The sequence below is a fragment of the Nycticebus coucang genome, chromosome 9, assembly GCF_027406575.1.
Source record: "Nycticebus coucang isolate mNycCou1 chromosome 9, mNycCou1.pri, whole genome shotgun sequence".
Classification (NCBI taxonomy): domain Eukaryota; kingdom Metazoa; phylum Chordata; class Mammalia; order Primates; family Lorisidae; genus Nycticebus; species Nycticebus coucang.
In genome coordinates, this window is record NC_069788.1 from 134455421 (window position 1) to 134599599 (window position 144179).

At 36.6% G+C, this 144179-nt stretch overlaps 1 pseudogene; it reads left to right on the plus strand.

Moving 5' to 3' along the window:
* Positions 1-31559: 31559 nt before the first annotated feature.
* Positions 31560-110361, plus strand: LOC128594285 (ankyrin repeat domain-containing protein 12-like; annotated as a pseudogene).
* The last annotated feature ends 33818 nt before the right edge of the window (positions 110362-144179 follow it).

Genomic DNA, 144179 nt, shown 5'->3' on the forward strand with positions numbered 1-144179 from the left:
TTTAAGAAAAGAACCACCCTACAAAATAAACTTTTAGGAGGCACAGCAAGATGGCTGAAGAGAAAGCTCCAGAGCTTGTCCCTCTGCAGGAACACCTCGTTTAACAAGTGCCCACACAACCAAGCATCTTTGGAAGAATCCCAAATCAAGTAAGTGATCGTACTACCTGGTTTTAACTGACATCGAGGAAAGAAGCACAGAAGAAGGCAGAACAGACAGTCCTGCACCGCCTGTGCCACCCCTCCCTCATTCCCTGGCCATGTTGCGCTGGTGCACTGGGGAGAGAGAAGCTGTGTGCCGTGGGGAGGGGGAGTGAAGTCATTACACGGCTTTGTGTTGAAACTCAGGGCCATTCTGGCACAGGGAAAGAAAGCACAGGGCAGAATTGTGTTACTGCCCATGGAGGGAGAATTTAGAACAGCCCACCTAGAGGAAAATTCTCCACCCTGAAGCCTGAGTTCTCGCTAGCCCCACCACCAGTAAAGACCAGTCTGGTGCCTAGACTAAATGTGTACGACATTGAGGCCACAAGGGTTGCAGTCCTTGGGCAATTCCTGTGGCTGTGCTGTCTTGGAGCCAATGGATGGAGGTGCATGTGACCCTTGAGACACCAGCAGCGAACCGGCCAGTACCTGTGTCACCCCTCCCCCAACCACAGGCAAAATGTTTCAGGAGAGTCTTCTACTTGAGGGAGGGAAAGTGAAAATATCAAAGAACTTTGTTTTGCAACTCAGGTACCATCTCAGCCACAGGAAATTAAACTACCAAGCAGACTCCTGAGGCCTTGAGTCTAGGCCTTAGTTTCTGGAAGGCATTTCTGAACCTCCCTGGGCCACAAGGAAACATACTCCCTCCCTGGTTGGATTCATCATCTGCTAAGTCAGATGAATAAACTCTGAATAAATATCAGACCCAGCGCCTGTGGCTCAAAGGAGTGGGGCACTGGCTGCATGTATCAGAGGTAGCGGGTTCAAACCCAGCCCTGGCCAAAAACTGCAAAAAATAAACATCATAGGTAGCCAGGAAAAAAGCCATCACTGGCTTTGGGTAAGATTAAGCTGGTTTCGGGTGTGACTAGTTACTGGTAGCCATGCCGGGAGTACCCACATCACTTCTCCCCCAATTCTAGCAGCCCAACATAAAGAGTGAGAGACTGTGCCTGGTAATCCAGGGAATTCTCGTCTCTTACCAAGGTAGTCCACCAGAAATCTGTTAAGAGTCACAGTATTACTGGACTTGGGGCACCCTCAGTGCTAATAAACCAGCAGTGACCAGAGACTTGGACCACAACACTCAATTTCATTTGAGAATGTGGAAAGCCTTCACAAAAAGGATGGATTCAGGGGTGGTGCCTGTGGCTCAAGGAGTAGGGCGCCAGTCCCATATGCCTGAGGTGGCGGGTTCAAACCCAGCCCCGGCCAAAAACCACAAAAAAAAAAAAAAAAAAAAAAAAAAAAAAAAAAAAAAAAACAGTAAAAAAGATGGATTCAAACAAGCTCAGACTGTGAAGACTAAAATAAGGACCTAACTCTTCACTGCCCAGATATCGATGAATACCCATAAGCATCAAGAACAGCCAGGAGACATGACCTCACCAAATGAGCTAAAGAAGGTGCTAGTGACCAACCCAGAGGATGGAAAGGGGTGGCCTTTTTAAATAAAAAACTCAAAATACCTGTCCTGAAGCTCAGTGAACTTCAGGATAGCACAGAGAAAGAATTCAAAAGCCTATCAGAGATATTTCACAAAGTCTGAAAAAAAAAAAAAGAAGAAAAAGAAAAAGAATAGGAAGAAGAAAAATCCTGCAGAAATCCGTGAGCTGAAGAATTTGTCAGAGCTTCTCAAACAGCAGAACTGACCAGAAAGAAGAATCCCTGTGCTTGAAGACAGTCTATTTGAAAATGTATAGTCAGATAAGAAAAAAAGAAAAAAAAAAGATTGAAGTACACCTACAAGATATAGGAAATAGAACAAATCTAAGAATGACTGACCTTAAAGAGGAGGTAGAAGGAAACTGCAGTAGGAAGTTTATTCAAAGACATTATAAGAGAGAACTTTCCAAGCCTAGAGAAAGATAACAATATTCAAGTATAAGAAGGTCACACAACACCAAGCAGATCTAGCCTAAACAAGGCTACCTCAAAGCAATTAAGAAAATGCTACAAAAGCTATGTTAACTAGTATGATGAAAATGTGTCAAACTATCTATGAACCAAGTATATGGTGCCCCATGATCATACTAATGTACACAGCTATGATTTAATAAAAATAAATAAATAAAAAATAATAACAATTAAGCTCCCAAAAGGCATGGAATAAACAAAAGATCCTAAAGCAGCAGTTCTCAACCTGTTGGTCACGACCCATAGGAACTGTATTAAAGGGTCGTGGCATTAGGAAGGTTGAGAACCACTGTCCTAAAGGAAGCAGGAAGAAAGAAAAACAATGTGTCTGGCAGAAGACTTCTCAGTGGAAACCCTACAGGCCAGGAAAGAAAGGCATGACTTATGTGAAATGCTGAAGAAAAAAAGCCTTGACCCAGGAATATAATATCCTGCACAGGCATCTGTATCCTTCAAAAATAAAGGAGAAATAAAGACTTTCCTAAATAAAACCTGAGGGATTTCATTAACACCAGACCTCTCCTATGAGAAATTCTAAAAGGAATTCTTCAATATGAAAAACAACAACAACAAAAAAGAATATAAACATATAATAAGACATATTCTGAAGGTATAGAACTTACTGGTAACAGTATGGGCACAAATACAGAATATTCTACGGCATAATTGCAGTGTACAAACCACTTGTATCTTCAATAGGAAGATGAAAAGACAAACTTATCAAAAATAACTTTTGAGAGATAAATAATATAAAAAGATATGGATGAAACAAAAAAAGTTTTAAAAGTTGGAGAGATGAGGGCAGCGCCTGTGGCTCAGTGAGTAGGGCCCCGGCCCCATATGCCGAGGGTGGTGGGTTCAAACCCAGCCCCGGCCAAACTGCAACAAAAAAATAGCTGGGCGTTGTGGCGGGAGCCTGTAGTCCCAGCTGCTTGGGAGGCTGAGGCAAGAGAATCGTGTAAGCCCAAGAGTTAGAGGTTGCTGTGAGCCGTGTGATGTCATGGCACTCTATCTGAGGGCGGTACAGTGAGACTCTGTCTCTACAAAAAAAAAAAAAAAAAAAGTTGGAGAGATGGAGTTAAAGGGGAAAATTTTTGTTAGATTTCTCTTTTGTTCATTTATTTGTTTGTAAGAAGAGTTGTCATATATAAAATAATTGGTTATAAAATGTTTCTTGCAAGTCATGGTAACTCAAATTAAAAGACCTACAATAAATACACAGAAAATGAAAAACAAGAAGTTAAAACACTACCAGAGAAAATCACTTTTAAAAGGAAGTCAGGAAGGAAGGACCACAAAAAAGTAGAAATCAAATAACAATATGGCAGTAGTATGTCCTTACTTACAAGTAATAACACTGAATATGGATGGACTAAATTCTCCAATCAAAAGACAGAGTTGCTGAATAGATTTAAAAAAGAAAAAAGAGAGAGAGCCAAAGATGTTGTCTGGAAGAAACAATTCACTTCCAAAGACATACCTAGACTTAAAATTAAGGAATGGAAGAAGATATTCCATGCAAATGTAAACCAAAAAAGAGGATAGCTATGCTTTCATCAGATAAAAGATGAGATAAAACCTGTAAAAAGGGAAAAAGAGGTCATTATATTATAAAAAAGGTTTGAATTCAGCCAGAGGATATAAAAATTTTAAATATATATGCACTCCACACTGGAGCACCCAGACAAATTTTATGAGAACTAAAGAAAGAGATAGACCCAATACAATAACTGCCAGAGACCTCAACACCTCACTTCCAGCATTGGACAGATCATTGAAACAGCAAATCAGTAGTGAAACATTGGACTTAATATGCACTACAGACCAAATAGACCTAAGAAATATTTACAGAACATTTCAACTAACACATGCAGAATTCACATTCTCCTCAGCTCACGGATCATTCTCAAGGATAGACCATATGATAGACCACAAAACAAGTCTCAAAAAGTTTCAGAAAAACTAAAATCATACCAAGTACTTCCTTTGACCACAATGGAATAAAACCAGAAATCAGTAACAAGAGGAACACTGGAAAGATACAAACACAGAAAGTAAACAATATGCTCCCGAATAATGAGATTAAGAAGGAAATTTTAAAATGTCTTGACATGAATTATTATCAAACAAAAATATAACATCAAAACCTATGAGATACAGTAAAAGCAGAAATAAGAGAAAAGTTCATAACCATTAGTGCCTGCATCAAAAGAGTAGAAGAGCTTCAATAAACAACTAAATGATGCATCTCAGAGAACTAGAAGGATAAGAGCAAACCAAACCCAAAGTCAGAATTAAAGAAATAAATTCAGAACAGAAACAAATGAAACTGGAACTAAAAAACAAAATAAAATAAGAAAATAAATCAATGAAACAAAAAAGTATTCTGGAAAGATAAACAAAATAGACATGCCTTTAGCAAGACTAAGAAAAAAAGAAGACCCAAGTAAATATCAGAGATGAAAATGGAGACATATGAGGTCTGACAATTAAGTTTGCAAACGCATCCTAGAAAAAGTATTACATACTTCATTGCTGAATATCACTGTGGTCACCTTCAAAAATACTGCCCCTGGGAAGCTATGAACTGATGCCACTACCTAGTTTACTCATCAAAGCAATTTAGGAACTCTTTTTCTAGAATGGCCATCAGAGCTATTGTTGTATTGCACTGAATGTCTTGAATGTCATCAAAATGTCTTCCTTTCAATATTTCTTTCATAGTCAGGTAAAGAAAAAAGTCACAGGGAGCCAGATCAGGTGATTAGGCAGGGTGTTCCACAAAAGTTATTTATTTACTGGCCAAAAACTTCCTCACAAGCAGTGCCATGATGCAAGAACCTTGAGCTACTGGGGAAAAGTTCAGGGCCTTTTCACCTTTTCAATGCAAGATTTTCAGCATTTCTGAATAGTAAACTTGGTTAACTGTCCAGCTGGTACAAATTCACAATGAATAATCACTCTGATATGAAAAAAGGTTAGCGATAAAAATTTAAATCTTGATTTGGAATGATGGGCATTTTGGTCTTGGAAAACTGGCTGACTTACATAGTTTACTTTGATGCTTTGTTTCACGGTTGTATTGGTACACCCATGTTTCATCAGCAGTGATGACATCATCTTGCCTCTCCAAAAGGTCTGGGCAAACTTTGACTCTCTTTTGCTTTTGCTCATAGGTGACTCCTTTGGGACCATTTTTGCAAACATCTTTTTCATGTGAAGATTTTCAGTTAAGATGTTCCTGTTTGTCTATGGATGTTTACTTGGTCTGATATGCTTTTCACAGTCAGTCAATAATGCTGATGCACAGTTTGATGAACTCTTGCAATGTTTTCATCAGTTCTGCTTGTTACTGGTCCCCCGACTTCTCTTCATTAGTGACACTTTATCTCCCGTTAGAAAAATGTTTAATCCATTTGTACAATACCATTTTCTTCATGGCCTTAACCTCATAAATTTTAACTAACATATCCTTGATTTCACTTCCACGCTTGCCAAGTTTAATAAGAAATTTCATGTTTGTTTGTTGCTCTAATTCAAACTTCGACATTCTTGTGATGGCACATGAAATCAGGCAACAACAGTTAATGCCACTCAGCCGGATATCACGTGTCAACATGAAAACACTGATATACCAAGGTTATGAATCCTTACTGAGTGTTCGTATAGTGCTTCCAATATAAGCACACAGTAGTAAGTTTGCAAATTTAATTGTCAGGCCTTATACAACTGATACTTTAGAAATTCAAAGGATAATTAGACCATAAGCAACTATATGCCAATAAATTAGAAAACTCAGAAGAGATGGATAAACTCCTACACACATACAACCTACCAAGATTTAACCAGGAAGAAATCTAAAACCTGAATTAAGCAGGTTTTAGAGATATAAACAGTAATAAAAAGTACCCATCAAAGAAATGTTCAGGACCTGGTGGCTTCATTGTTGAATTCTACCAAGCACCAAAAGAAGAACTAATGTCACTCCTACTCAAACTATTAAAAGAAATAATAATCAAGACACAGAGGATACCCCTTCTGTAAACTCCTTCTACAAGGCCTGTATCACCCTGATACCAAAAGCAAAGACACATCAGCAACAAAATAAACTATAGACCAATATCTCTGATAAAAATAGATGCAAAAATCCTCAACAACATATCAGCAAACTGGATTCAACAACACATAAAAAAGATTCATCATGATCAGATGGGATTCATCCAAGGGATGCAAGGATGGTTCAACATAGGCAACTCAATTACTATGATAGTCAAGTCAACAGAATGAAGGACAAAAACCATATTATCATTTCAATTAAGGCTAAAAAAAGCATTTTATAAAATTCAACATCTCTTCATGATAAAAACTCTCAAATAATGTATATATAAGGAACTGACCTCAATATAATAAAAGTCATATTTGACAGACCCACAGCTAGTGCCATACTGAATGTGAAAAGAAAAAAAAAAAAAAGTCTAAGATCTGAAACATGGCAAGGACACCCACTTTCACCATTGTTATTCAACATAGTACAGAAAGTTCTAACCAGAGCAATCATATAGGAGAAAGAAATGAAGGGTATCTAAACCGAAGAGGAAGAAGTCAGGTTACCTTGTTTGCAGACAATATGATCTTATATCTAGAGAAACCTAAAGACTCCACCCCAAAACTATTAGATATAATAAACAAATTTAGTAAAATTACAGGATACAAAATTAACATACATAAATCAATGGCATTTCTACATAGTAACAGTAAACAATCTGAATATGAAATCAACAAATTAATCCCATTTATAATAGCTATGAATAAAATAAGATACCTAGGAATAAACTTAACCAAAGAAGTGAAAGACCTCATTAACGAAAACTATAAAATACTGATGAAAGAAGTGGAATAGGAAATTGTAAAAAGGAGAGATATTACATGTTTGAAAATTAGAAGAATCACTATTTTTTAAAAGTCCATACTATTCAAAGCAACCTACAGATTCAATGTAATGTCCATCAAAATACCAATGACCTTCTTCACAGAAATAGAAAACATAATCCTAAATTTATATGGAACCATAAGAGACCCTGAATAGCCAAAACCATCCTGAGTAAAAAGAATAAAAGTGAAAGAATCACATTACCCAACTTTAAATTATACTATGGAGCTGTAGTAACCAAAACAGCATGGTACTGGTATAAAAACAGACACATAGACCAATATAACAAGGAACAGAGAACTCAGAAATAAATCCGCACATCTATAGTAAACTTTCCTTCAACAAAGGAGCCAACAACATACAACATAGGGGAAAGGACAGTCACTTCAATAAATGATGCTGGGAAAATTAGATATCCACGTACAGAAGAATGAAACTAGACCCTTATCTCTCTCACAATATATAAAAATCAAATCAAAATAGATTAAATATTTAAATCTAAGGTATGCAACTATGAAACTATTAAAATAAAACTTTGGAGAAATGCTTCGGGTCTCAGCAAAGACTTCTGGAGTAACACCCCCAAAGCCCAGTCAACCAAAGCAAAACTGGGATCACATCAAGCTAAAAAGCTTCTGCACAGCAAAGGGAACAATATACAAAGGGAAGAGACAACCCACAGAATGTGATAAAATATGTGCAAACTACCCAGGGCAAGGAATTAATAACTAGAATGAACAGAGTACAAGGAGCTTTTTAGCAAATTGATAGGAAAAATATCAAATAATCAGATTTTAAAATGGGCAAAGGAACTGAATAGACTTTTTCAGAAGAAGGCATATAAATGACCAACAGGCATATAAAAAATGCTCAAGATCATTAGTCAGAGAAATGTAAATCAAAATTGCAATGAGTTATCATCTCACTCCAGTTAAAATGGCTTTATCAAAAAGACAGGCAATAGTGAATACTGTTGAGGACAAGCAGAAAAGGGATCCTCATATACTATTGGTGGGAATATAAATTAGCACAACCACTATAGAAAACAGTATGGAGATTCCTCAAAAAAACTGAAAATAGAACTACCATATGCTCAACAATCCCTCTGCTGGGTATATATCCAAAAGATGGGGATTTGGTATGTTGAAAAGATATATGCACTTTACTGCAGCAGTATTCAAGGTAGCTAAGATTTGGAAGCAACCAAAGTGTCCATCAACAGATGAGTGGATGAAGAAATTGTGGTACATATACACAATGATTATAGACTCACAAAAAGAATGAAGTCCTGCCCCTTGAAAGAACACGGGTGGAACTGGAGAACATTATGTTAAGTGAAATAAGCCAAGCACAGAAAGACCAGTCTTGAAAGTTTTCACTCATATGTGGGAGATATATATTAACAACAATGGATTTCATAGAGACAGAGAGTAGAATCATGGTTACCAGAGGCTGTGAAGTATGTGCATGGGGAGCTGGATAAAATAGGAATGGTTAATGGATGCAAAAATACAATGCACCCATTGATAGAATGAACAATATGCCATAGTGACCATAATCAACACTAAGGCAGGGTATAACATTAAAATAACTAAAAGAATGGAATTGCAATGTTTCTAAGACAAATGTTAAATGCTTATGGTGATGGATACCGCAATTGCCCCGATTTGATTAAGTCACATTGTATGCCTGTATCAAAACTTCACGTATACATTTTAAAGATACACAATTATTATGTAACCATAATTAAAATATTTTAAGAATTTAAAGAACTCAGTGTCATAAAACATTCCATTAAGAACTTGAAGAGACAATAAAATCATAAACCCTAGATATGCAAATGAGAAAAATATAAAATAAACTTATGACAGTCAATTATTCCAAAGGTAAAAGATATCAAGTGCTTAATTTCAACGTCTTCGAAAAAATGTTACCTCTCAATCTATTACATTTTCTGCATCTAGTAGCTTTGATGTCAACAAGGAAAGGGGAAGATGTGACATGTATTCAATATGTTTCATCTTTGAGTCTCCCAGCTGTTAACATTAGGTGTTTTGAAACCACCCAGTCCATCAAGTTGGTTATTACAATACATTTTTATCACAGTTCACAGAGTAAGAAAAACAGATAATCTCTCCATAATTTACACACATGCACATATATCTAGAAATATTATAGCTGAGAGCTTAATATATAGAGAGATGTTGTACATTGTACATGTTTTTTTACCATTGTTGATATTATGGAATGCTTTTTAGCCAGGTGTTTTTCACATGATTATGTATAACAAAGAATTCATTCATATATGCCCTTGATGTAAGAATTTATAAAAATCTAATATGTTCTTTTAGATTACAATTGAGCCAGGCCTCTAAGTAAAAGTCTAAAAAAGTAATGACAGAATATTTTAGAATCCTTTTCTTAATTATTGTGGCTTCACTATTCCTTTCGAACCTTTTTACCATTCTTCATCTTATTCACTCACTATTGGCTGATCGTGGCTGTTAATTAAATAACTGTCAGCTGAGTCCACCATGCCCCTGTGCAAGTGAGCCCAGTTGGATACAGGGCTCTTATGACAAAAGGAAGCTGGGAAAACTTGCATTTTATAACATCATCCTTAAGAATTGCTGTACTCTTACCGAAGCCAGTCTAGCTGCATTTTGTGTGAAAAGCTCCTATGAAGTATATAAAATTAAATTCTCAGCCAATGTTATAGCTATATTTCTCCACCAGGGGGACCACAACTTTTGTGCTTGATGCAAGACTTCTTTTTATTTTTATTTTATTTATTTTTTTTTATTAAATCATAACTGTATACAATGATATGATTATGGGGCATCATACACTCACTTCATAAACCATTTGACACATTTTTATCACAGTGGTTAACATAGCCTTTCCGGTGTTATCTCAGTTACTGTACCAAAACATTTACATTCTACATTTACCAAGTTTCGCAAATACCCTAATATGCACCACAGGTGTGATCCCACCGATTCCCCTCCCTCTACCCACCCCCCCCTTTCCCACTTCCCCCTATTGTTAAGTTGTAGCTGGGTTATAGCTTTCATGTGAGAGTCCCAAATTAGTTTCATAGTAGGGCTGTGTACATTGGGTATTTTTTCTTCCATTCTTGGGATACTTTACTAAGAAGAATATGTTCCAGCTCCATCCACGTAAACATGAAAGAGGTAAAGTCTCCATCTTTCTTTAAGGCTGCATAGTATTCCATGGTATACATATACCACAATTTATTAATCCATTCGTGGATCGATGGGCACTTGGGCTTTTTCCATGACTTAGCTATTATGAATTGGGCTGCAATAAACATTCTGGTACAAATATCTTTGTTATGTTGTGATTTTTGGTCTTCTGGGTATATGCCCAGCAGAGGAATTACAGGATTGAATGGCAGATCTATTTTTAGATCTCTGAGTGTTCTCCATATATCTTTCCAAAAGGAATGTATTAATTTGCATTCCCACCAGCAGTGCAGAAGTGTTCCCTTTTCTCCGCATCCACGCCAACATCTCTGGTCTTGAGATTTTGTGATATAGGCTAGTCTCATTGGAGTTAGATGATATCTCAAAGTAGTTTTGATTTGCATTTCTCTGATGATTAAAGATGATGAGCGTTTTTTCATATGTCTGAAGGCCGTGCGCCTGTCTTCTTCAGAGAAGTTTCTCTTCAAGTCCCTTGCCCAGCCTGCGATGGGATCCCTTGTTTTTTTCTTGCTGATGCGTTTGAGTTCTCTGTGGATTCTGGTTATTAAACCTTTGTCAGAGATTATACCCTGCAAATATCTTCTCCCATTCTGAGGGCTGTCTGCTTGCTTTGCTTACTGTGTTCTTAGCTGTGCAGAAGCTTTTTAGTTTGATCAAGTCCCAGTAGTGTATTTTTGAAGCTGCTTCAATTGCCCGGGGGGTTCTCCTCAGGAAATACTCACCCAGACCAATTTCTTCAAGGGTTTTCCCTGCATTCTCCTCTAGTATTTTTATAGTTTCATGTCTTAAGTTTAAATCTTTAATCCAATGAGATAGTTAATGGTGAAAGGTGTGGGTCCAATTTCAGTCTTCTGCAGGTTGCCAGCCAGTTCACCCAGCACCATTTGTTAAATAGGGAATCTTTTCCCCACTGAATGTTTTTAATTGGCTTGTCAAAAATCAAATAGCGGTAAGTAGCTGGATTCATCTCTTGGTTCTCTATTCTGTTCCAGATATCTACTTCTCTGTTTTTGTGCCAATACCATGCTGTTTTGATCACTATCGATTTGTAGTAAAGTCTGAGGTCTGGTAGTGTGATTCCTCCTGTTTTGTTTTTATTTCTGAGTAATGTCTTGGCTATTCGAGGTTTTTTCTGATTCCATATAAAACGAAGTAATGTTTTTTCAAGATCTTTAAAATATGACAGTGGAGCTTTAATAGGGAGTGCGTTGAAATTATATATTGCTTTGGGTAGTATGGACATTTTGATAATGTTGATTCTTCCTAGCCATGAGCATGGTACGTTTTTCCATTTGTTAACATTTTCAGCTATTTCTTTTCTTAGAGTTTCATAGTTCTCTTTATAGAGATCTTTCACGTCTTTTGTTAGGTAAATTCCCAAATATTTCATCTTCTTTGGCACTACTGTGAATGGGATAGAGTCCTTAACTGCTTTTTCAATTTGACTGTTGTTGGTGTATATAAAGGCTACCGATTTATGAATGTTGATTTTGTAACCTGAGACGCTGCTGTATTCCTTGATCACTTCTAGGAGTTTTGTAGTAGAGTCCCTAGTGTTTTCCAGATACACAATCATATCATCTGCGAAGAGCGAGAGTTTGATCTCTTCTGACCCTATATGGATACCCTTGATCGCCTTTTCTTCCCTAATTGCGGTGGCTAAAAGTTCCATTACAATGTTGAAAAGCAATGGAGACAATGGGCAGCTTTGTCTGGTTCCTGATCTGAGTGAAAATAAGACTTCTTTTTAAAAAGGAAGTTATTTTATGCTTTGAAGAGTTCTCAAAAATCACCAAATCTTTAATTTTACAGAGAAAAACACTACGTCATAGATAATCTAAGTATGTCATCACATACTAACAAAAAATAGATCTAGATGTAAAACCCAAGTATGAGACTTCTCATTTTCTCCTGGAGCACACTCAAAATATCTTACTTCTTTCCAATACTAAGTCACTGTCAAAAGCATAGTTGGGAGTAAATATCAATACATTTAACAATTTTACATCCAAATGAGCAATTGACATCCACAATTACTATTCCATACAAACGTTTCCTTTTTTGTAGGTTTTTTTAAAGTTAATTTTAGTATAAGAAAAAATATAAAATTTGATTTTAATAACAGAAAAAACAATGTTCCATGGAAATTAACTTACAGATTAATTCACTAACAAGTATTTCATCTATATGGCAATTTAACAATCTTAATCTGATTTTAAAAAAGCTCTGACAGTTTTGGCTGTATGCCCATAGGGCACCAGCCACATCCATCAAAGCTGGCGGTTTCCAGCCCGGCTGGGGCCTATTAAACAACAATGACAACTACAACCAAAAATAGCCAGGCGTTGTGGCAGGCATCTGTAGTCCCAGCTACTTGGGAGGCTGAGGCAAGAGAATCATTTAAATGCAAGAGTTTGAGGTTGCTGTGACCACAGAACTCTATTGAAAGTGACATAGTGAGACTCTGTCTCAAAAAAAGAAAAAAAAAGTTCTGACAGTTTTTAAGGGCTCACACCTGTGAGGCTGATGTGGGAGGATCATTTGAGGCCAGGAGTTCAAGACTATTCTGTCCAACACAGTGAGACCTCACTTCTACCCCTAACTCCCAAATTAAATTAGGCAGCATGGTGGTGTGTGCCTGGAGTCACAGATATTCAGGAGGCTAATCCAAGACCATCACTTGAGCCCAGCTGCCGTGAGCTACGATCATGGCACTGCACTCTGGCCTGGGTGACAAAGCGAGATGCTATCTAAAATAATAATAATAATCATATCCTTAGGACTGTTTGCCCAGGCACAACTTGGCTGACTGCTCCCTAGAGTGGCCAGTTTCCTGCTGGAGCTAGCTGTTGTCAGGCTCACTCTCTGGCTGGATGTAGAATGACACAGCTTCTGAAGAGCATATACTCAGTTCCACTTCAAGAATGATTTTCTTTGCAAGATATAAATGGAAACAGACATACTCTTCTGACTGGATTCCCCTGCAAGCTTAGGGAAACAAAAGCAGTTCATCCCACCCGGCAAATGGGAAGTTAAATCACGGAATCTGTCACAATTTCAAGATAAATAAAAGAGATGGACATTCAACATCTTACCTCCTGGGCAGCATCTGAACCTTTTTTAGGAGATTCCAAAACAGCAGATTGAGATTCTGGATTGGAAAAGAAGTAGATAGTCAATATCTTAAAGAACAAATTTTCCCATTTCCTCAGTCAAAAAATAAAACTTTCACTGAAATATGTCTTCAACCATAAATACCAAAAATATTTAGTCTTTTGCAACTATTTTATTAGACTATTAGGATATGACACCTTTTGGCATACAGAACACATACAGTGATGAACATTCACATCATTAATTATTTTTAAACATCAGAATAGTCCTTTGCCCATTTTTACACATCAACCATAATTGTTTTTTTCAATCTCTACACTCTACATTATGCCACGAAGTCCTTAAGACCTTTACTCATTATTCACTTAGCTTACATCTGTACCATGAATCTTAAAAGGATGGAATCTCAAGAGCTGGACCTCACTATAACAATTATCTTTTGATTTTCCTGAGAGATAATGAACACTGTCACCCAGAGGCACTGAGTAATAAGAGACTCAGAAGGGATTTTGCTCCTTTACTCTTCGTGTCACTTGAGATTCCTGGAGATTGCAAATTCATCACACCTGACAACTAAGGGAACATCAAGTCCTGGATTTTTATTGTTGTTTTTAAGCTGGAGGGCACTTTCTTCTAAGTGAAGCTTACTAACAAAATTTAAAACCATAAAAATAAAAACGAAAGGTCTTCCAAGAATCCCAAATAGATTAGATCTGAAAACCACTAATCTCATCATCTCCTACATTTTGGAGATGAAGAACCCAGCGCCCACAACGCAAACGGTCGGTGGCAAGGTGAAGACGAAAGTTTCTATCTCCTGTCACATTGCTCCTGACACTGGCAGGCAGACCAGATCCCAGACACAGTATATAGTAGCCATTCTTCATGGCTCAACATCCCCAACTCAGCAGGACTGTAGCTGATGTATGTGACAATGTGACAAAAAAATAAGATTTTTTTTTTTTTTGCAGTTTTTGGCCGGGGCTGGGTTTGAACCTGCCACCTCTGGTATATGGGGGTGGCGTCCTATGGCTTTGAGCCACAAGCATTGCCCAATGTATTTATTTTTTTTAATTTCTGATTAGTGTGAGGGTGAAAACAAATAGGTTATACTATTTGCATTCATTAGGTAGCATCCCACTTGAGGTTGTCTTCCACCCAAAATGTGCGCCATATACCTTACATTGTGCCCATTAAGTGGGAGCATGCCAACCCCTCCTCTCCTCTCCTCCCTCATTCCCCCTCCTCCCAACTTGAATTGAATTGAGTTTCTCTCTTATATGGGCAGGACGTGTAGTCTTTCAATGGCAAAGCGCATTGTTAAGCTACAGTGTAAGTTTCACCTCCCTCAGATGAGAGTCTCAGCCTCCACAGAGACCCACGTGGCCTGGTGTACCTGCTGTCATCATGAGCCTAAACACTCCTGCCTGTCCCTACTTATTCAAAATGCTCTGCTGGCCAGCTTGCTGTTCTCTAAAACATCAGTCACCCTTCTTCCACAGGGCCTCGAAGCCACAGAAGCTGTTGCCTCTTCCCAGGATGAGGACCGTTCTTTCCTGACACCTGCCTGTCCACCTTTCTTAGTCCCTTCTCCCAGGGCTTTGCTCCAGCCTCTCTGGAGACCCTAAAGAACAGCCCCAGCCACTACTCAACACTCCCATGCCCTGGCCCTTACCTTCTTACCAACACTGACTATCACACTGTCCCATAATTCATTTGTCTGCCTACTTATTTATATCTCCCTTACTCCACTCCAAAACATAAGCTCCGTGAAAGCAAGGATTTCTGTCGATTATTCCACCCTCTTGTAGCCTCAACATCTAGATAGTCACATAGCAGGTGCTGAATAAATTTGTTGAGTAATTCTAGGAATCAATGAAAGAATAATTGAAAGGTCAGAACAGTGATCGGAACATGAAGGGTGTGTCACCATGAAAAGGAGCTGTCCTGAGGGAGTAATGGTTTTCTAAGAGGCAATATACACCCTGCCTTGCCTTCAGCTACTTCATGACCTCAGCTAAGAGGACATCTTTCAAAGCAAAAATCACTGAGAAGAGCAAGATGCCGTCACTTACCAATAGATGTCACAGTGGGAAGAGAATATAAACAAAGCGGCCTTAAAATACAACCATTTTCCAGACAAATACTAATTTGATTGAGCTAATAAAAAAAGGGATTCTTTTCTCTTTCTCATACTGACAAATCTCTACTCTGAACTGAACACAGAGTAGCCAAATTTAAGTAAAAATCTTTAAGAGTAAAGCTAGTTAAGAGTTAACAGTAAAGCAAAGCCAAACTCTTGTTTTCTCTCACTTTTTTATAATTCCAAAACCTCCCTGAACACAACAGACACAAGACAAGTACCAGCTTTGTACCAAGGGAGAGTTTTTCTTCCGCTTCTGTCTTATTCATAGATAGTGCTGTAACAGTCTGAAGGATTTCCTGGTCATACACTAAGTTCTTTACATTACAAATGTACAAAATGTTTCCTAGCTTTTGTCTATAGTCTTTCCCGGTGACCAGCACAAAGAGCAAACTTCTGGTATTAAATAAGAACAAGTGTAGTTTACTGGTAATAAATAAGAACAAGTGTAGTTTACTAAACAATGTATTCAGAAAAACAGTACTTACTAGGAAGATGTATCAATCAAATATTCTCAATACTTACACCCAAACTTGCAGTTTCCCTCTGTCTAATTGAGGGGTGTCCAACCTTTTTTTTTTTTTTTGGCCTCAGCTATACATTAGAAAAATAAGAGTTGTCTTGGGGCACACAGTAAATATACAAACACTAATGAAAGCTTGTTATCAAAGGAGAAAAACAAACAAAAAAAGATATCTGCATATTTTTCATGACATCAAAGCACAAAACATCCTCACAAAATCAGCATTTGGCCCCTGGGCACAGGTTGGACACCCCTGGTCTATTTCAAAAGCTAACTGAATTAAATTCATTCTTCCTTCCCCATCACCATCCTTTTTATTTCCTTGAATTCACGTTAAAATGTCTGGAGAAGTTTAGATGTCAAAATGCTGTCTTTGGAATCATAAGCTGGAATACAGGGGTTCCAGAGGGCCAAGATTTTAAGGCAGAAATGCACAGAATAATGCTGCTGCAAAATAAAGAGAGATGCACGAGAAACTCCGAGAGGAAAGAAAGATACAGGTTAAGGAGAAAAAATAATAGAGAGCAAATGAAAGCAAGCAAGAAAATAGAAGAAAGATGGTACAGGAAGGAGAAAGGAAGGGAAGCCTGAGGAATGGCAGAGTAGGGCCGGGGAGTGAAGTGAGCGGTGAGGAGCAAATGAGAAGTGAACTGGCTTCTGAGGAAGGGCTCCAGGCAGAGTCACTGGCATGTGGATGTGACAAATCAGCTGAGTTGCAACATTCCCAGAGCTCCCTAAGTGAAAGTGACCAGCTGTCATGCAGACTCCAGTGCACCCGTTACCAACACTGTCCTCCCAGGACCAGGGGCTGTTTTGAGAACAGCCTTAAACCCAGCTCTGGGGCTGGCTAACAGTCTCCTTAACTATTCACCAACTAGAATGGTTAAAGAGCAACCAAGATAGAGCACTCTCAAGGGTACATTTAAAATAGTCACCTCCTTCACTCATCCTTAAAATTAAGGAACTAGAATTTTTCAGAAATCACTGTAAAGTAAAGAGGGAGAAAAAAATTCCTGATGAAACTTTAAAGACTCGATTTTAAAGATAACTTAGAGTATGCCTAAGATAAAAGTTATCTTAGGCATACTCTAAAATTCTGCACTCCCTGCATTCCAAATATGTTTCAGGAGTGATGTCTTTATTATCACAAAATAAGTCTATGACTCATAAAACCAAGCATACGTGGATGAGTTATGGATTTGTAGGAAGAGGACAACAAGAAAATGAAGGGGAGCCTCTCTGCTAATATGAGAAAATAAATTAAATCATCCATTAAAAATACACAAAATACGCCTCCTAAAAATGAATTTAGTGGTCTCTAAATAGTTTTACATTTTAAGTGAAAAGACAATTATATAAAATTATTAAATTACAGTTTCTTGAATGGTATACATCAATTTGATTCACATCTAGCCAATTTTAATTGAAAGAGAATTCATTAAACTTCTCTTAAATAGGAAGACTTATGATTGGCTGGCTAATAAATGGTAGATGTTTTTAATTCTGACATATTATGTTCTTCCACAAACAAAGCTGGGGTTAAACACTTTAATTTTCCTAAATGGAGCCAATCCTGTGTTATACTTACTTGATTATTTACTAGCACGGAGAGGATCTGCCCCTGATTGCCAACAAAATAAATCCATATCCAGGCTTTATCTAGCTAAAGGGAAAATGTGAGCCAATTTTATAATATGTACATATATATAATATATATATTATATATATAGATAGAGAGAGAGAAAGAGGGCAAGAGAGATACACACACATATACAGGGTGCGCATGAAGTTTGTGTGCAATTTACTATGCTAAACTATTTTAAATTGCACACAAACTTTGTATGTAACTTACTATGCAACTTACTAAATTGCAACTTACTATGTTATACTATTTTAAATTGCACACAAACTTTATGTCCACCTCATTTATATGTCTATGTGTGCTGAAAATGGACACTTTATCTGTAGGAGACCCATTCTAATACATTTTATCCCTTGATTAAATGAGAAGCTCAGAGAGCGAGAGAATGCTATCAACTCTTTCTGGGCCCCTTAGATAATTTCTGCACTATCTCAGCCAAACATACGTTAAATAAAACATTTGCACAACACAGAGAAATGAGTAGTTGTAATTACATCACACAGACTGTCTTTTCTTAGAAGCCATGAGAGACATTTCTCCTAGATATCAGAGGCCAGACAAGGTGCGTGCTTCTCTGAACGGTTGTTGGTTTTCAATCTCACGAACACTTGAGAATGATACAGAATTGTTCACATTCCTCATTCTGCTTTGAAATTGAGAGAAAAATTCTAATTGCCTTTAAATACAGTATAAACTCCATGGTGGTCCACTTTCTTGCACTGACCACATCTTTAAGTTGACTATTTTTCATAGACTAGACACACACCACATGTACATATCAGTACAAGAGGCCTAGTTCCTCATGTTGACCTCCTCAGTTTGTTAAAGTTCCTTGGGTGGTCAACTTACAGAGGTTCTACCGTACTTGGAGATCCTTATGTAATACATTTCAGTGTTCTATTACAGCTTATCTCAGTTTCTTTTTATTGTTCTATCCTAAAATCATTTTATTCTGATCTATGTATCTTTGTAATTTTTTGTATGCCTTAGATATGTATAAGCTGCTCAAATATTTTTTGGAACAAAGGTGAGTTATCATTCATTCAGACAGCACATAACCACATTTTTCCTTTTAAGGATTTCTATATAAAAAGTTCCTACCATCTTTCTACCAGATTTTCTCCCATATGTTTTTTTTCCCTAGGATTTTTTGTACTCAAGTTGTCTTTCTAAATTCCATCCTATTCACTCTCTTAGCCATTCACATGTTCAAACATAGATAAGGGACTTGATTTTCAATAAAAGAAACAGCCAGGGATCAAGTCCCTATTCACTTCTGGTTCACCTTGAAGGTGCAAACTCAAACTAATTATGGCTTTGATTTTGTATAACTCTATTGAAGGCCTTTGAAACTTAGTATTGAGCCCCTAACATAACCCACAAACTGTTTTAGTACACAGACAAAAGTCTCCCTCAAATCCTGCATTGATGTGCTAAGTAGATTTTTCTTTTTTATTTCAATATTTTTCCAAGAAAACCAAACGATCTTGAAATGCTGGAAGTCCACAGGAAAGACATGTGCATATAAGCAGATACTGAAAGGACCAAGCTAACTCCATTTTGTTAAAACTAACTCCATTTTGTCTCACAGCCTTCACTTACCCCACTTCACCCCGCAGCCTTCAATTTGCAGCTGCACACCAAAGGTGATAGGCAACCTGCTTCCTCCCCTACCCCCAGCTCCAGTATGTCTGCCCTGAGATAATGACACTCACCCTTGGCCCCATTACTAGTAAATCTTTCCCCTAAGCAATCAGCCCAAGTCAAACATTGTCCAGTTCCCTAAGCCCCTGTCCCCCCTCCCTTTTTCCTTTCTGTATCCTTAAAACTGCTCTTCCCTCTGCGGTCAGGGCTTCTCTGCTCTCCTGCTGCTTCAGGAACGGAAAAGCCCCAGCCCGAGCTTGTGAATAAACTACCTCTTGCTTTTGCATTGGACTTGGTCTTTGGGTGATTTATGAGGGGTACCCCGTGACCTGGGCACAGTAATACAAGTACAATATATTTTATAAATAATTCAAATGGCAGAGATATGCATAAAATGTCATGGAACTCCAGAAACAGGACAACCAGAGTGGGTGGGTGTACTGGATGATAAAGGGAAATGAAGACAAAAGATAAAGACAAAACAAGATAAACAGAAAGGTTTGCTTATCAGTTTCTACCACCAACCCTTGCAGTACATTACTACTTTCTAACTTTTTTTTTGCAACCAGGCTTATCCTTCTGGAAAGCATTCTGTAGACTTCAACAGGTGGGGCCCATCTGCATGACAGTGTGCTCCAAGTGCACAGAGAGATGGGAAGAAAAGATTCCCAGGACTCCTGGTGAGCAGAGGCACCCAGACCTCACCTTGGCCTCCACATGCATATAAGGAAAGGTCCGTTCCTTCATCACCATGCGAAGATGGAGAAAAGCCTCTTTCACAGAAGAGATCATGGAAAAATCAAAGTGAGATAATGCTTGAGAAAGGCAGAAGAGGGAGCACCAGGAAGCTCAATCAGTTGTGTAATTGAATCATTCTGTGTAATTACATCACACAGAATGTCTTTTACATGTGAATTAGTAACAGCTGAAAGCATTTTTCTCCGTTTTCTAAGTTGAATCTGTAAGTCTCTCTTCTTCAAAAAGAAAAAAGTCATCAAACTCTTTAACTTAAAATTGAAAGGAGCCATGTGTTGCATACACCACATTTTAACCATGTTAAACACAATGTGAAGTAGCCATCAGTTAAGTGTACTGCAAATAGTTTATTGCTATTATTAATTATAAAACTTTGCAATTGATACAGAACACGAGGAATCTAGACAAGATGTTCCCTGTCATTTTGACATTCTCACTCTTGACTGACTAGAAGAGAGTGTGGTTTGGCTCTCTAGGAATGAGACTGCCCTATGGAAATGTCTTTACAAAGGAATGTCATGGAGTCATAGCAGGAAATGGTTAGAAAGCACCATTAGATCACTTTGAACCAAGGAATACTCCATGACTGTTGGGGTTGATAATAAGGCAACTGAAGAAAGACAAGTCTCAAGTGAAATTATTTTCTACCTACCCTCATCATCCTCTTCAAGAATGCATATTTTAAAAGGAGACAAGTTATTGCATTAAAAATTACTTGCTCTAGCATTTTGCAAGCTACATCACATCATAAAGAAAAAAAAACACTAGGTGATAACTTGCCTGGTATCAATCCCAACAACCACTGTTTACCAAACTAAGATTCAGATTATCACTTTGAATACACTTTTAATCAGTGCCCCTCCAGAAACTAGTAACATGTTTCATAATATTTTTTAGAGTACCCTAAAATTTTAGAATATAATATAAATGTTTCAGTTAGAAAAGGTGAAGAAGATATAGTAGGGAACAAAACACATGGAATTATCACCCTCATCTACAATGCAAAACACAGGATATGAACTCTTAAAAGGGATCGCCATGTAATTGACTAATTCTATATCTACATCTGGGTATTTCCTGCCAATAAATGATCTTTAACATAAACAAATATAACAACGTATATAATAGGATCAAATAGAACAATGTATATAATAGGATTAATGCATTTAGTTCTGTGCTTTTCCTTTGAAAATCAAAAGTACTTTCACTCACTTGTTTTATTTTCAGGTGCTATGATGTTAGAAGTCCCTCATCTCTAAAAATCTTTGCTTTAAGGCACTCTGCCTTGGTCTTAGATCAATTGTTCTCTGTGTTTTGATCAATTCAGTCTTACATAGAACGTTTATGGTGAGTACAGCCCACCCAGTGAACACTTGTCAGTGATTGAAAAATACTAGGCATTAAAGGGAGATTCAAGGTCGAGTGCAGGTCCCCTTTCAGCACATTGACAGAAAGAAGAAAGGCATAAATATATCTCTCTAGAGCAGTGGTCCTCAAACTTCCTAATGCTGCAACCCTTTAATACAGTTCCTCATATTGTAGTGACCTCCAACCATAAAATTATTTTCATTGCTACTTCATCACTGTAATTTTTGCTACTGTTATGAATTGTGTTATAAATATCTGATATTAGGTGACCCCTGTGAAAGGGTCCTTCGGGTCATGAGCCACAGGTTGAGAACTGCTGCTTTAGAGACTGGAATAAAAATAGGAGGCTAGGCTACTATAGCTGGACTCCAGGCAGGAGCCTGGAATAAAATCCCCTTGGATTGTTAGTTTTGAAGGGAGCTCATGAGGAAGATAATGTGAAATAAAGATAATTATAATAACAGTAAATACAGGGAGCCAGGTATTGTATTCTGAGTTCTGATGCTTTACATAATGTCATAAAATCCTTAAGATAGGCCTGTGCGGTAGAAACCAGGGCTCATCACCATTTCACAAATGAGAAAACTGAGTACAGTAGTTAGGAAATTTGTCTAAGATTACAAAGCTCATAGGTGGCAGAGCCCGAGCTCCAGTCTCCAGGCTCCCATGTTATCCACTTTTACTATAAATCCAAATTAAGATTTTAATGACGCTCTTTCTCTCTATGAACCAATCAGAAAGAAACATCAAAATTCTTAACTTTACTACTTATGCTACCATTTATGAAAATATGGAGATGGGTGGGGAGATCCTATGAATAGTAATGATGTCCTTTTATTTACTTTTTTCCCATCATCAGAAAAGTCAATATTTATTCCTGGTCAATCAATTGAGAAGAAGTTGGGGATTTACAACATCAAAATGAGGGAAAAACAAGGGATAAAGCAACCAAAGTCCCTTAAGTGTTAAACATAAACATGACTCTTTATTCTGTACAACAAAGTGTTTTCCTAGCATTGGGCTTGGAGATCACCTGAACTGCTGCAAATAAAGCTGATGCTTATCGCATGCTATCTTCCCAGTCAGCAATTCAAAATACTTTAAGACAATGAAAGAAATGAATAGAAGATGGGCAGCGCCTGTGGCTTAAGGAGTAGGATGCCAGCCCCACACGCCAGAGGTGGTGGGTTCAAACACGGCCCTGGCCAAAAACTGCAACAACAACAAAAAAGAAAACAAGAAAAGAAGGGCGGTGCCTGTGGCTCAAAGGAGTAGGGTGCCGGCCCCATATGCCAGAGGTGGCAGGTTCAAACCCAGCCCCAGCCAAAAACTGCACACACAAAAAAAGAGAAAAGAATAGAAAAGAAGAACCCCAAATTAAAATTGAAAACAGATTATATGTGAATGCTGTACTAGTAAAAAAAAGTTTATTTAAAAGCGGTGCATCTTACAAGGGTATATGTGAATCCTAGTAAATGTGGAATGTAAAGGTCTTAGCAAAATAACTAAGAAAATGCTACAAAAGCTATGTTAACTAATGTGATGAAAATGTGTCAAACGATCTATGAACCAAGTGTATGGTGCCCCACGATCATACTAATATACACAGCTATGGTTTAATAAAAATAAATAAATATAAAAAAAAGAAAAAAAATAAATAAAACTGAGATTAAAAAAAAAAAAGGAAAGAAAAAAAAGGGCGGCGCCTGCGTCTCAAGGAGTAGGGCGCCGGTCCCATATACTGGAGGTGGCGGGTTCAAACCTAGCCCCGGCCAAAAACCACACACAAAATAAAAAATGAGATTTAATAAAACTCTCTAACTTGCCTCACCAGGTTATCTCTGAAGATAAAGGATTAAGAAAAGGGGCTGTGCCTGTGGCTCAAAGGAGTAGGGCGCCGGCCCCATATACTGGAGGTGGCAGTTCAAACCCTGCCCTGGCCAAAAACTGCAAAAATAGTTAAAAACAAACAAACAAAAAAAGCATCAACCTCCCTCCCCCCGCCAAAAAAAAAAGCAAGAAAAAAATCCTCTACATTAAAGTGAAGAGATTCAAAGGGACATAATATGGTGGCCATAACTCCTTCGAAGGTGACAGATAGAAATGTCCCCACTTTGTGGCTCTCTTAATCCAGGCAGGATGTAGAGCTCCTGCCTCCAGCAGTGGCTCCCAATGGACATCTGGTGGTAGTAGTTCTCCAACTTTAGTAGATATCATAATTGTTGGAGAATTCCAATGTTCTGTCCCTAAAATTCTCACTCAGCAAGCCTAAAAGTGGGGCAAAAGAATCTCTAACTTAACAAGCCTCTTAGCGATGCGATTTTAATTGGTTTATCTGAAGATTATACTCTAAAAAATACTTAGAAGAGAAACAGACTCACTACCCAGCAAGCAGTGTTTTAAAGACCCATCATGTTACGCACTTGCAGAACATTCCCTGTCCTGGTCTCCTACCTGCTCCGGTATCCACTGGCCTCTGTTCTTCTTCAGGAGGCTTAGACAATGGCCACACAGATGGGACTTGCCTGGGAAACTGCCCCTCGGAGTAATCCAGAGAGTGTGGGTTGACTGACGGCAGCCCAGGTGTAAAGTTGATCTTGCTAGATTAAAAAAAAAAAAAAAGGTTTAAATGCTACAAATTCAATGATGGAAAAATAAACCTTGACTAACATATTGCAAAATCATTCCTGTGTAAATCACATACAGGGTGGCCATAAAGTTAGTATGTAAATTAGTTTATCAGTAAACAATTTAAATTGCACATAAGCTTTTATATAAGACATTTTTTTTATTAAAGCACAGCTCTGTACATTAATGCAATCATGGGGTACAATGTGCTGGTTTTATGTACAATTTGAAATGTTTTCTACAAACTGGTTAATTAAAATAGCATTTTATACTATTCAATGTAGATTACTAAGATACACATTACTTTCAGTCTTTTTTTAACCCTACTGTCACCATTTTTTTCTATAGTAAAATCTAAAACTGTCTTTTTTTTTTGCAGTTTTTGGCCAGGGTGGGTTTGAACCTGCCACCTCTGGTATATGGGGCCAGCGTCCTACTCCTTTGAGCCACAGGCACCACCCAAATCTTTGTCTCTTTCTTTGGAGGGAGAGGCGCTACGTAGGACTACAGGAAATTACAAGGTCAGGTGATCCAGACAATCAGAGAACACTCTGAGCTACCATCATAAACTCATTTGAATAGATATTCTTTTAAGAATTGTTTATACACCTGTGGGAATGTCACGTACTTGGGCACCAATTGGCAATAGTAGCGGCCGTGCTTTCAACAACAAAAAGCCCAGGAAACGGACTTATCTGGGGTCCAGGTTGGAAACCGGGAGTGACACCATGAAAAAGTAAGTCAACCTGCCAAGAATAAAAGTACTAGATAAAACTCTTCTGGCCAACAGAGGCTTTGCCAGACGCAAAACTACAATCTGAACAGACTGAAAAGGTAGTTTATAAAGATCTCTAGAGCCAGGAATTAAACTGTACATTTCACAAAGGAGCCCACTTAAAGACCTATAAACACCTCAGAAATCTCATTAGGATTTAGGAATAACAAGTTTGATCATTTTAAGATAGATTTGTCAGTATATTCACGCCCCGTGTTTGCAGCATTTTCCCTGCTTGGGTATCTTTCCCTAATATCTCTGATCAACAGAAAGTAACACAGAGAGAAGAACAGTATGGACAAGACAGAAAACGAAAAAACATGCTATGATCATTAAGACTAGAAAGAAAATGAGTCAAAGCAATAGACAGATGTTGCTATTCCTATAACGTATTTACTATAGGATGCAACATTTAGATCAGTTAGTCTAAGCTTTACTTTTAGCAACAGTCATTGGCCCTAGTTGGGTGTTCAGATTCCCAGAGTCAGCTAGGATCGCGTCACTAGGGCCACATTTCAGACCCAGCCAAGCATTCTAGCTACTCACATATCTTTCAGCCGTTCATTCATATCTTGATCAACACCAGAGGCTTCTCTGTTTAGCATACTGAATATCAGAAATGGCTTTTCATTGGTGACATTAGTGGCTTATTTAATTAATAAGATAAATGTCAGGCATTCGGTCTCACTGGAGAACCCGGAAGGAATTCAATGTAAGTAGACTGTCTATGACATGAGAGAACATTCCTATATTTGAAAAGGTGAAGACTCAATCAAGGGATGAGGTTAAGGCATAACCCTGTCAGTGCTACATCCAACCACAAGTTTAGGAGGATGTCTCTTTGCCTGTTGAAAACAACTAGGCACAGAATCCTGCCTTCTTTGTGTCTGTAACACATGAACCTTTCACACAAACTGTGGTCAAGCATCTACTCAAGTAGCAAGGTGGACACATTATGACCCCTCCAGAAAGCTTGCGTGGACTCTTGCCCCTGCTACTTTTGTGTGTTTAGTGAATGTCTGTGTTTTTGACAGAATTTCATTTGAGATTTGCTTTCATTAAAACCCAGTAAATCGTTACATTATCTATACAAATTGAAAATGGATCAAAAATCCAAACGTAAGAACTAAAACTATAAAACTCATAGAAGAAAACATAAGGAAAAGCTTCATGACACTGATTTTTTTTGGCAATATGTTTGTAATGAGGCACAAGCAACAAAAGTAAAAACCAATAAACTAAACTAAATCAAAATTTAAAACTTCTGTGCACAGAACACAATCAACAAAGTGAAAGGCAACTTATAGAATGTGAGAAAACACTGGCATGCCGTGTCTGGTAAGGATTTAATACCCAGAATACACATAAAGGACTTCTATAAGTCAACCAAAAATAAATAACTTGATTTTACAATGGGCAAAGGATGTAAATAGATGTTGTTCCAAAGAAGACACACGAATGGCCAACAAGCAGATGAAAAGACACTCAGTGTCACAGAAATATGAGTCAAAACTACAAGATAACACCTCACATCCATTAGGACGGCTACTTTAAAATGGAAATACATGCTAGTAAGAATGTAGAGAAATGGTGAGCTTTGTTCATTACTAGTGGTAACAGAAAATACTACAGCTGCTATGGAAAATATATGGCAGTTCTCAAAATATTAAAAATAGAATTACTGGGTGGCACCCGTAGCTCAGAGGGTAGGGCGCTGGCCACATACGCTAAGGCTGAACCCCACCCAGGCCAGCTAAAGCAACAATGACAACTGCAACAAAAAACAGACGGGCGTTGTGGTGGGTGGCTGTAGTCCCAGCTATTAGAGAGGCCGAGGCAAGAGAATTGCTTAAGCCCAAGAGTTTGAAGTTGCTGTGAGCTGTGATGCTATGGTACTCTACCGAGGGCAACATAGCGAGACTCTGTCTCAAAATAAATAAATAAATATATAGAATTGCCATTTGATCCAGCATTGTACTTCTGATTATGTAACCAACATAATTGAAAACAAGATCTTTTTTTAAAGATTTTTTAGCACTTTATTATTCAACAAATTCTTTTTTTATTCATATTAACTCATTCCTGGTAACAACACTTTAAAGTTATTATTATTATTTTATTTACTTTAATGAAGATAGAGGATCTTTCTTTTTTTATTATTATTAAATCATAGCTGTGTACATTAATGCAATCATGAGGCACCATACACTGGTTTTATATACCATTTGACATACTTTCATCACACTGGTTAACACAGCCTTCCTGGCATTTTCTTAGTTATTGTGAAATATTAAAGAAAGATGTAAACTTTACCACTTTCATGTTTACATGGATGGAGCTGGAACATATTCTTCTTAGTAAAGTATCTCAAGAATGGAAGAAAAAGTATGCAATGTACTCAGCCCTACTATGAAACCAATTTATGGCTTTCATATGAAAGCTATAACACAGTTATAACCTAAGAACATGGGAAAGGGGAGAGGGAGGGGAGGGGAGAGGAGAGGATAGGATGGGTGGAGGGAGGGTGATTGGTGGGATTATACCTATGGTGCATCTTACAAGGGTACATGTGAAACTTACTAAATGTAGACTATAAATGTCTTAACACAATAACTAAGAAAACAAAATCTTGATGAGATATTTGTATACTCATTGACAGGAGCAAGCAACCCAAGTGCCCGTCCATGAATGAACGGATATTTTACAAGATACACATATAATGGGAAATTACTTAACCTTTAAAAAACAGAAGGATATTCTGACACATGCTACAAGGATGAAGGTTAATACAGTGTATGAAATGAAACAAGCCACTTACAAAAAGACAAATACCGTACAAGCCCACTTATGTGACCTATCTAGTGTGGTCAATGGCATAGAGTTAGACAGTAGAACGGCAGTTGCCAGGGCTTTAGGGTAGAAGGAATGGGGAGTTGTTGCAATTTAACTGGTATGGAATTTCAGTTACACAAAAATTAAAATGTTTCTGAGGATCAGCTACACAACAATGGGAACATACTTAACAATATTAAAGTGTATACTTAACTGGTTGAGATGGTAAATTTATGTTATAAGCATTTTACCACAGTTTAAAAAATTTAAATACACGTATTTTAAAAACTGGTAAATTGCAAGGCTGTTAGGGAGTAGCTAAACTTCACCTGCTCAGGAGTTGCACATGATTAAATTGATTTAGGTCAGCTTTTAACAGGTGACAAGGATACAGTAGGGGCTCAAGAAAAGCAATGAAATGTAACTCTCTCCACCATAACTCACCCTCTGGTTAGTTAATATAGCTATAGTTAGCTATATTCCACACAGCCTCAGAAAATCTCTCCAAAAACCTATTTTAAATATTTGCATCCATTGGCTTCCTAACACTTTTCAGTAAAGCAGAATCAAACGGACATGGCTGTCAAGGATGCTTTAGTAATGGGCACACAGAGGCTCAGCCTCGGAACCAGACTGCCTGGGACTGCCCCTCAGCACCACCACTGTGTGAGCTGAAAGAAGTCTCCTGAGCAACCCTGCACCTCAGTTCCTCACGTGTGTGATATATGCAGCATGCTTAGTAAATAACAATGCCTGGCCCACCGTCAGCTCCTCTGGGCCCAGAGTGATTAAGAGACTCCACATCTGGCCATGATCAATGACAAAGAGACTATTGCTTACAGAGCCATCATCCTGATAACAAACCCACTCATAGTTTGCTCCATATAATGCAGGCAGCACCAACAGCCAAAGAAATAAAGTTAGGTCTAGCAGAGTGTAGACATGTGGGAAGGAAGTGGCTAAGGAAAGAGAGTGGGGACCAAATTGTTGCTAGGAACCAGATTACAGCTAGGAACTGTTCCCTGGTGAGAACATACCCAGTGAGGAGTTCCTAGTGACCTTTAACTGACCTAGGGATCATTACTATCTAATTAGCATAGCATGGGTGGGGCTTTTGTGAAGGATTCTGAGGAAGAGGTATGGGCAGAAAGGGAAACATTCTACGGTAACAGGTATAACCAAACTGTTATGTAATCTGTTCTATAACCCCAAACTGTCAATCACCCCATAGGCCAGGATTGATAACCAGTCCTCCCAGGAGGGAGGTGGGATAAACTAGTGAGCACATCAAAGGCAGTGGTTTCAGACTAGACTTTGGGGTCTTTCTCAACTCATGGAGACTGACTCGTTCCCCCTTTTCGGGGACATATTTTCACATTGTTTCATCCTGTGTAGTTTTCTTCTTTGCTTTTACTTCATATAGCTTCTTTCTTTTTGCTATAATAAACTAGCATTGCTTTGTACCTGTGATCACTCCATCATCAGCTCAACTTAGTCCCAGTACTCATTCATAATCCTGGGAACCAGCAGACCACAAAACATACAGAGACCTAACAGTAAACTGTCTCCATTGGCGTTTCATCATTCATCAAAACACAAAGTGTCCTAAAATCACTCTATATCACCTCATATAAATGAAAAATGTTTGGTCCCTCCTCCAGTCTTTGAATCATACCTCAGAATTGTCAGACATTACTGGGCCATGATAATCTTCTCAAATTCTCTCATTCATCATGTGGCTGCACCTGCAGAAAATAAGCAAAAGCAATTTCTTTGATGGCTCCTCAATGTCTACAACATCAAATCTCAACTCTTTAACATAACTACTGCTTAAATTTTCCTACATACCTGCCACCCACCTTCCCCAATTTCATTTATTTTTTTAATTTTTACATATATATGTGTTTATTAGGTTTCCATTTTTTTGTCTTCACAAAACTAAAAAGGCTTCAAATTTAATAACAATAACAATGTTTAAAATAAGGACTAGAAACAAAAACTTCGAATATATTCAGGAAACGAATCAGACAATTGCTACATTGAAATATTAAGCAATAATAATAACAATGCAAGGAAACAAGAGTATGTCAAGTAAGAGAATGTCTATTAAAGAATTCTTTGACTCTGAGATTCAGTATGGAGTCATCAGTTAACTTTTTCTTATTTTTTTGAAGTATCAAAAAATAGACCACTAATATTTATAAATAAAAGATAATTTCAATTCCTTCCCCAGTGTCATTTCTTTACGTTTCCTAAATCAAGCTCCATTCTGCTAGAATGCCCTCTTCTTGGTCTCCCCACTCACAGAATCAAATCAGATTGTTAGAAATCTAGTGGAAGTCACACCTTACCTGAGTATCACATTCACTTCACCTGAAAGGGCCACCTCTGAATCAGACAGCCAAGTCAACACACGTGCCACCTCGCATTTGCCACTTAATCATATTGGCAAACCCAAAATGGTTGATGCAAACAACTAGGCCCAGAATCATGCCTTCTCCATGTCTGTCTCACATGAAGCTTTCATACAAGGCTTTCCTTATGCAGGCTTTCAGTGTACCTGAGCAGTTCCCTCTTAAACGCTCAGTATACCACATCTGGAAAATCACACTGAAATTTCTGTTTCAAAAAGGCCATCAGAAGATGTTACTGAGAGGTGTCCTGCGATCCCCCTGGACAGGTGCATGTCACTGTGTGGGTACCGGGCCCCACCTGGAGCCTGGGACAATTTGTTCTAGGAGCAGGTGCAGGCGCAGGGGAGGAGCACGCTGCCACCCCTCCTCAGCCGACGGGCAGCCTGCTGGCAGCAGCTGCTTGGTGGGGTAGAAACCCTCGCCTCAGCCCCAAGCTGTGGTCCTTGCATCGTCTTTCCTGTGGCCAAACTCAAACTCTTTTTTTTTTTTTTTTGTAGAGACAGAGTTTCACTTTATGGCCCTCGGTAGAGTACCATGGTCTCACACAGCTCACAGCAACCTCCAACTCCTGGGCTTAAGTGAGTCTCCTGCCTCAGCCTCCCGAGTAGCTGGGACTGCAGGCGCCCGACACAACGCCCGGCTATTTTTGGTTGCAGTTTTTGGCCGGGGCGGGTTTGAACCCGCCACCCTCGGTAAATGGGGCCGGCGCCCTACCGACTGAGCACAGGCGCCGCCCCAAACTCAAACTCTTTTACTCACCCCCTGTAAAAAGTATGTGTTAGTAACCTACCTGGAGCCTCGTCATCACCGCCATTTCGAGGAGTCTCCCAGTCACAGCCACTGCTATGGTAGCCGCAAAAACTACTGCAGAACTCGTTTGCTCCGCAGTGTCAGCGGCACCTGCGCTGCCTCATCCTTTTCACGGTGGGTGACAACAGAGGAGAAGCAGCGACAGTCTGGCGGAGTGGGTAGACTGAGCAGTGCGAAGGGAGGAGTTCCGGCTTGCCCCCACCCCACCGCCCACTTAGTACATTCCTCCTCTCCCGCCCTGCTGCTCAAAATGCTTCTCCTTAGAGCAGCGGGAGGGGCGGGTGCCAGGGCGGTCACGCCCCCGTCCTGTGCTGGGGGAGTCACGTGTCCGCAGGAGTCACGTGCCCACGCGACAGCCCATAGCCCAGCGGCGCTGTCCTGGGAGCTAGGAGGCTGTGGTGAGTGACGGACTGAGCCTGGAGATGTTTTTAAGCCCAGTCCGTCGGCTTAGTGGCGGTTGCAGCCCAGGAAGAGGACGACAGCGATGGTCACGCTGAGGCACTCCTTCAGGGGGTAAACCCTGCTCAGCTGGCCGTGCCTCGGTCTGTGCGGGCGACGGGTCTGTGGCGACAGGAGAGGAGGAAGGAGGCGTGCACTTTCCAGCCTGTCCCCGGTGCCTGGGAGGAGACCCCCCCGCAGTTCTGCGCTGCTCCCCGGAGCAAGGTAGCGGACTCACCTTAGCCACCCGTTCGGCACTGGACGCGCCATCCCGCCAGCCTCGTGCGGAGGCGCCGCCAGCCTGACAGTGACAGGCTGTTAGTGGCCCCCTACGCGGATCTTCCCGGCGTCCCCAGGAGCCGCGGCTCAGGTGGGAGCCGCCAGCTGGGTGGGGGCAGCGCCTCTCGCCAGGGCTGGGCTGCTGCCGCCTCCCGGAACATGGCGCGGCTGGAGGACGTGTGCGTGCCAGGGGGCGCCGTGTGCGTGCGAGACGGCGCCGTGTGCGTGCGAGAGGGCGCCATCTGCGTGCTGCGGCCCGACCGGCTAGGCGGGGGCGCGCTCCCGCCGCCAGTCTAGGTGCCGGTGAGGACCCTGAGACTCAGCTGCTGCGCTCGGGTCAGGAGTGTTGGAGGTAGCCAGGGTCCAGGGACAGGCCTATGAAAGCAAGAAGAAATTGTTGCTTTAGTAGTCTTCACGTCAAAACGAGAGCAGCCGTGCTGTCTTAAATGGAGTTGTGAGTTAACATTGCTGCGTTGGGCAATCAGCTCTCCCTGTGGTTTTTCCACTGCAAGTGATGATCGGAGCGTGTCAGGTACTGAGATTTCATTTTCAGGAGTGATATGGAATGACCCGTCCTTGAGGATCCCAAAGTGTTGAATGTTGAATAAATGGTTGTACAAAGAGGTTACCGAAGCCCAGAAACTGACAGCTGTTTTAATAATAACAGTAGGAAACTGTTTAGGACGGGAAGTTAACAATATTGCACTAGTTGAAATCGTAGGAAACATTTAAAGCAGTGTATTCACCAGGTTTGGAATTTCCACTGGGCAACCATGGCTGAACTGCGAACTCGAGTGAAACGTTTTGTAGATCCAGTGATATTGTAACTCTTTGGGATTATCTCTAATATTAAAGTTGGAATGAACATGTTTTCTCCGGCATGTATTCCTTTTTTATTTTAAATTATGAAGGAAGGCTAATGAGTGAAATAGGTCTTTTAAAATCTTGGGCACCGATCTGTTTCAGTTTCTGAAATCATACAAAGGTTTTCCTGGAGATTAGCTGAGAACTAGGAAGGCATGTATTCTATTGGTGCCAAATGACATAAAAGCAAAATGAGATAGGGTCGACTGTCTAAAATGAAATCCTTATATTAACTTTTTTGAGAAAAATCTTTAATTTGGCTTAAAAGCAAAACATTTAAAGATTATAAATGTTTCCTGGGAGATTACAGACAGGGGAGGAAAGGTTTTACCTGGTAAGGATCTTGTTTTGTTGACGCAAGCACTGACGACCGGCAGCTTGACTTAGGGCAGGCTTAACCATTTCAAGTTATGTGTTCTATTTTAGAGACGGGCAAGTTGTTAAGATGACGGAAAACCAGAATGTTGAGTGTATTAATGGAATGAAAATTAAACTATAGGATACCTTTAATATTCTCTATCCCATATAGTTTTTATAGTAGTTGTTAAGAATTAGTTTTTGTTGGACTGGTTTCATGAACTAAGCAGAGCTGGGAAAGGAGAAATATCTGGTGTATTCCATACACACGTTATTCCATGAAGAATATTTGAGCAGAAGTAAAGAGAGCAAAAATCTTTAAATGAGGAAAGAACTTGGTAGCTAAAAATATATTATGCAGTCTCTGGTATTGGTTCTTTATTATCTGAGGAAAAAAGCCTCAGTTTATTTGGAGCGGTGTCCAACTTGTGGAACGAATTTGAAAGGAAGATGTTTTTATGGAGTTGTCGATGTTACCCATTTTTCTGTAGAAGTTAGTCAGAAACGTAACATTCTTCTGAGGTAGACTGGATAACTGGTAGTTGAGATATTTGGAAAACCCTTTCTTAGAACACATTGTGAAGAATAATTGTAAAAATATTTGTTTTTTTGGTATTAGTTGACCCATAAATTTTCTTGACCCATAAAACTGTTATGTTTTAAGAGCACTTTTTGAAACTAAAAAGAATGGTTAGTGAGATTAGTCGTTGCCCTATGAGGTTTAGACTATTTTCTGTGTATAAACTTAATGATATTGAGGTAACATCTGTCAGGCGTGAAGAATTTGTTTGATAATTAATTACAGTAGGTTGCTTAGGAGAGCTATTAACACTATTGTCTGACTTGGAATTTTTTGCTAACAATAACGGGCAAAGTAGCCCGTATGCTGTAATGGGTGCAGTCTTGTAGATTTCTCCTTAGGCTGGCAGGGGCCTCTTGTTTGCTAATCCATTTCCCTCATTTTACAGATGAGAAAATAAAGGCCTGATAAGGTGAAATCACTTTCAGCTAGTATGTAGCTAAAGCAGTCTGTAGTTTAGCCTAGCGATTTCTTTTTGGGAAGATGCTTATTTGTCCCTTTCCTTAGAAGTAGCTTTATGGAGTTGTGGAAGGAACCCTGAAATATCAGTATAAGCGAGAAGGACAGGTTTTAAATTCTTGATTTGTCACTTCCGTTTTTGACATAACACGTCAACTTTCATAACCTTGCTGCCTTTATCGACAAAAGTAATTTTCCTACATAATTTATACTGTTGTTGGTTGGAACAAATAAGAAATCACACTGTAAACTGTAAACTTTTATGTAGATTAAAAAGTAGTGATATTTTAAAAATACAATTCTTATAACAAGGTGTGTAGATTCCTAAGTTTTTGCTTAGCCCTAGCTTTATTGTTTTCAGCATCTGCTAAAATAGCAGATGCTGAAAACAATACATTTTCTGTAGAAACATTTTCTATAGATACATTTTCTGATCCCTACTGAGTTCTAATTTGAGTAAAGCTGCTTATGAACATTTTAAATACTGCAGTTAGAGCCTGACTTCCCCTGGAGAATATGAAGTTTCTTCATCTAGCATTTGAAAACATTCTAGTATATACTTATGCATACTCTGCTTCTTTAACCAACAGTGGCTTTTTTGAAAGTAATAGTGAAAGTACCTTGGTAGCAATGTTAATTTGTCTCTTGCTAGTTTCCAGATATGGCAATAGCAGGAGGTAATTTCCTTTATAAAGTCAGTTTTGAATAGTTCATATTAAGGTCATCTGGCAGATCTAAAATATATAGAAATGTAAAATAGGGGTTGTGTTTGCTTTTGCTGTTTTAAAATCTTTTACGGCTTTAAATCGATAATACTAGAAATCAATATATCAATATTGTAGTATTGTATAGATTATCAGAGTTTTATCTTTAAAAACAAAGGTCATGATAATCATAAATACTTGCTGAGTACTTAGAATATGCAGTACTCTGTTTTAAGTGAATTATTTTAGAAATTATTTTTTAACAATCCTGTAAAACAGATCAAATTATTATGACATGGCAAAGGAGACATAGGCTTTGAACATAGGAGACATAGGCTTATGTGATGTGTAGATATCAACATATTCATACAGCTAAATAAGTAATAGATGTCATTTCTCTTCTTAACCACTTCTGTGTTAAGCTAAACAGCTGGTTTTTAAAAAGTTTTAAGGCAGTGTTTCTTAAATTTCAGACTTCATGAAAATATTTGCAGGCCAGCTATTCTACTTCATATGGGTGGTCAAAAAATAAAAGGAAAAGACCTTGAGAGAGTCATAGAAAATAGACCAACAAGCCTTTTTATGAGATGCTTGTATATTTGTTGTGTTATTGTTGTTTTTATATCATCAAAAGTAAATTATTCTCAACAGCTAAAGAACTGTAGTTGTTAATATTATAAGAGGCTATGCTAACATAACTTCACTTTGATATTCATGTCATTGTTCTAAAGAGACATACTTAGGGTGGTGACTGTGGCTCAAAGGAGTAGGGCGCTGGCCCCATATGCTGGATGTGGCGGGTTCAAACTCAGCCCTGCCAAAAACTGCAAATAAATAAATAAATAAATAAAGAGACATACTTTTTTTTTTTTTTTGTGGTTTTTGGCCAGGGCTGGGTTTGAACCTGCCACCTCCGGCATGTGGGACCGGCGCCCTACTCCTTGAGCCACAGGCGCCACCCTAAAGAGACATACTTTAATTATAGGGGCTAAAGAAACAAAGATAACTAACCAAAGTGATTTAGGACTTTATAAAGGAATAGATCCCAGCAATAGAAAGTTTGAGTTTGTTCAGGTTAGAAAATAGCATCCAAGACCAGCTTTTCTGATTAGTGAGACCCCCCCTAAAATTCTAAGAAATTTGAATTCAAACTGAAATTCTTAGAAAATTTAGTTTAAACGTGGAAATGCTTCCAAATTGAGGCATATAAAGGAGGTAAATTATGAAGCTGCAAACTTACAGGGTAGAAGTCACTTTTTTGTTTTTGGCTTGTAAAAATTCTAAAAATTGTGTTTTCTTTGGTCAATTCTTTAACATCTATTTATTGCATTAAAATTGTTTCACAATATGTAGTAGTTTACCTTTCTGGATATTGCTTTGTATTTAGTCCATAATTAAGGAAAATATGACTAATATTAGTACACAATTATATTTCTGTTCTGTTTACCTCTTCTGTAACAAAGTAAGGTAGAAATAAACATTAAAACATCCTTCATACAGCCTTACTAATTAGTAGTAATGGGGAATGATGGTAAATACAGTGACATGAAGAAATTAAATTTCACAGAATATTTTCTATCATAATTTGCACAAGAATATCGGAATTAATAATAGAACTTTGACCTGAATTCCAGTGTTCTATACTTACATCTTGCAACCTTTCATTTAGAATAAATCCTTTCTACCAGAATTTAATTTTCATTACTTGGAAGTGACTTGGTGATCAAGGAAGAGAACTTTAGTTGAGCTGCTGTACACTAGGTACTGTTAGATACTTTAATGCATATCATTTTAATATATGATAAGAGCATGTTACATATCTAGTTAAGAAAATACTTTAAAAATTGTCATCAGAATATTTCCAATGCTAGACCTTATTATTCAAGAACTAATTTTAAATTTATATATTATATAAACATTAAGTTGATTATGTTCAGAAATTTTTTCTCAAGATCAACCCAGTAATTCAGCCTTCAGAAATTATTCTTGTCTTCCAGTATTTATGAAAACATCTCAAGAAGGTAGCTGGGCATTGTGGCACGCACCTGTAACACCAGCTACTTGGGGGGCTGAGGCAAGAGAATTGCTTAAGCCCAAGAGTTTGAGGTTGCTGTGAGCTGTGACACCATGGTACTCTACCGTAGGTGACATAGTGAGACTCTGTCTCAAAAAAAAAAAAAAAAAACCTAGAAAACCTCAAGAATGAAGAAGAGTGTTCTTTAAACTGCAGTTGAACAGGAGCAAAAAAAATACCTCTTTATCATGTTTCTATTATATTTGTCCTCATGTTATTGAAAGTAAACAAGAATTATTGACAGCAAATTGTCTTACTCATCATTCTTCCTTTCTTTTGTCATTTTTTTCTCCCACATGACTCCTTCTACTCCTCCTCTTTCAGGTCTTAATGTTTTAGTGCTTCACAAACCCCCAGTCAAAAGAGATCTGTGCTTACATAGATACTTATAAACTTACATATTTGTGTTAATTAAATTTAAATTTTGCCATTTTTATTTCACATTTTAGGGCTTTTACCTTTAATTGTCATATGAAGGTATTTGTAGCTATAGGAATTTGAGTCATTTGTTAATATATGGGGAAATAATGATTTGCATTTTCTCTTCTATGAATTGACACTTCATATCCTTTGGTCATTTTTTTCTCTTTGTTCCTTCTTACTCAAAATATCTAAAAGTAGAAATCAAAAATGTGAACAAATAACATTTTATGGTTTTTACATTGCAAAATGAATTATGTTATTGTTACAATAAAAACATAAGTAAAAAAACATAAATTTAATGTTCCAGCTTCTTTTGCATAATCCTTAGCGATTATTAATCTTTGCATGTTGCAAATATTTTTTTCTTACCTTTTTCTTTTGAATGACAACTTTTATAGCACCATTACCCCTTCACAAACCCTGGAAGGATTTGACTCTCTCCATGTACTACCTTATTGGGGTGATTGTTCTTTTAAATTCTTTCATAATTCCATTCATACTTACAGTCCAAGAGTTTCCCCTGCCTATTGCTTTTGTTGTATACTTAGATATTAGGGAGGATGCAGCAGAAAACACTGAAAATCCTTTGAGCATAGAAGGAAACATGTAGTCTCACACTTTGAGTTAGTCATTATGAAGTCCTAATAGATGGTAGAGGCATAATTACAAATACTCTGTAGTAGCTAACAGTTTTTCCACATAAATTTTCCTTGGCTCCTTGCAGTTATCTTTGTAAAGTTTATCTTATTCCTGTTTTTCAGATGAGATTCCAGTTAAATCATTTAAATTTACACGTACTTAGTGAGTGGTGTTTACTTGGGTCCTTTCCAAACTGAATCTTCAAAGGTGATTAAGAGAAGAAAGGATTAAATCATGAGCAAATTTAAAACTTTCAGGGAACAATACATAAATCATTGTGATTATGAATTTTTATAGAAAGTGAGATATCTTGAATTATCCAGTCTGAAAATATGATGGTGGCTATGGCGCCAGCCACATACACCGGAGCTGGTGGGTTCAGACCTGGCTTGGGCCTGCAAAACAACAATGACAACTACAACAACAAAATAGCCAGTGTTGTGGTGGGCACCTATAGTCCCACCTACTTGTAAGGCTAAAGCAAGAGAATCGCTTAAGGCCAGGAGTTGGAGGTTGATGGAGCTGTGACACCAGGGCACTCTACCGAAGGTGACATAAGAAGACTCTGTCTCAAAAAAAAAAAGTGATGGGTTTTTTTGAATTCAAAAGTAATTAGAATTTTTTGTCATTTAATTTCTGAATTTTCCAGTTTTTCCACAATGCACAAGTATTATGTATATAATAAAGTTTTAAACACCTCATAATTAGCCATTGTTAAAGGAATGTTCTGTGCCCAGCACTGCATTTAGTTTTGTTGAGGCAGGTGTGCGGAAAGTTATCAACAAAGACAATATTATAGTTTGTCTTATTAAGGTTTCACACTCAGGGTACAAAATATAGACATATAAGAGGGTAATAGTATTTTTTAATCATCCAGATTGCTTTTTAGTTGATATAGAAGGGAACATGGTAAGCCCTGTGAAGACATGGATCATGGCTGTCTTTTTCCTTGGTAGAGTGCTCTGGCATCACAGCTCACAGCAACCTCCAGCTCTTGGGCTTGGACGATTCTCTTGCCTCAGCCTCCTGAGTAGCTGGAACTACAGGTACCCACCACAATGCCCAGCTATTTTGTTGTTGTTGTTGTTGTTGTAGTTTGGCCAGGGCTGGGTTTGAACCCACCACCCTCAGTGTATGGGGCCTGTGCCCTACTCACTAAGCCATGGGTGTAGCCCTAGTTCCCCAGTCTAAGCATATATCTGAAGAAGACTTTCTCTTCTTGAATGCAGCTTAAAATCTGTTAGGAAGAGGTTATTTATTTATTTATTTATTTTTATGTATTTATTTATTTATTTATTCATTTATTTATTTTTGAGTCTCAGGCTGTCACCCTGGGTAGAGTACTGTGGCATCACAGCTCACAGCAACCTCAGACTCTTGGGCTTAAGCAATTCTCTTGCCTCAGCTTCCCAAGTAACTGGGACTACAGGCACCTGCCACAATGCCTGTCTGTTTTTTTGTTGCAGTTGTCATTGTTGTTTAGGAGGCCCGGGCTGGGTTCAAACCCACCAGCCTCGGTGTATGTGGCTGGCACCCTACCAACTGAGCTATGGACGCTGCTGAAGAGGCAATTTCTTAAAACAAAGCTCTATGATTGGGAAAAGTTCTGTGAATATTTTGAAGTAATACTGCAGATTTTAGGGGGTAAATATATATTCAGGGCAAAGGGCTTACACGTTTTGTGCTCTAAAAAATAGATCTTTCCAAAAAAAGGATAAGAATCACTCACTGACTTGGAAATTTATGTTCAATTTTTGATGTAGAATTCTTGCAATCTTAAAATAGTCCAAAATTTCTTATAGCAGAAACAGTCATTTTCCTTTATATATCTTATATAAGGGAAATACATAGATAGATTAAGCTGTTTTATATTTGCCTCTTCAGTGAGATTTGCTTTTCTTTCCCCTAATTAAAAACATTTTTGTGCTTATAAATCAGAAAATATTTTATTTTAAATATAAAACCAAATATACATTTAACTCTTTTAAGTTGGTGTTGGAGATTTCAGAATACTGACATTTTCATGTTGCTCTGTTCTGGTCCCTCACCTCTTAACCACATTTCTTCTTTGGCAAGAAAACAGTCTATAATTCTAAATTGCTCTGGCAGACAAGCTATCAGTGGCACATACTGCTTCAAACCTCTTTAGAATGGAATGCCTTGGAATATACAGTTGTCATTAAATCTTATATGTATAGTAGAACGTAGGTTTACATTGGGGAATGGAGATAGAAAAAGTGAGGTAGCAGATGAAAAAAGTCCTAAAGACCTGGTAGGAAGTCATGGTAGTGACTCTAATTGTAGGCCCTAATTGAAGCAGTGTTATAACTTACACCACAACATTGTTGGGTCAGGGTGGAAATGGTGTGGTATACAAGTTAGAAATAGCTTAATACTTTATTTAGCCTTGCTTTCTTGTAGGGTACTGAATTCAGCTGATTTAAAGAGTTTAGGTAGAGTTTTTAGCTCATAGAGTTATTGCAGAGGCAGTGACTGTCATAAACTATGCTAGTTTTTTTAAAAAAAAAATTATGATCTGTCCCAATATCATTTATTTTATGTATCACTGTTAAAACTACTCCCATTATGTAAGCAATTAAATATCCTTTCATTTAAGGCTAAATAGTATGTTACTTATTTTTAAAGAAACCAGTCCAAGTGAAATAGGGCCCTATTTCTTTTTCTTTTTTTTCCTTTTTAATTTTTTTTTTTATTGTTAAGTCACAGCTTTGTACATTAGTGCAATCAAGGGGTACAATGTGCTGGTTTCATATACAATCTGAGATAGTCTCATCAAACTGTTGAACGTAGCCTTCATGGCATTTTCTTAGTTATTGTATGTAGACATTTGTATTCTGCCTTTAGTAAATTTTGCCAGTACCCATTCTAAGATGCACCATAAGTGTGGCCCCACCCATTACCCTCCCTCCACCTTAACCTCCCCCCTCCCTTCCCCTTCCATGGCCCTTTCCTTGTGCTATAGTTGGGTTATAGCCTTCATGTGAAAGCTAGAATTGATCTTCATAGTAGTGCTGAGTACATTGGATACTTTTTCTTCCATTTCTGAGATGCTTTGCTAAGAAGAATATGTTCCAGCTCCATCCATGTAAACATGAAAGAGCTAAAGTATCCATCTTTCTTTAAGGCTGTATAATATTCCATGGTATACATGTACCACAATTTGCTGGTCCATTTGTGGGTCAATGGGCACTTGGGCTGCTTCCATGCCTTGGCAGTTATGAATTGGGCTGCAATAAACATTCCGGTACAGATGTCTTTACTATTATATTGTGATTTTTGGTCTTCTGGGTATAAACCTAGTAAGGGAATTATAGGATCGAATGTTAGGTCTATTTTTAGGTCTCTAAGTATTCTCCAAACATCATTCCAGAAGGAATGTATTAGTGTGCATTCCCACCAGCAGTGTAGAAGTGTGCCCTTTTCTCCACATCCATGCCAACATCTCTGGTTTTGGGATTTTGTTATGTAGGCTACTCTTACTGGGGTTAGGTGATATCTCAAAGTAGTTTTGATTTGCATGTCTCTGATGATTAAGGATGATGAGCTTTTTTTCATGTGTTTGTAGATCATGCATCTGTCTTTTTTAGAGAAGTTTCTCTTCAAGTTCCTTGCCCACCCTGAGATGCGATCACGTGTTCTTTTCTTCCTAATACGTTTGAGTTCTCTGTGGATTCTGGTTATTAGACCTTTATTGGAGGTATAACCTGCAAGTATTTTCTCCCATTCTGAGGGCTGTCTGCTTGCTCTACTTACTATGTTCTTGGCCATGCACAAGCTTTTTAGTTTGAAAAGGTCCCAGTAGTGTATTTTTGATACTGCTTCAATTGCCTGGAGAGTCCTCCTCGTAAAATATTCACCCAGGCCGAGTTTTCCCTGCACTTTCTTCAAGTATTTTTATAGTTACATGTCTTAAGTTTAAATCTTTTATCCAGTGAGAGTCTATCTTAGTTCATGATGAAAGGTGTGGGTCCAGTTTCAATCTTCTACAGGTTGCCAGCCAGTTTGTCCAGCACCATTTGTTAAATAGGAAATCTTTTACCCACTGACTGTTTTTACTTGGCTTGTCAAATATCAAATAATGGTAAGTAGCTGGATTCATCTCTTGCTTCTCTATTCTGTTCCAGACATCTACTTTTCTGTTTTTGTGCCAGAACCATGCAGTGTTGATCACTATTGATTTATAGTACAGTCTCAGGTCTGGTAGCGTGATTCGTCCTGCTGTGTTTTTATTGCTGAGTAAATGTTTTGGCTATTCGAGGTTTTTTCTGTTTCCATATAAAACGAAGTATTATTTTTTTAAGATTTTAAAATATGACAATGGAGCTTTAATAGGAATTGCATTAAAACTACATATTGCTTTGGGTAGTATGGACATTTTAACAATGTCGATTCTTCCCAGCCATGAGTATGGCATGTTTCTCCATTTGTTAACATCTTCAGCTATTTCTTTTCTTGAAGTTTCATAGTTCTCTTTGTAGAGATCTTTTACGTCTTTTGTTAGTTATACTCACAAATATTTCATCTTCTTTGGCACTACTGTGAAAGGAATAGAGTCCTTGACTGCTTTTTCAGCTTGGTTATTGTTGGTATATATAAAGGCTACAGATTTATGGGTGTTGATTTTGTAGCCTAAGACATTGCTGTATTCCTTGATCACTTCTTTTTTTTTTTTTTTTTTGTAGAGATAGAGTCTCACTTTATGGCCCTCGGTAGAGTGCCATGGCCTCACACAGCTCACAGCAACCTCCAAATCCTGGGCTTAAGCGATTCTTTTGCCTCAGCCTCTCGAGTAGCTGGGACTACAGGCGCCCACCACAACGCCCAGCTATTTTTTGGTTGTAGTTCAGCCCGGGCCGGCCACCCTCGGTATATGGGGCTTTTTCCCTTACCTACTGAGCCACAGGCACCGCCCTCCTTGATGACTTCTGAAAGTTTTTTAGTAGAATCCCTAATGTTTTCCAGATACACTGTCATGTCATCTGTGAAGAGTGAAAGTTGATCTCTTCTGACCCTATGTGGATACCCTTGATTGCCTTTTCTTCCCTAATTGCAATGGCTAAAACTTCCATTACAATGTTAGAGAGCAATGGAGACCAGACCTTGCCTGGTTCCTGATCTAAGTGGAAATGATTTAAATTTAACTCCATTCAATACGATATTGGCTGTAGGTTTGCTATAGATGGCCTCTATTAGTTTAAGAAACGTCCCTTCTATACCAATTTTCTTAAGTGTTCTGATCATGAAGGGATGCTGGATATTATGAAAAGCTTTTTCTGCATCAATTGAAAGAATCACATAGTCCTTATTTTTTAGTTTGTTTATGTACTGAATTACATTTGTAGATTTACATATATTGAACCAGCCTTGAGACCCTGGGATAAATCCCACTTGGTCATGGTGTATAATTTTTTTGATGTGTTGTTGGATTCTGTTTGTTAGGATCTTATTGAGTATTTTAGCATCAATATTCATTAGTGATATTTGTCTATAATTTTCTTTTCTTGTTGGGTCTTTCCCAGGTTTGGGGATCAAGGTGATGTTTGCTTCGTAGACTGTGTTGGGTAATATTCCTTCTTTTTCTATATTTTGGAAGAGGTTTAGTAATATAGGTACTAGTTCTTTTAAAGGTTTGGTAGAATTCTGATGTAAAGCCATCTGGCCCTGAGCTTTTCTTTTAGGGAGATTTTGTATAGTTGATGCTATTTCAGAACTTGATATAGGCCAGTTCAACATTTCCACTTCATTCTGGCTAAGTCTTGGTAGGTGGTGTAGTTCCAGGTATTGTTCGATTTCTTTCAGATTTTCATATTTATGAGAGTAGAGTTTTTTGAGGTAATTGTTAAGGATTTTTTGAATTTCTGAGGGGTCTGTTATTTCATCATTACCATTTCTGATTGATGAAATTAGAGATTTTACTCTTTTTTTTCCTGGTTAGGTTGGCCAAAGGTTTATCTATTTTATTGATCTTTTCAAAACACCAACTTTTAGATTTATTGATCTGTTGTATAATTCTGTTTTCAATTTCATTTAATTCTGCTCTGATTTTGGTTATTTCTTTCCTTCTGCTGTGTTTGGGGTTGGATTGTTCTTCCTTCTGCAGTTGCTTGAGATGTTCCACTAAGTTATTAACTTCCTCTCTTTCCGTTTTCTTGAGGAAGGCTTGCAGTGCTATAAATTTCCCTCTTAGGACTGCCTTTGCAGTATCCCAGAAGTTCTGGTAATTCGTGTCTTGATTGTTGTTCTGTTCCAAAAATTTGGTTATTTCCTTCTTAATCTAGTTTATAACCCATCTATCCTTCAGCATAAGATTGTTTAGCTTTCATGTTTTTGTATGGGTATGCATGTTCCTGTTGTTATTGACTTCAAATTTTATTCCATGATGGTCTGAGAGATGCAAAGAATAGTTTCTATTTTTTTAAATTTGCTGAGGTTAGATTTGTGGCCCAGGATGTGGTCAGTTTTGGAGTATGTTCTGTGGGCTGATGAGAAGAATGTGTATTCAGTTTTGCTGAGATGAAATGTTCTGTAGATGTCTGTTAAGTCTAGATGTTGAATGGTTAAGAGTAAATCTAAGATTTCTTTGCTTAACTTCTTTTTGGAGGATCTATCCAGCACTGTTAAATTGGTGTTAAAATCTCCAGTTTCTCTTCAGAGAGGAAGAGGAGTTTCCAACAGATGAAGCAGACGACAGTAGGACCAAGACTCCTCATCAGTAGTCACCTCATGAGTTGTCAGCACATGTGTCTTCTGACACCGGATGGGACGATGACACAGATGATGTTTGTTTTTTAGAAGCCACTGACGATGCTGAATTAGTTGATGCTGCAGAGAACAGTCTTCTCAGTTACAATTGTACAGTGGATGAAATTCCTGATGAACGTATGATAGAAGTATTGCAGGATTAGCTAATTAACTGTGGACACATAAATAACCAGGCTAATAATTTACCTGAAGTCTGTGAAGTTTGAGTAAAAAGATAATTACATTTATTTTTATGCTGTTTATATCAAGCTGTGTCACTTTAATTTTTTTTTTTTTCAGGTAAATGAGTTTTACTGAAAAAAAAAAAAAAAATCTCCAGCTATGGAACTGGAGGAAATCAAGTTGCTCATGTCTGTTAGAGTTTCTCTTATAAATTGAGGTTCATTCTGGTTGGGTGCATAAATATTAATAATTGAAATCCCATCATATTGAGTATTAAGTTTAAAAAATATGAAGAGTCCATCCTTATCCTTCCTTATTTTGGTTGGTTTAAAGTCTATTGGGTCTGCGAATAGGACTGCAGCACCTGCTTTTTTCTGCTTTCCACTTTCCTGGAGTATAGATGACCATCCCTTCACCTTGAGTCTATATTTGTCTTTTTTGTGTGTGTGTGTGGTTTTTGGCTGGGGCTAGGTTTGAACCCATCACCTCCGGCATATGGGACAGGCACCCTACTCCTTGAGCCACAGGTGCTGCCCTATATTTGTCTTTTAATGTAAGATGTGATTCTTGTATGCAGCAGATATCTGGCTTGAGTTTTTGTATCCAGTCAGCCAACCTGTGCCTCTTTAGAGGACAATTTAAACCATTCACATTAAATGAAAATATTCATAAGCCTTTTGAGAGTCCGGTGGACATTTTTAATCCTTTTGCAACTGTGGAAGTTGGAATTTGATCAAAATTTTCTGGGTGGGTTTACTTTTGTGGTGGAGGATTATGCTGGTCTTTATGGAGGATAGGTCTGAGAATATCCTGGAGAGCTGGTTTAGTTATGGCAAATTTCTTCCACATGTGAATGTCATTGAAGTATTTAATTTCTGCATCATAAATGAAATTCAGTTTAGCTGGGTACAGGATCCTGGGTTGAAAGTTATTTTGTTTTAGGAGATTAAAATTTGATGACCATCCTCTTCTAGCTTGAAAGTTTTCAGCAGAGAGATCTGTGGTTATGCTAATATTCTTGTCTTTGTAGGTGATGGTTTTTTTTCGCCTGGCTGCTTTCAGAATTTTCTCCTTCATATTAACTTTAGTGAAATTGATTATGATGTGTCTGGGGGATGTCTTCTTCGGGTTGAGTTGTGCTGGAGTTCTGGAACTGTCTGCCATCTGAATTTCAGAATCTCTTGGCATGTCTGGAAAGTTCTCCTTCATAATCTCATGGAGAGAAGACTCTGTGCCTTGTGAAGCCACTTCGTCACTTTCGGACATCCCTATAAGACGAATATTAGTTTTCTTCAGATTATCCCAGAGTTCTCTGAGTGAGTGGTCTATTTTTGCCCTCCATTTCTCTTCCTCTTTGAGAGTTTGGGAGTGTTCGAAAGCTTTGTCTTCAATGTCAGAAATCCTTTCTTGTGCTTGCTCAGTTCTGTTACTGAGGGATTCTACTGTGTTTTTCAGATCTTTGAGGGCTGCGACTTCTTGTCTCAATGTGTCAAAATCTTTGGTCATTTGGTCTTTGAATTCGTTGAATTCTTGAGATATCTTTTGGGTTACTGCTTGGAATTCTAATTTGATCTTACTTGCTATCCAGATTCTGAATTCGATTTCTGACATCTCAGCTATTTGTTTGTGCATGGGATCTTGTGCTGTGTCTGCTCCATTGAGAAGATAACATGATGAGCTTTTCTTTTCCCTAGACCATTTTAAATCTTCTTGCATGTTCATCTCCAGTGTGACCTATTCAATAAAGCTGACCTTTTTAATCTTAACTCTGTTGCACACTGGTTATAGCAGTTAAGAGCAGTCTGGCTAAGGGAACTGAAGAATAAAATTTTATATGTGAGATAGAACTCTACTTTGAAATCTAGTGAAGGGAAAGGTAGATTTCAGCACTATTGCACTATATGCAGAACCGAATTGATGAGTAGATGTGAAAGTAAACTAACAAAATAATCATTTTAGGAATAGTCTGGTGGCAGCTGTGTGGAGCAGTGGGACTGAAAGGTGGTGAATTCTATGTAATTCACTTTGATTTTTTTTTTCCCACCAGTTACTTTGTTAGCGAGATTTTTATTTTGGCCTTCAGTTTAGCATTTTGCAAGGAGAGAAAGGAGGTGATGGCAGAATTCTTAATTATAGATGTCTCTAGTTTTCAGGATTTGGGGGATTATTCCTTACCTCTTTTAGAATCTGTAAGCTTTTTCCATTACTGAACAGTGAAGCAAATATAGTGGCTATTAGATTTCTACTTTCAGCATTGGTAATTTTTTCAGCTCCCAGTGCCAAAGATGCCAAGTAAAGCTGCTTGACCAGTTTTTGATGAGCTGTTGCAGCCCTCTACTCATTTATGGAAGTTGCAACAGTTTAGGACCCTTTAGGGTCAGTAAACCTCTGCAATTCCTTTTTAGAATCTTAAACCCTTAGAGGTCATCTATTGCCAACACTCTAGATTTCAGTTGATACCATCTTAACAACTCTAAAAGAAAAAAAAAATAGATAAAAGATACCAAGAGGAAATATATAATTGTAGGCCCAACTGCCCGTGTTACTTCATTTACAAACTGTATTGTTCAGAATGTGCTCCTTTATAGTTAGATGTTTCACATTGTTAAACTCTTTAAAGCTAGTCTTTTGTAAATATTATTTAATGAAGTAATCAGAATTTTATTTTTTAAAAATTCGAGGCATTCAGTTATTATAATTAGAAGATAAATACAACAGATAAATGTTAATTGCTTGTTTAAAATATTTCCAAAGCATTTTTATTCTTATTCATTGCTGGAACCAGAAACTTAGGTGTCGTCATTCTAGTCTCCTTGTTCTTGTTAATGCTCGCCACACCAACTCACAATCCGGTCATTATGATCTCCTTATCTCTTAACTAATTCTCAAGTTCATCTTCCAGAGTTTTACCCAGGGCACCTTCCTGAACACAATACTCAAATTATGTTATTATGTAATAGTCTCAAGATTTTGTCACCATAAGTATCAAATACGCGGTGATAAAGTGCTTCATTTCCTTTCTACTTTCTCTATCTTCATTTTCTGTCCTATTGTACTTCAAGTTTGTGCTGTCCCTTCAGTGTGACCTTTCTTTTGTGGGCATGGGTGTATACCTGTGTACTACTTATCTTCCCTTCCCTACCCTGGTTCCATTTATAGCCACCTATCTCATAGTCATCCTTAAGACTCTTTAAATTTTAGTGTTAAATCCCCTTGAAATTCCTCACCTCTACCCCATACATGTGTACCCATGTTGGGTGATCCCTTCCCCCCACTTTTTTTTTTTTTGAGACAGAACCTGACTTTGTCACCCTCACTAGAGTGCCCTGGCATCACAGCTCACTGCAGCCTCAAGCTCTTTCTTGGGCTTAAGCAATTCTCTTGCCTCAGCCTCCCAAGTAGCTGGGACTACAGACGCCCACCACAACACCCAACTATTTTTTGGTTGGAGTTGTTATTGTTGTTTGGCAGGCCCCAGGCTGGGTTCAGACTGCCAGCTCCTGTGTATGTGGCTGGCACCCTAGCCGCTGAGCTACAGGTGCCAAGCTGGGTGATCCCTTTTTGCTTCTGTTAACATAGTTCAATAGCATTTGTTATTCCATGTGGTAATTAAATAGTCTTTTGCCCCTTAAAAACTATAAATTCCTTTCAGACTAAGATTGTGTCTTATTCATCAGAGTTCCATTGTGTGACATATAGGTGCTAAGTAAATGTTAAGTGATAGAATAATTTCATAAGCAAATTGGCATGACAGCTAAAGGAAATACCCAGTTAAATTATTTACTATCACAGACTTAATTCATTTTTCTGAAGTCTTGAAGAGAATTAGATATACTTTTTATGATATGTCTATACTGAAGGAGAAGTAGATAAAGAACAGTGAATTCTAGAGCTGAATGGACTGCATTTTGAAAGCCAAAGGGTTTACTAGAAATTTCAAGTTACAACTAAAACCCAAGTCATCTAGTGCTTTTTTACTACTTTGCTAATTTCTGCCTGATAGATTGTAGTTAACCTCCATGGTTAACTACTTGTGTACATTTACCACCTGAAGTTTAACCTAAATTTCATAGATCCTATGTACCATGCACAATATGTACGTATCAGTACAGGTAGGCCTAGTTCCTTATGTTGACCAGTTTGTTTTAGTCCCTTGAGTGGTCAACTTACAGAGGTTCTACTATATTTTGCCTTGTATTTGGTTAGGATTAGTAGATACTTGTTTTTTACATTTTAAGCAATTGGACTGCCTGTAACCCAATTTTTTCTTTTTTTTTGAGACAGTCTTATTTTGTCATCTCTGGTTAAGTATCCTGGAGTCATAGCTGACAGCAACCTCAAACTCTTGGGCTCAAGTGATCCTCTTACCTCATCCTCCCAAGTGGCTGGGGCTACAGGTGCCCAGCCATTTTTAGAGATGGGGTCTCACTCTTGCTCACGCTAGTCTTGAACTCTTGACTCAAACAATCCACCTGCCTCTGCCTCCCAGAGTGCTAGGATTGCAGGCGTTGAGCCACTGTTCCTGGCCCACTATAACCCTATTTTATTCTATAGGTTCACTTTTATGGAATGTTGAATATTGCACATTCAACAGGTTATGCAAAGTCAGACAATTAAGTTCGCAAACTCGCCCACATGTCTTAATTGCTGAATGTCACTATTATTACCAGGTAGCCAAAGGGAGTACTTTGACAGTAGCACTTTTCTAGGACAAGTTCATGAACTTAATTGATCCCATATAGCTAAAGCACATTGACCATTTATAAAATGTTTTTACCTAGTATAGTCTTTTGAATTATTTGCCATGCTCATGTGGAACTTTTAAAATAGACCATGAAAATTCCTTAAAGAGCATTGTTTTAAGGATGTTGTTGAGGACAGCTTATTGTAAAGGATTGTGGATGCTTATATTTTTGTCTACCTCTTTTGCATGCTGTTGGTTAAATTTTGTGATTTTTTTTTTTTTTTTGTATAGTACTCATTTCTTGGTCTAGAATGCAAACAATAGATTCTTGTGGGAAATTGTTACCAAATTGCTGCCAGAAGACATTGTTATGAAAATTAACCATTACTTACTTTGGGAAAGTATAATAAAGGAAGCATGTTCCCTTTTCATAGACTGAATTCTCAGTTGAATGGTTTTAAGTAGTTGGTGGTGGGGGGTTTCATTTAATATCTTAGTAGCATGGCCATTTTGAAGTCTTTTCCACTATTTTTTCAAAGGCACTTTTAAAATGTGAAAGAATGAAAACTGGCCTGTGTAAGTAGGAAATACGTAAGTTTATATCTGATGGTTCTTTTTTGCATGTGGGGAAAATTGCAATAAATATGTCTGTAATAAGTAAAGCTTTCATTTTTGTTTGTTTTCATAGAAAAGTATTTGGAGTGAAATTATTCTAAACTTCCTAGATTGGAATCAGAATTTTAGAAGGAGATGAGATCTTAAATGTCATCTAATATAATTTTACTTTCAAGAAGAAGAAACAAATATTGAGAACTGATGCAGGTCAACCAAAAAGTCAGTGGTAAATCTCAAAATAGAGTCTTGGACTTCAAGCTCCCAGATCAAATCACAGAGAAAGGTAATGGTTACTTTCCTAACTGAATGACCCTTATGGACCATTAAAATTGATTATTGTGATTTGGTATTTTATTCTAGTTGCCTTTTTTTGGTGTATCAATTTTGGTGGAAACATTTTTGCCCCTAAAACAGCTGCAACTTAGTGGAAGCTGGAACCAAAATAAAAGTTAGGAACTCCGATTCTTTGCTCACAGTTATCTCTTTAGGATGTAAAATTGTTTGGCAAAGTAGAGGGCAAAATTTGAATATTTTATATGCACCAGAAACTCTGCTATGATTTCAGTTACTTCTCATAGCGTTATGTGTTGAACTTTTTTCATTTCATTACACAGGTTTAATGAAATTAAGTAATTTGGTGTTTACTGTGAAGTATAGTTAACCTGAAGTGCATTTTTTGTGGACTTCTGAACAAAATGGCAGACTGGAAAAGCTCCCTTCTTTTTCAAATACAGTAGAAACTCTGTAAGTTGACCGCCCAAGGGACTATAACAAACTGGTCAAGGTAGGGAACTTCCATTGAGTACACATGGTGCATTTCTGTGTATGAAAATTAGGGTCAACTTAAGGAAGTAGTCAGTGTAGAGAGTGATCAGCTGCAGAGAGAGGTTCTACCATATATGGAACTACTAGGTAAAAATAAAGCTAAATGTAATAAAAGAGTAATCTGCAGGTGTATGAAATGAGAAAGAACTCACAGCAGAAAACAGAAATTGAGGCTTTGTCCTGTAGGGAAAATAAACACATTACTCCTAATTGTGTGAGTTTTCCTGTAGTGATGGAATCCACAGGTCCAGAAATGGCAGGGAGATGAGACTGGTCTCCTTGAATAAAAACCCAGACCAGGAAGAGTGAATTATTTATATAAAGGCCATCTACCAGCCTGTGTTTATGTTCCCTGGATATATCTTCTTTCTTTTTGTTTTTAACCTTCTTGGTGTCTTTTCGAGGTCTCTTTTTTTAAAGAAGTATACTGCTGAATTCTGTTATCCACCCTCAGAGACTTTCTTTATTAGTGAGTTTTATTTATTGCTATAACACATGGAAATTGTTGACATTCTACTTAATATACCTTTTAAAAATATTTTTCTGCCTTTTGTAACATTGAATATTTTTGTTTTCAAAGGCATACATTTGATATATTGAATTGAGACCTATATTTCTATTAATTCTCCATAATCAGTTTCTTATGTGTATCTTCCCTGTAAACCAGGTAAATCCTTTAAAGGACTTACTTTCCTCTGATCTCTACAGTAGCCATGTACTGTGGAATTTAGTTCTGCATTGTTAGGGGTGTTCTTTCTTTTGTGTGAAATATACTTAGGTAACTTTACTCTTACATATCACATAGTGTCCTTGCAGATTTCTTTTCTTTTGCAGTTTTTTGCTGGAGCTGGGTTTGAACCTGCCACCTCCGGCATATGGGGCTGGCGGCCCACTCCTTTGAGCCACAGGTGCCACTCAGATATATTTCTATTTTTATTGGAGTGTCTAGTCAAAGGCAATTTTCAAACCTCCCAAGGCCTTTTCAATATCTTTAGTTAACCCTCACTTTTAAAAAACTAATTAATTTTTATTTTTAGAGAGAAATTCTTGCTCTTCACCCAGGCTAGAGGGTAGTGGCCTGATCATAGTTGACTGTAACCTCAAACTCCTGGACTCAAGGGATCTGCTCACCTCTGCCTCCCAAAGCACTGGGATTGCAGGTGTGGGCCCACTATGCCTGGCAGCCTAGCTTAGTTTGGTTAATGATTTTGGTTTGAAATGCTTTCTCTTTAACATTTTGAAAATGTTGCTACATTGTTTTCTTTGGTGTTGCTTTCGGGAAATTTTAATGTCAGTTTGATTGCTTAGCCTATGTGTGTGACCTTATTTCCTCTCTAGAAGATTTTGAAATTTTTGTCTTTTTAAGTTTGACTGTAATATGTCTAAGTGTAGTTCATTTTTCACCTTGTTTGGCTCTTGGATTTATGTTTATTCATTCCATAAATAATTTATGGGAAGCCTACTGTGTGCCAGGATTTTTTCGAGACACTTTGATCTGAGGTCTTTAATCCTTAATTTGTGGAAAGTTACTGATCATTTTTTCAAATTTTGTTTTTTCTGTTGTTTTTTCTTTTTTTCTTTTTTTTTTAGAGACAGAGTCTCACTCTGGTATCCTCGGTAGAGTGCTGTGGTGTCAAAGCTCACAGCAGCCTCCAGCTCTTGGGCTTAGGCGATTCTCTTGCCTCAGCCTCTCAAGTAGCTGGGACTACAGGTGCCTGCCATAACGCCTGGGTATTTTTTGATGCAGTTTGGCCAGGGCAGAGTTCAGACGCGCCACCCTCGATATATGGTGCCAGCGTCCTACTCACTGAGCCATAGGCGCCACCCTGTTTTTTATCTTTTTGTGGGAATTCTTTTAAAATTTGTCATGTCTAACTTCTGTCTGTCTCTTTAATACAGGATGGACATAAAATTCATGTGCGATTTAAATTGTAAACTACTAATTAGTAGAACTTTATGTCTACCTTGTATTTTTCCTTTTTAAAAAATCCCTTCCTGATGCCTTCTGGGACTTTACTATTTGATCTTCTGGCTCACTATTTCATTCTTTGGTTTATTCTTTTATTTATCTAATCTGAAGAGTCTTTTATTTCAACCTTTATATGTTCATCCTTGTTTTTCTTCTTGTTTCTTCTTTATAACTGTTTAGGCCTGCTGCATGCTACCAACCTTCTCTTTCTTTGATGATTTTATCCTAAATGTTTTAAAAAGATTCTTCATGTGTCTATTCTTTTAATTCTGCTTTGTATCATAGAGAGAATTTAGTTTGAGTTTCGATTTCATTCTCATTTCAGTGGGAAACAAATAAAAAAATTTAGGCAAGGCAGTGATACCATTGGAGTTTTAGTTTTGAAGGACCATTCAGAGGCATGGTACCACAAGCATGTAGTCCCAGCTACTCAGGAGACTAAGGCAAAAGGATAGCTTTTGAGCCCAGAAATTCAAGACCAGCCTCAGCAACATAATTTGACCCTATTATAAAAATCCCTCTGGCTGCTTCCTAAAAATGATGGGAGAGTGTGTGTAAGAAGGAGGAGGGTAAGAATGTAAGTAGGGAGATCATTTGAGAATTGTTTGCAATTGTCTAGTCAAGAGGTGATGGTAATATGGATTAGGATAGTAGCAATTGAGGTAGGAGAATGTGAATTTAATTTGGGATATATTTTAGAGCTGGAATCACCATTTTTTAATTCTTTTTTTCTCATTTATTTATTTTTATTGTTAAATCATAGCTGTGCACATTGGTGCAATCGAGGGGTACAATGTGCAGGTTTCATATACAATCTGAAATATTTTCATCAAACTGTTCAACATAGCCTTCATGGCATTTTCTTAGTTACTGTATGTAGGCATTTGTATTCTGCATTTAGAAAGTTTCACCTGTACCCATTCTAAGATGCACTGTAGGTGTGGCCCCGCCTATTACCCTACCCTCATCAAAACCTCCCCCCTCCCATCCCCATCCTTGGCCTTTCCCCATAGTCTTGTGCTATAGTTGGGTTATAGCCTTCATGTGAAAGCTATAATTTAGCTTCATACTAGAGCTGAGTACATTGGATACTTTTTCTTCCATTCCTGAGATACTTTGCTAAGAAGAATATGTTACTGCTCCATCCATGTAAACATGAAAGAGGTAATGTTTCTTCAAGGCTGCGTAATATTCCATGGTATACATGTACCACAATTTGCTAGTCCATTCTTGGGTCGATGGGCACTTGGGCTTCTTCCATGACTTAGCAATTATGAATTGGGCTGCAATAAACATTCTGGTACAGATGTCTTTGTTATAGTGTGACTTTTGGTCTTCTGGGTATAAGCCTAGTAAAGAAATTATAGGATCAAATGGCAGGTCTATTTTTGGATCTCTAAGTATTCTCCAAACATCCTTCGAGAAGGAACGTATTAGTGTGATGGCTGGATGAAGGTGGTGCCATTTACTGAAATGGAAAAGATGGATGTGTGGGTGTGGAGGAAAGGTTTGATGAGGAAAATCAAGAATTCTCTGTAGTCTTTTTTTGGCTTGGCATGTCAGTAGACATCCCTGTGAAGATGTCAAGTAGGCATTTGAATATACAAATCTGGATTTATACATAAGGTCTAGGTCTAGAGACCACAGATTTAGAAGTCTATAGCATGTTAAGTATTTCACACATTATTAACTGCCATGTGAGTTGTATATAAGTCATATGTGTCACATCTCTAGACCTAGTAAAACACTGATCTCAAGGAAAAATTTTTTTTTTTTTTTCAGTGTGGCAGTGTGTTAAAACCATGAGACCAGATTAGGTTTTCTAACTCACACATTTAGATAATATAAGTTAGGGAATAGAAAGGGGCCCATAAATAGTGCTGAAACACTCCTAACATTTACAAGTTCTGAAGAAAAGGAGAGGTAAAAAAACAAAAAAAAATAAATGAAGCTTCTTTTTTCTTATTCTTTCTGTCATCTGCTCAATTTTCAGCATAGAAATGTACCATAATTTGTTTAACTATGCATAAATAAATACGTAGATTTCTCCTCCAGTGTTTTGGACATATTAACAATACTTTCTTTGAATGTCTTTGAATATTACATTTACATATCTGTACAAGTACACTTACGGGATAAATTTCTAGAGATTGAATTACTAGGGAAAAAGGTCGTGCATTTATATTTTGATGGTTCTTGTCAAATTTCTCTCTTAAGAGGTTGTCCCAGTTGTCTTCCTGATTGGCAATATGTATAGTAAAACTCTTAATCTTTGTCAGATTTTTTTTTATTTTCATCATAGCTCACAGCAACCTTGAACCTGGGCTCAAGTGATCCTCCTGGCTCAGTTTTTCTATTTTTTAGTAGAGGTAGGGTCTTGCTTTTGGTTCGGCTGATCTTGATTGAACTCCTGAGCTCAAGCAATCCACCCAGCTTAGTCTCCCACAGTTGCTAGCATTACAGATGTGAGCCACCGTGCCTGACATTTTGTCAAGCTTTTAAGTGAGAAGTCATGTTAGGATGGTGCCTGTGGCTCAAGGAGTAGGGTGCCAGCCCCATATACCAGAGGTAGTGGGTTTAAACCCAGCCCTGGCCAAAAAAATCTGCAAAAAAAAAAATAAAAGAAAGAAGTCATGTTATAGTTTTAAAATTACAAATGATTGTGAATACTTCTACGTTTACTCAACATTTACATTTATTCTTTGAACTGCTTCTTTTATCTTTTCTAGAAAGTTCTTTTTTTATTGGTTTGTTATAACTCTGATTATTTTTCATATGTGTTGCAAGTATTTTCACTTTTGATTTCTGTTTATGATATTTGCATTATAGAAATTTTAGATTTTTTTCCGAACTTAAAAAATTGCAAGTAAGCATTTATATCACATTTTAGAAAGTCCTTCTACATCTAAGAATTTTTTTCCCCTAGGACTTCCATAGTTTAATTTTTATTTATGTCTTTGACATAAACTAACAGAGATTGCCATTGGTAGAGTGCTGTGACATCACAGCTTACAGCAACCTCAAAGTCTTGGGCACAAGTAATCCTCATGCCTCAGCCTCCCAAGTAGCCTGGGACCACAGCCCCTGTCTCTATTTTTAGAGACAGGGGCTCACTCTTGCTCAGGCAGGTATCTAACTATTGAGCTTAGGTGATCTACATGCGTTGGCGTCACGGAGTGCTTTTTTACAGGCGTGAGCCACCATGCCTGTGCCACCACGCCTGCCCCTAACTTGTCAGAAATCTTAAATTCATTTGGTGAGAATTGGCAAGGTAATTTTGAAAAAGAAAAATGATGAAGAGGGACTAAAATTAGTATTAGAAAGCTGTATGATAAAAATATTGTAGTATTGCTGCAGGAATGGAAGGAAGAGAGTAGTGGAATGAACTAGAAAGCCCAGAAAGAAATTCAGTTAGATAAAGGAGTAGAATTGTTTTACCGATAAATGAATGAGAAGAATTAAACATTAGAAGAAGTTAAAAAAAAAATTGAATATGTTTTTTGGAGAAGCTTTAAATGTAAAAGCAAAGGAAGGGCTTGTAAAGAAAATTACAAGCATCCAAAATGTATTTGCATTATACACCCATATTCATAGCAGTATTCACAATAGCCAAAAGGTACCAATAACCCATTGTCCATCATGGATGAATAGAACAACAAAATGTGTTGTGTACATACAATGTAATATTACCCAGCTTTATAAAGGAAGGAAATTATGACACTTGCTACAACATGTGTCAAAACTTTGAAGTCAATATGCTAATTAAAATTAACACAGTTACAAAAAGACAAATGTGGTGTGAATTCATTTATATGTAGAACTTGTAGCTGTTAGACTTTAAAAAATAGCCCTTAACAAATATTGATCCATGTAGCTCTTAGGGCACAGGTTGAAGTACAAGCAGTAGTACTTTTGTAGTAGCTATCAAGAGTGTTACACAAAGAATGGAAGAATATGAATAATTCTTAGTCACATGAAGATAACACCCAACTATTTTCATTTACAAAGTAGCTGTACCATTATGTATTTCCCTGCCAAACCCCCACACTACAAGAGAGCTCCAATTTTTCCACATCCTCACCAACACTTGGTCTTCTTAGTCCTTAATTCTGGTGGGTATATATGATAGCATGTCATTTTTTATTTTTTTTAAATTTATTTTTTACTGATGCATAATATTCATATATATTTGTGGGGTACATGTGATATTTTCTTACATGAATAGAATGTATAATGATCAAGTCAGTGTATATAGGGTATCTATTACCTCAAATATTTATCATTGCAATGTTTTTGGAGCATTTCAAGTCCTATCTCCTAGCTACATTGAAATATACAGTATATTGTTAAACTATAGTCATTCTCTGCTAGAGAATGTAAGAGTTCATTTCTTCTATCTAACTGTTTGCATCAGTTAATCAATCTCTCTTCATGGCTCCCTCGCCACCCCAGCCCCTCTTCACCACCTCTGGTATCTGTCCTGTCTTTCAACCCTTTCCCCCCATGAGATCAGCTTAATTTAGCTCTTACACATGAGTGAGGAGGGCATCTCATTAGTTTTCCTGGTGACTCAAGGAGGACGAGCATCTTTTCCTGTACTTATTTGCCATTCACTGTGTGTTCTTTGATGAACTGTTAAAAATCTCTTACTCATTTTAAAATTGGAATATCTTACTTCATAAGAGTTATTTATATATTTTGGGCTCATTATAAAATTGGAATATCTTCATAAGAGTTATTTATATATTTTGGGCATAAATCCTTTATAAGGATATAATTTGCAAATATTTTCTCCTAGTATGGCTTGCTTTTCATTTTCTTTTCTTTTCTTTTCTTATTTTCTTTTAGAGACAGAGACTCACTTTTATCTCCCTTGGTAGAGTGCCATGGCGCCACAGCCCAAAGCAACTTAAACTCTGCGGCTTTAAGCGATTCTCTTGTCTCAGCCTCCCAAGTAGCTGGGACTACAGGCGCCCACAATGCCCAGCAATTTTTTGTTGCAGTTTGGCTGGGGCCAGGTTTGAACCTGCTACCCTTCGTATATGAGGCGGGTGCCCTATTTCCTGAGCCACAGGCACCGTCTTGCTTTTCATTTTCTTAAGTGTTGTTTAAAGAGCAAAAGTTTTTATGAAGTCTTAATTTATCTATTTTTTTCCTTTTGTACTTTCTGTTTTTCGTAACCTATTTAAGAAATCTTTGGTTCAGGCCACTAAAATATTTTGTTTTCTCATAGAACTTGTATTGTTTTAGCTCATATGTTTAGATGTATGATGTATTTTAAGATAATTTTTGTCCTTTTCTCTGTGGAATGAGGTAGGGATCAAAGCTCCTGGGTTTTTTGTTGTTGTTGTTGTTTGTGTTTTTGTTTTTGTTTTGACATGGTTATATAGTTTTAAAAACAGCATTTGTTGAAAGGAGTATATCCTTTCCCCAATGAATTGTATTGACAGCTTTTTTGAAAATCAGGCATATATGTGTGGATCCATTTCTGGACTTTCCATTCTGTTCCTTTAATCTGTAAGTTTTACTGCTAGTAAATAGTGTCTTGCACACTATATATCTTCTAATTTGAGAGGAACTGATATTTTAATAACAGTGAGTATTCTGATCCAGGAAGATGGCTTATCTTTCCATATGGTTAGGTCATCTTTAATTTCTTTCAGTAGTGTTTTGTATAGTCTAACATACATTTTGTCATAGTTAATCCCTAAGAATTTATTATTTATAATGTTATTGTAAGTCATTGGGTTTTGGGGGGGTTGTTTGTTTGTTTGTCTTTGAGACAAGAGTATTTCTCTGTTTTCTGGGCTGAAATACAGTGACGTCATCATAGCTCACTACAACCTCAAACTCCTGGGCTCAAAGATCCTCTTTCATCAGCTTGTCAAATAGCTGGGACTGCAGGCACGTATCATGAATTATGACCTTGGTGAAGTTTTCTATTTTTTTGTGAGATGGAGGTCTCACAATGTTGCTCAGGCTATTCTCAAACTCTTGGTCTCGGTCTTCCCACCTACCCTCCCAAAGTGTTAGGATTAGAGGTGTGAACTACACACCTGTCCATGTTTTTAATTTCAACTTCCAATTGCTTATTGCTAATATGTAGAAATAAAATTAGTTTTCATATATTGACTATTCCATATCCTTCCTATACACACTTATTCTAACAGCTTTTTTGTAGATGGCTTTGCTTTGTCTAGACCAGTGGTTCTCAACCTTCCTAATGCCACAACCCTTTAATACAGTTCCTCATGTTGTGGTGACCCCAACCATAAAATTATTTTCGTTGCTACTTATGGTTGGAGGTCACCACAATATGAACTGTATTAAAGGGTCACAGCATTAGGAAGGTTGAGAACCACTGGTCTAGACAGATGATCATGTCCTCTTGAAATAAGGCCTGTTTGTTGAGTAGAAGTTGTAAGAGTTGGATATCTTTGCCTAGTTGTCAATCTTAGAAGAGGAAGCATTCAAGTTCCTTTCTATTTCAGTTTGCTAAGAGTTATTATTAATGAGTATTGAACATTATCAAACACCTTTTCTCTGTTGAGATGATCATGTTTCTATTGTTTCAGTTAATAGAGTAAATTTACCTAGATTAATTTTTAAACATTAGTTTTAAACATTAAATGTATTATTGTTTTTATATATAGTTGGATTTGATTTGCTAGTATTTTGTTGAGGTTTTGTTTTTTAAAAAAATCATTATGAGGTATATTGGTCTGTAATTTCTTATAAAAGGCTTGCTCTGGGTATCAGGGTAAGATGGCCTCATTAAATGTGCCATCTTTTAGGGGATGGTGGGGGAGAGTTTGTGTAGAATTGGCATTACTTCTTCCTTAAATATTTTGTAGCATTCACCTTGAAGCCATTTGGGCCCAAAGTTTTGTTTTTAAGTATGAATTTAATTTCTTTAATGAACAGGGCTATTGAGGTTGTCTTTTCTGTGAGCTTTGGTAGTTTGTGCCTGTTAAAGAATTTATCTGTTTCACTTCATTTGCATGAAATATTCCTCTATTATCTTTTAAGTTTTTATAGGATCTATTGTGATGTTCCTCTTTCATTGTTAACATTCATAATGTAGGTCTTCTCATTTCTAATTGGCATGGCTAGAGATTTATCAATTTTGTTGACCTTTTTGAAGAACTGGTTTTTAGTTTCATTGAATTTTATTTTTTAGTTTGGAGATACTCTTGTTATCTTTTTATAATTGATTTTGTTTCAGCTTCTTTATTGTCAGAGGACAAACTTAGTTAAGTTTGTTTTATGACACAGGACGTGGCTTATGTTGGGGAATATTCTGTGTGCCCTTGATAAGAATGAGTATTGTGCTATTGCTGGGTAGATTTTTCTGTAAATGTCAATTAGATCCAGTTGGTTTATGTCATTTTTCAGTTCTTCTATGGCCTTACTGATTTTCTGTCTTAACATGTAAGTAGTTGAAACTTCCAACTATAATTATGAATTTATGTTTCAACTGTTGGGTCTATTAGTTTTTGTTTCATGTATTTTGAAACTTTTTTTTGTTGGTCACACACAGATTTGGGATTGGTATTTCTTCTTAGTGAATAGATCCTTTTATCAGTTTATAAACTGTCCCTCTTTGCTCTGAGGTCTGTTTCATCTGCATTAATGTAGCTACTCAAGATTTTTTTTTTTTTTTTGTAGAGGCAGAGTCTCATTTTATAGCCCTCAGCAGAGTGCGATGGCATCATAGCTCACAGCAACCTCCAACTCCTGGACTTAGGCAATTCTCTGGCCTCAGCCTCCCAAGTAGCTGGGACTACAGGCACCCACGACAATGCTTGGCTATTTTTTGTTGGAGTTTGGTCGGGGCTGTGTTTGAACCTGCCACCCTCGGTATATGGGGCCAGCACCCTACCCACTGAGCCACAGGTGCCGCTCAAGATGTTTTTTTGATTAGTGCTTGCATAACATCTTTTTTCAGTCCTTTATTTTGACCTACCTATTATTATATTTGTATTATGTTTTATTTTTGGTCTTAATTTTTAAAACAGTCTTGACTCTTTTATTTATTTAAATATTCTTTTTTTCCCCACTGCATAAGAGTGCAATAGTAAACCTACCTATTATTATATTTGAAGTGAATTTCTTGTTGGTTATTTTTTTTCTCTTTTTGGCAATCTCTGTCTTTTGATTGGTATATTTAAACCATTTGTATTTTATATAATAATATGTCTGGGTTAGGCCTGTTCATTTTGTTTTTATTCTTTCTGTTTTTCATTCTTCAGGTTTTCCTTTTCGCTTTCTATTTGTTTTTTTTGTACATTTTAAAATATGAATTTAGGTAGCATAATTTTTATTATTTCTTTGTATAGTTAGTATAGTGGTTGCTATAGTGATTGTAGTATCCATCTTGGACCCAGAATAATTAAATGCTTTATAATTGTTGATCGAAGTAGTATTTTTAGATTATAATTGTGGTTTTTATTATGTTAGTACTGAATGTTTTCTAGATAAAGTCACTGAAATGTAAGGTCACTTTTTCCTAACATAGTCTATTTTAACATAATACTCCCCTATAGTTTTCTCCCAGAATGTTATGACACTTAGTTCAGTAATTTGCTTTATCTGCAAAGGAGGTAATGTTTTATCGTCATAGTCTCACTTAGGCTGATGGCTATAGATAGGTAGCATACAGCTCACTTTTGCTTTTGATTCACTGTTTTTAATATATGACTTGTAACTTTAATAACTCTGCAAGCACTACACATGGCTAGCTTTGAGGACAAATGCTGTGTTTAAATGATTCTGCTTTTATAGTACTAGTTCAAATAGTTGAATGGTCTCAAGGTAAGCTCTGCCTATTGGGTATGATATCCAAAAAAGGTTCTTAATTTCTTCAAGTCTGTTTCCTCCTTAATGAAAAATTTTAATTATTAGAACTTTGGCACTTTGTGTGTGTGTGTTACGCATGTATTCTAATTTGGCTATTTCCAGATTAATATAGTTTTGACAATTTACAAATTAGTTCAGTTCATTTAAAGGATTTTTGTTTTTGTTTCTATAAAAACCAAACAAATTTTAAAGCACTGGTAGAACAATTTGAAAAGCATGGCAAATTTTACTAATATACTGTTCCAGGTATCTGAGTTTTAATAATTCACATAGATACTAGAATGACAGCTTATTTAGATCTATGATATCCGTTTTTAGGAAGTGTATAGTGTATAGTGTAAGCTTGACATGCTTGTTGTGGCCCAAGTAATGCTCCCTTTGGCCAGCATCTTTAATCTTATCCAGTGGTATGCAGTAGAACTTTCTGAGATGACATAAATGTGTATCTGCATAATATAGTAGATACTTTAATTTTAATTAGTGTTTATGTTTTAAAAGCCACATGTAGCTAATAGTCATCAGATAGCAACACAGGTCTAGCCTCACAATTTTGTCCTTTATATCTAAAACCCCATCTTGGAATTTTTTCTAAATCTTTCAAGCATAAGCTTAATAATAATCATAAGCTTCTGAGAGAGTCCTTGACCTGTTAAGTCAGCTTGCAGAGTAGTAGAGAGAAGGTGAACACATTGGTAGAAAAATGGCACATGCAGTGGTAATTACAGTACGATATAAGTATTATATCAGTGAATACGTAGAGGAAGTGACTAACGCCTGGAGATTTTCAGTGAAGGAAAAGAAACTACTCCAGGAATTTTAAGTAGGTAGTGTTTAAATACAGGGAATTAGGCTGGATCCGATGGCTTACTCCTGTAATCCTAGCACTCTGGGAGGCTGAGGCAGGTGGATTGCCTGAGTTCATGGGTTCCACCTGTGAACTAGCACTCTGAGACCAGCCAGAGTGAGACCCCGTCTCTAAAAATAGCTGGTTGTGGTGGGCACCTGCAGTTCCAGCTAACTTGGGAGGCTGAGACTAGGGAATCGCTTGAGCCCAAGAGTTTGAGGTTGCTGTGAGCTATGATGGCATGACACTCTACTGAGGGCAACAAAGTGAGACTCTGTCTCAAGAAAAATAAATACAGGGAATTAGATGTTGTAAAATTACTATTCAGATCAAACAAGTACTTGGTTGAGTCTTCAGAAATGACTTTTACACCAATATAGAACTACCAGTCAGTCTGTTAGGAGCTCCCACCTCTGGATTTGTGCTAGAGAAAGAAACACTCTCACTGCATCCACTTCTACTGCTTTTGGATACCCAGAAAGCTGGAGATAATTACTAGTTTAGAGAGAGAAATAATTGAACTAACTGTGGTGTGTAAACTTAAGTAGAGTCCATTGTATATATATGTATAGGTATACAATACATATATACATACACACACACTCACACACAAATAACCTTTATATATCCACTCTTTACAGATCCAGGATGAGAAGACTGATAAAAGAAGAAGCTAGCTGAACAGCTATAAAATGCCCAAATCTGGGTTCACAAAACCAATTCAGAGTGAAAATTCTGACAGCGACAGCAATATGGTAGAGAAACCATATGGAAGAAAGGTATATAATTACCCCGAAGATTTGTTGACTCTTTTTAAACTGGAAAAAGATTTCCAATTAAGTATTTTTTAGTAATTCCTCATAAAATAAATAGCAGTATGGATGCCAAGTAACCGCAAACCATTTATCTAAGCCTTTTAGAAATAAATTAGATTCTGGGGATGTGATTGTTTTTCATTTCCTAAGGTGAGCACAATTAAGTAAACACAATTGTTAAGACTGCATAATTATATAAGAAATAATGATGGCAGGGGTGAGGGGGGAACCAAAGACCTCATAGTCATTTGACATTTCTTTCCATTACAGTTAGTGGCAAAACCCATATACACACTAGATACTCCATTTTCCCAGTCTGTGACATTGGATAAATTTATGTATGGTCTTCAACCTCAGTATTTCCCTTTATCTGCAGTAGAAGACAATATGCCTTCTAGAATAGAATTGTTGTGACAGTAAATTGGCTTATAATTGCACTTAATAACAATAGTTGGCACATAGTAAATGCTCAGTAAATGTTAACAGTTTTGGTTAGTGTTAGTCATTGCCAGTGACCTGTGATTCTGTCTTTTTATATCCTTATTCATTCCTATTTAATTTAAATCTTCAGAATCTTTGTTTGGACTTTACTTTTTCCTTATCTTGTTAGTTTTATACATTATCTTTGGATTTTTCCCTTTGGTTTACTTTTTGTGAAGTCTTTTTTTAAAAGCCATATTCTTACTGAAGGAGGTGTGAGATGTTTCTGGTTTTATAACCATCATCACAATCCAGTTTGACAACAAGTAAGTCATCACTCCCAACCCAACTCCCTAATTCTGCTTTCAAAATCAAGAACTACTAGTTTTCTTTTCAAAATTGGAAATTCTGTGTTCTTTTCAAAATTGGAAATTTTAGGATCACCTTGTAGTTTCTACAAAAATATCCTACTGTGATTTTAATAGGAAAAAATCTTACTGAGTTTGTACCTTAAATCTGCAGACTATTTTGAGTAGTATTGCCATCTTACTATTGTCTTCCAATCCATGAACACAGAATATCTCTCCATTTATTTAGTTCTTTCATTTCCCTTAGCAATGCTCTGTAGGGTTCCAGTGTACCAGTCTTGTACTTCTATTGTTAAATTATTCAAAAGTATGTTATTCCTTTTGGTGCTATTCAGTAGTTTTTGGTATATGTACAAAATGATACGATCATAACCACAATTGATTCTAGAACATTTTCAACCCAGCATAAATGAATGAGAGAATATACAAGAATATGAAAGAAAGATACAAATAATATCTTAGTGTGATTCCCACAGATGATAACAGGGAGTGTAATTCCAGAACTTCTGTACCAGTGTAATAAACATATTAATGAAACTGTTGAGTACAGAGATGGGAGAAAGAAGAGAAGCAATTAATGCTACTTAAGAGGTTCAAGGATGGCCTCAGAGTAGAATACTTAATCTGACTTTTCAAGAAATAAATATTTGACCATCAGGAAAGTAAAAGTAAAGGATATTCTAAAGAAAAGAAACAGCAAATGAAAAACAGATGTGAATCTGTTACATCTGTTAAGTGGAGTTGTGGGGACAGGATACAATGTTAGGTTTGAGGAAAGCATTAGAAGTTTTATTTCTAGATATTTATAGCGAATGGTGCTTTTGTGAACATTTATCTAGGCTGCTTGGGTTTGAATTTACAAGGCAAAACTTGTTGACATTTTTTTTTCCTCTAGTGTTTTGTTGACACTTTTATTCTTCCTAGGTACTCTGTATATTTTGAAAGTTGTCAATAAATAGTGTCTGAGTGTTATCTTCATAAAAGTATGATTTCTTAAAAGTGTAGAAACAAGAGCAAAAAAGCACTTTTGATGAAATTACTCCTATTAAAAACATTCCTTAGGTAATTTAAGAATACTTTTAATCACTAGATTTATAAAATAGGAAGAATAAATATAAACTATGATTTATTAACTTCTGGCTTATTACATAGAGGGCTATATATAACTGTTCTCAGTCTATAAGTGTGCTATACTTTTTAAATATCATGTTTGGGTAGCAATCAAAAGCTCCTCTAAGGTAGTGTGCATTGTACTTAATTCCATGCTTTGGGATTTCAGAGCAACTTGACATCAAAACTGTTGTTAGAAGTATTTTCCTTAGTTTGCAAATGAATATTTAACTGCTTATTTGTACTTTAAGAGAAGAAGGGCCATAGTATCCATTCCAAAGTTCCTACCTATAGACCATAGTGCTGCTGTTTAAGACAAAGTGAAGAAATTAGGAGGAGAGGGATTGAAGAAATTAAGAGAAGGGTGAGAGAAGGTAAGACCGTATTATTCATTTGTGTATTTGCAATTCATATTCTTTTGATTGTCTTTCCTTAGTGAGTGATTGAATTTGAACCCAGCTTCTAAGGTCTGAGTTATTTCCCATAAAATTTTTAGAAATGAATATATGTTTATAGTTGTTATATATGAGACCTTATTTATAGTTTAATATGACAGAATGTTGCTGTTATGAGATCCTAAATTAGTAAAATAACCTGAGTAAGATGTGGTGGTACATACCTGTAGTTGTAGCTACTTAGGAGGCAGGAGGATCACATGAGCTTAGGAGTTCCAGACCAGCCTGGGCAACAGCAAGATCCTATCTCTTAAAAAAAATTTCTTTTTAGGCTGGGGGTGGTGGCTCACACCTGTAATCCTAGCACTCTGGGAGGCCAAGGCAGGTGGATTACTTGAGCTCATGAGTTCAAGATCAGCCTGAGCAAGAGTGAGACCCCGTTTCTAAAAAATAGGTTGCCATTGTGGCAGGTGCCTATAGTCACAGCTACTCAGGAGGCTGAGGCAAGAAAATCGCTTGAGAGTTTGAGGTTGCTATGAGCTATGATGCCACAGTATTCTACTGAGGGCAACAAAGTGAGACTGTCTCAAAAAAATAAAATAAAATAAAATAAAATAAAATAAAATAAAAAAAACAATGATTCAACCTCAACCAAAATTTAACTCCTTAAATAGAGCAAAATTTAAATAATTATTCTTTAGCAATTTACTTTTTTTTTTGTAGAGACAGAGTCTCACTGTACCGCCCTCGGGTAGAGTGCCGTGGCATCACACGGCTCACAGCAACCTCTAACTCTTGGGCTTATGCGATTCTCCTGCCTCAGCCTCCCAAGCAGCTGGGACTACAGGCGCCCGCCACAACGCCCAGCTATTTTTTTTTTTGGTTGCAGTTTGGCCGGGGCTGGGTTTGAACCCGCCACCCTCGGAATATGGGGCCGGCGCCCTGCTCGCTGAGCCACAGGCACCGCCCAGCAATTTACTTTTTATATAAAGTTATTTTCATTACCTCATTAAATATCACACTAGTTAATTATATCAGGCATATTCACTTACAGTACTTTACCCCCTCACTGCTGATCTGTAATATTTTATCCCCTTTGGTTTTAGTTTACTTTGGAAGTTTCTCTACTACTTTTAGCTTTAAATCAGTATATATAATTTGCAAAACAGAATCTTTTATAAAACCTAATATGATAATCTGAATCCTGGGTTAAATTCATAAAGCATGAGAGTGGATGTTGGTAATTTTAACCTTAAGAATAGTTCCGTTCTGTTGTTTTCATCATTAATTTAGTTTAGACATTCATTATTTTCCATCTAAGGATTACTAAGAAATATTTTATTTTATCCAAATAATTTAATACATGTTCATTGTATAAAAATTTAAAAATATATATAAGAATGGTGAAGATAGGGTGGCACCAGTGGCTCAAAGGAGTAGGGCGCAGGCTCCATATGCTGGAGGTGGCGGGTTCAAACCCAGCCCCAGCCAGAAACTGCAAAAAAACAAAAAGAATAGTGAAGATAGAAATTAACCTTGTCAAAACTATGAAAGATCTGAGATTTTACCTTACTTGGAAACTAAGCAGTCATGGTTTATGGCAGAAGACACACACTCCTGCGTCAGAAATAAAGTTATAATATGCATAGCAATAGCAAGCCTGACTATGAGTGTTTATGTCTATTCCAAGCTTTATTTCCCACAAGGGGGATGTAAAGAAGGCCAGGTAGCAACTGCATTACAAGAGGGGAATCCCAAATCTTTTATGATGGACCGTAAGTCTGACCTTTCCTATAGGAGACGTTATTATCTTGGAGAGTAAACAGACATGTCCTTTGTTCCAAAGGGACATACTGTCTCTGTCTTCCAAATCTGTCTTCCAAATCTGTTTTTAATACAAGTATCCTAGAAAAGATACTTCAGAACAAGGGAAATTAGTGACTCTGTTTGCAAGATGTGCAGACATGCAAGGGAGACATGAAGAATTCTCTCCCAACGTACTTGTAACACCACCATGCACAGATAGTCATTAATATTTTGGTTTACACAGGTATAATCATTTTACTGTGCTTCACAGACATTGTGCTCTTTACAAAATTTGAAATTTAGCAGCAGTCCTGCATCAAGAAACTCACTGAAGGCTCAGACGATCTTTAGTAAGTTTTAGCAATAAGGTATTTTTAAAGTAAGATATGTATACTGATTTTTAGATATAATGGTATTTCACACTTAACAGACTTACCAGATAGTGTAAATGTGATTTTAACAGATATTGGGAAATGAGAAATTTTGTGTTTTACTTTATTGTAATATTGCTTTATTGCAGTGGTCTGGGACCAAAACCTGCCATATCTCCAAAGTATATCTTTGAAGAGATTTCTATTTACATTTATGTACTTAGATATTCATTCTTATTTTCTAGGCAAGTTTTTATGTCTTATTTCTAAGAGATGGTAAAGTACATTGTTTAATAGCAGCAGCTATAGAAGGTCACTCTTGTCTTGCCATTGATGTTTTCATTATTGTGTATGGTTGCTGTTGCAGGCTCTTAAAAAAATAGTTAATTTAAATGATGAAAACAACTCTAAAACTAGTTTAAATAATAAACCTAACAGTTACAGACATTTTAATGTCATAGATGTGGAAGAAGGATGTGCTAATGATGCTGTCCTGAATTGACAAAGAGTATTTCCACCATTTGGTAACTCAGAAATCTCAAGACAATTAAAACATTTTTTCTTAAAGTTATTTTTCAGCTTGGCGCCCGTATCTCAGTGGTTAGGGCGCTGGCCACATACATCGGGGCTGGCAGATATGAACCAGGCCTGGGGCCTACTAAACAACAATGACAACAACAAAAATAACCCGGCATTATGGCGGGTGCCTGTAGTCTCAGCTACTTGGGAGGTTGAGACAAGAGAATCACTTGAGCCCAAGATTTTGAGGTTGCTATGAGCTGTGATGCCACAGCACTCTACCTAGGGTAACAGTGAGATTGTGCCCCCACCCCCCCCAAAAAAAGAAGTTATTTTTCCTAGATCAGAAAACAATTTTTAAAGGTGTTAATAATCTCACTAATTCTTTTTTTTCAAATAATGCCTACAAGGAATCATTTTATTTTACAGAGGACTAGGTTGGTAGCAGTTATGAATAGTCACACTAATCACCATATTGTACAGGAGAACATTATTGATATATTCTTGTTAGTATTTTTCATTTGACATAGTATCAAGTGTGTTTCTTTGAATTCCTTTTATGGCACGGAATCTTTAGTTACACGACTTTAAGGGAGAAGTGACATCTTCGTGTTTTTCTCAGGTCTTTTATTTATAAGTAATTCATTTCCTAAGGCAAATTACCAAGGTTTTGTTGGTTAATCTTTGTAGTAATCATGCCATTTTATTTTCTGTATTTTTACTGTTTTGAGGCAGAGTCTTGCACTATTGCTTAGGCAAGAGTGCGGTGGTGGCAGCTTACCACAGTTTCAGACTTCTGGGCTCAAGTGATCCTCCTGCTCCAGCCTCCTGAATAGCTGGGACTATAGTGCATGTACTACCACACCTGGCTAGTTTTTCTATTATTTTCTATATTTCTGATGCTTTGACATCTAGACCTTGCTGACCCTTGAGAGAGAATTTTTCCTAGGACTAGCCGGTTCCTACAGATAGTAAATAACTCATTTGTGAGGATACCTTTCATATGAAGACCAGCCAATCCAGAGCCCACACCCAAGACACCAACTTTGTCCAACACTTGTGCTCTGAGCCACTATCCCGCTTCCCTAAGCATTCCAGAACTGGATACCGAACAATTAGAGAAACAACTCCTAAAGTCCTGAGCTGGCTGAAAATACTCAATCTAGCCAATCCTAAAACTGCATGTCCTACAGAAACCATGGAAAAAGATCTTGCTCACATTTATCCTTATCCCTCTACCTCCTAACCAGTCCTGTTGCTTTCCCATATGGTCTAGTATGAGTCGGCATGGTTCCCCTTCTTTCATATTGATTTTATTTTAGACTTACAGTTTGGGTAGCTTCTAATCTTACTTCTACATTTCTGTAGTATTATTTATATGAAATGGGAAATACCTGTTCCTTGAAATTTTTATTACAACTCTATTGTAAAATCTCCTGGCATCTTAAAAAGGCATCTTTAAATTTTATATTTAAAAAGGCATCTATACATAGAACAGAAACATATCTATAGTATTGAATAAATAGTAGACTCTCTGTAAATTGACCACCAAAGGGACTGTAACAAGCTGGTCAACATAGGGAGGGTAGTCAACCTAAGGAACTAGGCCAACTTGAGGTAGTCAATAAAGGGAGGTAGTCAACTATGAAGGTTCTACTGGGCGGTGCCTCTGGCTCAGTGAGTAGGGCGCCGGCCCCATATAACAGGGGTGGTGGGTTAGAACCCAGCCTCTGCCAAACTGCAACACACACACACCGAAAAAAAATAAATAAATAAAAAGAAGAAGAAGAAATATGAAGGTTCTACCATATTTTACATTGTTATTTGAAAATTTTGTTAGAGAAATAAGAAACAAGTTAGAAAAAATTTGAGCACTCTGGGAAGCTAAAGTGGGTGCATAGCCTGAGCTAGAGCACGACCCTACAAACTAAAAACAGCCAAGCATTGTGGCGGATACCTGTAGTTCCAGCTACTCAGGAGGCTGAGGCAAGAGAATCGCTTGAGCCCAAGAGTTTGAGGTTGCTGTGAGCTGTCACAACAAGCACTCTCCCGAGGGCGACAAAATAAAACTCTGTCTCAAAAAAAAAGAAAGTTGTGATTGTTGAAGCTGAGTCTTGAGTATATTGAATAAAATGATGGCTTGTAATACTCTGTCTCTACTTTTGAGTATGTTTGAAATTTTCCTCAATAAAAAGGGTTTCTAAAAACATGTTTCTTAGCTAATATTTTTATGTAACTTTATTCGTGTTTGATTTTTTAATAGAGCAAAGACAAGATTGCATCCTACAGCAAAACTCCAAAAATTAACCGAAGTGATGTAGGCAAGGAGATGAAAGAGAAATCCTCTATGAAACGTAAACTTCCTTTTCCATTAGTCCATCAAGAAATGAAGAACGAGATTCAGACACAGGTAGAGTGACTTTTTTGTTGTTGTTGTTAAAATTTAATTATTCTTTTACTGTGATATCCTCTCTTTTGCAGCACTCCTCTTGACATCACATTAACTGTGTAGAGAAGTATTTGTATTTCAGATTTATCATTTTGGAGCAGAATGTTACCTTTGTCATCCAGATGTGATTTCTAACAGATAAAAACAATTTGCTTTATTTCTTAACTCTTTATATTTATTTCCTATTCCTTACCACTTTTAGAACTTAATTTTTGGGGAAACATTCCAGTGATGAAAATTTACTTGGTGATAAACATTAAGATATGGTAAATTTGAGAAAAGATTGTTGAGTTTTTGTAAACATATTATTGGACACACCAAAAAAATTGAGGCATTTTGGATTCAGAAGTAAATTAGAAATATGTACCACTAAAAACAAAAAAATATTAAGTCTAACTGCCAAAGTGCTTTTCATAGTACTTTTGTTTCTTAAAACTCTTATATATTAGAAATTGATACTTAAGATAAGTCAAACCCAATTATTCTTAATAGATGAGAACTTTATTACTGCTATCTAATAAATTACTAAGGCATGTGTTAGCTCTAAGCTAATCATTTCTTAAAACTAATAAAAACTTGAATATTTGTTATAGTTATTTTATTCCTTGCAAGAAATAATAATGAATTGTTCTTAAGAATGTTTTCACTTCCTTCACTGGAAGTATCCCATTCTGAGTGTTTTTAAAGAAGTTATATACTAATATATTTGTGGCCACTTGAATTATTATTACAGAAATGATCTTAATCTGGAAACTGAACGTAAAGATTTTGAAACACCCTATGCTAACATTGCTTTAGAAAACAATTTGTAGTATACATTTTTTAGTTGACAGGTCTCTGTATGTTTTCTGTATCTATTAACTTGAATTAGACATTGTTCTTAAACACTTATGACAAAAATAAGACATTGTTTTATATACTATATACACAGTGAAAATATTAAGAATTTCCCTAGACCCAAAGCAAAATGAGTTATTTACAATCTACCTTCTTTTTATAATTAAAAAAAAAAACAGAATACAGAGTACAATTAAGTGGTATTGTCTATATGAAAGATAATTATACCATCAAACTCCATGTTTAACATTTATCTTTTTAATTGGAAATGCTGTATTTCAAACTATTGGCTGAAACTGTCAATGACGGTAACATATATCAAAACACTTATCCTAATATATGTAGTATTAAAGGTGTCTTAAATGTGTTACATACATTTTAGAAAACAAAATGACTACAAAAACAGAAAATGGACAAAAGATACAAGCAGAATTACAGAATGATAGTTGGCAAAGAAATGTGTGAAAAACATAGTAATAGTAATCAAAGAAATACAATTTATGATGATTGACACAATTGTTATTGGTCCAAATCATACCTGGTGGTTATGGGTTGGAAAAAATAATTTGCTTTAATTGGTCTAAGTTAAAGGAATACCTTGTTCAAGGTTAAATATGACAAGATGTATCAAAAACTAAGTTTTTCAACATTTGACTAATCCTTCTTTTGGCATTCATTCCATTTAAATAATTATTGATGAGAACAAACATTTTATCTTTAAGAATATTTATCTGAGTTTTGTTTATAATGGCAAAGAAAATCTGGAAAATAATGTTAAGTAATACAAGATGTATTTAACTATGGTAAATGTAATGAAAAAATATGATTTTCACCCTTAAAAATAGCATTGTAAAAGAATACATAATATGTATTCTAGTCCCAGTTAATGATATTGGAAATGAAAAACTAGGCTATAAAACACTACAAATTGTTTGATTACATTAAAATGTAATTTGTGTGTGTATACACATTACATCTATTAAGTAATATGAAAAGATAAAATAAGACGGTTTAAACATAAAAGACTATTTCACTGTAAGAACTAAGCCTGCACCTGATGGGTGTATTTTGGGTTCAGAATAAAATGCAGATGTTACAAACCCTGATGGGAACAAGGAGGCAGCATTAATAATGCTATTCAGCTCATCATCCCTTGATGTGAGGGATTAACTGATAACTGTCTAAACCAGTGGTTCTCAACCTTATTAATGCCGTGACCCTTTAATACAGTTCCTCATGTTGTGGTGATCCCAATCATAAAATTATTTTTGTTGCTAGTTATGGTTGGGGGTCACCACAACATGAGGAACTGTATTAAAAGGTCACGACATTAGGAAGGTTGAGAACCATTGGTTTAAACTGAAATACGTAGTTTTTAAAAATGATTACTTTAAAAATATTTCTTTAAAATTCCCTCATACTTTATACTTTTTAATGGTATATGATTCCTTTTATAAACAAGAAGCAATTACTTTAGTTTCTTTCTATGTTGGATTAAAATAAACTAAATCTTACAGCTTTTTATTTAAAAATAGCATATTAGGGCTTGGCACCTTTGGCTCAGAGGCTAGAGTGCCAGACATACACACTGGAGCTGGCAGGTTTAAACCCAGCCTGGGCCTACCAAACAGCAATGACAACTACAACCAAAAAAAAAAAAAAAAAAAAAGAAAAGAAAAAGAAGAAAGAAAAGAAAAGAAAAACAGCCAGGCATTATGGCCGGCACCTGTAGTCCTAGCTACTTGGGAGGCTGAGGCAAGAGAATTGCTTAAGCCCAAGAGTTAGAGGTTGCTGTAAGCTGTGATATCACAGCACTCTACCAAGGGCAACATAGTGAGATTGTCTCAAAAAAAAAAAAAAATTAACATATCAGGCTGGTTGTGGTAGCTTATACCTATAAGACCAGCACTTGGGGAAGTCTAGGTGGGTCCAAGGTTTTGATAGCATCCTGGGCAACATAACAAGACCCCATCTCTTAAAAAAAAAATTCGCTGGGCATGGTAGCACACACCTGTAGTTCCAGCTACTCAGTAGGCTGAGGCAAGAGGATCACTTGAGCCCAGGAATTCGAAGTTGCCTGAATTTATGATGTTATCACAGCACCCTACTACTCCAGGCAACAGAACAATATCCTGTTTCCAAAAAAATTAAAAAATGAAAGAAAAACATAGCATTTTAAAACAATTAAAAATAGCATATATATGTTATTTTTTCTTGTTCCTACATGAATGTATTTTAGTCTCTGCTAGTTACTTTTTAAATATATTTAGAAGTATCCTTGGGAAGATGTTCTGCAGATATTAACACTTGACAGGATGTGAGCTGTTTTTTTACTTATTTATACTTTTTGTATGACTAGCATTTTTGAAATAATGGACATAAATTACTTTTACAAAGTCATTACTTTTTAAAAGGGGTATTCATACCATTGTCCAAGACAGGCCTATTTGGCCCCCAAAATCAATAGTAATGCTATCACCAAATAAGGTTTTGTTTTGTTTTGAGATAGAATTTTATTCTGTGCTCTGGGGAGAGGTGTAGAGTGCTGTAGTGTCATGGCTCACAATACCTCAAACTCTTGTGCTCAAGCAGTCCTCGTGCCTCAGCCTCCTGATTGGCTAGGACTACAGGCATGTGCCAGAACACTCAGGTAATTTTTGTCTTTTTTATTTGTTCATAAAGATGGGATCTCACTCTTGCCCAGGCTGGTCTCGAACTGCTGAAGTCTCAGCTTCCCAGAGTGCTAGGTTTACAAGCATGAGCCAACATGCACAGGCCCAAGTAAAGATTCTTTTTTTTTTTTTTTTTTTTTTTTTTGTGGTTTTTGGCCGGGGCTGGGTTTGAACCTGTTACCTCCGGCATATGGGACTGGTGCCCTACTCCTTGAGCCACAGGCGCCACCCCCAAGTAAAGATTCTTAAATGTTATTTTTAGATAGACCAGCATATCTTAAACTTCCAAATTCTTAATTTTTTTAGTACTTACTAATTTTTTGAAAGAAAACATTCTAGAAAAGTAAGTGCTTGACTAGACAAATTAAATTTGGATCTGGGCACAGTGGCTTATAACTGTAATCCCAGTTCATTTAGAGGCTAAAGTGAGAGGATTGCTTGAGGGCAGGAGTTTGAGCCTACCTTGGGCAACAAACTGAGAGCCCACCTCTACAAATTATAAAAATAAAATAATTAGCTGGGCATGGTAGCATGTGCTTGTTAGTCATCGCTAGAACATTCATATATTGCTAATGAACATTCGTAGTGCTAGTACATGCACTGTGCAGTAACTTCTGTCATTTTTGGTAGTTATCAAAGATGTCTAAGTGAACTTTATTCCTACACTATCAGTCATAAAATCATACTTATTTTCTTTACTAGATTTGTGGCATCCTAGGGAAAGCCACAGTCTCTTACTGTGAAAAAATTTAACAGTTTCTTCTTGGCCTTCAAACTAAATTTGCAGTTATTTTTGTTATTAGCAATGCTTTCAAGAGCATCTTTGCATATTGTATTTTTATCATACACTGAATTATTTCTTTAGGTATCCCCTGGAGTATGGTTACAGTTTTTAAAAGAATAGAACATTTCTGTGATTCTTGATATTTTTACAAATAATCATACCTAGTTATAAAGCCTCTAGCGATACATTAATGTTCTTTAACCTCACAGGACCTTGGGGAACATGTTTTACGTCATCATTTTAGTTTGCATGGTTAGATAACTAGAAAGATAAAATATACTTCACTTTTTTAGTATTTGTTTCCTTTTAGTAATCATTATTTGTTTACTCATTTGGGGGGAGCATTTTTAGATAATATGGCATGAGAAAATTCAAAGTGGTATCGTGTGGTCTGTTTCCAAAGTCCATGTTGTGAAATATAATAAACTAAATCTTTTCCACCAGCCAGCCTTTGAAGTTCTATTTTCCTAAGACTTTAGATACCATGAAAGGATTTACCTTATTTAATGTGATTTAACAGATTTGGAGAGAGGAATTCTTTAAAATTTCCTTTAAAAGAAATTTAAAGGTATAGTTTTTCTGGGAACTATGTTAAAATAGCAGATAAAAGCAGAGCTATATTTATGAACAATAATCACCTTTGGTGATTTTGTAGCAATTATTTATTATACGGATTTACCCCATTTCTCGCCACGATTTTATTATAACAATTTCAAACATGTAGTATAGGCTCAGTACCCATAGCTCAGCAGTTAGGGTGCTGGCCACATACACCGGGGCCAGTGGGTTCGAACCCAACCCAGGCCTGCCAAACAACAATGACAACTACAACAAAAAAATAGCCAGGCGTTGTGGTGGGCTCCTGTAGTCCCAGCTACTTGGGAGTATGAGACAAGAGAATTGTTTAAGCCCAAGAGTTTGAGGTTGCTGTGAGCTGTGACTCCACGGCACTCTACCAAGGGTGACATAATGAGACTCTGTCTCAAAAAAAAAAATGTAGAATAGACTTTAAAAATAATTCTTGGTATTTTTCTTATTTTCTTTCAACCTGAATCAGAATATTAACTTTAAAAGATTGTTTTAAAAATTACAGATATTAGCTGGGCATGGTGGCTCATGCCTGTAATTCTAGCACTCTGGGAGACCAAGGTGGGTCAGGAGTTTGAGAGCAGCAAAAATGAGACTCAGTCTCTCACAAAAGTAGAAAAAGTTGTGTGTTGGTGCACACCTATAGTCCCAGCTACTTGGGAGGCTGAGATAGTAGGATTGCTTGAGCCCAGGAGTTTGAAGTTGCTGTGATCTTTGATGATCTCACTACACTATAATCTAGCAGTGCAATAGAGTAAGAGTCTTTCTCAAAAATAAAATAAAACAAATACATAAATAAATACACAATTGTTTTTGTCTTGTCTTGCCTTGCCTTGCCTTGCCTTGCCTTGCCTTGCTATAAAAGGACATATCATGGAAAGGATTGCTCTGCTTAGAACTCACTGTTTTACATCCATCTCATTAATAGCAGTATTTTAATACAGCCTAGTCTCAGTATAGCATAGAGGGAAGAAGTAGTTGATTAATGGGACAGATGTGGAAGCTTTAATATTCTAGCTCTTGAATTAAGTCCTTATAGAGTACATATTCACAAATACTTTGTCTAAACATACTTATCTGAATAAAAACCAAACGATATGTGGGGTTAGGGTGAATTGAATTGGTTACTTCTAAAGGAAGATTTAGGTGGTTCTTAACCTTCCTAATGCAGCAATGTATTTTCATTGTTAAAAAGGGGTCATGGCCCACAGGTTGAGAACCGCTGCTTTAGATCAACTGTTAAACTACTTACTTATATTATGACTGTAATTGCAAGTTCAATTTATCCATTGTGCTTTTAATCTGTTAAAATAGTATGATTTCCTTCAATAATCCACTTTAGTCTAATAGGCACAATTTATTGGTTGCCACTTTTTCTTTGCAATCTGTGGAATTTGTGTGTTTTTATATGAAATGTCAATTATTTTTCATGGAATTTTTGTAGTTGTTAATCTATTCAGTTTTTAAATGTCTTTATTGAAAATCTTGTCATTTACTACATTTACCACTTAACTTCAGAATGATATTAAAAAAATGTTACTTTATTACCCTTTTAACTGAGTGAATATTTCCATCACTAAACTTTCAGGCTTATTTTTTAAAATACTATGTTTTAGAGTTACTTGTTCTCTAAGCTTTTTTTTTTTTGAACACTTGAGTACTGAAATCTTGAATACTGTCTTGTAATAGTGATCCTGGAAAAAAAGGTCTATGTCAATAAGTTGAGGATGTGAAGATCAGAATATTATTGTGAGTTGAAATGTTGCATTTCTTAGTAAGTGAAAGTATGTACTCTGTCGATATCACTGAAGTCAGTTCTCCATATTCTCATTTCTCTGTCATGAATTGTTAGACAGAATTATATGTTCTTAACTGATTGACTTTGACTTAGAATGCTTTCTTTCTAAGAGGGCTTTTATAGTGATCACTATAGTATTAGGTAGGTGGAAAAGAAATTGCTATTTTGGACCAGGAATTTTAGATCATTACAACTAGGCTCAGACACATCTTTATTAATCAAAATAGGAACCATTACAATCAACGCACTGTTGCCAATGAGAAATAAGTTTTTTGATTTTGTAGTGTAAAAATCCATGCTTTGGGATTTGACGAACTCTTGGAAAGCATTTTCTGCGTCATGCTCCTTGTGGAAATATTTTCTCTGAAAAAAATTGTTGAGATGCTTGAAGAAGTGGTAGTAGATTATCGAGAGACGAGGTGAATGTGGTGGATGAGGCAAAACTTCATAGCCCAATTTGTTCAACTTTTAAAACATCGGTTGTGCGACTTGTGGTCAGGAATTGTCATGGAGAAGAACCAGGCCCTTTCTGTTGACCGCTGTGCGGCGGCAGGTGTTGCCGTCTATTGTGCATCTCATTGATTGGCTGAACATACTTCTCAGACAGAACCGTTTCACCGGGATTCAGAATGCTATAGTGGGTCAGATCAGCAGCAGACCGCCAAACAGTGACCATGACCTTTGTTTAGTGCAGGTTTGGCTTTGGGAAGTGCTTTGGAGGTTCCTGTCAGTCCAGCCACTGAGCTGGTCATCACCAGTTGTCATATGAAATCCACTTTTCCTCACACATCACTATCCAATTGAGAAATGGTGCATAGAATAAGAGAAGACAACACTTGAAAATGATGATTGTCTGGTTTTTGTCAGCTCGTGAGTCACCTACTTATTGAGCTTTTTCACCTTTTCATTTTGCTTCAAATGCTGAACGCCAGGATGGTTATTGAGTTTTTAGGCAATTTCTTCAGTAATTTCTCCTGTAGTTGTCAGAGGATCAGCTTCCATGATTGCTTTCTGTTGGTCATTGTCAGCTTCCGATGGCGGCCGTATCCTCCTCATCTCATCTCCTTTGCAAAACTTCTTGAACCACTGCACTGTATGTTTGTTAGCAATTCTGGGCCAAATGTGTTGTTGATGTTGCGAGCTGTTTCAGCTGCTTTATGACCCATTTTGAACTCAAATAAGAAAATTGCTCTAATTTCCTTTTTGTCTAACATTTCCATAGTCCAAATAAATAAAAACAGGAAGTAAGTCATTAGTAAAAGTGAGAAAAGCTCGTTGAAATGATGCATAATGTAATTATATTTATTTAAGAATGTATTCTGGTACCAAATAGCAAATTTCAAAAATGCAAAAACTATAAATACTTTTGTGCCACTTTATACCATTTGAATATATTTGCGATCTAGGATGATACTGCAGTCCACAGTGTTTTGTTGTCTTCAGAGTAGTTTGACACTCATAGAACAAAATGGGTTGATTCAGGTTTTCTTAAGACAAATTCTAATCAACCCAAAAAAAACAGTGATGAAGTACTACTACCTCTTTTACTGTTTGTCAGGTGGTATGTTTTAATAAACAGCATCAGTAATATGTATTATTGAAACTGCCTGGTTGAATTCCTCAACTTTAAGATATTCGAGATGAAGAAACTGAAATCTTAGGTGTCGGCAAAACCTGTGTTTTAAACATACTTTTGGCTTTGTCTTAAAAAGTAATCTTTTGGAAAAATAATGATAAATCATTAAGTAACTGGTGGTCTTTTGAAAATGTTGGTTTGTTGAATTCTGCACTTCCCTTTATGTGCTTTTTTCTTTTCTGTCTCTCTTCATTCTGTAGATTCAGATGCAAGACATACAAGTGAATATTGGGGGGAAAGACTTACATCTTTTTACAGGACATACTCAGGTAATTAGATTATCAGGTGTTCCTGTTTAGCCAGTGGTTTCTATCACATTTACAATTAATTATTGTATGATAAGCAACTTCTTTTCAAACTTATATATAGATTTCTTTGGCTAAATAACTGTACTGTGTTTACTATTTTTGTTCTGAGATATCAAGTGTATCATATATAGTACATTGTAGCAGGACTACTTCATGCCTCCACTCATGTAGAAAACAATGTGAGAGTCAACCTCTGGCATGGTGTAGTGCAGTGATCCCTATGGGAAGATACCCTTTAGGAGAGATCCTTAGTGTATTTTGTAATATACACTTCACAAGGTATACGTAGTGTGCTGATTTTGATAGTATCATCAGATCCTTTTTGTCATGTTTTTTTAAAAAACATATTTAAACAATTTTTTCCATTAAACTCATTAGTCTTTATTGACTTTGCTTCCAAAGCTAAATTTACTTATAACTGGATTAAAATACCAGGTTACCAGGAGAGATGCCATCACCATTAACTATATTTATACCTCTGTTCAGCTTGGTACCAGTTACTATATGTTTCTGATTTCATAATTGCCCTAGATAAAGAGTTGAAGAAAATATATAAATACTATCACTTTAAAGAGTAAATGTGTTCTCTAGTATGTTAAAATTAGTTAAAAGTTTTGGTCGTCCTTTTTTTATAAATGGGCTAACATTTTTATTTCTGAACTTTAAAACATTATAAATACTGTTTAGTCCCTGGATCTAAGTGTCCAGTTTTTAGCACATGACATTTAGCTATAAAAAAAAAAACTGAAATAAACTTGTCACTGATAATAAATACTTTTTAATTATTTCATAAATTTGTTGGGTTGGGTGGGGAAGTGGTAAAATCCACTAATTATCCATAAAATTATTAGTTGAGCTTGAACAATCAGTAGTGTCTGGCTACTATTGTAAAAGTGGAGAGTGGGGGCATATTTATAATCAGTTACTCTGAAATTACATTTCTAAAATGTAATTTCCAAAGTGCACCTGCAAAAGATCTATGTGTGTTTGTATGTATATATGTGTGTGTGTGTGTGTGTATGTGTGTGTGTGTATACATATATATGAAGTCATTCATCATCTGAATCTTATTGCAGAAAACCAAAAGATTCAGACATTCAACTGTTAGAGATTCATGTAGATATTTTATAACCAGTGAGTAATGGCAATTTTTTTTTTCTCAGAATTGAAGTTACATACATTGCAAACATGATTGGTGCTCATCTCTATTGGTAGTTCCAGTGTTTCATTTCCTGCACAGTGACTAATTTCTGAGACACTGATTGGTTTGTGAACCAAGTCCCCAAGAAAAACAGTTTTATTTCTTACTTAATTGGGATGCAACTATGTTGAGCTTTCTGTATTCTGACATGATCTGAAAAGAAAGCATTAGTTTTCAATATTATAAGACCGGAACATCTCTATTTCTGGGGGTTTTCTGAACCTTGAACGAACAAATGTTGGATTGTTGCAAAGTCCACTTCTCTGTGTGGGTTGAAGAGTCTGAAGTGAATTTCTTGTATTTTTCCTTGTAAATCTACACTGAATGGAATTTGAAGTTTATAGTAGACTGTACTAAATGAGCACATTTGTCAGTATTATTACTATATTTAAACGTGAAAATTCTGGCCTATTATTAGGACAAATAAATACATTTTACAGCTACCAAATCTTGAGAAGTGTCTAACTCTTTATCAAATACATAGTATACCGTGCATGTCTAAAAGATTATCATTTTTTAGTTATGATAGATCAGAGGAAACAAACTCATTATAGGACAGATAAATAGCCTTGTTAACTCCTTTAAACTTGAAAAAGCATATTTAGAGACATTTGTGTCTAACGTTTAGACTTTGAAGAATGGTATGGTTGTCTGTGGCCTTGCTATCTTATACCAGCTACTCTTTATTTACGTTTCTTATCTGTCTCATGTAAAACATGAACTGAGATAAATGACTGTGATAACTAAATTAAAGCAAAACTAGAGTTCATATAGGATGTAGCATCTAATTTGGATTTTTGTTTAAATATTTGGAGTATACCAAATTTGTTAATTCTTCTCCAAAATATGACAATCTTATCTTTGATCATTTGGCAGCATGGCATTCTAATAATGAATTTATAAGAATTTTTTATTGTCACCTGTTTGCTTTAGAGTGTATTTTTTTTTAAAAAAAACATTGTTTTAAAATTCAATTAAAATGAATAAACTCAATTGTTTTGCAAATATAAAGGCCAAATTTTTCTCAAATCTGTTTTAAGGAAACTTTTTTTGTTTTCCTCTCATCACTAGATTTTACTTCTTTTCCTTGAAACATCTTTTCTACTTTATAGAAAATTTTCACAATGTTAACTATTTTATTTTCAGGTGAGATGTACCACTTAAATATTTGTTATTCATATGGAAAACCATTAAAACAATAACTGTGGTTTCTCACTAAATACTAGAAAGCCATGATGTTTAGTTACATGTATTAACTAGAAAGAGTGAATATAGATTTCAGGAAAAAATAGGCTTCTCCAAAGACATATTTAGGGCTTTATAATAAATTTTGTAGTAAGTTAGGTTAAATGCTGATATTTTTTGGATTTATAGTAAATGGGATCATTAAAGAATGATCTCATTTATATAACATAAATAAGGATATGATAAATATGAAAATTAAAGATTATACTGGAAATATTAATGAAAGCTGATTTAATGAGTTGATATTTTTGTTCTTATGTAAAATCAAATATTTCACAAAGTGGACATTCTAGGAGCTATGGAATTTTTAATGATTTGTGGGCAGCAGAGTTTAAAAATTAGGACCTTTAATTTTTCTAGGCCATTAGAAAGCCAGTTTATCCCAGTTAATTTAAGTGATACATTGAAACATTATTTAATTTCTTATGCCTACTAATAATACCAGATTTTAATTACTTTCTTGAGATGTGCCAGATTAATAAATGCCAATCTCCTAGAGTATTCTAGCAGCAGGCACACCTCTGTGAATGAAACCACTGTGTTGACTACTAAGCCTTCCCTTCTCCCACTCATTTTTGCTGTTAAATTTATTATTTATTATTTTTAAATAATAAATAAATAATAAATAATAATATATAAAATATATTATTTAAAATTTATTATTCTATTATTATTTATAATTTATTATCAATTATTTTTGCAGCTCTTCTTTACAGGTACCCTCAAACCTGGATCCATAAATTCCAGATACTGGTATAGGTTTTTTCAAGAAACAGATGCCTAGGCAGGTATTAGCCAGACTTCTATATATTAGCTTATACAGGGTACATGTAAAACACAGACATCTATATCTCTCACCTAAGAAATTCAGTTCAGTCAGAATTTTCTCACACTAATGGGGAATTCAGGTAGCATTGCCAAAGAATTTTCCAAATAGTTTGAATCTGAGAGCTTACTGTGATGAATCAGATCTCTTTGAAAGTCCCTCATAAATTTATAGAACTGTGTAGGATGTCTGCTAAGCCATAGCCAACCAGAATCTTTAATTTGCTTATTTTTAGCTTTGATTATATCATTTCACATTTAAGAATTCTGTGACTAGAATAAAATAATTTGGTGCCCTTTTTTCAGTAATTACGCTGTGTGATGAGACCTGTCGTAAATACTTAGTTCTGGGTGCAGAGACAAGATGGCGACTGAAACCAGCTTTCTACAGAGGCTCCCGTCCTGAAGGAGAGTTAAGGGATGAAAATTTAGCAAGTAACCTTATAGATTCGAGCAGCACCAAGAGAGAAACTTGAAGAACGCACATCAACCCCGCTGAGGAGAGCTGCGACCACAAGGATGGAAACAAAAGGTACAAAACCCATCACCAAGCAGACGGGAGTCCCTCCTCCCCCATCTGATTGGCTTAATTGCCCCACAAACAAACAGGAAGAAATCAAAGGCCCTCCCACTACATTTCACGGGAGAGACCTACTAAAATCTGGACCTACCTCCCTTACTAGGGTGCCTAGATGTTCTCCTGCCAGGCATAAAAACTGTATAAAACTGTAAATATACTTTGCCGGCAACTCTGAGCTCCCAGCACTCCCCTCTACTCTCTCTGAGGTCTGAAAGCCTGTCCCTGAGGAGTTCGGATTCTTGGGTGACTTCCAGAGGGGAGAGGACAGTGCCCAAGCTATGGCTGGTCAGCACTGATTTTGGGGCACGGGAGAGAAGTGAGGACAGTCAGCTGAGGGCAGCCCTAACCAAGGAAGCGCTTCTCCGAGGTGTGGTGCAGCAGCCCTCTTTGGGCAGCAATACAACCAGGCATAAAACTGAGTGGAACTGTGTGACCTCGCTACCGGCTTCTCTGGACTCCTGGCTGCTCTGGGCTTCCAGCGCTCACCCTGCCCTCGCTCTGTGGTCTGGGAAGACCTGAGCACCTGCACACACTCGGGCAAGGAACTGGGTGGAACTGAGTGTGTTACTGCTGGCGCCTCTGGGCTCTCACTGCTACCCCCACCCCCGCCCTCACTCTGACGAGAGACTAGGAGGAACTGAGTGAGCTCGCTGCCGGTGGTTCTGGGCTCCTGGCGCCCTACCCCACCCTCACTCTAGGATGTGGAGACCTGTCCCCCCGGGAGTCCAGACTCTTAGGGGATTTGTTGGGGTGTGGACACTGCCTGAACTGCGGCTGGTGGGTCCTGACTCTGGGAAGCAGGAGTGAGGCTGGGCGAGACCCACATCAGAGGGGCAGTTCCCTGAGGCAGCTGAAGCCACACCCCCTGTCTCCCTGGGCAAGCAGAGGAGGCCACCCCTGAGTATAGGATTTGCCTGAGGCGACTCACACACCCCGGAAACTTCCAGGGCAGGGCCGACTCAGAACTGAGACTTCAACCCAGAGCAAGTGCTTCACTGGGGTCAAACAGAAGCCAGCTGAAAATAAGTCAGAACCACTTAACCCCACCACACCAGATAGGGCCCCAGTGTCTCAGGCCACAACACTGAACGGGCCCTCAACAAAACCCCAGGGGAAAAATCAAAGGGAGTAAAATAACCATGGGGCAGAATCAGCGGAAAAACTCTGGTAATATGAATAACCAGAATAGATCAACACCCTCAAGGAAAGATATGGCGGATGTAATTGAAGATCCCCATTCATAAACAACTGGCAGACATGTCAGAAATCGAACTCAGAATTTGGATTGCAGACAAGATTGATAAAATGGAATTAGGAATCCGAGGAGAAATTCAAAAGTTGTCTCAAGAATTTAACGAATTTAAAGACAAAACCACCAAAGACTTAGACACACTGAAGCAAGAATTTGTAGCCCTCAAAGATATGAAAAATACAGTAGAATCCCTCAGCAACATAATGGACCAAGCAAAAGAAAGGATTTCTGACATCGAAGATAAAGCCTTTGAACGCTCCCAAACTCTCAAAGAGGAAGAGAAATGGAGAGCAAAAACGGATCATTCTCTTAGAGAGCTCTGGGATAATTCGAAGAAGGCTAATACATGAATAATAGGAGTTCCGGAAAATGATGACGTGGCATCGATGGGCACAGAGGCCCTTCTGCATGAAATTATGAAAGAGAATTTTCCAGACATGCCTAGAGATTCTGAAATTCAGATAGCAGGCAGTTTCAGAACTCCAGCACGATTCAACCCCAATAAGTCATCCCACAGACATATCATAATTAGCTTCACTAAAGGTAACATAAAGGAGAAAATTCTCAACGTTAGCAGGCGAAAGAAAGCCATTACCTACAAAGGAAAGAACATTAGAATGACTGCAGATATCTCTGCTGAAACTTTTCAAGCCAGAAGAGGGTGGTCATCGACTTTTAATCTCCTAAAGCAAAATAACTTTCAACCCCGGATCTTGTATCCAGCTAAACTCAGCTTCACTTATGATGGAGAAATTAAATACTTTAATGACATTCACATGTTGAAGAAATCTGCCACAACCAAACCAGCTCTTCAGGATATTCTCAGACCTATCCTCCATAATGACCAACCCAATCCTCTACTACAAACGTAAACTCACTCAGAAACGTCTGATCAAACTCCAACTTCTGTAAGGGTGAAAAGATTAAAAATGTCCACTGGACTTTTGAAAAACTCGATACCCAAAATTCCACCAAACTTATCAAGTCTCCATTAATGTGAATGGCTTAAACTGTCCTCTAAAGAGACATAGGTTAGTTGACTGGACACAAAAACTCAGACCAGATATCTGTTGCTTACAAGAGTCACATCTTAACTTAAAAGACAAATACAGACTCAGGGTGAAAGGATGGTCATCCATATTTCAGGCAAATGGTAACCAGAAAAAATCAGGTGTTGCAATTTTATTTTCAGACACAATAGGCTTTAAACCAAGAAAAATAAGGAAGGACAAGAATGGTCACTTCATATTTGTTAAGGGTAATACTCAATATGATGAGATTTCAATTATTAATATCTATGTACCCAACCAGAATGCACCTCAATTTATAAGAGAAACTCTTAACAGACATGAGCAACTTGATTTCCTCCAGCTCCATAATAGTCAGAGATTTTAACACTCCTTTGGCAGTGATGGTTCGATCCTCCAACAAAAAGCTGAGTAAAGAAATTTTAGATTTAAACCTAACCATCCAGCATTTAGATTTAGCAGACATCTACAGAACATTTTATCCTAACAAAACAGAATACACATACTTCTCATCAGCCCAGGGAACTTACTCCAAAATCGATCACATCTTAGGTCACAAGTCTAACCTCAGTAAATTTAAAGGAATAGAAGTTATTCCATGCATCTTCTTGGACCATCATGGAATAAAACTTGAGCTGAGTAACAACAGGAATCTGCATACTCATACAAAAACATGGAATTTAAATAACCTCATGCTGAATGATAGCTGGGTCAGAGATGAGCTCAAGAAGGAAATTGCCAAATTTTTGGAACAAACAACAATGAAGACACGAACTATCAGAACCTCTGGGACATCGCAAAGGCAGTTCTAAGAGGGAAATTTATAGCACTGCAAGCCTTCCTCAGTAGAATGGAAAGAGAGGAAGTTAGCAACTTAATGGGACATCTCAAGCAACTGGAAAAGAAAGAACACTCCAACCCCAAACCCAGTAGAAGAAAAGAAATAACCAAAATAACAGCAGAACAAAATGAAATTGAAAACAAAAGAATAATACAAGAGATCAATAAATCAAAAAGCTGTTTTTTTTAAAAGGTCAACAAAATAGATAAACTGTTGGCCAGCCTAATCAGGGAAAAAGAGTAAAATCTCTAATCTCATCAATCAGAAATGACAAAGACGAAATAACAACAGACTTGTCAGAAATCCAAAAAATCCTTAATGAATATTACAAGAAACTTTACTCTCAGAAATATGAAAATCTGAAGGAAATGGACCGATACTTGGAAGCTCGTCACCTTTCAAGACTTAACCAGAATCAAGTGGAAATGTTGAACAGGCCCATATTAAGTTCAGAAATAACATCAACCATACAAAACCTCCCCATAAAGAAAAGCTTGGGACCAGATGGTTTCACATCAGAATTCTACCAAACCTTTAAAGAGGAATTAGTACGTATATTACTCAGCCTGTTCCAAAAGGTAGAAAAAGAAGGAAGACTACCCAACACGTTCTATGAAGCAAACATCACCCTGATCCCCAAACCAGGAAAAGACCCAACAAGAAAAGAAAATTATAGACCAATATCGCTAATGAATATAGATGCAAAAATATTCAACAAGATCCTAACAAACAGAATCCAGCAACACATCAAACAAATTATACATCATGATCAAGTCGGCTGTATCCCAGGGTCTCAAGGCTGGTTCAATATACGTAAATGTATAAATGTAATTTAGCACATAAGCAAAGTAAAAATCAAAGACCATGTGATTCTCTCAATCAATGCAGAAAAAGCTTTTGATAACATCTAACATCCCTTCATGATCAGAACACTTAAGAAAATTGGCATAGAAGGGACATTTCTTAAACTGATAGAGGCCATCTACAGCAAACCCACAGCCAATAACATATTGAACAGAGTTAAATTGAAATCATTTCCATTTAGATCAGGAACCAGACAAGGTTGCCCATTGTCTCCATTGCTTTTTAACATTGTAATGGAAGTTTTAGCCACTGTAATTAGGGAAAAAAAGGCAGCAAATGGTATCCACATAGGGTCAGAAGAGATCAAACTTTCGCTCTTCGCAGATGATATGATTGTATATCTGGATAACATTAGGGACTCTACTACAAAACTCTTAGAAGTGATCAAGGAATACAGCAATGTCTCAGGTTACAAAATCAACATTCATAAATTGGTAGCCTTTATATATACCAACAATAGTCAAGCTGAAAAAACAATTAAGGACACTATCCCATTCACAGCAATGCCAAAGAAGATAAATATTTGGGAGTTTATCTAACAAAGGACATGAAACATCTATATAAAGAGAACTATGAAACTCTAAGAAAAGAGATAGCCGAGAATGTTAATAAATGGAAAAACATATCATGCTCATGGATGGGAAGAATCAACATTGTTAAAATGTCCATACTACCCAAAGCAATATATAACTTCAACGCAATCCCTATTAAAGTTCCACTGTCATACTTTAAAGATCTTGAAAAAACAATACTTCATTTTATATGGAATCAGAAAAAACCTCGAATAGCCAAGACATTACTCAAAAATAAAAACAAAGCAGAGGAATTACGCTACCAGACCTCAGACTATACTACAAATCAATAGTGATCAAAACAGCATGGTATTGGCACAAAAACAGAGAAGTAGATGTCTGGAACAGAATAGAGAACCAAGAGATGAATCCAACTACTTACTATTATTTAATCTTTGACAAGCCAAATAAAAACATTCAGTGGGGAAAAGATTCCCTATTTAACAAATGGTGCTGGGTGAACTGGCTGGCAACCTGTAGAAGTCTGAAACTGGACCCACACCTTTCACCATTAACCAAGATAGACTCTTACTGGATTAAAGATTTAAACTTAAGACATGAAACTATGAAAATACTAGAAGAGAGTGCAGGGAAAACCCTTGAAGAAATTGGGTTGGATGAGTTTTTTATGAGAAGGACCCCCCAGGCAATTGAAGCAGCTTCAAAAATACACTATTGGGACTTGATCAAACTAAAAAGCTTCTGCACAGCCAAGAACACAGCAAGTAAAGCAAGCAAACAGCCCACAGAATGGAAGAATATATTTGCAGGTTATGTCTCCGACAAAGGTTTAATAACCAGAATCCACAGAGAACTCAAACGCATCAGCAAGAAAAGAACAAGGGATACCATTGCAGGCTGGGCAAGAGACTTGAAAAAAACTTCTCTGAAGAAGACAGGCTCGCGGCCTTCAGACATATGAAAAAATGCTCATCATATTTAATCATCAGAGAAATGCAAATCAAAACTATTTTGAGATATCATCTAACTCCAGTAAGACTAACCTATATCACAAAATCTCAAGACCAGAGATTTTGGCGTGGATGTGGAGAAAAGGGAACACTTTTGCACTGCCGGTGGGAATGCAAATTAATATATTCCTTTTTGAAAGATGTTTGGAGAACACTTAGATATATAAAAATAGATCTGCCATTCAATCCTGTAATTCCTCTGCTGGGCATATACCCAGAAGACCAAAAATCACATCGTAACAAAGATATTTGTACCAGAATGTTTATTGCAGTCCTTTTCATAATTGATAAGTCATGGAAAAAGCCCAAGTGCCCATCGATCCACGAATGGATTAATAAATTGTTGTATATGTACACCATGGAATACTATGCAGCCTTGAAGAAAGATGGAGACTTTACCTCTTTCATGTTTACATGGATGGAGCTGGAACATATTTTTCTCAGTAAAGTGTCTCGAGAATGGAAGAAAAAGTATCCAATGTACTCACCCCTACTATGAAACTAATTTAGGACCTTCACATGAAAGTTAGAACCCAGTTACAACCTAAGAATAGGGGGAAGGGCGAAAGGGTGGGGAGGGAGGGAGGAGGGGGGTAGAGGGAGGTGAATTGAAAGGATCACACCTGTGGTGCATCTTACAAGGGTATATATGAAGCTTAGTAAATGTGGAATGTAAATGCCTTAGCAAAGTAACTAAGAAAATGCCAGGAGGGCCATGTCAACTAATGTGATGAAAATGTGTCAAACCGTCTATGAACCAAGTGTAATTAATGTACACAGCTATGATTAATAAAATAAAAAAATACTTAGTTCCTTGAGAGATTGCACAAATCAGCGCTGGAATTAGGAAGGTAATTTGAAGGAGTACTGATATATAGGCTTAGCAGTAATTAAGAAGAATAAAATTATAATGAACGAAGAAGTTTCAAAGATGTAATACTAAGCAATGTTTGAAATGTTATTGAAGTTTAATTGTACTAGAAAAAATCACTAAAGTACAAGTTTTATTAGGAATAAATTTTCAAATGTTATTTTCAGAAAATAATAGAATTAAAATTTTTTTTAGTGCATTCAAGATGAAATTTCTTTACATAATATAATAAAACCCCATTGCTTTTTTTGTCTGGCTATTGCTAGTATACATGTATAGCATAAATCAAAAAAGTCATCTATGTTTGCTTTTGAATAATTGCATTTGTTTCAAATTCTTACATTTTTATTAATAATTCCAGAGAAAGAAGGTTCAGAAAAGAAGAAAACAAAAAAAGAAGCTGGAAATAAGAAACCTACACCAGGTAGCATTCTTTTTGGTTATCCACTCTCTGAGCGAAAACAGATGGCACTTCTTATGCAGATGACAGCAAGAGATGACAGTCCAGGTGATACCTACCATCATTGACTTAATTTGTAGCCTTAGTTTTCCTCAGACAACTCTAGCCTGTCTTAATAATTATTTTTAACTACTTTTAATTTTTATCTTTTCTTGGATTTAATCAAAATTACTTATGCCATGGGATTTAATCAGAATTACTTACACCATGAGTTTGTTATTTTATGATTATTTGTGTGACAGTTCATTGATTGGCTATATCCTCCATTAAATTAGAAGCTGTACAAGAGCAAGAGTCTTTGTACTTGTGGACATTCAGTAAATATTAAATAAAATAAATAATTTAGAAAGTGATTGATCCACCTTGAGAAATTTCTTGCAGAACTATGTGCTTTTACCTTTTTTGATGACTTTTTTCATCTTACTTTCTATAAGTCTGCTTCTAGGATATAGTTTTCTTTTCAGTTAACTCTGTCAGTACCATGCCCTAACCAATTGTGCCACTGGAGCATTTCTTTTCAGTTAACTAGCATCCTGCTGATAAACTGGTAATCTTATCACATTGCTACTTTTAGAAGTAAGTGTGTTAATCTGTATTTTATTGCTTAAAATCTACTACATTCTTCTAAAAGGAAAACATCTGCTGTGTACTAAGTTTATTTCATATTTAATTTCACATTTCCAGTTAAGATGATGTGCCACGTGTATGTGTGTGTTTATTCATGTACTGTATGCTCCAGAAATAAATTGGAGATGGATTACCAGCAGGACAAAAAGAGGGAACAAACTAAACAAACTGCTGATTTATTAAAAGGAGCTAAAAAGGTAGATAAAATCTAGTCCCCAGCTGGACTGAAGTAGTTATTACTATTCAGCAATGAACAAATTCAGAAGAAAAAGAAATTAATTGTATAGTTTTCATTCAGCGTGAATTCAAACATCTTTATTTAAGACTCCGGGTAGCATAATGGATCCTCTTGTAATGGATTGGAAAGATTTTTTCAATGTACTTTTTCCTATATTGACTCTTTTTACTCGGATGCAATGGTTAATTCCTTACAGTTTCTAAGTATCATAATTTCAGTTAAAGCATGAATGTATCTAAATATGTTTTGCTACTAAAAACTTTTTAGGGCTTCCTGCTTTTTGAAATAGTTATGTTATGGTTACTCTTAACCTTTTCCACCTTCAACTTGAGAAAGACTGTGGCCAAATTAAAGATTTCTTACATTGCTAAAATTTTAAATGTTTTCTATCAAATGCCGACTTTGAATTAGGTTTAATAGTTAAATGAAAAGACGTTTTAAAAAAACTTTTTTTTCTCCAGTGCCGTGAACTTTTGTCCTTTACAGAATAAAGAATTAATATATTAAGACAAGAAGTAAAAATCCTTCTTCATCTCCAGTGACCTCTGCTAAAGAGACAACCACTATTAACAATTTCTTATCTGTATTTCCAGGGATGTTTTAGGTGTAACCATACAAATATACATATATTTTTGTTATGGTTTGTCATAAATAGCATTATAAATAGTTGGCTATAGTTGGCTTTTTTAAGGCTAGCTCTTAGTTTTCTTTATTAATATGTATAAACTAGATTGGAAAGCTTTTAAAATATCAAGCTGTTTTCTGTCATATAGGTATTCTCAGAGTGTACAGTTCATTGTTTTACTCGTAGATCAATCTTTAGTTTTTAAGGAATTCAACAAGCTAATTTTCTTAAATAATTTGACCACAAAAATTATCAAACAGTTAATTTAATCAAGTATTTTCAAGTACCACTGTAAGTCAAGAAGTCTTCTAAGCAATGAGGGAGGGTATAGTGATGAATTAGATAGACGAGGTTCTTGCTCAATAACGTTATGGAAATACTTAGATAGGAAACTGTAATTGAGTTAATGTGCTTTAATTCCAAAAGATAAACTTTAAACTTACTTCTTTTTAATGAATGAGTGATACTGAGAATTTCGATCATGTCATGTTGCAACACTGATAACTTTCATAGATGTTTTTCTCTTAAAACATAGATTTTTTTTCTCTTATTTATAACTTTCTTTTATAAGTTTCTTTTATAACTTTCTTTTAAAAGTTATAAATATTCAGAATTAGTTAACACTGTGTGTGTGTGTGTGTGTGTGTGTGTTTTGAATTCTAAATTGATTAAGAAACCAGAGTTTTTTTTAGTAGTTCTGAAATGGAGCAGGAGATTTAGGGTATTTTATAGTTTAACTTTCTTGGTTTTTGATAATAGAAACTACAACAAATACCAAAATAAAGGAATCAAAGCAAAGCACAATTTCTGTAGGCCTTTTTCCAGGTCACCTGTATTTTTTGTTGACCTTTGATTTCATTTTTCATACTAAAACCATGGTGACTTTAATTTGTACTTAATATCAGAACAAAACAACTCTAGTGGTTTGTCTTTGTTAGAGGTGTACATTCCAGTCGTCAAGTTTGTTTCATCTAGGTCTTAGAATAATAGCATAACATTGTCTTGGCAAAATATATTTAGCAATTCATCAAATTACTCACTAAGCAAACATTTTCAGGATGCATACTTGATACATTTTTATTACTTTAAACAAATTTTATGAATTGACAGAATAAAACATTTTCTAAATTGGCTTGTGATACTTGACAAGCCTGAGGGGAATATCTATTCCATGTATTTGGATAAAGTTATTAATGTATCATTCAGGTCATGTTTTGAATTGTTAGGGTGAGAAAGTATTCCCTGTGTTCCTGGAAATTAGTATGTTACCAATAAAAACCTTTAAGGGTACAAAATATTTAGCCTATTTTGTTAACTTTCTTCTTTTTTGTACATTCCACACCAAATCATCCATCACAAACAACCCCAACCCAAAAGAAAACTCCCAGTTCTTCATCGCGACAAAAAGATAAAGTTAATTAAAGAAATGAACGTGGTGAAACTCCTTTACACATGGCAGCTATTAGAGGAGATGTGAAACAAGTTAAAGAATTAATAAGTTTAGGGGCGAATGTGAAAGATTTTGCAGGTAAGACAAGTAATTTAGGACTAATATTCAAGAACTAAAATTTGAACAGATCCTGTTAAAATTTAATCCACATTTCTTTATTCCTTTTGCTGAAGTGAAAGACTTCTAAAAGTATTACTACAAAACTTCTGAAGTGTGTATATAAAACTCAGATCTCTATTATAATTTCATGTCAGTAATAACTCACAGTTTTGTGTATTAAACTTATATTTTAGTTAACGTATTACATTGTAATTCTTTATCCAATTTAGGTTCTATTCTAGGTGATTTTGAGTGATATAATGTTTTCAAAGTAATTAATTCATTCTTAATTCTATTAAGAATATTTGTTAACTTGCAGATGAGGACTGTGAGAGAATGGTATTGTTATTTTTATTTTCGTCACTCAAGTAGTATACTAGTGCATTTTTACTGTAAAGAGTACTAACAGTAAAAGTATGCCAGGAATATAGAAATTCCCTTTAATTTCACATACGACAGGACTCTATCCCCAGTTTCTTTCTCTTCCCCAGAAATGTTAACAATTAGAGGTTATGCTTTCACTGCATTTTCATAGTCCTATATATATAATGAGGATATATATTTAGATAACAGACTTTTCAAAAATGAAATTACTTCTGTATTAGTCTGTAGTTCTGCAGCGTTAGCTATTAATGTCTTACAGATGTTCCTCCTATAAAAGGAGACCTACTTCATTCATGTTTAACAGCTACATAATAATTTTGTAGTATAAATTTCTATAGGCAACATGGTAGTAAAAATCCATATAGAAACATCTTTGTATATAGATAATGAAAACAGTTAAACAGAAGTGAAATTGCTAAATCAAAAGAGATGTATATTTAAAGTTTTGAAATAGTGGCTGATGGCCAACCAAAAAAACCTGTATAAATTCATACTGTCATTAATAGTATATGAAAGAGCCGTTTTCCTTATATCTTCACTAAAAGTGGGTATTATCAACTTATTAATATGAAAAGTATAAAAAGAAAAATCTTAATTTTGGATTTTTGTAATCAGTAGTGACAGTAAACATTTTTCTTGTGTTGATTATAAATTTATGCATATTTTGTGAATTGTCAAATCCACTACTTTGCCTGTTTTCTTTTGGTTTGGTACAGTTTTTAACATAAGAGCCCTTCTTCATTTAGACTAGGTTTTATTTCTCTGTCAGATATGTAAAGATTTTCACTGTGGCTTATTTTGAACTCTTGCTGTAATATTATACTGTGGTTTTATATAAACATATCAATTGCTCTTTTCATTTGTGGGTTTTTGTTTGATATTTAAGAAAGCTTTCTATTGTAGCACTATCTTTTTATATTTCTACTTTACAGATTTTATTTTTACATGTAGCCCTATTATACTATACCTGGAATTTATGTCTCTGGTATGAGGGGGGAAAGGTGTGATAAATAAGACCTACTTTAAAGAAAGATTAAGGGCTGGGCACAGTGTGGCTCATGCCAGAAATTACCCACACACTGGGATGCCCATGTGGGTGGATTACTTGAACTCAGGAGTTTCTATTTTTTTCCTCTTTTTTCTTTCTTTCTTTTTTTTTTGAGACAGAGTCTCACTGTGGTGTCCTCAGTAGAGTGCTGAGGCATCAGTAGCTCACAGCAACCTAAAAATCTTAAGCTTAAGCTATTTTCTTGCCTCAGCCTTACAAGTAGCTGGAACTACGGGCAGCCGCAGTTCAGGTCATTTTTGTCTGTTGCCTGCAGTCTTTTTAGCATTTCCAAATAGTAGACTTGATGAGCTGTCCCACAGATACAAATTCATAATGAGCAATTTCTCTGGTATTAGTAAAGGTTAGCAACATCATTTTGACTCTTTATTTGGACTGACAGAACATCTGTGGTTGTGGTGAATTGGCTGATTTCCATTTTGCACTTTGACCCTTTGTTTTAGGATTGTTATTGTTATTGGTACGCCCATGTTTCATCACCTGTGATAACGTGGCCCAAAACATCATCTTGCCTCTCCAAAAGGTCTTGGCACACTTTGATTCTCTTTTGCTTTTGTTCATTGGTGAGCTCCTTCAGGACCATTTTTGTACACCTCTTTCTCATGCCAAGAGTTTTGGTTAACATTTTCCTATTTCTCTGTCAATGTTTACTTGGTATCCTGTGCTTCTCACAGTCAGCTGATGATTTTGATCCACAATTCAACAGATTTTTGCAATGTTTTCATCAGTTCTCATTACTGGCCACCCTGACCTCTCTTCATCAGTGATGTTTTCTCTCCCCTCAGAAAAATGTTTCATCCATTTGTACACTGCTGTTTTCTATATGGCATTATCCCCATAAACTCAGACTAACATGTCCCTGATTTCATTTCTGCTCTTGCCAAGTTTAACAAGAAATTTAATGTTTGTTCATTGCTCTAATTGAAGCTCTGACATTCTCACAGTATACGAACACACAAAAGCAATAATGAATACCACTCAGTGAGTCACCACCACATATCAACACAGACACAGCTGTAAGATGTTGATATACCAAGGTTATGTATGAAACTTTACTGAGCTATTTAATAACAGTACTGCCAACTGTAAGCCCACAGTCCCAGGTTCCCGAACTTAATTGTCAGACCCCATATTTTCTTCTTTGTATTTCTTAATGTTTTCTAATATTTCTTTTGTGAACATGGTACCTTTTTATTACAAAAGTAATTGAAATGATAAATTTTTTAGTTAAAATAAGTATTAAATTCAGAAAATATTGTATCAAAAGAACAAAGCCTTTAAAACATAATGGGTTTGTTTCCTGAAAGACTAATCAAGCTTATTAGTACTTCACCTCCTTTTACCAGTCTTTTTCATAGTTTAAATGATTATAAATTGTCAAGTTTATGTTTATTGGATAAACTTAAGTAGTTAATACTTTTGTCACATAATTTAGCCCGTTGGAATATACTTGACCCTTGAACAACACAGGTTTGAACTGTGTGAATCCATTTATATGAAGAATTTTTTCAGTAAATATATGGAATTCTTTGAGATTTCCAACAATTTTTAAAAATTCAAACTATGTAGCCTAGAACTATTGAAAAAATTAAGAAAGCGGTATGTCATGAATGTATAAAATATGTGTAGATACTAGTCTATTTTATCATTTACTGCCATAAAATATACACAGATGCATTATTAAAAAGTTAAAATTTGTAAAAATTTGAAGAGAATGGATGTCAGCCTGAACAGGGTTTTTAATGTAGATTAAAAGGGCCTTATTCTGGAAAAAGTATTCCAGAAAGGACAATTATTAGTAAGGAAGAGAAGTGAGCACCATTATTTGGGACATTAACGTATAAGCTAATTCTGGTGTTTCGTGCAAATGCAATTAGGTTAATGATCAATATTTATCTGTAAAGTATTTGCTAACTCCTCCTGACTGTGACAGGACAAGGTAAACACCAGGGTCAGTCAGGAAGGCCTGAACAAGAACTCCTTTCTAGATTGGTTCCATCAGTGCTTTGTCCCTGAAGTCAGAAAGTACCTTGCCAACAAGGAACTGCCTTTTAAAGTTCTTTTAATATTAGACAATGCCTGTGGCTAACCAGGATACCTTGATTGTAACACCAAAAGCATTAGTCTACTTGCCCCCAAATATAATGTGTCTAAATCAGCTTCAAGATCAGAAGATAGAAGATCATAAGGATCTTTAAGGCTCATTACACATGGTATTCCATGGAAAAGGAAAAGAAAACACTGATAGAACATTAGGAAAAGCCTGGAAAGATAATACCATTGAAAAGATGGTATTGTATATTGTCTCCTTCGCTGTACAGAAGCTTTTCAGTTTAATGAAGTCCCATTTGTTTATTTTTGTTGTTGTTGCAATTGCCGTGGCAGTCTTCTTCAAAGTCTTTCCCCAGGCCAATATCTTCCAGTGTTTTTCCTATGCTTTCTTGGAGGATTTTTATTGTTTCATGCCTTAAGTTTAAGTCCTTTATCCATCTTGAATCAATTTTTGTGAGTGGGGAAAGGTGTGGGTCCAGTTTCAGTCTTTTACATGTAGACATCCAGTTCTCCCAACACCATTTATTGAATAGGGAGTCTTTCCCTCAAGGTATGTTCTTGTTTGGTTTATCGAAGATTAGGTGGTTGTAAAATGTTAGTTTCATTTCTTGGTTTTCAATTCGATTCCAAGTGTCTATGTCTCTGTTTTTACCTACACAATGGGAAAGGATATTTGCATATTTTCAATCAGACAAAAGCTTGATAACTAGGATCTATAGAGAACTCAAATTAATCCACATGAAAAAAGCCAAAAATCCCTTATATCAATGGGCAAGAGACATGAATAGAACTTTCTCTAAAGACGACAGATGAATGGCTAACAAACACATGAAAAAATGTTCATCATCTCTATATGTTAGAGAAATGCAAATCAAAACAACCCTGAGATGTCATCTAACCCCAGTGAGAATGGCCCACATCACAAAATCTCAAAACTGCAGATGCTGGCGTGGATGTGGAGAGAAGGGAACACTTTTACACTGCTGTTGGGACTGAAAACTAGTACAACCTTTCTGGAAGGAAGTATGGAGAAACCTCAAAGCACTCAAGCTAGACCTCCCATTTGATCCTGCAATCCCATTACTGGGCATCTACCCAGAAGGAAAGAAATCCTTTTATCATAAGGACACTTGTACTAGACTGTTTATTGCAGCTCAATTTACAATCGCCAAAATGCGGAAACAGCCTAAATGCCCACCAACCCAGGAATGGATTAACAAGCTGTGGTATATGTATACCATGGAATACTATTCAGCCATTAAAAAAAATGGAGACTTTACATCCTTCGTATTAACCTGGATGGAAATGGAAGACATTATTCTTAGTAAAGCATCACAAGAATGGAGAAGCATGAATCCTATGTACTCAATTTTGATATGAGGACAATTAATGACAATTATGGTTATGGTGGTGGAACAGAAAGAGGGAAGGAGGGAGGTGGGTGGGGCCTTGGTGTGTGTCACACTTTATGGGGGTAAGACATGATTGCAAGAGGGACTTTACCTAACAATTGCAATCAGTGTAACCTGGCTTATTGTACCCTCAATGAATCCCCAACAATAAAAAAAAAAAGAAGAAAAGATGGTATTGTAATAGAAAAGGCTATGAGAGGACAGTATGGTGGGTAAATCTAGCACTTTGGCTATGGCAGGAGGATTGCTTGAGGCCAGAATTTCGAGACAAACCTGAGCAAGGGCAAGACCCTCTATGAAAAAATAGAAAAATTAGCCAGATGTGGTAGTACACGTATGTAGTCCAGCTACTTGACTGGAGCCTGAGGCAGGAGGATCCCTTGTACACCGAAGTTTGAGATTGCAGTGAGTTATGATAATGCCACTATACTCTAGCCCAGGTGACAGAGCAAAAGCCTGTCTCAAAAGAAAAAAAAAAAAAAACTAGGCTCGACACCTGTAGCTCAGTGGCTAGGATGCCAGTCACATACACCAGAGCTGATGAGTTTGAATCCAGCCCTGGCCTGCCACACTAACAATGACAACCACAACCAAAAGATAGCCGGGCATTGTGGCGGGTGCCTGTAGTTCCAACTACTTGGGAGGCTGATGCAATAGAAGTGCTTAAGCCCAAGAGTTTGAGGTTGTTGTGAGCTGTGACACCATGGCACTCTACCAAAGGCAACATAGTGAGACTCTTGTCTCAAAAACAAATAATAAAACCTCAAAACTTTGAAAGCCATCAAGTCCCAAACAGTAAATACCTGCTGAAGAAAACTGTATCTGAATGTTATGTATGACTTTCACAGTATTTACCTCAGAGCCAATCAAGGAAATCATGAGATTATGACAAAAATGGTGGTGGGTCAAGGGTTTCAAGATGCAGATTTTGAGGAAATTTAAGAGTTAATGGACATAAAAGAAGTATTAACCGAAGATGACTTGATGAGTGCTTCTAAACCATTACCAGGTGATGAGGAGGATTTAGAAGAACAGTGCCAGAAACAAGTTGACAGTCTGGCAGAAGGGTTCCAATTACTCAAAATTTTTTTGACTTTTTTTGTAATGACATGGACCTTCCTATTATACAGGCACTGGACTAAGGTAAATGGTGGAAGGAGGGTTGGTATCATACAAAAACATAAACATTTTTAGAGATTGGAAAAGCAAAAAAGTGAAATTACCATGTATCTTTTGTAAAGTTACGCCAACTGTGCCTGTCTCACCCACCTTTTCTTCTAACTCCACCTCTTTCACCTCTGCTACCCCTGAGACAGCAAGACCAGCCCCTCTTCTCTCCTCATCCTACTGTGAAAATGTCAGGGATGAAGGTCTGTGTGATGATGCATTTCCACTTAATGAATAGTAAACATGCTTTCCGTTTCTTATGATTTTCTTGGTAACATTCTTTATCTTTATTGTAAGAATACAATATATAATACATATGAAATACAAGATATGTGTTAATCAACTGTTACTGGTTAAGCTTCTAGTCAGCATTTGGCTATTAGTAAAGCTTTGGGGGAGTCAAAGTTACATGTGGATTTTGAACTGCGTGAGGGTTGGTGCCCCTAACCCTCATGTTTTTCAAGGATCAACTATAATACTATCTTGAACAATGCTTCAGTAAAGTTAATGTTTTTCTTAGATAACTTATTTTCAGTGGCTGCTGCTTTACTTATTTTTCCTCTTATATCATGTGAAATTTAGAATTCACATGTCACACGTAGGTTTGTATATGAAAAGCATGTAGCTTGAATTAGTGCAAGTGAATCATATGTCAAATTAATATTCTAACTTCAGGTTGGACACTACTGCATGAAGCTTGTAATGTTGGATATTACAATGTTGCTAAGATACTTATAGCTGCTGGAGCAGATGTTAACACACAGGGGTTAGATGATGACACTCCACTCCATGATTCTGCCAGTAGTGGGCACAGAGATACAAGTATGATAGAAAAAACAGTAATTCACATTTTTTAAATAAAAATTCAACCCATAGTTATTTTGTTCATTTTTTAGTCATATGATCTATGTCATAATTTCATTCATTGCTTAATCAACTCATCTATATTTTTTCTTCTACTTTCTAACTTATAAATCATAGTCAGATTTAGCCTTTTCATAAAATAATCTACTTAATTTGCTAATTGATTAAATATTTTGGAAAAATTTTCATTTCAAGACATTCCACTATCAGAGATACTGGTTAAAGTGTACTTTACATAAAATACAAATTTAATGTCATGTTGCCTGTCTTTTAAAAGGCATTTTACTTTAATTGAGACAAAAATGGAATTTGGAGGGAAAATAGATAGAAGTTCAGTTCCGACCTGGCCAGTTTACTAGGCTGTGATCTTCTCTGAATCTCCATTTCCTCATCTTTAAATTAGATAATAAATAATACCTGTCAAAAGGGGATATTTTAAAGGAAAAAAAAAAGATACTCTACACATAAGCACATGTTGAAATCTTAAAATGTTACAGCAGTGTCAAAGGTAAAATATCAAAAAGCTGCCTTTCTATTGCTGCATTTCAAATATACCAAAATATTTTTGAACTAAAATTTAGATAAAAATGCTTTATTTTTCCATGTTTGTCAATAAAAACGTTTTTATTTTGAGGGAAGAAAAATGTAATCTGTAGCTATTAATTTTCTGAAGTTGGTCCTTGCTTTCTATTGGACTGTCCTTTCGGCTTCCTGGGCAATTTATACAAGCCTACATGATAGCAGATGCCCTGTCATTGTCTACTGATGCTCTTGTCTAGAGCCATGTTTCCTGCACTAGACTGCAAAAACCAGGCATATGGGCATTTTGTGTTGTACTGTGTTATTGACTCTGGAACTGCTTGTCCCATAAGAAATGCTCAATAAATTTAGCATTACTATATGTGTTAGTAGTTGGAAAGATACATAGGTGGATGGATGAATGGATGACTGAGATGAACGTTAAAACTTAATCCATAAGGCCTGACAGCATACAGGGTACATTGCCGGTTTGTCTTAGTTTATCAGAAACTGATATATTTTCTGGCTATGATATTTTAAATACTATACCTTTTGCCCCCCCTTTTTATTTAACATTATTGATTATTTACCAAAGATGAGTCATTTTCTGTAAGTGTGATATATAAAGGTTTCCCGATTTTTCAGTATAATTTTAAGAATTATGCTTGTGACTAAGACATGGTTTCTGTGAGTACATGTTTCTAAATATGCACATAATTGCAAAATATTTCCAGAAGCTGACCTTTGAGCTCATGCCTTTATAAGGACTCCATACTATTTCCAATCTCTTTCTAGAGGGAGAGTGGCATGCTGTTTTCAAGGGGCCTTTCCTTTTCCTCCTCCCGGCATGCCTAGGATAGTAGGAGTCACAATTCACGAGCTTTGAGAGCTATTTTCTCCTTGTTCTTTTACATGTGCCTACGGAGGAGGGAAATGAGAGCTACCAAAAACTCATTTCTGCACACGTATGTCTGTTGTATCTATTACATGGGTCACTACAAAAGTTTCCAGACGCTGTTTTGTGGTCCTTATTTCACTACCAAGGAGCACTGTTGACAGCATCCTTTCTGATTCATCTGTGTAAGTTTCAACTTGCTTGGATAACTGATACTGCTGACAGAGCTTCATTTGTTTGTGTCCATGTGAATTTTACATTTTTTTAATTTTTATTTTATCTCAAAACTTTTGTAATGACTCATGGAAGAGCATCTGCCAGGATTTTTTCTCTTAGTAATAATCATGACAGCTTTATCCATAAAGTGTTTCTCAGATAGAAGAAGCAGAAAGATAACAAATTTATCAGCTCTAAATTGTTTATACAATAAGAAGGGATCAACATAGCTCATTAAGAACCTAATTTTTGATCCACCATTTCCACATGCATAGTAGTAATTAATCATACACATGTTTATACTACCCTTATTCCTAATTCTATTTTAGATATCTTTTTGTCTTACTATTTTACCTAGTTTTAATTTATTGCCTGTTAAATTTTAAGCGACTTTAAGTTGCCTTAAATCTTTTTTAGAATAATTGTTTGTATGTGTAAATAATCTGTAAAATGGTATATATTTTTTGCTAACATGTTTGAATCAACTGTACCTGACTTTTCATAGGCATGTAATATTAATTGATGACTTCCTGACGAGTGTAGAAAGCTATTAGCAATATCAAGATCCTTCATTTTGTTTTCTCATTCTAAGGCTAATGGAATGAGCCCCAAAATTTAGAAGTTGAACTCACAAAGATGTTCAGTATAGTATTATTTATAATGACTTAAAAGATTTTTGCCTTGGTTACTTCTAAACCCCCCTAAAATGACAGTAGGGGAAAATTTTAAAGGACATAGACTCACAAGGACAAGAAACAGAAAAAACATAAAATGATATCGGGTATCATCAGGGAAGGCTTCCTCCTTAGCACAGTGTCCCCAGGGCCTCATAATGGGGCCAGCTGTGCAAGAGATGAGGCAGCCCAGAAAGAGCAAGGATCTCCTCTCAGCAGCCCTCTCAGTCCTGGGTCCCTCACACCAACTTCCCAGGAAATAAGCTGGCCAACATTCTCAGCAGAGAGGCTGTGGCCATGTTCCCAGTGTTAACGTATGGGTGGGAGTAGGAAATGAGAGGATGTGGAGATGAAGGTGGGCCGGGAGGGGGAAGTTGGGAAGGTCGGGTATTCAAGTCATCTGGACCACTCTCACCTGCACCTGGACTCACTCCTGGCTTCTCTGCAGTAGCCATCTCCACTAATAAACACCTTGCACCTCTCACAAGAGAATGAGGTGACACTGTATGGCTATTTCCACCATCCTTTAAAAAATTAAAACTCGGCAGCACCCATAGCTCAGTGGGTAGGTCAGCCACATACGCCGAGGCTCACGGGTTCAAACCCATCCAGGGCCAGCTAAAATCAACAATGACAACTGCAACAAAAAATAGCCGGGCATTATGGTGGCCTGGGTCCCAGCTACTTGGGAGGCTAAGGCAAGAAAATCACTTAAGCCCAAGAGTTTGAGGTTGCTGTGAGCTGTGATGCCATGACACTCCACTGACAGTGACATAGTGAGACTTTGTCTCAAAAAAAATATATAAAAATAAAAACTAATAATTTTTTTCCTGAAAGTTTGGGCCAAAAACTTAGGTATGTGGTATATATGTAGGAGCACATTATACATCCAAAATACAGTAATTTGTTTTCTTTACACATTCTTACATTTTGAACTTTTCTATAATGATGGTCTTGAAAAAATCTTTATTATTCATTGTGAATCTTCACTCTTAAATACTTTGATTTGTTAGAAATTCCTGATTTATAGCATTGTGTTTTAAATGCATTTAACCCTTAATGGCCAATGCAATTAATATTCATCTATTTCATGTTACTCATTTAAACATTATTTTAAAAGACATAACAAATGTATTTTCTAAGTACCAGAAAACACCAGAATTATGTGTGAGGAATATGCAGATGAATAAAAACTTGATGCCATATGAATGTTACTGTATAGAATAAGGAAGGAAATGAGTTGTAATATGAATTTGTTTGATAGAACTCATCAGTGTCAATGGAAATAGACTAAAGATAAAAAACAAGAATAGATGGTTGGAAGGCAGAATCAGTAATGCTTGGCCACCTCTTTGATGTAGAGTATGAGTGAAAAGGAAGAATTGGTGATGACTCCCAGCTTTTTGGCTTTAGTGACAAGGCCAATTTTGATGCTAGTCTTTGAGAATGGAAACAGATAAAATGTCAGGGTACACGTTTAATGAACTCTGTGTCCTATTGGCTTTAGGTTTTTTTATTAAAATACACATATAATCAATTGCTTATATCTAATGAGCATTTGTTTGGATTTGGAGTTGAAGAGAGCTGAGAGCATAAGCAAGAGAATAAAAATGAATGAATGGGTTGCATAATTGTCAATTCAGACAGAGTGTTTGCTCCAAAGAGATGCTGTATACTTCAGTGTGAGAAAATAAGAACAGTGCTATAGGGAAACCATCATTGAGTTAGATATGTATAGCTCTTAGAACCATTTCATAGGATTGTTGGTAGCAGAGTCGGAGGTAGAAGAGTGAAGTGTCAATAGAAAATCACAGCTGCAAGGACAAACATCTTTTCAGTAGGTTGACTACGAAGAAAGGAAAGTTTAGCTAGCAGAGGAGGCTGTAAGTTTGAACACATTTTCTTGTTTTACCTATGTTTTATTTCTCTATCGCTATTATTTGTTTTAAGAAAAAAAGAGACATGAACCAGAAAGAATGGCTTCTTTATAGAATCCAAAGTAAGTAAAAAAAAAAAAGGAAAATTTAAAATATGTTAAAAAATGTAGAAAGAAAGAAGATTAAAAAAAAACACACACACACAAAAAAAAACGGTGACCAACTAGGTAGATCCTGATTATGTAGAGTGAGAAGTGTGTATTATTTGGTGGGGAGGCTGAGTAATGGTTCACCCCTATAATTGCAGTACTTTGGGAGTTTGAGGCAGGAGGATCACTTTGAGACCAGGAGTTCAAGACCAGCCTGGGCAGCATAGACCCCCATCTCCCATAAATTTTTAAAAATCATTTTGGCATGGTGGTGCACACCAGTATTCCCAGCCACTCAGGAGGCTGAGGTCAGAGTATCAGTTGAGCCCAGGAGTTCAAGGTTGCAGTGAGCTATAATGATGCCACTGTATTTCAGCCTGGGCAATAGAGCATAACTCCATCTCTAAAAACAAAAACAAATTAAATAATTTGGAGAAGGAAAGATGGCCTCTTTAAGAAAAATTTTGACATCTTGGATACAAAATTAGAGACCTATACAGGGCCAGTGAAAGTAAAGGGCCTTGAAGTTTACGTTTCATTATTTTTTATTTATTTATTTATTATCATTATTTTTTGTGTGAGAGATAGGGTTTCACTGTGTTGCCTAGGCTGATCTCAGACTTCTGGCCTCAACAATCCACCCACCTCGGGCTTCCAAAGTGCTGTGATTAGAGTCGTGAGCAGCCTTGCCTGGCACTAAGCTTCATTAGTTCAAAGTAAATTCATACAAGTTAAAGATAGTTAAAATTCTGTGGGATGGAAAAGAGTAAAATTAAGAGCATTAGTAGTGATATTATCCTTAAGTAGACTAGAAATACTTCCTTTGATAGTCCTTTGAGAATATACATTTCAACAGCCCAGGGAGCTTTTTGCTATTGTTCATGGATTTATCAGAAGAACTTGGAACAGTACTTACTAATAGATACTCAGTAAATAATTGTTGATTTCTTTTTTTTTTTTTTTTTTTTTTTTGTGGTTTTTGGCCGGGGCTGGGTTTGAACCCGGCACCTCCGGCATATGGGACTGGCACCGTACTCCTTGAGCTACAGGCGCCGCCAGTTGTTGATTTCTTGATGAAAGAAGAAGAGAAACAATGAGATTAACTGCTAAAATAGCCTAGTGTAAATTTTTATTTATTTATTTATTAAGATAGAATATTAACTCTCTCACCCTAGGTAAAGTGCCATAAGCATTATCGTAGCTTAGAGGAACCTCAAATTCCTGGGCCCAACCAGTCCTTCTGCCTCAGTTTCTCTACTTTTAGTAGAGCCAGAGTCTTGATCTTGCTTAGGCTGGTCTCCAACTCCTGAGTTCAAGCAGTCCACCCTCCTCAGCCTTCAAGAGTGCTAGAATTACCAGGTATGAGCCACCACACCTGGGCAGCCCAGTTTAAATTTTAAGAAAGAAATTCTTTGTAGTTTATAAGATTATCAGATTAGGGAATGTATGTCATTGAAAAGGGGATTTGAAAAGAATAGTAATGATTTAGACTAGACGCTACAAGGAATGGGCACAGAGTAGTTGAGAGTAGGAGGGTATTAGGAATGTTACTAAGAGAATGGTCAAAATGATACAATCTATGAAGAAACTAAATGTTCCTACTGTTTAATGTTTCAGATAGTGAAACTATTACTCCTTCACGGTGGAAATCCATTTCAAGCTAACAAACATGGGGAGCATCCAGTGGATGTAGCAGAAACAGAAGAGTTGGAGTGGCTTCTAAAAAGAGAGGTGCCTTTGTCTGATGATGATGAAAGTGACACAGGTTTGTTTCAGATAATCAACATTCAGCTGTTTGACATAGTAATTTATAGATTATTCCAGATTGGTTTAGGATAAATGAAATGTGTGTACGTTAGAATAAGGCTTCTGGAATAGATTATTCCAGATTGGTTTAGGATAAATGAAATGTGTGTACGTTAGAATAAGGCTTCTATTAGAGTAATACTTACCGCATAGCCAAGAATGATGAAGTTATGTGTATTTATTTGCTACACATAACCTGTGTGAATGGAGTTGCCAGGTCTGTCCTCTTCCTGTATTTTTCCCTATATATTTCTGAGCTATTGCTACATTCAAGCCCACTGTAGAGTCTTTCCCTGTGCATCACTGTCATAGCTGCTACTCTGACTTCTTTATGGAGCTACTTACCAAACGCTTTATAACTTTTCTTGGCATTCGTGAGTCACCTTTGCAATTTTACTTTTGTGATTTAGGTTGTTGAATTCTAGTCATTGTTGTAGGATGGGGATAATTTTTTAAAAAAGAAAAATCTAAAACAATATTTTAGAAAGCTTTCAGTGTATTTGGATTTAAAGAAACATAAAAATACAACAGAAAAAAACTTCCTTGTGTTGAAGAAAGTCTTATTTATACAGATTGGAGTAGTTAACCATATTTTAGGCAAAAAATCAATGAAAAAGAATTTTATCAATCTTATAAATAGCCGTGTCCTCACAAAATCTTAAAAATTCCTGTAGGTAGTTAGGAAATATTACTTTCATATTACATTATACATCAGAGAAAAAACAAACTATATTCATTTAAACTCAACCATTTCCACAAGACAACAGAACAACAACATGTTTAGTTTTGAGGTAGAAAGTTCTGGCCTTTACTTTTATTTTATATAGTACAGTTGAATTATCTTTGCATGTAAAGAACACACCTCCTGAATAAAAAACATCCTTATTGCCTTATTAAACAAAATGTTTGTTAATGTACTTTAACTGATTAAGAAATGATGCTAAATTATTAAACATGAATAAAGAAGCCATGGAATAAAAGTTCTGGCAGTGATCACTGACTGCAAGAGAGATGTCTAAAGAACTGGTAAATATTGTCAAATTGACTATAAATATTAGATGTTACATGAAAAGGGAAAAGTGAAAAAAGTAATAACCTGGAATTTAAATACCAAATGACACTAACAACATTTGAAGAGAGGTGGCAAGTATAGTAAAGTCATCTTTCAAATTGGGAAGGTTATATGGTAATGATTTTTCTGTGATAGTTGAAAAAAATACCAATTAAAAAATGCTTTAAGAAAGAAAAAGGTATCCATTTTGTTAACATTAGGCAAAAAATTAAATCCAAAAAATATTCCATGGCAAAAGGATGATTTTATGATAATAAAGGTGATATAATACAAAACAAAGATAAAATTTTATTGTCTTATTTAACATCAGATAACACTGTCAAAATATGTAGAGCAAAATTTGTTAGAAATGTAAGGCAGAATTGACAAACACAATACTAATTGAAAAGTTTTAATGGATTTTCCAGCATATATGATTCCTTATTAAACAGAAAGTCTCAAAATTGCAGACATTATCAGCATAACCATTAGTACTTATGATATGAAGCCAGAGTTTTGCCTTATTCAGTAAAAGCACATAGTTGTCATAAACTAATTAAGTAGGAATGAAAATGTACTGAGAAAATCAGGAGGAAAAAGCAAGAAAAGAAGAAAAGAGAAAAGCAAGATGTTAATAAAGAGTAAACTTTAATGATTTAGAAAAATTTTTTTCTAATATTTCTAAACAAAACAGCAGAATGAAAGCTCGAATCACTTGTCTGACAAGATTGAATAGACAGATGGCTAGCATATCTGATCAAGGAAAAAAGAATACAAATTCACAAACATCATTAGAGAGTAAGAAAATTGATAAAGCCACAAAATGTAAAAGATTCTGTTCTATTTCATTAGCACTGAAGAGCGAAACCACATCCCAAAACTATCCTAGCTTATTTGTTGTGAATAAGGAAGTAGTGGACATTTGAAATCTCTTAACTTTTAGTGGGGACAAAATGTGTACTGATGCCGTGAAAATTCTTTTGACAGCATCCCCTTTAAAAACAGTCCTTCCTTTTAAAAACACAGGCGTTGATGATTCTGCGTTTTGTTATGGAACCGGAAAAAACCCCGTATAGCTAAGGCAGTTCTTAGTAATAAAAATAAAGCTGGGGGCATCAGCATACCAGATTTTAGTCTGTACTACAAAGCCATAGTGGTCAAGACAGCATGGTACTGGCACAAAAACAGAGACATAGACACTTGGAATCGAATTGAAAACCAAGAAATGAAACTAACATCTTACAACAACCTAATCTTCGATAAACCAAACAAGAACTTACCTTGGGGGAAAGACTCCCTATTCAATAAATGGTGTTGGGAGAACTGGATGTCTACATGTAAAAGACTGAAACTGGACCCACACCTTTCCCCACTCACAAAAATTGATTCAAGATGGATAAAGGACTTAAATTTAAGGCACGAAACAATAAAAATCCTCCAAGAAAGCATAGGAAAAACACTGGAAGATATTGGCCTGGGGGAAGACTTCATGAAGAAGACTGCCATGGCAATTGCAACAACAACAAAAATAAACAAATGGGACTTCATGAAACCGAAAAGCTTCTGTACAGCTAAGGACACAATAACCAAAGCAAAGAGACAACCTACACAATGGGAAAGGATATTTGCATATTTTCAATCAGACAAAAGCTTGATAACTAGGATCTATAGAGAACTCAAATTAATCCACATGAAAAAAGCCAACAATCCCATAGATAAATGGGCAAGAGACACGAATAGAACTTTCTCTAAAGATGACAGACGAATGGCTAACAAACACATGAAAAAATGTTCATCATCTCTATATATTAGAGAAATGCAAATCAAAACAACCCTGAGATATCATCTAACCCCAGTGAGAATGGCCCACATCACAAAATCTCAAAACTGCAGATGCTGGCGTGGATGTGGAGAGAAGGGAACACTTTTACACTGCTGGTGGGACTGCAAACTAGTACAACCTTTCTGGAAGGAAGTATGGAGAAACCTCAAAGCACTCAACCTAGACCTCCCATTTGATCCTGCAATCCCATTACTGGGCATCTACCCAGAAGGAAAGAAATCCTTTTATCATAAGGACACTTGTACTAGACTGTTTATTGCAGCTCAATTTACAATCGCCAAAATGTGGAAACAGCCTAAATGCCCACCAACCCAGGAATGGATTAACAAGCTGTGGTATATGTATACCATGGAATACTATTCAGCCATTAAAAAAAATGGAGACTTTACATCCTTCGTATTAACCTGGATGGAAATGGAAGACATTATTCTTAGTAAAGCATCACAAGAATGGAGAAGCATGAATCCTATGTACTCAATCTTGATATGAGGACAATTAATGACAATTATGGTTATGGGGGGGAAGCAGAAAGAGGGATGGAGGGAGGGGGGTGGGGCCTAGTGTGTGTCACACTTTATGGGGGCAAGGCATGATTGCAAAAGGGACTTTACCTAACAATTGCAATCAGTGTAACTGGCTTATTGTACCCTCAATGAATCCCCAACAATAAATAAAAAAAAAAACAAAACACAGGCGTTGGCTTCTATTGGGAACAGTAAGGAAGTATTTTGCTTTGGAAACAAATACATTTTAGACTGTGCAGTATATTTATTTTTGAAATGAGTTATGTTGTCCTAAAATTAAGTTATATTTTCTTATACATCTTTGCATTTTTATAATTTCAAATTTAGTTTGTCTTATTTATTAAAGAAAAATCTAAAAGTGGGTGTTTAACTGGCTATTTTAAGAGTCTATGCTGTTTAAAGCAAAGTATAAATCAATGCTTTTCCAAATTAAAAGAAAATCTATATTAAGACAATTGCCATTCCTAATTTCCTTTGTATACTTAAATTTTCTTAAAGAGAAATTCATGTTAACTCAGAGGTTATCTAGCTGAATTATTTTCCAGATAATTGTAAGTATACTAGAATGCAATCATTAATAATAGTGGGTGATAAAGTGATGGTACTTCCTTGTTGGATTTGCTCTGCAGAGAACATTAAATTAGGGGAAAAAGAAAGATGCATTCCATGGACCAAGGAACAAGAGTGCTTGCTGATTCTGTCTATCTTCTGAACAGAAAGCCATTTGAATATAACTATAGCATAGAATGTGGAAGGTAGGGAACTTCTTTCTTTTGTTAAAAATTATTTTAATTTTACTAAAAGTTAGTAAATACAATAATAATTTGTAGGAAAATGTTACATACATGCTTTTTGTCCCATACTTCATATATAGTAGCATCTGAAATAAGTGATGAATTCTGAAGTGACCAGTATAGTCCAGGAGTATACTATAAACCAGTATGCCTCCTAGATAGTATCATATTGTTTTGGTGTTTATTATTATTATTATTTGAGATAGAGTCTCAAGCTGTGGTGTCACAACTCAGCAACCTCCAACTCCTGGGTTTAAGCTATTCTCTTATGTCAGCCTCCCAAGTAGCTGGGACTACAGATGCCCGCCACAATGCCTGGCTATTTGTTGGTTGTAGTTGTCATTGTTGTTTAGCAGGCCTGAGCTGAATTTGAACCCGCCAGCTCTGGTGTATGTGGCTGGCGCCTTAGTGGCTTAAGCTACAGGTGCCGAGCCTGTTTTGTTGTTTAAAGTAAATGGTTGAGTAATTCATCTAGCCCCAAATTGGACTATTCATTAACTAATTTGATCCTCAAAATAAAGCTATAAATTTAAACTTACAGAAATGAAAATTTTCAAGCTTGAAAATCTTAGTAAATGTGGAATGTAAAGGTCTTAGCAAAATTACTAAGAAAATGCCAGGAAGGCTATGTTAACTAGTGTGATGAAAATGTGTCAAACGGTCTATGAACCAAGTGTATGGTGCCCCATGATCATACTAATGTACACAGCTATGATTTAATAAAAAAAAGAAAAAAAGAAAAAATACTTTACCAGGGAATGAATTGTGAGACTTTTTCCTAGTAAATCATAAGAATTAGAACTTATTTTCATCTTGCATTTATTCCTTAATCATAAATTTAGTGATTACTTATGAGTATTTTAGAAGCATCTTATTATACTTATGTAATGAACATTATTTTCTTTTTAAACCACTAATTAAAACTTATACATTAAAAAAAAATTGATGTATATCATAAATGTGAAGCAGTAAATTTAAATTTTTTTCTTGTGCCTCAGTTCCTAATTAAATACAGTTAATAGTGCTAACATCCACATTGTGACTTTCATTATGGTAAACTAGCATAAAATATATTTTCTTTCATTTGGTTTCAAAGTATTTTACAGGAAAAAATATAATTGAGATAATGTGAGGAGATTATCATTTTCTTGCACTCTCAAAGGTTTCTTTAATGTTGTTGTTATTATTATTATTATTATTATTATTATTATTTTGTAGAGACAGAGTCTCACCCTATCACCCTTGGTAGAGTGCCGTGGCATCACACAGCTCACAGCAACCTCCACATCCTGGCCCTAGGTGATTCTCTTGCCTCAGCCTCCCAAGCAGCCAGGACTACAGGTGCCCGCCACAACACTCGGCTATTTTTTTGTTGCAGTTTGGCTGGGGCTGGGTTTGAACCCACCAACCTTGGTATATGGGGTCAGCTCCCTATCCACTGAGCCACAGGCAATGCCCTTATGTTAACTTTTTTATAAGTAATAAATTTGTGTGTATGTAGACCCAATATAATGTATATACCACACTTTGTAACAGGATAGAAAAATGGTTTTGAATTTGATATGGTTCAGAGTACTGTTCTCAAAGTAGGTATAAAATGAGATAGAATTCTTAAGATGTATAAACATTTCAGATTTTTATAATTACTGTTCCTACATTTTGTTCCATGTTTTTATTTTTCAAGTATGAAACAGTGAAAGCTTTCTGAGTAATTGAAACCATTCTCTCAGGAATCTGATCCAGGCCTGAGCCTCCTTTCCTCCCACTTCCTAGAAATCTTTCAGCTCCCAGGCAGGAGTTGAGAATCCCTTGGCTTTGCTTTAATGGCCAGGTTGCAGACCTGGCCTCTGATGTGTTTTAACATTACCTTTTGAATTCAAGGATTCTCCCCAGCCCTTCATAATTTCTTGTTTCCTATCAGATATTGGAATGATGGGAAATGGAAGCAGCAAATATGTATTATTTCCTAAAGTAATAATTAAGACAGGGTAATAGAGTGGAATTCAGGGTCAAAATAATTTCTTTTTATTAAGTCATATACACATAGATCATGAATACATTTATGCTTTGTGGGGTACAATGTGTTGATTTTTTAATACAATTTGGAGTGCTTACATTAAACTAATTAATATAGTTTTCACCTCGTTTACTTGACTATTGTGTTAAGACATTTGTGTTCTATATTTGATAGATTTGACTTGTACCCTGGCAATATGTTCCATAGTCAAAGGAAGTTTTGTTAATACATAGTATGTAAGACATATGTCAATATGTTTATAAACTGGATGGAAGTTGGGATTTGAGAGAAGTTATCAAGTAAGGACCTTTTGAGGTTTTAGAGTACGAACTTGTATTGGAAAGAAGTAGTCATCTGATCTCATTCATCTTTGAACAAATACTTTACATTGAGTATCCACCATGTGCAGGGTGTGAAGATGGAAAAGACACACCCTAGCCCAGGGTCTAGTGGTATGTGTGTGTGTGTGTGTGTGTGTGTGTGTGTGTGGATGTTCAAGGTTTATTATTAGTAAATCACAAGACAGAATAAAAGTTGGAAAAGCAAGAAAGGAAGTTGGTTGTGCTCATCATTATGTTTCTGGTGGCTGGTAGGCATATGGTAATTCTATTTGAAGGAGAGGTGCTGCCTCCCACCAGATCCTGCATAGTACAGGGTGTCCATAAAGTTTGTGTGCAATTAAAAATTTCCAACTATTTTAAATTGCACATGAACTTTATGGAAACCCTGTATTTTGCAAAAATATCCTCAGTGAACATTAATTCTCTCAGATATGTTTTTTTAGATTCCATAGATATTGTCAACTCCATTAGATAACATCTAATGAGTTTCCTTGAAAAATGTGCTTCATATATTTAATTAATGAAAGAAAAAACTGATTTTTTTCAAGATACTGTAAGTTCACATGAATTTTTAAGTTGTTTATTTGGAATATTAAAGCAGAGGAAAGGTAGGGAGGTAGAGAAAAAAGTAATTGTAGATTTTATTTTCCCAGAGGTAGAATGTCTCTGTTTTTTATAATTACATCCTCTGGGTTTTTAGAAGTTAATATTCCTTAAATTTTGATTATGTGTTCAAATTGCTTCACTGTACCCTTAGAGGTAGGAGATAAGGAAGTATAACTGTTACTTTATGTTTTTCTGAGTTAGGCATATGGGATCTGAGAGTCCTGTTAGTGTAAAGGTAAAAGATTAGGATATTATACTGTGTAGACCATACATAGTGCCCTAGGGCAGTGGTTCTCAATCTTCCTAACGCCACAAAGTGTTTTCATTGTTAAAAAAGGGTCGCGACCTGCAGGTTGAGAACCCCTGCCCTAGGGTAATCTGTGCTGCATTTTGAAGTTAGTAAGACAGCAGTTTCTTGGTTTACATCAAGGTGGTGAGCAAGGTGATGCCTGGGGACAGATCCTGCCTGGCCAGCTGAGACTTGGAAGGCTCTGTCCCTCAACCCCCACACCACAAATGGTGAAGCATCTCACAGGCATCCCTGTGGTTCAGATTTCTGCAGGAGAAGCCCAAAGCATGGCCTGACCCATCTCTGCAAACATTTACTCATGGGGAAAAAAACAAATTTGGACAACTAGGCCTAGGATCACACTGAGAGTATGGAATGTATTCCCAGACTCATATTATCAGCAAACAAGATTAGCAAAGATACATTATAATCAAACTGTCAAAAATAAAAGACAAAGAGAGGATCTTGAAAACGGCAAAAGAAAAGAAAGATTCCATGTATAAGCAAGTTCCAAAAATGCCAGCAACAGATTTCTCAGGAGGAAACTTACAGGCCAAGAGTGGTATATATCAAAGTGCTGAAAGAAAAAACCTGCCAAATGATACTTTACCTGGTAAAGCTGTCCTTCAGAAATGAAGGTGTAATAAAGACTTTCCCAAACAAAGTCTGAGGGAGTTCATCACCACCATATCTGCCTTACAAGATACGCTAAAGGGAGTTCTTCAAGTTGATAGAAATGGACGATACTTAGTTACATCAAAACATAAAGCTATATCCCAGTTATAACCTAAGAATAGGGAGAAAGGGGAAAGGGAGGGGAGGGAGCGGGAAGGAGGGGGATTAAGAGGATTACACCTGTGGTGCATCTTACAAGGGTATATGTGAATCCTAGTAAATGTGGAATGTAAAGGTCTTAGCAAAATAACTAAGAAAAATGCTACAAAAGCTATGTTAACTAATATGATGAAAATGTGTCAAACGATCTATGAACCAAGTGTATGGTGCCCCACGATCATACTAATGTACACAGCTATGGTTTAATAAAAATAAAAAAAATAATAATAAAAAAATAAAAAAAACAAAAAAACAAAAAAAAACTAAACAATATACTGAAATTCAATCTGAATTATACACTTTGAAATGGTTAGTTTATGTTACGTGAATTATGTCTTAAAAATAAAAACTAGAATGCACCTATGGAAAAAAAAACACATGAAAGTATAAAACTCACTGATAAAAGTGCACAAATTTAGAATACTTTAATCAACATAATCTAACGAATTTAATGCAATATTTATCAAAATTACAATGTCATTTTTCACAAAGCAAAAAGAAAAAAAAATCCGAAAAATCATATAAAACCACAAAAAATAAAAAAAAAAACAAAGAGGCAAAACAATGTTGGCAATGGAACAAACCTGGAGACATCACACTACTTGACTTTAAAATACTATATATACCACAAACGTACAGTAATCAAAAGAATGGTACTGGCATAAAAATAGACACATAAACATATAAAGCCTAGAAATAAACCCTTGTATTTATAGTTAATTAATTTTTGAGAAAGATGTCAAGAACGTACAGTAAGAAATGGACAGCTTCTTCAATAAATGGTGTTGTGAACCCTGGATATCCAAATTCAGGAAAATGAAACTAGACACTTCTCCAACATCATATAAAAAAATCTGACCAGGCATGATGATTCATGCTTATAATGCTAGCACTTAGGCAGGGGGTTAGGGGAGGGGGCAGAGAATCAGTCGAGCACAAGAATTCACGACTGGCCTGAGCAAAACCAAGACTCAGTCTCTGCAAAAAAAATAGAAAAATAGGCAGGCATAGTAGCACATGCCTTTAGTCCTAGTTTCTTGGGAGGCAGAGGCAGGAGGATTGCTCAAGCCCAGGAGTTCCAGGTTGCAGTGAGCTGTGATGGTGGCACTCTAGCCCAGGAGTCAGAGCAAGACCCTCTTCCAGAAAAGAAAAAAAAATTGATCCTAGTATTCAACTCTGAGATCTTTCAGACAACACAGGTCATTTTAGGCTCAAATTCTGTAAACAGCATATGGTATCTTAAAATTTTATTTTAAATGCATTAAACTTAAATATCTTGAATTTATCAATACAACATTCAACTTTTATTATTCTGTTGTACTTTCTTAAACATACATTGTAAGTCTAATGCTAAGTTTATCTAAAAATGTTTAACTGGATGTTTATGTTTTACAATTTTGAAAGACGACTTCTACCATCCAGTTCTGTGTGGTTTGAGAAGCCTGATGTTCTTCTATTTCCTGTCCATTAGACATGATGTTTTCTCCCTCTTTGGAAACCTTTAGGTTCTTCCTTTCAAACTTGATGTTTTGAAATTTCTCAATATGATTTTGAGTGAGTCTATTTTTATTCATTGTAGTAAGAATCTGATGAGCTGTTTCAGTATGGTGACCCATATTTTGCATTAGTTATTTTTGGTTATTATTTTAAAACATTATGGAGATACAAATATTTTTGGTTACGTGGATCACTTTTGCCTGAGTCATGGTCATAAGTGTGCCACCATGTAGCTAGTGCTCACTGTACCTGTTAGGTAGGTTTTTGTTCATCCCCTCATCCCCCAATCCTTGATTTCCATCAAGTTTTACTACCTCTAAGCCAGTGGTTCTCAACCTTCCTAATGCCACGACCCTTTAATACAGTCCCTCATAGCTGGGCGTTGTGGCGGGCGCCTGTAGTCCCAGCTGCTCAGGAGGCTGAGGCAAGAGAATCGCGTAAGCCCAAGAGCTGGAGGTTGCTGTGAGCCGTGTGATGCCACGGCACTCTACCCTCGGGCGGTACAATGAGACTCTGTCTCTACAAAAAAAAAAAAAAAAAATTAAATAATACAGTCCCTCATGTTGTGGTGACCCAAAAACCATAAAATTATTTTTGTTGCTACTTCATTTCTGTAATTTTGCTACTGTTATGAATCGTAATGTAAAAATCTGATATGCAGGATGTATTTTCATTGTTACAAAGGGGTCATGACCCACAGGTTGAGAACCGCTGCTCTAAGCACATTAGTGCTCTTCAGTTAGTTCCAATTTAATAGTGAGTACACATAGGTCTGTTTTTAAATCCTACATCCAATATATGACACTCAGGAGAAAGCATCCTAATTTTTCTAAAGCTCCCTCTGAGGCAGTGAGGTTACTACAACACTAAATTAATTTGGTTTGTGTGAGAAGTTAAATGAAAAAAAAAAAAAAGTCTATGGATGGCAGCATTTGTCACGTGAAATGCTCCCCATATGGCCAATATTATTATTTGCACATTCACAATGTACAACTCGTTGTGTTGACATCTGTACATGTTATGGTATTGTCAAATCTAGCTATTTAAACATGTACTATCTCACACAAGTTGTGTGGAGAAAATACATAAAATCTACTCCCAGCAATTTTAAGTGTGAAATACATAGTTACTAATCATAATTCCCCTGAAATAAGTTGGAGAGATGTATAGAGGGGATGCTATCAGGAAGGCCACCAAGTACTTTGAGTGCTCCAGTTTTGCTAGTCCAGGATCCCACATTGCAGGTGGTCCTTACGTCCCTCAGTGCCCTCCGATATGTGGCTGCTCCACATTTTCTCCTTGTCTTCTGTGACAATGCTGGTGCTCATCCATGCCTCCCTCCCAGCCCTATTCTCTGACAGGTGTCCCATCAACTGACAAACAGGAAGTTTTTATGGATCTAGCTGAGGCTTAGCAATTAGGCCTAAATAACGTTGCTAAGTACAGTGGCCTGTGACTTTATAGTAATTTTTTTCAAAAAGTCAGAAATGAGGTGTTGCCATGCAGCCAATCTTTTTATTGATTTATTTAACTCGCATAGATACAAAAAATTTAATATTTTGACAAAAAAGTTTCAAAAATTTAAGGGGGTACAAGTGTTTGTCTTACGTGGATACCTTGTATAAGTTTGAGTCAGAACATTTGGTATTCCCATCACCAGAATGTGTTCATTGTACCCAACAAGTTGTTTTTATCCCTCATTCTCCTACCCCTTCTTAGTTACCAATGTCCGTTACATTTTTTTATGGCCATGTCTACCCATCGTTTAGTTCTCACTTACATCACGCCCCTGTCAGAATGCCCACTATTAAAAATTCAAAAAAACAATAGATTCTAGTATGTATTCAAAGAGAAAGGAATGCTTATATACTGTTAGTAAGGCTGCAAATCAGTAAAACCTCTAAGGAAAACAGTGTGGAGAATCCACAAAGAAATAAATGTAGACCTACCATTGGATCCAGCAATCCCACACTGCTGGGTATCTACCCAAAGGAAAAGAAGTCATTTTATAAAACAGACTCTGCACTTGAATGTTGATCACAGTTCAATCCAACATAGTCCCTGAGTACTAAGCACTTGCAGCTGCAGCCCTTCCTACACGGAAGAGAACTTGCCGGCTGGCACCGTCAGTCCAGCCTGCAGGCTGAGGTCAGCACCCTTGGCAACCCTGAGGCATTGCAGGGAAAACTAGGTCTGGCCACTGGCGTGAGAGCTGCAGCTACCAGGTTCTCACCATGGGCATCCTGCAGAGCTTCCAACGGTCTCTGCACTCCACCCCCTGTGAACACGTGCTGGGACGTGGTCCTGCCTTGCGTACTTGTGCTCAACGGCTTTCTTGGCCATACTTGGTCTGAGGTGGGATCCGTGAGGTTGACTGACCACGTGGGCTTCCTGGATTGAGCACAGACTCCGAGGAGGTAAGGAGGCAGCCTCCCTCCTGTCTCCCCTCATTCCTGGGCCAGCCCTCCCTCCTGGCTCCCCCCATTCCCAGGCCAACCCCTCCCTCTTGTCCCCTAGGGGACTGGGCTTTCCTCTCTCCCCAGGCACGTGGGACGGGGAAACTTCGGAGGGGTTTTTTTTATGAGCAAGAACACAAAAGCAAAACTTAAAGCAGGTTTACAATCCATGCATCATTCCCCTTCTAGAGATTTTATTGACAATTGTAAAATGATATCACTAACAAAATTAAGTATATGCAGTGGTGTTTTTTTTTTTTTTTGTATTATTTATTCTTTTGTTTGTTCGTTCATCTGTTTGAGATAGAGTCTCACTTTGTCGCCCTGGGGTTGACTACTGGGGCATTATAGTTCACAGCAACTTCAAACTCCTGGGCTCCAGCAATCCTCTTGCCTCAGCCTCCTAAGTAGCTGGGACTACAGGTGACTGCAACAATGCCCGGCTATTTTTAGAGATGGAGTCTTGCACTTGCTTAGGCTGGTCTCGAACTCCTGAGTTCAAGTGATCCACCTGCCTATGCTCCTGGAGTGCTAGGATTACAGGCATGAGCCATCGCACCTGACGCTTCAAAACACTATATTACAGAAAGACGAATAAAGAGAGATAATTTGGCCCAACTTCTGGGCTAAAACTTCTTCAGATAAAATTCAGTATCCATTTTATATCCATTTATGGCTGTGTATATAAACTCTCTACTGGCCTTATAAGGAAACTGAAGTGGGGAAGATGGTTTCATGTTTTTAAGTAGGAAGATTTGCGTTTTCTCAAAATGTGAACTTGTTTCTTTTACATAGACTAAATAAAACCCCAAAGTTTTAAAACTTTTGAGTTAACAGTTGTGAGGTCAATGAGAAAATTTTTGTAATGAAGTGAACAAATAGATGCCCTTCTAGATATCAAAACAGATTATTCACTCCCACAAATTAATCATTTATTAACAGAGAAAAAAGATAAGTGAATGGAACAGAATAGAAAATCCAGAAACACCCAGATATATGTAAAAATGTAGAACTTGTTAATGATGACATTTCATGTTTGTAGGAAAAGATGAATTATTTGTAAATGAAATGCCTATTAACTGTTTAGAGAAAACCTAGATTTTTCTATCACAAAAAATAAGTTCTTGATGGAATATAGATTAAAAATTTTCAACATACAAAATGACAAATGTAGCAGAAGAAAACACAAATGCCTGTTTATACAGGTACATTTTAACAGTGACAAAGACCTTCCTAAGGATGATGTCAAAAGCATTTCAAAAGATGTTTTAGCAAGATAAAAATGAAAACATCCCATGTGTAGAAAGAATTATTAAAAGAAAAGCCAACATCATTGCAAAATTCTTACAATGATATTTATACACAATATATATCAGATAAAAACTCATTTTTACAGAGAATTCTTTGGAATTGGTAAGACAAGAGATCTAAAATTAGGCAAAGTATTTTTTTGCAGTTCTACAAGACATGTATGCACATAGAAAAAAAAATAATTCCTGGTTAGTGAAATAATTTAAATTAAAAGGAATAGAACTGTTTTCTCTCCACAGAGTTTGTGAGGATAAAGAGCAGTGGCATTAGTACTATTGCTTCAAGTTTAAGGTGTCGATAACTTTCCAAATAGATAATTTGGTGGCCAGCACCACATTACAAAAATATGTATATATGTATGTCCTTTACTCATCAGTTCAATTGTACTAAAATAGCTTTAGTAACTAATTAATGATACATACAATTTGTTTTTGTCAGCACTCCTTAAAATAGCAATGTATAAGAATCCATATAGTTGATTTTGTAGCTAAATTTCAGTGCATCCATTGGATGGAATAATAATAGGTAAACATCAAAGGGGGAAATAGACACAATATGATGTTGGTATGTGACAGTGTACTTTTGTATATCCAGTGAGAAAAGATCAATTTGATTAAACATAGACACAGACTGGTCTGGTGTTAGCCGAAAATATGTAAAAATGGGATCAAACTTTGTTACTTCCAGTCGTTTGTATTATAAGTGAATGTTTTTTCTTTTCTTTATATGATTTCTGCAATGAACATGTATAAAACGTCTAGTAGAAGTTTATTATTTATGAGATAATCCTTGGGGAGAGCAGAAATGTGATCTTGCACAGATAAAAATTTATTTGTATTTAAATGTTTTTCTTTTTTTTTATTAAATCATAGCTGTGTACATTGATATAATCATGGGGCATCATTCAATAGTTTCACAGACCGTTTACCAAGTTTCACATATACCCTTGGAAGATGCACCGCTGGTGTAATCCCACCAATCCCCTTCCCTCTTCCCACCTCCCACCTCCCTTCCCTCTCTTTCCCCTTTCCCCCTATTCTTAGGTTGTAACTGGGTTATAGCTTTCATGTGAAAACCCTAAATTATTTTCATAGTAGGGCTGAGTACATTGGGCACTTTTTGATCCATTCTTGAGATACTTTATTAAGAAGAATATGTTCCAGCGCCATCTATGTAAACATGAAAGAGGTAAAGTCTCCATCTTTCTTTAAGGCTGCATGATATTCCATGGCTTTATATATACCACAATTTATTAATCCATTCATGGATCGATGGGCACTTGGGCTTCTTCCATGACTTAGCAATTATGAATTGGACTGCAATAAACATTCTGGTACAAATATCTTTGTTATGATGTGATTTTTGGTCTTCTGGGTATATGCCCAGTAGAGGGATTACAGGATTGAATGGCAGATCTATTTTTAGATCTCTAAGTGTTCTCCATATCTCTTTCCAAAAGGAATGTATTAATTTGCATTCCCACCAGCAGTGCAAAAGTGTTCCCTTTTCTCCTCATCGGCGCCAACATCTCTGGTCTTGGGATTTTGTGATATAGGCTAGTCTCACTGGAGTTAGATGGTATCTCAAAGTACTTTTTTTGTGTGTGTGTGTGTGTTTGTGTTTTTTTGGCCGGGGCTGGGTTTGAACCCGCCACCTCTGGCATATGGGACTGGAGCCCTACTCCTTGAGCCACAGGCGCCACCCTCAAAGTAGTTTTGATTTGCATTTCTATGATGATTAAAGATGAGCATTTTTTCATATGTCTGAAGGCCGTGCGCCTGTCTTCTTCAGAGAAGTTTCTCTTCAAATACCTTGCCCAGCCTGCGATGGGATCCCTTGTTCTATTCTTGCTAATGCATTTGAGTTCTCTGTGGATTGTGGTTATTAAACCTTTGTCAGAGACATAACCTGCAAATATCTTCTCCTATTCTGAGGGCTGTTTGCTTGCTTTACTTACTGTGTTCTTGGCTGTGCAGAAGCTTTTTCGTTTGATCAAGTCCCAGTAGTGTATTTTTGAAGCTGCTTCAATTGCCTGGGGGGGGTCCTCCTCATAAAATACTCACCCAGACCGATTTCTTCAAGGGTTTTCCCTGCACTCTCTTCTAGTATTTTTATAGTTTCATGTCTTAAGTTTAAATCTTTGATCCAGTGAGAGTCTATCTTAGTTAATAGTGAAAGGTGTGGCTCCAGTTTCAGTCATCTACAGGTTGCCAGCCAGTTCACCCAGCACCATTTGTTAAATAGGGAATCTTTTCCCTACTGAATGTTTTTAATTGGCTTGTCAAAGATTAAATAACGGTAAGTAGCTGGATTGATCTCTTGGTTCTATATTCTGTTCCAGACATCTATCTCTCTGTTTTTGTGCCAATACCATGCTGTTTTTTTTTTTTTTTTGGCCGGGGCTGGGTTTGAACCCTCCACCTCTGGCATATGGGACCGGCACCCTACTCCTCGAGCCACAGGCGCTGCCCTACCATGCTGTTTTGATCACTATCGATTTGTAGTATAGTCTGAGGTCTGGTAGCGTGATTCCTCCTGCTTTGTTTTTATTTCTGAGTAATATCTTGGCTATTCGAGGTTTTTCCTGATTCCATATAAAACGAAGTATTATTTTTTCAAGATCTTTAAAGTATGACAGCAGAGCTTTAATGGGGATTGCATTGAAATTATATATTGCTTTGGGTAGTATGGACATTTTAACAATGTTGATTCTTCCCAGCCATTAGCATAGTATGTTTTTCCATTTGTTAATATTTTCAGCTATTTGTTTCCTTAGAGTTTCACTCTTTATAGAAATATTTCATCTCCTTTGTTAGATAAATTCCCAAATATTTCATCTTCTTTGGCACTACTGTGAATGGTATAGAGTTCTTAACTGTTTTTTCAACTTGACTATTGTTGGTATATATAAAGGCTACCGATTTATGAATGTTGATTTTGTAACCTGAGACAATGCTGTATTCCTTGATCACTTTTATGAGTTTTGTAGTAGAGTCCCTAGTGTTTTCCAGATGTACTATCATATCATCTGCGAAGAGTGAAAGTTTGATCTCTTCTGACCCTATATGGATACCCTTGATCACCTTTTCTTCCCTAATTGTGGTGGCTAAAACTTCCATTACCATTTTAAAAAGCAATGGAGACAATGGCTGAAGAAGACAGGTGCACGGCCTTCAGACATATGAGAAAATGATCATCATATTTAATCATCAGAGAAATGCAAATCAAAACTACTTTGAGATATCATCTAACTCCAGTGAGACTAGCCGATATCACAAAATCCCAAGACCAGAGATATTGGCGTGGATGTGGAGAAAAGGGAACACTTTTGCACTGCTGGTGGGAATGCAAATTAATACATTCCTTTGGGAATTAGATATGGAGAATACTTGGAGATCTAAAAATAGATTTGCCATTCCATCCTGTAATTCCCCTACTGGGCATATACCCAGAAGACCAAAAATCACATCACAACAAAGATATTTGTACCAGAATGTTTATTGCAGCCCACTTCATAATTGCTAAGTCATGGAAAAAGCCCAAGTGCCCATTGATCCACGAATGGATTAATAAATTGTGGTATATGCATACCATGGAATATTATGGAGCCTTAAAGAAAGATGGAGACTTTACCTCTTTCATGTTGACATGGATGAAGCTGGAACATATTCTTCTTAGTAAAGTATCTCAAGAATGGAAGAAAAAGTACCCAGTGTACTCAGCCCTACTATGAAACTAATTTATGGCTTTCACATGAAAGCTATAACACAGTTACAACCTAAGAATAGTGGGAAAGGGGAAAGGGAGGGCAGGGAGGGGGAAGGTGGGTAGTGGGAGGGGGATTGGTGGGATTACACATGAAGCGCATCTTACAAGGCTATATGTGAAACTTTGTAAATGTGGAATGTAAGTGTCTTGGCACAGTAACTGAGAGAATGCCAGGAAGGCTATGTTAACCAGTGTGATGAAAGTGTGTCAAATGGTCTGTGAAGCTAGTGTATGATGCCCCATGATCATATCAATGTACACAGCTATGATTTAATAACAAAATAATAATAATAAATAACTAAATTTGATATGTACTCTTGCATTAGAGAACTCTATATGGTACTTTTCGCCCTAAGAGTAAACATACATACAAGAGTGTCACAAGTAAGTTTGTAAACTCATCCTAGAAAAAGTGCTACATAACTTATTGTAACGAATATCGTTACAGTCATCTCCCCTTGGGAAGCTAGGCACCTATGTCAGTACCTAGACCACACTTCTAAGCAATTCTAGAACTTTTTCTGGAATGGCCATCAGAATTGGTTTCCTATGAGGTCTGATGATAAAGTTCACAAAATCATCCTAGAAAAGGTGCTACAGACCTCATTGATGAATTTCACTATGGTGACCTTTGTGGTACTTCACTTGCCCATATGGTAACCATAATGATATACAGCAATGAGGCATGTAGCATTTCTTTTTTTTTTTTATTACATCATAGCTGTGTACATTAATGCAATCATGGGCTACAGTGTGCTGGTTTTATATACAATTTGAAACATTTTCATCAAACTGGTTAACATAGCCTTCATGGCATTTTCTTAGTTATTGTGTTCATTTATATTCTGCATTTAGTAAGTTTCACCTGTACCCATCTAAGATGCACCATAGGTGTGGTCCCACCAATTACTCTCCCTCTGCCCATTCTCCCCCCTCATTTCCCCTCCCTTGCCACTTTCCCCATATTCTTGTGCTGTAATAGGTTTATAGCTTTCATATAAAAGCTATAAATTAGTTCACAGTAGGGCTGAGTACATTGGATACTTTCTCTTCCATTCTTGATATAATTTTCTAAGAAGAATATCTTTCAGCTCAATCCATGTAAACATGAAAGAGGTAAAGTCTCTATCTTTCTTTAAGGTTCATAATATTCCATGGTGTACATATACCACAATTTATTGATCCATTCGAGGTTCGATGGGCACTTGGGCTTCTTCCATGACTTAGCAATTATGAAGTGGGCTGCAATAAACATTCTGGTACAAATATCTTTGTTATAATGTGATTTTTGGTCTTCTGGGTATATATCTAGTAGAGGAATTATAGGATTGAATGGCAGGTCTATTTTTACATCTCCAAGTGTGGCTAAACTTTTATTACAATGTTAAAGAGCCATGAAGACAATGGGCAGCCTTGCCTGGTTCCTGATCTGAGTGGAAATTATTTCAATTTAACTGTATTCAATACTATATTGGCTTTGGGTTTGCTGTCAATGGCCTCTGTCAGTTTAAGAAATGTCCCTTCTAAACCCATTTTCTTAAGTGTTCTGATCATGAAGGGATGATAGATATTATCAAAAGCTTTTAGTCCATCAATTTAGATAATGATATGGTCTTTGTTATTTAATTTGTTTATGTGCTGAATTATAGTTTTACGTATATTGAACCAGCTTTGACACACTGGGATAAAACCGACTTGGTCATGATGTATAACTTGTTTGATGTGTTGCTGGATTCTGTTTGCTAGGATCTTGTTGAATATTTTTACATCAATATTCATTAGTGATATTGGTCTATAATTTGCTTTTCTTCTTTGGTCTTCTCCTGGTGTGGGAATCAAGGTGATGTTTGCTTCATAGACTGTGTTGGGTAGTATTCCTTGTTTTTCTATATTTTGGAAAAGGTTGAGTAATATAGCTACTAGTTACTTTTTAAAGGTTTGGTAGAATTCTGATGTAAGCCATCTGGTCCCAGGCTTTTCTGTTTTGGGAGATTTTTGTTTTTGTTTTTGTTTTTTGTTTTGTTTTGTTTTTACTTATTTATTTATTAATTTTTATTAAATCATAGCTGTGTACATTAATGTGATCATGGGGCACCATACACTAGTTTCATAGATTGTTTGACACATTTTCATCACACTGGTTAACATAGCCTTCCTGGCATTTTCTTAGTTATTGTGCTAAGACATTTACATTCCACATTTACTAAGTTTCGTATATAGCCTTGTTAGATGCACTGCAGAGATTTTGTATGGTTGATGCTATTTCAGAACTTGATATAGGCCTGTTGAACATTTCCACCTGATTCTGGCTAAGTCTTGGAAGGTGACATAGTATTCCAAGCATCCAAGTATTGGTCCATTTTCTTCAGATTTTCACGTTTCTGAGAATAAGGGGATTTTTTGAATTTCTGAGAAGTTTTACTCTTTGTTTCCTGGTTAGGTTAGCCAAAGGTTTATCTATTTTATGACCTCTTCAAAAAACCAACTTTTTGATGTATTGATTTGTTGTATAATTCTTCTGGTTTCAATTTCATTTAATTCTGCTCTAACTTTGGTTAATTCTTTTCTTCTACTGAGTTTGGGGTTGGAATGTTCTTCATTTTCCAGTTGCTTGAAATGTCCCATTAAGTTGTTAACTTCCTCTCTTTTCATTCTCTTGAGGAAGGCTTGCAGTGCTATATATTTTGCTCTTAGGACTGCCTTTGCGGTATCCCAGAGGTTCTGATATTCATGTCTTCATTGTCATTTTTTTCCTAAAATTTGGAAATTTCCTTTTTAATCTGATCTCTGATCCAGCTATCATTCAGAATAAGGTTATTTAACTTCCATGCTTTTGTATGAGTATGCAGATTCCTGTTGTTACTGTGTTCAACTTTTATTCCATGGTCTTCTGAGAAGATGCAAGGAATAATTTATATTCCTTTAAATTTACTGAGGTTAGACTTGTGACCTAAAATGTAATTGATTTCGGAGTATGTTCCGTGGGCTGATGAGAAGTATGTGTATTCAGTTTTGTTGGGATGAAATATTCTGTACATGTCTGCTAAATCCAAATGTTCGATGATTAGGTTTAAGTCTAAAATTTCTTTGCTCAGCTTCTTATTGGAGAATTTATCCAACACTGCCAAAGGAGTGTTGAAATCTCTGACAATTATGGAGCTGGAGAAAATCAAGTTGCTCATGTCTGTTAGAGTTTCTCTTATAAATTGAGGCACATTCTGGTTGGGTGCATAAATATTCATAATTGAAATATCATCATATTGAGTATTACCCTTAACAAATATGAAGTAACCATTCTCATCCTTCCTTACTTTTTATGGTTTAAAGCCTATTGTGTCTGCAAATAGAATTACAACACCTGCTTTTTTCTGATTACCATTTGCCTGAATTATGGACAACTATCCATTCACCCTGAGTCTATATTTATCTTTTAAGTTAAGATGTGACACTTTTATGCAGCAAATATCTGAACTGAGTTTTTGTATCCAGTCAGCCACCATGTGCCTCTTTAGAGGACAGTTTAAGCCATTCATATTAATGGAGAATATTGATAAGTCTGTTAAAATTTTGAGTATCAAGTTTTATGAAAGTCCAGTGGACATTTTTAATCTTTTTGCCACCGTGGAAGTTGGAGTTTGATCAAAAGTTTCTGAGTGAGTTTACTTTTGTGGTAGAGGATTGGGCTTGTCATTATGAAGGATATATCTGAGAATATACTGAAGAGCTGGTTTGGTTATCACAAATTTCTTCAACATATGAATGTTGTTAAAGTATTTAATTTCTCCATCATAAATGAAATTCAGTTTACATGAATACAGGATATGGGGTTGAAAGTTATTTTGTTTTAGAAGATTAAAAGATGATGACCACTCTCTTCTGGCTTGAAAATTTTCAGCAGGGAGATCTACAGTCATTCTAATATTCTTCCCTTTTTTAGGTAGTGGCTTTTTTACATCTGGCTGCTTTCAGAATTTTCTTCTTCATGTTAACTTTAGTGAAGTTTATTATGATGTTCCTGGTGGATGTCTTATTTGGGTTGAATCGTGCTGGGGTTCTGAAACTGTCTGCTCTCCGAATTTCAGAATCTCTTGGCATGTCTGGAAAAGTCTCTTTCATAATTTCATGGAGAAGGGCCTCTGTGTCTTGCAAAGGCACTCCATCGCTTTTAGGGATTCCAATGAGACGGATATTAACCTTCGTCTAATTATTCCAGGGCTCTCTGAGAGAATGATCCGTTTTTGCTCTCCATTTCTCTTTTTTAGAGTTTGAAACATTCAAATGCTTTGTCTTCAATTTCAGAAATCCTTTCTTCTGCTTGCTCCACTCTGTTACTGAGGGATTCTACTGTATTTTTCAGATCTTTGAGGACTGCAAATTGTTGCTTCCGTGCATCAAAATATTTGCTGGTTTTGTCTTTAAATTCATTAAATTCTTGAGACAACTTTAGAATCTCTCCTAGAATTTCTAATTCCAAATTTTGAATTGCTCCTCGATTTTCTAATTCCAAATTTTCCTTTATGCTATTAATCTTGTTTGCAATCCAAATTCTGAATTCAATTTCTGACATCTCAGCCAGCTGTTTATGAGTGGGATCTTCATTTACATCTGCCATATCTTTCCTTGGAGGGGGGTTGATCTATTCTGGTTATTCATGTTACCAGAGTTTTTCCACTGATTTCACCCCATGATTATTTTATACCGTTTGATCTTTTCTCTGGAACTTTGCCGAGGACCTGTACAGTTCTATGGCCTGAGAAACTGAGGACCTTTTTGGTGTGGTGGAACTAAGTCTCTCTGTCTTGTATTCACCTGGTCTCTGTCTGACATTAGTGAAACAGTTACTCTAGGTGGAAGTATCAGCTGTGGAGAAATACCAGCAATTAAGTCTCTCCACCCCCCACAGGCAACAATTGGAAAAGGAAAATCAAACCTTCCTACAACTGCACACCCAGGGCACCACTTGGATAGTCCTCAGGCGATTGGCTCAGTTCAAAAGGTCCAAGTAAATTGTCTTAATCAGCACCGTTCTCAGGTGGGAGAGTTTAAAAAGTCTCTGGCAACTAGATTGCAGGGGTTTGCTGACAACTCAAATATGACTTGCTCCAGTGCTCCATGACATCAGGAAGACCCATCCAGCAAATAGATTATTCAGACAAGGTTGATGCCTCCTTCCCCACCTTGCACCTCTGTCACATCCAGTCCCTGATAACCCCGCAGGGCTGTGACTTAGTTGACTCCAGTGAGCATATACCCCAGGGGGTTGCACCTGCATGAATCCCAAGGATATCTATATCCAGCAGGGGGAGGTGAGGCCTGACAGCCTCGAGAGGCTGGGACTGTTCACTCAGTTCCAGCCCCACCCCTGATTGATGTTACTGACAGAACAGAACAGAACATAACAACTTTGTGGGAATTTGTTTTTGTCCCTGCTAAATTCCCCTGCAGAAGAGAAGCTGTTTTGAGTTCCTCAGAACCTGGGCCTGAGGCCCTATCTGTGCCACCTTACAGTCTCAGCTGTAGTTTGTATTTGTAGCACAGTTACCTGTCAGTTCCAGCCTCTGCTTGCCGTCCTTTGTTTAGGCTAAAGATCCCCTGGGGCCCAGGTGCATTTTAGGCTCATTAAAGCAGTCCTTTGGGTCAGCCCTTCCCTGGGAATCTCCTGGCTCTGCGCATGCATTTTCAGTGTCCCTGCACTCCACCCATGCTGGTACCACCTCAGGCAAATCTGTTCCATGGTGGTTTCCACCTGAGAAGATGCCCAGCCTCCTCTGGTTGCCCAGAGAGACAGGGGGTGTGACTCCAGAATATCCAGGGCTGAGCCCTATTGTTGCCAAAAACAGCTGTTGCTCTGCACCTTGGGGCACTGCCATACCAGTATGGTTCCCTCTCAGCTAACCGTCATCTCCTCACTTATATGCTGCAGAATCAGCACTGACCAGCTGCAGTCTAGGTCCTGTCCACACCCCTCAAGAAATCACTCAAGAATCTGGACTCCTAGGGGACAGGCCTCCAGACCTCAGAGTGAGAGTGGAGGGGAGTGCTGGGAGCTCAGAATTGCAGGTAGAGAATATGTACAATGTTATACAGTTTTATGCCTGGCAGGAGATCACCACAGCACCCTAGTAGGGGAAGTAGGTTCAGTTTTTAGAGGGTCTCTCCCGTGGAGTATAATGGGAAGACTTTTAACTCTGCTTATTTGTTTGTGGGGTACTTTGAGCCATTCTCATGGGGGAGGGGACTCCCATCCACTTGGTGATATATTTTGTACCTTTGTTTGTATCCTCGCAGATCACCCAAGCAGGGTTGATGTGCATTCTTCAACCTTCTTTCTTGGCACAACTTCAATCCACCAGGTTACTTGCTAAATTCCTGGCCTTTAACTCTCCTTCTGGACTGGAGCCTCTGTGGAAAGCTGGCTTCAGTCAGCCGTCTTGTCTCTGCCCCCACATAAGCTCTTTTTTAGTGGCATGCTTTTCAGTTATAACTGACGTACAATAACACACACCCATTTAAAGCATACTCTTCAATGGTTGCTTGTCTATTTAGAAAACTGTGCAGTCATCATCTAAATAAAATTTTGGAATATTTTATCATCGCTGAGGAAATATTGCACCCATTGAAAATCACATTTCATTTTCTCCTTTTTGCCCTTCCTTAGACAACAACTAATCTACTTTATGCCTCTATTTTTTATGCCTCTTTGTCTATTTTGGACAATTCTTACAAATGGAATCATATAATCATATGGTATGCTATCTTTTTTTACTTCCTTCTGTTAGTGTGTTTTAAAGGTATATTTATGTTGTCTCCAGGGTGATGAAACATCCTGTGAATGGGGTTTTGTATTTGCAAAGCATACATTAAATAAGGGAGAAATATACAAAATGTATGAAACTCAAGTAACTCAATAGTGAGAAAACCAAATAACTCAATTAAACAATAGGCAAACAACCTAAAGAGACATTATTCAAAAGAAGACATACATTTATATACATTCCTGGAGCAAAAAAAGAAAAAAAAACAGTTCAGATGAAAGTCAAATCAAAAACTCATACCTAGAAATATACTTAATTGAGGAGATGAAAAATTTCTACAAAGAGAACTATAAAACAAGAAAAACATAGCATGCCCATGGATTGGTAGAATCAACATTGTTAAAATGTTCATATTACCCAAAGTGATTTAAGGATTCAATGCAATCTCCATGCAAATACCAATGTCATGTTTCACAGATCTAGAGAAAATAACTTCACACTTCATCTGGAACAAGAAAAAAATCCTGAATAGCCAAATCATAAGCTAAAAAAAACAAATCTGGAGGCATCAAGTTACCAGACTTCAAACTTTTCTGCAAGTCTCTAGTACCCCCCAAAACATGATAATGGTACAAAAATAGAGACATAGGCAATGGAACCAAATAGAGAGCCAAGATATAAAAGCTCTACCTACACCCAACCAATCTTTGATGTATACTAAAGAATAGAAGCCTTATTCAGTAAATGGTGCTGGGAAAATTGAATAGCCATGTGAAGAATAATTAGCAGAACTTTGTCTCTCACAATTCACAACAATTAATTGAAGGTGGGTAAAAGACCTAGATCTAAGACATGAAACTAAGAATTCTAGAAGAAAATGTAGAAAAAACTCTTCTAGATATCAGCCTAGGAAAATAATTTATAATTAAGACCCCAGTGGCAATTATAACAACAACAAAAAAAAACAAATATATGGGATTTGATTAAGTTAAAAAGCTTCCACACAGATAAGGAAATAAACACAGTACATAGACAACCTACAGAATGGGAGAAAATATTAGTAAACTATACATCCAATTAAGAGCTAATATCCAGAATCAAAGAAGAACTCAAACAAATAATCAAGAAAAAATACAACTCCCATTACAAAGGGTGCAAAAGACATGAACAGTGGTTTTACAAAGAACATAGACATATGGCAAATAAACATGCAAAAGTGCTCAGTGTTGCTTATCACCAGGGAAATACAAATTAAAACCACATTGAGACATCACCTTATGCCTGTTGGTGGCTTTCCTTTTGAAGTCCAAAAACAGTAGATGATGCTGTGGATGCAGAGAGAAAGGAATGCTTATATGCTGTTGGTTGTTCTGGAAATTAGTACACTCTCCATGGAAAATAGTATGGATATTTCTCAAACAACTAAAAGTAGACCTTTCGTTTAATCCAGCAATCCAACTGTTGGGTATGTATGCAAAAGAAAACAAGTCAATTTATCACTCAAAATTTTTTTTTTTTATTGGGGATTCATTGAGGGTACAATAAGCCAGTTACACTGATTGCAATTGTTAGGTAAAGTCCCTCTTGCAATCATGTCTTGCCCCCATAAAGTGTGACACACACTAAGGCCCCCCCCATAACCTTAATTGTCATTAATTGTCCTCATATCAAGATTGAGTACATAGGATTCATGCTTCTCCATTTTTGTGATGCTTTACTAATAATAATGTCTTCCACTTCCATCCAGGTTAATACGAAGGATGTAAAGTCTCCATTTTTTTTTAATAGCTGAAGAGTATTCCATGGTATACATATACCACAGCTTGTTAATCCATTCATGGGTTGGTGGGCATTTAGGCTGTTTCCACATTTTGGCAATGGTAAATTGAGCTGCAATAAACAGTCTAGTACAAGTGTCCTTATGATAAAAGGATTTTTTTCCTTCTGGGTAGATGCCCAGTAATGGGATTGCAGGATCGAATGGGAGGTCTAGGTTGAGTGCTTTGAGGTTTCTCCATACTTCCTTCCAGAAAGGTTGTCCTAGTTTGCAGTCCCACCAGCAGTGTAAAAGTGTTCCCTTCTCTCCACATCCACGCCAGCATCTGCAGTTTTGAGGTTTTGTGATGTGGGCCATTCTCACTGGGGTTAGATGATATCTCAGGGTTGTTTTGATTTGCATTTCTCTAATATATAGAGAATGAACATTTTTTCATGTGTTAGCCATTCGTCTGTCGTCTTTAGAGAAAGTTCTATTCATGTCTCTTGCCCATTGATATAAGGGATTGTTGGCTTTTTTCATGTGGATTAATTTGAGTTCTCTATAGATCCTGGTTATCAAGCTTTTGTCTGATTGAAAATATGCACATATCCTTTCCCATTGTGTAGGTTGTCTCTTTGCTTTGGTTATTGTGTCCTTAGCTGTACAGAAGCTTTTCAGTTTAATGAAGTCCCATTGGTTTATTTTTGTTGTTGTTGCAATTGCCATGGCCGTCTTCTTCATGAAGTCTTCCCCCAGGCCAATATCTTCCAGTGTTTTTCCTATGCTCTCTTTGAGGATTTTTATTGTTTCATGCCTTAAATTTAAGTCCTTTATCCATCTTGAATCAATTTTTGTGAGTGGGGAAAGGTGTGGGTCCAGTTTCAGTCTTTTACATGTAGATATCCAGTTCTCCCAACACCATTTATTGAATAGGGAGTCTTTCCCCCAGGGTAAGTTCTTGTTTGGTTTATCAAAGATTAGGTGGTTGTAAGATGTTAGTTTTTATTTCTTGGTTTTCAATTGGATTCCAAGTGTCTATGTCTCTGTTTTTGTGCCAGTACCATGCTGTCTTGAGCACTATGGCTTTGTAGTACAGACTAAAATCTGGTATGCTGATGCCCCCAGCTTTATTTTTGTTACTAAGAACTGCCTTAGCTATACGAGGTTTTTTCCGGTTCCATACAAAACGCAGAATCATTTTTTCCAAATCTTGAAAGTGCGATGTAGGTACTTTGATAGGAATGGCATTGAATAGGTAGATAGCTTTGGGAAGTATAGACATTTTAACAATGTTGATTCTTCCCATCCATGAGCATGGTATGTTCTTCCATTTGTTAATATCCTCTGCTATTTCCTTTCTGAGGATTTCATAGTTTTCTTTATAGAGGTCCTTCACCTCCTTCGTTAGGTATATTCCTAGGTATTTCATTTTCTTTGAGACTATGGTGAAGGGAGTTGTGTCCTTAATTAGCTTCTCATCTTGACTGTTATTGGTGTATACAAAGGCTACTGACTTGTGGACATTGATTTTATATCCTGAAACATTACTGTATTTTTTGATGACTTCTAGGAGTCTTGTGGTTGAGTCTTTGGGGTTCTCTAAGTATAAGATCATGTCGTCAGCAAAGAGGGAGAGTTTGACCTCCTCTGCTCCCATTTGGATTCCCTTTATTTCCTTGTCTTGCCTAATTGTATTGGCTAGAACTTCCAGCACTATGTTGAATAGTAAAGGTGACAGAGGACAACCTTGTCTGGTTCCAGTTCTAAGAGGAAAAGCTTTCAGTTTTACTCCATTCAGTAAAATATTGGCTGTGGGTTTGTCATAGATAGCTTCAATCAGTTTTAGAAATGTGCCACCTATGCCTATACTCTTCAGTATATTAGAAAAGGATGCTGGATTTTATCAAATGTTTTTTCTGCATCTATTGAGAGGATCATATGATCTTTATTTTTGCCTCTGTTAATATGGTGGATAATGTTTATGGACTTGCGTATGTTAAAGCAGCCTTGCATCCCTGGGATGAAGCCTACTTGATCATGATGAATGACTTTTTTGATGATAAGCTGTAATCTATTGGCTAGGATTTTGTTGAGAATTTTTCCATCTATATTCATGAGTGAGATTGGTCTGAAATTCTCCTTTTTGTTTGGGTCTTTTCCTGGTTTTGGTATCAGGGTGATGTTTGCTTCATAGAATGTGTTGGGGAAGATTCCTTCTTCCTCAGTTTTTTGGAATAATTTCTGCAGTACAGGAATAAGCTCTTCCTTGAAGGTTTGATAGAATTCTGGAGTGAAGCCATCTGGACCAGGGCATTTTTTAGTTGGAAGCTTTTTTATTGTTTCTTTGATCTCAGTGCTTGAAATTGGTCTGTTCAGGAGCTGTATTTCTTCCTGGCTAAGTCTAGGGAGAGGGTGTGATTCCAAATATTGATCCATTTCCTTCACATTGTCAAATTTCTGGGCGTAGAGTTTCTGGTAGTATTCAGAGATGATCTCTTGTATCTCTGTGGGATCAGTTGTTATTTCCCCTTTATCGTTTCTGATTGAGGTTATTAGAGATTTTACTTTTCTATTTCTAGTTAGTCTGGCCAATGGTTTATCTATTTTATTTATTTTTTGAAAAAACCAACTCCTTGTTTCATTAATTTTCTGAATGATTCTTTTGTTTTCAATTTCATTGATCTCTGATTTGATTTTGGATATTTCTTTTCTTCTACTGAGTTTAGGCTTAGATTGTTCTTCTTTTTCCAATTCCATAAGATCTCTTGTGAGATTGTTGATGTGCTCTCTTTCTGTTTTTCAAATGTAGGCATCTAAAGCGATGAATTTTCCTCTCAAAACTGCTTTTGCAGTATCCCACAGGTTTTGGTAGCTTGTGTCTTCATTGTTGTTATGCTCAAGGAAGTTAATGATTTCCTGTTTTATTTCTTCCTTCACCCATCTGTTATTCAACAGAAGATTGTTTAATTTCCATGCCTTTGGGTGGGGTCGAGCATTTTTGTTAGAGTTGAGTTCCACCTTTAGTGCCTTATGGTCTGAGAAGATACAAGGTAAAATTTCAATTCTTTTGATTCTGTTGATATTTGTTTTGTGTCCCAGGATATGATGAATTTTGGAGAATGTTCCATGGGGTGATGGGAAGAATGTATATTCTTTATCTTTGGGGTGGAGTGTTCTATATGCGTCTATCAAGCATAGTTGTTCTAGGGTCTCATTTAAATCTCTTACATCTTTGTTTAATGTCTGTTTAGAGGATCTGTCCAGCTCTGTAAGAGGTGTTTTAAAGTCCCCTGTTATGATGGTATTATCAGATATCATATTGCTCAGACTGAGTAATGTCTGCTTAAAGAATCTGGGAGCATTTAAATTGGGTGCATAAATATTTAGAGTTGAAATGTCTTCTTGTTGTAGTTTTCCCTTGACCAATATAAAGTGACCATCTTTGTCTTTTTTTACTTTAGTTGCTTTAAATCCACAAGTATCTGAAAATAAGATTGTAACTCCTCTTTTCTTCTGAATTCCATTTGCCTGAAAAATTGTCTTCCAACCCTTGACTCGGAGCTTTAATTTGTCTTTTGAAGCCAGGTGTGTTTTCTTGCAGACAGCAAATGGATGGCTTGTGTTTTTTAATCCAGTCAGCCAATCTATGTCTCTTCAGTGGGGAATTCAAGCCATTAACATTTATTGAGATAATTGATAAGTGTGGTAGTATTCTATTTGTCTTATTTGGTGAGAGTCCATTGCTTAGTTTTATCTTTTGTATCAGTATCACTCAAATTTTTATTGCAGCACAATTTAAACAACAAAGATTTGGAATCAATCCAAATGCCCACTAATTCATGAGTGGATTAAACAAATATGGTATATGTATACAATTGAGTACTACTCAGCCACAAAAGTGGATGGATTAGTGCCTTTTTCAAAAATCTGTAAAGAATTGGAAATCATTCTCCTAAGTGATATATCTCAAGAATGGAATAACTAATACCATATGTATTCTCCAATAAATTGAAAGTAATGGATAGGCACACATATGCACAGAGCAATTAAAAGTCACTGGAAATTAAGCAAAGGGAAGGGGGAAAAGTAGGGGCAAAAAACTACCTAAAGGGTACAATGAACATTATTTTGTTTATGGGCACACTTACAGCTCTGAATCATGCCAGCTAACAAAAATACTTGTTAACATTTTGATATATTAAAAATATACATTTTAAAGTTTAAAAAATCACAAAGAGACAACAGGTATATGTGAAAAATCTCAGCATAAGTAATCATCCATGTGATAGAATGGCTATCACAAAGACGAAAAGGGCAGCAAGTATTGGTGTATTTGTGTGGTGGACAGATACTTGGATACTTGAAAACTGTTGGTACATTAGTGTGACCTTTATGAAAAAACAATACAGAGGTTGCAAAAAAATTAAAAAATAAATAAAAATAGAATAGCCATGTATTCCAGAAATCAAACTACGGACTATGACTCCCGATATGTTGGGCGATAATGTGCATTCCAATTTCCATGGCAGCATTAATCACAACATCCATGATATGGAAGGGAACTTTGTTCCATCATTTAGTAGAATAGCTGAAGAATATGTGGTATATACACAGTGGAATATTGTTCAGCCTTTTAGAAGAAAGAAATCCTGTTTTTCCTACCACATTGATCAAGCTGGAGGACTATATGTAAAGTGAAATCAGGAAGTCATAGCCAACAATTACAACATGAAGTCTCCTTTACATGGAATCTAAAAGTGTCTAGCTCATAGAAGCAGACAGAAGAATGGTAGGTACTGTGGGGTTGTGAAATAGGAAATAAGAAATAAATTCAGGGGTGGTGCCTGTGTCTCAAAGGAGTAGGGTGCCAGCCCCATATACCAGAGGTGGTGGGTTCAAACCCAGCCCTAGCCAAAAATGAGAGAGAGAGAATTTCAGGATATCTATTTTCCATTCTGATGAGTACAGTTGAAAACAATAAAATTTATTCTTGAAAGATAACATGAAAGGGGAAATATTAGCAAAACATATATCTGATACGGGTCAAATTATCCAGAATATATGAAGAACTAATATAAGAAACTAATATAAGAACTAATATAAGAAACAAAAATACAAAGAAGACAATTAAAATTGAACAGACTTGAAAAGCCATTTCTCCACAGAAGATACACAAACTGCTAATAAGCACTCTAACAGATGGTCAATTTTCCATTAGCAAAACACAACTCAAAAGGACAAATAGATGTTACTTCAAATCTACTAGGTGGATGTAGTCATTTTTTAAGAAAGAAAATAATAAGTATTGGAAAGAATATGAAGACATAAGCATGTTCCTAGCAGAACTATTCACAAGAATCTAGAGATGGAAATTACCTGAATATCCATTAATGAATAAATGGATAAACAATTTGCGTTTACTATATAGAGGAATATTACTCAGCCATAAAATGGAATGTACCCTGCTAACATTACCCAGTAAAACAGGCAAGAGGAAGGAAGAAAAGAAGGAAGGACAGTAAAGAATAAAGAAGGAAGGAGAGAAAGACAAAAATCACAAGAGTTGAAGCAACATCTCAGAGTTATCATAGGAATCAAATACATGTACTTACTGTAAAATCTAAATTCTAGCATCTATGTTGAAAATTCCATCACTTTCCCTTTATTTACATGGAAATGCAAAGACTTAGGAGTGCCAAATAACTTTAAAAAAGAAAAACAAAGTTGGAGAGTTATTGCTTCCTTATTTCATAAATACATGAAAGGGATACATGAAGCTTCATAAATCAAGACAGTGGATATTGACATACACTAAAGATAGACAAACAGATAAATTGAATAGAATAGAAAATCTAGAAATATACCCATATTATAGAACTAATTAAATTTATTTTAATTATTTTTACATTTTTATTGTTTGGGATTCATTGAGGGTAAAAAGAAATAGATTACACTGATTGCATTTGTTAGATAAAGTCCCTCTTATAATTGTGACCAATCCCCAAGAGGTGTGCCATACACTGTGACCCCTCACATCTTGCTGTCCTCCCCTCTCCACACTTACTCATTCCCCTATCCCTCCCCTGTATTGGCTCATCTACTGCCTTCATATTAGAATTGAGTACATTGGATTCTTGCTTCTCCATTCTTATGATACTTTACTAAGAATGTGTTACAACCCCATCCAGGTTAATACAAAAAATGTAGTCTCAATCTCTTTTAGTGGCTGAATAGTATTCTGTGGTATACATATACCACAGCTTGTCAATCTTTTTCTGGATTGGTAGACATTTACTGTATTTTCACATTTTAGCGATTGTAAATTGAGCTGTGATAAACAGTCTAGGGCAAATGTCCTTATGATAGAAGGATTTCTTTTCTTCTCAGTAGATGGACTAGTAATGGGATTACAGGATCAAATGGGAGGCCTAGTTTGAGTTCTCTGAGGATTCTCCATACTTGGTTCCAAAAAGATTGTATTAGTTTGCAGTCCCACTAGCCATGTAAAAGTATTTCCTTCTCTCCACATCTGCACCAGCATCTGCAGCTTTGAAACTGTGATGTGAGACATTCTCACTGGGGTTAGGTGATATATCAGAGTAGTTTTGATTTGTATTTCTCTGATCATTAGGAATGAAGAGCGTTTTTCATGTGTTTATTAGCCATTCGTCTGCCTTCTTTTGAAAAGGTTCTATTGACCTCTCTTGCCCAGTGATATATGAGATTATTGGGTCTTTTTTTGTTAATTAACTAGAGTTCTCTATAGATCCTAGTTATCAAGCTTTTGTTCAACACATAATATGCAAATATCTTTTCCCCTTATGAAGGTTATCAGTTTGCTTCGGTTGTAGTCTCCCTAGCTGTACAGAAGCTTTTCAGTATACTTAAATCCTTTTTTTATTATTATTATTTTTGTTGTTGCAGTTGCAATGGAAGTCTTCATAAAATCTTTTCCCAGGCTGATATCTCCAAGTGTGCTCACCACACTTTTTCCAAAGATTTTTATTGTTTCATGCCTTAGACTTAAATGTTTTATGCATCTTGAATCAATTTTTGTAAGTGGTGAGAAGTGCAGGTCCAGTTTCAGTCTTTTACATGTGGTTATCCAGTTCTCCCAACACCATTTATTGAATAGGGATTCTTTCCCCCAGAGTATGTTCTTGCTTGGTTTACCAAAAACCTGGTGGCTGTAAAATTTTAGTTTCATCTCATGGCTTTCTATTGGGTTTCAAATGTCAATATCTCTATTTTTGTGCCAATACCATGCTACTTTGATCACTATGGACTTGTAATATAGCCAAAAATCTGATAGTGTGATACTCCCAGCTTTGTTTTTATTATTAAGAGTTCCTTGGCTATATGAGGTTCCTTTTGGTTCCATACAAAACAAAGAATTGTTTTTCCAAATCTTGAAAACATGATGATGGAATTTTAGGGGATTGCATTGACTTGGTAGATTGTTTTTGGAAGTATAGACATTTTTTTTTTTAGTAGAGACAGAGTCTCACTTTATGGCCCTCAATAGAGTGCTGTGGCCTCACACAGCTCACAGCAACCTCCAACTCCTGGGCTCAAGCGATTCTCCTGCCTCAGCCTCCCAAGTATCTGGGACTACAGGCGCCTGCCACAACACCCGGCTGTTTTTGGTTGCAGTTTGGCTGGGGCTGGGTTTGAACCCGCCACCCTCGGTATATGCCGGCGCCTTACCAACTGAGCCACAGGCGCTGCCCTGGAAGTATAGACATTGTAAATATGTTGACTCTTCCCAGCCATGACCATGGTATGGTCTTCCATTTGTTATTATTTTCTGCCATTTATTTTCTTAAGATTTTGTAATTTTCTTTGTAGAGGTCTTTCACCTCTTTTTTTAGGTATATTCCTAGGTATTTCATTTTCTTTGTAGCTACTGTGAATGGAATTGTGCCCTTAATTAGCTTCTCATCTTGGCTGCTATTGGCATATACAAATGCTACTGATTTGCAAACATTGATTTTATATCCTGTGACATTGCTGTATTTTTTTCTCACTTGCAGAAGTCTTGTGTTTGAGTCTTTGGATGTCTCTAAGTATAAGATCATCTCAGCAAACAGTGAGAATCTGATCCTCTGTACCATTTGGACACCCTTTATTTCTTCTCTTGCCTGATAGTATTGGCTAGAACTTCCTACACTATATTGAACAGTAGTTGCGATAGAGGACAACCTTGTCTGCTTCCAGTTCTAAGTGGAAAAGCTTTCAGTTTTACTCCATTCAGTAAAATTTTAGCTGTAGGAGTGTCATAGATAACCTTAATTAGTTTAAGAAATGTGCCACCTGTGCCTATACTCTTCAGTGTTCTGATTAGAAAAGGTTGCTAGATTTCATTGAATGCTTTTTCTGCATCTATTGAGAAGATCATATCATCTTTGTTTTTGCTTCTGTTGATATGGTGAATTACGTTTATGGACTTGCTTATGTTAAACCAGCCTTGCATCCCTGGGATGAAACCTACTTGACTGTGATGAATGATTTTTTTTAATGGGTAGCTGAATATGTTAGTTAGGATTTTATTGAGAATTTTTGCATCTTTATTCATTAGTAAAATTGGTCTGAAATTCTCCTTTTTAGTTGGGTCTTTTCCTGGTTTTGGCATCAGGATGTTCGTTTCACAGAACATGTTGAGGACGATTCTTTTCTTTTCAATTTTTTGGAATAATTTTTGCAGTATGGGTATGAACTCTTCCTTGAAGGTTTGATAGAATTCTGATGTGAAGCCATCTGGACCAGGGAATTTATTTGTTGGGAGCTTTTTCTTGTTTCTTTGATCTCAGTTCTTGAAATTGATTTGTTCAAGAATGCTATTTCTTCTTGGTTAAGTCTAGGAAGAGGGTGTGATTCTAGGTATTAATTCATTTCCTCCAGATTGTCAAATTTCTGGGCATAGAGGTTTTTGTACTACTCAGAGATGATCTCTTCTATCTCTGTGGCATTGGCTGTTATTTCCCCTTTATCATTTCTGATTGAGGTTATTTGAGATTTTACTTTTCTGTTTCTAGCTAATTTGGCCAGAGGTTTATCAATTTTATTTATTTTTTTCAAAAACAACTATTTTTTTATTAAATCATAGCTGTGTACAATAATGCAATCATGAGGTACAATGTGCTGGTTCCATATACAGTCTGAAATATTTTCACAGAACTGGTTAACATAGCCTTCATGGCATTTTCTTAATTATTGTGTTCAAACCCTTATACTCTATACTTAGTAAACTTCACTTGCACCATTCCAAGATGCAACTTTTTGTTTCATTAATTTTCTGAGTGATACTTTTGTTTTCAATTTCATGAATCTGATTTAATTTTGGCTATTTCTTGCTTCTGCTGGGTCTGTAATTAGATTGTTCTTCTTTTTCCAATTCCATTAGAAGGTCCATGAGTTTGTTGATGCACTCTCTTTTTGCTTTTCCAGTATAGGTATCTAATGCAATACATTTCCTCTTCTTTCTGTGGGGATAAACATTTTTGTTGGAGTTGAGTACCACCTTTATTGCCTTGTGTTCTGAGAAGATACATGGTATTATTTATATTCCTTTAATTTTGCTGAGATTTGATTTGTATCCTAGGATGTTGTTGATTTTGGAGGATGTACCATGGGCTGATGAGAAAAATGCGTATTTTTTATCTTTGGGATGGTGTGTTCTGTATATGTCTATTAATCACTTTTGTTCTAGGATCACATTTAAGTCCTTTGTTTCCTTGTTTAGTTCCTGTTTAGAATGTCTGTCCAGATCTGTGAGAGGGGTGTTAAAGTCCCTAGCTATTATGGTATTGTGGGATGTCATATTGCTCAGACTCTTCAAGATCTGTTTCATAAATGTGATAGCATTTAAGTTGGGTGCCTAAATATCTAAAATTGAAATGTCTTCTTGTCTCCTTTTACCACTATAAAGTGTCCAATTTTATCTTTCTTTAGTTGCTTTCATCCACTTGTATCCGAAAATAAGATTACAGCCCCTCCTTTCTTCTGATTTCCATTTACTTGAAACACTGTTTTCCATTTCTTAACCCTGAGCCTTGATTTGTCCTTCAGGGAAAAGTGTGTCTCCTGCAGGCATATACATTTTTTTTTTTTTAATCCAATCAGCCAGCCTGTGTCTCTTCAGTGGTGAATTCAGTCCACTGACATTTATGGAGAGAATTGATAAGTGTGATGGAATTTTATTCATCTTGTTATGAGAAAGTGTGTTGTGTATTTTATCTTTGTGTCACTGTGAAAAATATGTTTTCCCCTTTAGCTTCTGGGTGTTTACTTTGTTGGTGGTCCATTGTGATTGTCAGTGTTGAGAATAGGTCTAAGTATTTCCTGTAGAGCTGGTCTTGTTGTGGCAAATTTCCTCAGAGCTTGTACATCATCAAAAGATTTGATTTCTCCATCAATTTTGCAGCTTAGTTTAGCAAGGTGCAGAATTCTGGGCTGAAAAAAAATGTTTTAAGAATGGTAAAAGTGGATGACCATGCTCTTCTGGCTTGGAAGTTTTCCATTGAAAAGTCTTTTGTCATCCTATTGGCTCTGCCTCTGTAGGTCAGTTGACACTTACTGTTGGATGCTTGCAGATTTTTTTCTTTCATCTTGACTTTGGATAGGTTGACTACAATGTGTTTTGGAGAGGGTCTGTTTAAGCTGAGACAAACTGGGGTTCGATATCCATTTGAAAGAAGTGTGTCAGTGTCTTTAGTAAAACTTGGTAAGTTTTCATTTATGATAGTCTCCAGTAGGGATTCCATTCCTTTGGGACAATCTTCTGCCCCTTCAGGAATCACTATTATTCATATGTTTGAGTGCTTCCTGGAGTCTTGTAGTTCTCTAAGTGACTGTTCTGCTTTATCACTCTTCTTTTCTGCCTCTATAACTAATAGGTTAACTCAAAAACTTTGTCCTCTAGCTCTGAGGTTCTTTCTTCTCCATGGTCTAACCTGTTTTTGATACTTTCTACCGCATCTTTACATTCTCTGATTGTCTCCTTCCTTAAACTCTGCCATATCCTTTCTGTATTGTACATATCTCTCATTCAACTTTTGGTTCTGTCTTTCATTTTCTCATCCATTCCTTTTATTGTCTATATTTTAAATTCCCTTTCTGTAAAGTCCATTAATTATTAATAGGTGGAGTCTTCTGCAGTAGATACCTCTCCAAGAACTCCCATTAGGGAGTTCCTCTGTTTTGCATTTTTATGTTGCACCAATTGTTCTGTTGGTTCCTCCTCATGTGTTCTTTCTTCTTGTTCACTTTCTTGTCCTCCTTTTCCCTTCTCACTGCCTCCCTTCTTTCAAATCCCCTTGTCTCAGAGCTTTGGTCTTGAAATGGCCTCAGCCTGACAAAACCCAAATTTTTCTCATGGCCAAATAAACAGAAATCCTTGTTCTTGATGACGATATTTTGCAATATGTCACCAGGAAACCAGGTGATGCTATGGTTTTCTTAGGAGACAGAGAGCACCACCGGCAACCCCTATGTTCTTTATTCCAAACTTAGTTGCCTTCATTGATCGCCTGATTGTTTCTTCAGCATTCTCATCCTGCAAGGCTGGGATTTTAAAGCTCACAAGAACCTTTCAGGGGAGGTCTCACTGTGCCCCCTGACTTCAGTTCCTAAGGGGTACAGAGAGTCCCTTAGCCTGTCCCAGGAGTGGATTTATAATCCTTCCAGGTGGAATTAAGATGGCTGTACTTTAGGCACTTTCTAAGACCTTCTCATGACCTTCCCACAATGGGAGACCACTGGCCACTGAGACCTTCTCATTATGGCTGCCTCACCAGCCATCAAACCTATGGCAAATCCACTCCAATCAGTGTTCAAATGTAGTTACTATATGTTCAAGTCCCCCACCCTTCCAAGATTTCCATTCAATGCATAGTTCCCCTAACAATTGAAAAACCCTGAAAGTCTTCCTCCCTTCCACACCTTTGTGGGAGTCCAGCCGATCCAAGGTGATAGAAATCACCTGCCAAATTTATAACATTTCCACCACTTGGGATCATATGCTGTATCCAGCTCACCCCCTCCTGGCTGTGTTCCCTGAGCTATGACTCTGGATAATTTCCCCCACGCCAAGTATGGTTGGGTTTTCTCTTTTTCCCCAGTCATTTTTGTACAGCTCAGTTG